General features: G+C 42.8%; 1 protein-coding gene and 1 pseudogene across 6 annotated transcripts; one reads left to right on the forward strand and one right to left on the reverse strand.

Annotated features, from left to right (window-relative positions):
• Positions 1–3,006: 3,006 nt before the first annotated feature.
• LOC148014405 (pfkB-like carbohydrate kinase family protein) lies at positions 3,007–107,890 on the reverse strand. Of its 6 annotated transcripts, XR_015688639.1 has the most exons (13): positions 107,469–107,886; positions 72,006–72,082; positions 58,183–58,292; positions 57,893–58,004; positions 20,413–20,475; positions 20,118–20,308; positions 13,709–13,770; positions 13,533–13,599; positions 13,237–13,317; positions 13,030–13,161; positions 4,537–4,591; positions 3,560–3,700; positions 3,007–3,356 (listed from the first exon to the last, which is right to left on the reverse strand). XR_015688639.1 is itself a non-coding variant. In XM_087666705.1 (12 exons), exons 1-11 carry the CDS (start codon positions 107,734–107,736, stop codon positions 4,567–4,569), a joined length of 1,188 nt encoding a protein of 395 aa, XP_087522831.1. In that variant the 5' UTR covers positions 107,737–107,887; the 3' UTR covers positions 3,009–3,356; positions 4,537–4,566. The 6 variants fall into 6 exon arrangements, 4 of the variants coding, with proteins under 4 accessions (XP_087522831.1, XP_087522830.1, XP_087522829.1 ...); XM_087666705.1 differs by lacking the exon at positions 3,560–3,700 and having other exon boundaries at positions 3,009–3,356; positions 107,469–107,887; XM_087666704.1 differs by lacking the exon at positions 3,007–3,356 and having other exon boundaries at positions 3,388–3,700.
• Positions 45,256–46,212, forward strand: LOC148014406 (uncharacterized; annotated as a pseudogene).
• Positions 107,891–144,179: the final 36,289 nt, after the last annotated feature.

Below are 144,179 nucleotides of genomic sequence, written 5' to 3' on the forward strand. Positions count from 1 at the left end.
TAAATTTTCAAGAGAAAATGGGCTCTCCAGGGTATTCTTCACCTATTAAGAGGTGGTAAAGTCTCCCTTGATGTAGGTCTTTTAAGAATAATTCTATTTTTTTCTCTCTTAAGGGGGTAAAGGAGAGGGGGGGGGGGGGGGGGGGGGGGGGGGGGGGGGGGGGGCGGGGGCGCTGTGGGATGGGGGATTGATTGGGCTCATCGCCTAGCAGTGCTAGATGACATTATCTCTAATGGTCCTCAAAGGTAATGCAAAGATGACAAGCAACAACCATCCTTCTAGACATCATTTATGACACATGGGCAAGCTTTATCCAAGATAAGAGTATTTGTACAATGTTTTCATCCTTTTCAAGGCTACAAAGTGGGCCTAACAAAATGGGTATAGGGTTTCATCCTTCTTCTAGAATTTGAGAAGACCTATGAAGGACTAGATTGGGACTTCTTATTGGGCATTACGAGTTGGCTTGACTTCAATGATAAATCAATACTTTGAACATAAGCCAACAATCAAATGATTATAAGGGAGGAAAGCTAAAGAATTTTTCCTTAAGTAATATGTGAAATAGGATTGCCCCCCTGCTCCCTACCTCTTTCTACTCTTCTCGAAGGCAATGTTCTACTTTCTCTTAGCAAGAGTTAGTGAATTGAGTGGCCTCGAGTTGCCAATGCCAATAGAGTCAGAGCTATTGAATTAAGAGTATAGGTTTGACATAGCTCTTTATTTGGAGGACGAGGAGTTGGTTTGGAGAGAGTAAGGATGGAAATGGAGGTGTTTTACATAACATTAGTTGCAAAATTTCAAGTGGAAAATGTGACTTGCTTTTCTTACAAACTTTGACTCTTGCATTAACTAAGGGCTTCACTTGGGCCTGAAGTGAGTAAGTAGGGATAAATAGTTAGATATCTTGAGTTCTATGCTGGACTTGACATCATAGTAGCATGACCATTTGTACTAGTATTGGACTTCATCTAACAGAAGTTGATCGACTAGAGCACAATTTGATCTTCCTTGTAGGTAGAGTTCTAATAGTCAACTAGGTCCTAGTGATGACAACCTAGTATAGAGCCTCTTGTTGGTACTTCTTGCCAATCATGTCACTTAGTTACATTATTTTGTCCAAAATCTCCTATGGTGTAGTTCAGACAAATCCAATGACTCCCATGCTAAGGTTACGTGGTAGACCATCATTCGACACTGCTTGAGTGATCCTTGGGGACTAATGATCTAAAGATCTAGAATTAGGCCTTACTGAGTGCACTTATCCGATGGCTCAATCATTGGAAGCTTCTCCTTCAATATCATCTCCGGGAATGTGAACTTTACTTGGGAGGAAAGTGGAGACCACCTTTGAGGTCGATCTTTTGCACAGACCAACCTACCCATATCATCATTTCTTCATAGCTTGCTACAAATTTCGCAAAGTTCGTGAAGGTTTTATAGTAGAGGCCCCAAACTTGCCAAGAGGAGGTTGATAAACATCTATACATTTGGAACCCTCCTAGATCACAACAAGTTGTAGCTTGGAGAAGCGCACACATCTCTATTAGGCCACCAACAAGCTAGATCCTTCAAGGTGTAGAATAGATTTCTATTAAGGTGTGGATTTGGAGAAACTTTAACTAGAAGGAAATTGTTGAAGGAGGTAAAAGGCCAAGAGGTGAAAGATTGATGCAATAATTTCCTATGATTTGCTAGCCCTTCCCCATAGAGAACATGTACAACTAGGACATGGATGAGTAGTATAGTTTTCGCTAATGGGCATCCTAGCGTATGTCATATGTAGAGTTAAGAGTTTTTGTAATGAACATCCTCACCATATAGGATGGAGGCTAGTTAGCTCTGAAGAGAGGGTATCAAGATCTTTTCTTTTTGACATCCTTTGCATGAGAATCAAAGTCATAGGTCTCTAAGGGATGTTGTGGTAGTTGAGTCCACACATAACATGGTCAAATATCTAGAACTGGAGACTTTGGATATGTGAGATCATGGCCCTAGATAGGGTGGACTAGGACCCAAGAGAGTGGTGATGGGTTGCCTTGACACTCATTCAGAATCTAGAGAGCTTCATCTACATAGCTTGGATTGCAAGACACATCTTCATGGAAGATAGCAACTAGCCCTATCATGTAGCAATAGACATTAAATAGCACATAACATCATGAATGCTTTGCTTTATTACTTAATGATCGGTTGGCCGAGATGCAACAAGATAGGGTTTGCCAATGTTGCCCATAACGCTTGGAGCCTTTGAAGCACTATTTGTGATCATGTGATGTGATGTAACTAGTGTGAAAAGGTGCCTTCCAACTACTTTGCTAAGTAGAACCTTGCTTGGGGTGTATCACTTAGAGGCCCTTTTGTTGGCGAATCAATCAATCACAAATATCACCTACTGAACAATATAGAGATATAGGATATGATCATCATTGAGGATGGCTCGTGTGATGGTGGGTCTAGAGGCTTTTCCTAGCCATTAAGTACCAGGGTCTACTACATCACAATTAGAGGTATGAGAGACCATTAGGAGCATCACAAGGTGGCACATTTGCAAGGTAGACTACCAATTGTTTTTTGCTAGTCAGAGTCTCTTGATGATGCCACCTTTGAAAGTTGTCATTCATTTTCCACTCCCTCCATAGCTAGTGAAAGGAGCTAACAAAAAGACGCTTGACCCTCATTGAAGGGACCTTCAACATTAATTCCTTCACACTTGGGGTAACCATGGCCTATTCTTATTCCACAAGATGCAAGCCTTGGCGGTGTTATACTCCTCCACGATGGCTTCTTTCTCCCATCCTCCCCAAACTACTTTGAGAGGCATTGTATATTAATTTGATTTTACTAGCTCCACCTAGACTACTGAGCAAATCTACTTTTGCATTTTTCTCCGAGTAATATAATTTGTCACACTTCTTTTCACAAAACAAAGTAGAGACTATGACAACTAAGTACTAGATTGTTGTATATATATCACATCGGCATATAATGCATATAAAGAAAGCATCGTCTCTCTTTAAGATATACAATTAAGTTGTAGCTTCTCATATACAACAACCACTTATCTTGACCCTAAAATCCCTCATGACTATAGATAACTATGACAAGTTGACACTCCCATCTATAAACACTCACCTATTATATTATAAGAACTTAGATCCCATTATGACTTTTCTCTCCCTACCTATGAAGGTCTTGTCATACGACCTCTTGTACACGGTCTTTGTAAAATTCCAATTGTCCATCTCATAAAAGTCCTCATAGTCGGTGGCATGCACTGATGACTAAAATTATTGCAAGGCTTTATTCAATATAGATCTTCGCCCCCTTGAGGGCCCTTGTCGAAGAGAGAGCACCTTCATATGCATACAAATTGGCAAACTTGAGGATCAAAGGATTCCCCATTGTTGAGTTATTATTGCATACTCACCAACCTCACACTAAACTTGATTTATCAATCACTCTTAGATGGGCACAAATACCCTTAGCCATCCTCCATTACACACTACCTCATATCATTCTAATACTTTCACATGAAGTGCACATATCTTCCGCCTACCTATGATGGGATGGGTTTGGCAACCTCCACCAAATGCACACTTCTTTTGCAAGATCTATGGAAATTCAAGCAATGCCGATTTCAACTCTTTAGGAATTGGTAGGAACAATCCCAAGATGCTTAAGGGTATAAACCTGCTTCCTACAAAGTATATCATAAACCTTGAGGGCATACACACTTAACCCAATTGCTACAAAGTATATCATAAACCTTAAGCACATAAACACCAAATCTGCTTGCTACAAAGGATATCAAAACCTTAACTAATTTTTACAATCCGAGTTTTAAACATTTATGGACTCAAGTTGATCATTTTGGATACTTTTTGAATAACCATTCTATCACCCATAAAAGCTAATGAAATGGTTAGAGAAAAGTATCCTTTTATTTCATTACATCCTTATTTTCTATCTTTAGTTAGTTCTACAGAAATGTCCCACATCCACCCATTTTTAAAAGTGGCTTTAATGTTTTGGGGATAGAGACAAAGAGAGATATCTACCCGTTTGACATTGAGGTTAGTGAACTCCAACACTTAAAAGATTGCTTTAAAAGCACCAAAGGGACCGAAATTTGTATTATAGATGTGCTTTATGATGGATTGAAATGTCTACAAGATTTACCTCCCATTTAATCAGTTTCTTGAGTCTTTCCTACTCTGAAACAAATGCAAAGCAATGATTATGGTTGTGTGCATGCAGTCGTGTTTTTGTGGTGGTTTTCTTGGATTTTTGTTGGGGGAGAGAGAGAGAGAGAGAGAGAGAGAGAGAGAGAGAGAGCTCTCCCATAGATTGATAATTTAGGTTATGAATACTCGTACAAACATTAAAGATGCAGTTTCACAGGCAGAAAGATGTATCAGAAAGTAAAATGGATTACAGGCGCTGCGGGGGGGGGGGGGGGCCATGCAAGGCAAGACACTACCTGTACACTCAAAAATAGTTTTTTGAAAATTTACTAGAATTGGCACTGATTACCAGAAGCCTTCAAGGTCTGAGGAAGTTACGTTAAGCAGGGTACAGTTCTTCCATGCTGCAGCAAGAATGACAAAACATCAAGAAAACGCATCTTTCAGTCACACATGAATTATATTGCAATGGTAAGGTAATTAAAAGTTAGTTTGCAAGCTTTATGCATCTTCACATGCAATACTCAAATTTTGAAAATGCATTCACAAGTTGAAATGAATCGGAATCACAAACAATACAAAACACAGTTCCTTAGCTTAGAAATTGGCAAGTGAAAAAGGGCAGTTTACTTGCTGATCTTTTGGCGATCTTAAAAAAGCTTGGCTGTACTTAAAACCAACAGGAATTGACAATTTCAACTTGCAAAGCCATACCTACTTTCAAAGAGCCTCTTAAATGCTGACTCATTTCAAAGCTGCTCAGAGGCTCCAAATTTGATTGTCTTTAATTATCTTTCGGAACTCAAACCTGATTTCTTTTCAGGTGATTTGTCGTTCTTATCTTGAACATAGTAATCAGCAGCATTGCATAAGAGCCCAACTCCAACCACAAAGTTAATTGAGTGATAGCACAGAGGCACAATATATACCGACAAACATAGGCATCGGGTTCCTAACGTCTCATTCAGGACCCACTTGCACTAACTAATACATGATATGAGCATAGTCTTAAAGTGAGTAAATCATATATAGTAATTCTCTTCCACAGGTCTGGGTTGGGGTTTCAGTGGTAACATCAAAAAGTACATGGAAATACAAGCAGGTGAACTAATTTACAGCAAGCACATAAGAGGGGCACTAGCTTGTCACTCAAAATGTGGTCACTTGATGTAGGGATTGATTGACTGGATTGAACAACATCAATGGCAAAGCATCATCATCAGCCAATCTTTGTACAAAAACTAATCTGTTGGCAGGGAGCCGTTGTTTCTAAAGGTAAAATTACCCAGCACTTGGGATATCCCATTGGCATGGATGTGGCTCCTCAGGCCTTGCTTGATTAGATATCCTCTTGAGTTCATGATATGTTTATGCATTGGAAATCTCAGGGCTGGCCTCTTCATGTGCAGCTAAAAGTGGCTTAGATGGAAGACTCTTCAGCACATTTGGCGCACCTGTAACACCATTTTTTATTTGGCCAAGTTGGATCGTGTGGCCATAGAAGCAGGGGTTGGCAATCTCAAGCCCTTCGAACGCCAAAACACCATCCTGAAACAATCAGGTCGTGCAAGACATAGAAGCGAGATGAGGGACATCCCTGTTCATGTTCCCAATAGGGGGACACTGTCCCACCGTTTCGAGGATGGCCTGTGCTGTTTGGGACAACGACTATCACAGGACAACCTAACACTGTCGGACCGCCCTGCCTTTCTCCCTGTTGTTCTTTCTCCCATGTGTCGCCTCTGTGTTCCCTGCTTGAACCTACCTGCTTGTTCCTGGCTTCCAGCTCACAGAAGTCACCTGTTTGGTGGCAGCCTGCCCTCTGCTCCCTGCTTGGTGCCTGTCTTCCATTGCCTTCCTCTACTACCTATAAGCAGCCAGTGTCTCTTTTTCTTCTTCTATTTCTTCTTCCTCCCCTTCGTCCTCCTTCTCTTGCTCTTCTACCTTTTTTCCTATAGCAACCAATTGCTCTGCCTAGCACCTTGCACTCACTTGTGCCTACCCATTTTGCTTGCACCTCTACCTGAAAATGAGCATAACACTCTTGTCTCCACGTGGCTTCTTCATGACCAGCTCGCCATGCCAAAGGGAGAGGTAGACGCTTCGACACATGCTTATGGTGGGATGAGGTAAATGCCGAACGCCCATCATGCAAAGATGAATCAAATGCTTGGTTATGCAAGTTATGTCCTAATCTACGTACAAGCAATGCAAATAAAGTAAGGGCTTATTTATTGCATAAGCAAGACTGGAGGTGCAATTTTGACCCTATGTCATGCCAGAGAAGAGGAGGGAGCTTCTAGAGCATGTGGCTAGTCAAGAGGCTCTATTTGCATCGAGGCTTGCACGAGTGGCGTGAAGCATCATGTGACGGCATAAAATACATCTCCCCTCGCGAGCAAGCTACAATGGCATGGATAGATCTTTTTCTTTTGTCACTCCACCCATTAGCGATGAGTGTGATACCTTTTTTTTCCCAATCTCTCTTTATGTTTGTTGCAACTTGCTCCACAATATGCCTCTCCTTTGTAGTGAAAACCAAAAACTTGAAGATAAGAGGATAATATGCACAATAAAAGATAGAGATAGAGACAATATAGAGAAGGTAGTGAACTGTAGTTGAGCATTTCATTGCTAGTGGTTGTGTATATACAAGGTACATTAAATGAGATAGGTGAGCTTTATCTCTAAATATCTGAGATATTTACAAAGTGGATATCTATGAGATTCTTTTGTCCACATACTGACTTATCCTTATCTTATCCAAACTTTTATCCTTATCCACAACTTTATCTTAACATCCCCCCTCAAAAGGATTCCATAGGTATCTGTAAAGAAAATAAAAGATTACATTGAATTCATCAATTCAATTAGATGTTTTCCCCTCCCGATCAAATCATGCAAAGGATTTACATGGCGATTTTGTGCTTCAAGTAAGGAACTGATTTGCTGAGGAAATCAGCAGCATTATCACATGATGGTACATATTGAAGGATGATATGGGTACTTTCAACTAATTCACGTACAAAATGATATCTCATATCAATATGGCAGAGTTTAATGCTTAATTTTGGTCCTTGAATGACAGAGATTGATGCTTTATTGTCAGTGAATATTGGAATTTGCTAAGGCTGATACCCAAAACTGATGTCTTCCAAGAGTTTCTTCAAATAAATTATTTCCTGGGCGGCCATGCTGCATGCCACATATTCGGCTTCAGTAGTAGAAAGTGCAACGGAGTGTTGCTGTTTGGTACTCCAAGAAATGGGACCTATTGCTAAAGTAATGATAAAACCAGTGAGAGATCTTCGGGTAGCAAGATCACCACCCCGATCTGCATCGGAATAGCCTCGTAAGAGAAAATCATTGTTGTCTTTTATAAAACAAATTCCCACATTGGATGTTGCTTTTAGATATCACAAGACCCGTTTGAGCTGCTTCCAATGTTCATAAGTGGGTTGATCCATGGCCTTGAAAAGAATGTGTCCTGCATAAGATAAATCTAGGCGGGTACAAGTAATTAGATATCGAAGATATCCAAGTGCTTCCATATAAGGAATAGTCTCCATTTCACGAGCTTGGTCAATTGAAAGAGAATCGGATGAGAATGGATTCAATTGGAGATTTTGGACAAATGGAGTGACCATAGGATTACATTTTAGTATGGAATAACGGGAGAGAATAGACATAATGTCGGTATGTTGATGCGTTTTAATGGATGTGAGTGACTGTTCGATTTCAATGCCAAGACAGTAATGCATAGGACCATAGTCTTTTACAGCAAACTGTGAAGATATGATAGATTTGGCTTTGGACATTGCATAAGGAGTATTGGCAAGAATAGGAATGTCATCAACATAGAGACCTAAGATAATGATTGTGTTTCCTTGAAGAAGAGTATAAATGTTGTGATCTATTTCTAGCCGCTGAAAGCCATGGTGTAGTAAGTGAGAATGAATACGAGTATACCATTGCCTTGGTACGTGTTTTAGGCCATAAAGAGCTTTATGCAGTAGGCGTTTACGTGTGTATGAAATATGGGATCAACAAAGTTTAGTGGTTGAGACATAGATTTTTTCTTCAAAGTGACCATGCAAGAAGGTAGTTTTGACATCAATGTGGTGAAGAATTCATTTAAAATGAGCTACCATGGAGAGTAATACCCGTAAAGAGGACAAAGAAAGTACAAGAGAGAATGTACTTCCATAATGGAGGCCTTCAATTTCTTCGAAACCACGAGCCACAAGTCAAGCTTTGTACTTGTCAATGGAGCCATCTGGTTTGAGCTTTTTGTGAAGTACCCATTTGCAGCTTATGGCACATTCTCCAAGAGGAAGGAGTACCAATTTCCAGGTGTTATTGTGAAGTAGAGCTTTGTATTCATCAAGCATTGTAGCTTGCCATTGAGAGGCTTCATTTGAAGTGCTTGAGTAACAGTAGGGCAAATTGGAGCTTCGGGAATAGTGATTGGAGGTGAATCTCGAGCTTGGCCAAGGGCAATGTTGGCTTCAAGATGAAGATCATGTAAGTTTCTAATGCAAGGAGTTGATTGTGATTGTACCTCTTCAGTGTCCGAGTCGGAAGTACTGAATAGAGTAATCGGCATTGATGGAGAAGCTGAAGATGGAGGCCGTAGAGTCGTAACAATGAGAGTCCTAGAAATATTGCTTGATGTTGAAGACATTGTGGCTATGCGAGTAGACCTTCGAGGTTTGTGCTCATTAGTGGATGGAGCTAATTGTGGAGTAGAGGCATGGAGAGGAATCGAGTTTTCGTGATGAAATGAAGCTTGTGGAAGACTGGAAACGTGCTGATTATATAGATTTTCTCTTTCATATTGGGAGCTTTGAAATTGTGGAGATAAGAGAGTATCTGATGGAGTGCTAATTTGTTGATTGCAATTTGTGGCAAGCTGAAATTTTGGATAGGTAGTAGTCGAGCTATGGTGCGCCAATTGCCGCTGATTTGTAGCTATTGACGTCGCCTATACCTGGTTGTCATAGATTGGAGCAGCTGGCGATTTTGGACTGATTGAAGAGTCCATATGCTGTGAGTCGTGGAGCTGCTGTGTGGTGTTTAATGTGCACGTTGCTGCCTGACGGTCAGCGCCGTTTGAAGGGACAGTAGGCATGATTATCGCCGTTTGACGAGCTCAAGTTATAATGGCTTTTGAAGTTTTTAATAATGTTTGATATCCATTAAGGTTTGAGGTTTTTTGAGATGAGGGTTATTCACATGATCTAACGGAGTTTGAACCTCTAAAAGAAGATAAGGATGATAAAGGTGAAGAGTTTGTGTGGCTAGAACTAGGAGAGGATTCTATTGAAGATATGTTGGGCCTTGTATGAGGCATGTCTAATGTCAGAGATTCGTTGATGGGAAAAAGTGTGAGAGATGGACATTGTGTTGTGTTGGATGGAAGAAGATTATCTTCATAAAATATGGCACTTCGGCCATAAATAAAGACTTTGTCAATTGGATCATAGAAAGCTCTATGAAAAAGCCTTAAAATGCATTTTTATGGCTACAATTTGGAAAGCAAAGGCTATCGGTCGTATGATCCACTCACAAGAAAAGTGTTTGTCAATAGAGATGTCATCTTTGCTGAAAATGCAGCCTTTTCACATGACCAATTTGAAATGCCAGCCACTTATGACTCAGGTGATGTTTTCAAAGGCCACTTACCACTTTCTTTGGGGTCCAAGCTTGCTGTAAATTGTTGGACAGACTTTTTAAGCCAAGCTACTTCTGCCCCACATGCTCCCAAACAACGGGTACTTTGATGATATTATGCCTCCAGCAGTGAAACATGCTGTACAGCAAGAAAGGGCCGGTGTAAAAGCAACAAAAAAAGTCTCTAGATGGCTGTTGCAAACTTTCAGGAAAGTAAAATTGATGTTCCCTTACCTCAGCACACTAGAAGGGCTGCTAAACATACAGCACGTCATGCAAGGGGGGCTCGTTTGGTTGATATTATGGAAACAAATGATTCTTGTGATGAACATGTGTTCATGAGCTCATTGTTAGATGATGATGATGAACCTACTTCCTTAGAAGAAGCTTAATAGAATATACATTTGATGAAAGCCATACAAGAAGGGTTGGATTCTATTGTCACCAACAATACTTGCAATCTTGTTGAGTTGCTACCTGGCAAGTACCTACAGGCTTAACAATTTAGATTGACTTGGTGATTCAAACACTAGGCAATCTATAGTGAACATTGTTTCTTTCCGGGCTGATCATGCATTTCATGGCTAGGTAGGAAACAACCTACAGTGGCTACCTCGTCTTGTGAGGCTAAGTATAGGGTAGCCTTCATAGCAATAGTGGAATGTATATGGTTGCCTAGATTGTTGGCCAATCTACAAATTTCATTGGAGTCCTATGGCCATTCTTTCCGACAATGAGAGTGCTATTAAAGTGACACGGAATCCTTTGTTTCATGCCCACATGAAACACGTTGAGGTACATTACCATTATATTATAGAGACAAAGATCAATTTAATCTATGTTTCTACACAAGAAAATGTTGCCAACATTTTCACCAAAGCACTACCACATGAGAAGTTTGAGACTTTTTGAAAGTCCTTGAACTTTCTACCCTTTGGTGATTGATCTTCCTATACTTTCATCACCTTGGCGCTACACGGGGTGTTAGAATTTGCCAATTCTTTGGGCAATGCCCAATGTTTGAGTTATTTAGTTTGCAATGTGAACACAACTAAAATAGTTGTCACTACATTTAGAGTTAGTAGTAGTGTTAGATGACTGCAGTGGAGTTAGGGGTTAGGTCTACCTTAGACCTAAGTTGTACTTTCATTTTATCACTTTTAGTTCAACAAGTACAATCTGTTTTCGGCTCTCACAATATCTACTATTCACTCTCTCATTTCTTTCTCCTCCATAGCTGGTTGTTTTCCAGATAGAGGGCAAAGTTGGTGCAGCAAAAGGCAGAGGAAATGTCGTGTCAAGGGAAACTTCAAGGTGGCAAATGGGTGCAACAGTTCAGCACTGGAGTTCACAAGGATGTTCATTACATTATCCCTACATCAGTGCCAACTCTCCTATAATTCATTGTTACCTCTCTCATCATGCCATGATCAACACTCTCCTTTCATCATCATTATCATCACCATCATCATCATCATTTCTATAGCTGCCACCCTACTGCTCTATCATTCCAGAAGTTGCTATCTTGCTATCCTTTGCCATCCTACAGCCATTACTATCCTTCTTAGTCATAATCAGTCCCTTTTGCAGCTATCACCATACCCAAAAACGTTGTGTTTTCTTGCTGAGAATCACTCGAATGTTGACCAACATGGCATTGAGAAAAGCATCCATGGTCTCTCACTGTTGCCACGCTGCAATCAATGAGGAATTTGCATGAATCTCAATCCCAAACTGACCCAATTTGTCCAATGAGGCCCCAGCCCTAATTGACCAACAATCTTAGAGCTTTGCCCTAACCAATGCACCTTCAATTCACTTTCAAATTGAAGTTATTCAAACTTGTAAACCTACCATCCATAAAACCTAATCTTTGGCATGCAGTTGTCCTAAGATTGGATGCTGAATTTAATGCTTTGAGTGGCTGGAAAATCAGGACTTCTCCTTGCTGCGACAGATCTGCTATGTTTCATTGTTGTCCAGCATCTCCTCGGTCTCAATGTCCCTCTCTGAACTAGCAACTACCATGGTTTGACTCTCCTCCTGCCTATGTATCTGCCTGACATCTGCTGCTCTTCATGCAGCACTGAGCATTGGTGGTGCTCTGCACTCATGATCAGAGATGACACTCTCCCTCAGCCTGCTCCCACAAGAGAGATTGACTGTTGGACAGCTCTCAGCCCCTTCAACATCCGTTCTACTACACCTTGCATACTGGATTTGTTCATTGGCATTCCCTTCAGAATTCTTCATACATTATTTTTCTTCTACATTTGCATTCTTGTCTAGATGATCTATTAGTCGTGTTCATACACTCTCTATGTATCTTCACAGATGAATGAAAAGAGACAAGTGCCCACTGACAGCAAGAAACTACCCTTGGTACTTGTACGCATGAAAATAAGAAAGGGAGATCCTACGGACACTTGTCTAGAAGATGAATCACAACTATCTAGCTATGCTGAAAGGGGAGACCTACCAGCTATTTCTGGGACAGGACAGCAAGAGGGCATGAAGAATATCTCCACAGAGAGAGCCGCCCACCCCAATTAGAGCACGTGAGATGGCATGAATATCCAAGACACATATATGACACACCAAGGCAGCTCCCACCCCTCATCCATCAATAACCCAGCTGGATCAAAGCAACTTTTCAAGTTTATCAATGATATTAGATGCAATTAATAGATTGCATGCTGAGAAGCTCAAGATCATGATGGTTGGTGGGCAAGCATTTTAATCATGCATGGGGTACAATAGCACCAATATTGGTACACATGTTCAAATGAGCCATCTGTGAGGGCTTCGAAGTTAATTGGTGAAGGGACACCATTGTACTGGCTTTCAAAATCCAAAGGCCTACGACATCCAGCAATTACAGGACCACCATGATTGGTCACTACTTGACCAAGCTAGATGGATCCATCTTCAAGGTTGCCCCCTCTTAGAAACACTTTTTGGACTATAGATAGATGAGATTTCCGATTTTACTGGCAGTGTTGGTGGGCCAGGAACACCGCAGCATCTTTCTTTTGAGAAATTCAAAAGAACATGTAATTACACATCTCTTTCTTTCAAGAAATTCAAAGAAATGTCTGCTACGACAAACAGATATAACAGTAGACATGTCTAACTTATGTTTTACGGTAAAAAGGCTAGAATGATCTACCTATTTCCTAGATATTCTATGATATCCGTTGTAACCATGCTTCGCATCTTTTGTCTGAATGCATCTGAAGCAGCCTTTCGTACTATAAGAGAGCCAGCTACTGCTGCAACTAGTGCTGGATTTTTTGAGAGCCTGAAACCAAAGGAGTCGACATTGAATATCCAGCCACCATCAATCAGCATTATCTTGAACTAATGACAAGCATACCTTTCTTCCACAAAGGATTTCACTTCATGACTCCCACTATTTTGAAAGAAATCCTGTGCCCATGCCATGAACACTCCAATACTGAATTCATAAAGTTCATACAAGTTACAGTTCTCCAAAAGGAAAAAGAAGTATAAAAAGGCCCATCAAGTTCCTAGCAAGTGGAATTGATCCACCAAACAATAAGATCAACAAATAGCTTGCATTACAAAGAATAACACTGATCAAGTTCATGAAAAATGGACAGTCATCAACTTTGAGGTTCCTCAGCACCTCAATTAGAGTCACACAAGCACCTTCCAGATAGAACATCTCCTTGACCACCGCATCTACGAGGAGATCCAAAGAAGTCTGATGAACAAACTGGAATAAAATTTTAAAAGCGGTTAGTGCTTGGCGATTAAAAAACCAGCAGAAAACAAGAGATATAGCCTTCAGCCATCCTTATTAAGGAGGTATAACAAAACAAAACCTGAAGCTCCATCACTGATGTTGTCAGTGCTTCCTTTCTGCACAATTGTGACACCTCCCATACTGATACACAAAAAACACATAACTAAGTAACCTCATCCATCATGAAAGTCACACCATAAGTTTCTTAAAACACTGGAACCATCAAGAAAGCACAGACCAAGGTCATCCGCATTGGCAAGAAACATGCAACTATAAAATGTTTCAATATATAGTCCATGTAGTCTAGAGGATAAAAAATCTAGTCAAGCAAACTAGTATGCGTATTCAAACTGCCAAGACAAAAGTCTCCCAAAAGCCAAAATTGCTGTCCAAAGGAGGTGAATGTGAGCCTCCATTTGAGCTTGGCTCAGCATTCAAAGAAATGAAGCATGTCCTCAGTGGCTGATCCATGCACTGCCAATGGATCAGCCAGGAGGTATAAAGAACTCTATAGTTCATAAGAGCATCCTTGAGGGAAAATGCGAGAGAAAGAAAGATAGATAGATATATTAACATCTGCAAAAGGCCAACATCACCTATAGATCTAACCATAAAGTATGATATCTCGTCATAAAGTATGATTAGAGTATGACTAGAAGTGAAAACAAACTATAGAAACCTACAACACATTCAAGATGAGAAGACTAAAGAGTATAAGAATTCCTTAAAAATTCATCCCAAGATCTTCCCGATAGGGTGCTACAACATATGCTCCAACTTAAGGAGGGTGAAGTACCTTGGTGCGTCTCTCCTATGGCAGGCAATAATGGCTCGAATTTATTCATAACGGGGGCAGCACAGTCATCATCCTAAGGGTCCAAGAAGCTTCGCCTTGCATAGGACCATGGATCGCTCCACAGTGACTCCCCTGGAAGATGACATCTTGGATGTGGAGAATCTGCCATCATGGGAGGGGGTGACACTCTAGTGTTGATTGTGGTGAGGAAATCTATGAGCACCCTCTATCTCTATAGGTCTCGAGGTGCTACTCACCCCTCTCTGAGAATGGTTTTTCTATGCCATATGAGCTTGAATAAGAGCAACCCCAAACATCTTCATTCCTCATGTTCTATGACCATAGTTCCCACAAGTTTGGAGATATTTAAATAATATAAATAGATAATGTGTATATGTGCACGCGCACATGCGATGGCGCCCCAAATGTGTGATGGGTCAAGGCTGAAGCTTATCTTTCGAATCAAAAGTTAGTAGTATCAAGGCTTGCTAAAAACAAGCACAAGAAGCAAGCATGCAGCAAATAAAGCAAAGGTGAAAGCAAAACAGCAACCCACATGCATTAATTTTCTGCCCCAAAAACTCAACTGCCCAAAACAAATTTCCAAGAAATAGAAACAATCTGAAATAGCTGCTCCATTTTGCAGCTCCCAAAACACCATTTTTGGAAACAATGTCTATGACCCAACATAATGGTCCAAATCCCTCTTAAAAGAGGCAATTGTATCACCCTTTTATCTCATTATATACAATGCAATGGCATATGTACTACTCCTTTGACTCTAACTCCAACCCCACATAGATGGCAATTGCGATATTCTAGTGCAATACCCTCATATCTCCTAGTCTCAATCCATAGCTGATGTGATGAAGTGTCTCCTATCATCATGACTAATAGTCTCTCCACGGGCTGCCATCAATTATAGAATTGTCTCTCTGCTCCATCCAGTGCTTCAAGTGGCTCTCTTCTCATGTGGTAGAGACTAGGTCCCTATCATCAAGATGTTTTCCCAAGCTCCAAATAAGCATGTGAGTAATTATTAGCTCTTTAGGCAAGCACATATTTAGATTGATTAGAGCTTTTTGTAACTTAGTTTCTCGATTTTGGTTGTTATCAAATTTGGGCAGTAGGGCCAAGGTTTGGGCCCAAGCATTGAAATTTAATATCTTTGGATTAATATATGCTTTTTATGCAAAAACAACAAGGAAAAAGTGGCAATTTGCGATGCAGTCATGGCATGCAAGAGAAGGGTTGTGCCTGTTTTTACAACATCTGGCAGTCTCCTCTCTCTCTCCCCCAAGCATGAATACAAAGACATGCTAGTTTCCCATTTCCTCCAAGCTTGCTGAAAGAAGAACAGCAAAGTTCATCGTTGCAAGGGGTAATGATGAGCAACAGCTGTAGGCTAGGACAGAGTTGACTTATTGTCTAGGGTTGCATACGAGCTTTGTGCAGCCTTCTCTCCTCAAAGAGTGTCAAAGTTGGTGTTAGTAGCAGTTTTGGTCTCTATGCAAGTGCTGATTGAACACATTATGCAAAAATTCAAGCTTTCAAGGAAGATCTTGTCAATTTGAGAGCTTGCTAATCACAATTGTGTTGGGAATAAAGGCTCACTATGTCTTTTATCGTGTTCGGAAGTGCATGCACCCTTACACTTGTACTTTATATATATTATCAAAACCTAAAGTGATACATCTCGTCATTGTACCAAAAACTTTTGAGTGTCATGCTCTCACTCTTTCTACTCTGAACTCTGCACTATGTCTGATCTGCACTTTATCTCAGTCCTTCCACATCTACCATCAAACTGGTATCAAAGCAAGCAAGAGGCAGCTCAGGTGTGCACTTGTCTCAAGACAATCAACATGCATGCGCAAGCTCAGCACGTGCAAGTCACAGTTAGCAGTCGACTGACTAACAGAGGCAGTCAGACCAGCGGGCACGGACTCTACAGGTGACCAAGTGTTGACAAAGCTCGCGACAAAGATGACAGGACATGCAACAGCTGCGATACGTCAATGCTGCCGACAGGAAGGCGGCAGTTGGTGGGCAGATAGGCACAGCGAGCAGGCAGTCAGGCAGACACGACAGTGACGTAGCTGGTCAATGCCATCATGGCACTAAGTCGACAGGCAACCTTTGTCATTTTTTTTAATTTCCTGCAATTTTTACTCTCCCACTACCGGGTGCTCATGTGCACAAGCACAGTGTGCAAGCCCATCTGTGTGCTCTCTGGCTGCCACCTAGCTCAGAGGAGGCTTCTCTTGCTTGCATTAGCCTTTTACAGCTGTCGCCAAATATTCTCTCTCCTCCACAAGTTTGTGTTTGCTGCATATTCTCTCTCCTTTGCTGCTGCCTGCATCAAATCCATCCTCCTAGGCAACGCTTGCTAGTGTTCGATACACGGAGACTGCCTTGCTGCATTTTGGGATCCATTTCAAAGTATGACACACTTTTTAGCTCATAGCTCTACCTTGATCCCAGAGATACGAGAGTTCAAGGTTTGGTATTCACTGCATAGTTTGTTTGCTACATTCAAGGTTCAGTATTCATTGCATAGTGTGTTTGCTACATGAGCATTGCATATTCAGTAGTCATTCACTTCATTATTCATTGTATTCACTATCTCTGACCCTAAATATATATAAGTTTGTACTTTGTCATACGATTGGTTTTGTGTTTTCTATGTTTTAGAGCATTTCTTTATAAATTGGCCATCAAGCATCCCCTAAAATTGACTATGAGTCAATTCCTTGCCAACTGAAATTTTGGCTACTTCTAGAATTGTTTCTTGAGATGAAAAACAAGAAACTCACCTCTAGTTGAACAGAATGGCCAACTTGGTCTACTCTCTATTCTTGATGCACTAGAGCGCTCAAGCACTACTTTATCATCATGCCATTCCATGTGAAGAAAGTTTCACATACCTAGAGGGTAATGTGATCTATGGGCAACAATTTCAGATTCTTTGCTTATTTGGTAACCCTTCCCTTCCTTGGCATTGGAAGATTAACAATCAACCAATCTTAGAGCAAGCATTTGCAAATTATTGGGTATAAAGCTCGCATGTGTGACCAACAAGCTATGGTGCATAGAATTTCATTTAGGGGGTGCGGGGGGACAAAGACAAAGAGAAAACTCTTGCAAGTACACACAAACTAAAAGATGGACTAATAATAATAAGTGAGATGGAAGTACAAGTGATAGGCCTAAATATATGGGCAAAAGTGCGAATCTAACCATTTGACCCTTACTGAACACTCAATGGTGTAAAAGGTATTCACATCTAATCACACACTTTCACACACAATAATGAGTTCAACACAAATGAAATGTATTGTTTCTTTCTCAAGGATCATGTGTGGTTCATAGATAAGGGCATGGATAAGGGCAATTCTTTATGGGTGTCTCTGCAAGAGTAAAGCTTGTGGAAATCTACAATGACTTGGGATGGTTCGATAAAGCCCCTTTTAAATGCGAAGTCTTCATTTGGAGAATGTCGGTACCACTTGCTTTGGCCCTCTCAAGATGCACCATTTCAAATGGTTCCTACTTTTTTTTGCATTACAATTGGGGAGAGCTCTCATCATAGGATTTTGGCTTACTAAATCCCTGAGTGTTGGAAATGCAATCCACACTTGCTAGAGAAAGTTGCAACGACAATGTGCTAAGACTAGGTTTGAAACTAGGCCAAATGGAGAAAAAATTCCATAATTGGATAGACTGGAGGTCATTCATTACCTCAATGTTTTGGAAGCTAGATGGCTAGTCCAACTATGGAAAACTTCTGGTTAAGCACACACTGGCGTAAACAATACACGGATGGGTGACTTTCCGAGAAGGGGAGGTACAAGAGCCCCCACCTAGTTTCTAACTTGGTATCAGAGCTCAGGTTGCTGAGCTTGGGTGGCACTAGGACCTCAACCAAGGTGTGGCTTAAGGAGGGGTGTTGGAAATGCAATCCATACTTCCTAGAGAAAACTACCTCACTATTGGTGCAACGATAATGTATTGAGACTAGGTTTGAATCCTAGGCCAAATGGAGGAAGATTTCCATAATTGGATAGACCGGAGGTCATCCATCCCCTTAAGGTTTTGGGGGCTAGATAGTTAGTCCAATTATGGGAAACTTCATGTTAAGCACACACTCGCATGAACAAAACTAGAATGGGTGACCTCCCGAGAAAGGGAGGTACAAGGGCCCCCACCCAATTTCTAACTCTTGAGAGCATATGGTCTACTCTAGGCATCTAGAGTACTAGGTTTCTGGAAAGCCCAAATTTACAAGATTGATGCAGCCACATGTACTTGTGAATTTCCACTTTCTACATTTTGGGAATGTTAGCATAATTGGAGTATTCGTACTGTTTTCAGTTTTTATTCTCATTGTAGCCTGTGTAGCCATATCAGTCGTTTGCAAGGTCTCCTTCCATGGTAGTTGAGCACCATCAAGTATTCGGGTCTTCTTATCAAGGATGATCTGGCTCCCTGGTGTGCTGTCATTTCTTCAAATCACTTTGTATGACACTTAGTAGTCACGTGATTCTTGTACATTCCTCCATAACTACGTTGCCATAACATAAGGGGAAAAAATGTGAGCACCATACTAGGGAAAGAAGGCAATCACCTTGCAAAAACATAGATTTCGCAGATTGATTAGGGCTCAGATGTGGGCTGCAGATGTGCCAAACAGTAAAAGAACTCGCCAAAATCAGTAGCATGAATTACAATGGGAAAATGCTGCAGGAGAGAGTAGCACCTGGGCAAAAATGCAGCTGCAGCCTGGCACCAAGGTCAGTGACAGCATTGTGGTGAGGCTGGGCGAAAAATGGTAACATGTGAGCGGAAGCAGGAATGTGCAGAGATGATGAAGACACAGAATAATCAGCAAAACCAATAAAAGAGCTAATACAATGTATCCCCCACACATGACACAGTGTGTCTCTGCAGTAAGGGCGTAGGGAGTGAAGAACACTGGAAGTATGGGAAGCAAAATAACTGAGTGGACAGTTGCCCAACTAACAGGCTATCCTAAAACAGATGAACATATCTCACAGACAAAAACTGGTGTGAAAGTCGCCATGACTCAAAGCTATAGTGGATGCACCAAAACATAAGATAAAGACCAAAACCTTAACAAAACTGGACGAAACTAGAACACAATTGGACAAAGTTCATACTGTTCCTACTGACTCGGTATACTGCTCACAAACAGGAGGTGATGATAACCACAAGACTTTTTAAGGCTAATCAGTTTTTTTAATGCAGGTCATCCATCTGAAATTACATTAGCCATATTCTTGTCATAACCTCATACATGACAATTCTAGGCTTCTCTATCAAGTGTTTAGAGTATTGTGCACACTTTTCTAGTTCCCCTATGGAGTTAGATTTGTGCCATAGTGTACCTCCACAGTTAGAAAAGTCTTGCACACTGTAGGTAGTGGTTGATATTTCTTTATTGGTAGAAGTTTCAAACATAGCTCCTCCTACTTGAATCTTATCAGCTGCTAGAATGAGTAGGTTCAAACTTGAGTAGTGTAATAAGGGGGGAAGCCATACTTCCTGATATGTTGTGCAGTGTGTACAAAGTTTTTTATCAAGAAAACAAAGTCTTCATTGTATAGTGTCCTAAAATCAAAAATGGTCAACACAGAAACCTCCAACTGGTAAAATAGTAACACAAACATACTCTCTTGCCAATCTTTGCAACTGTCCAAGACAATCATCATTGCCTACATCTTGCCAGTTGGTAGAACTATTGTCATCTTTCTCCATGATCTTTGCAACCAACCGCTTGTATTCATTTACATTGGGAGTCAAAATTGCCAAAGGGTAGTTGCAAACAAGCTCTGGGTTGTTAGTGATAAGAAACAATCCATCCTGCATTGTAGAATACGTTAGTCCCTTCAAAAAATATGTAGCTCACAATGATATTAGAAGTCCTGCATTTTCAACTTAAGGATAGAACCACCAGTAAAAATTACCCCATCAATGACCAAAGGAATCATCTTTTCCTTGGCCTTAATGATGATTTCTGCAACACAATCCTGTGATAAAAGTGATACATGTTATTAAATTGTGATACAATTATAATTTTTACATCCTTCCCCTCCCTCTCTCCCTCCCTCTCTCTCTCTCTCTCTCTCTCTCTCTCTCTCTCTCTCTCAGTCAGGTCAATTTCAGATTTCTACACACACAAGCAGTTGTCTGAGGTTTCCAGCTCAATTGAGGGGTTCTGCCAAGTTTTCCGCATCTTTTTCTAGCACTTTCTATGCTTAAACCTCCATATACAGCAGCACACATAACCTTCACCACACTATGCCTTACATATGGAACAGCAAACAATAGCAGTTATAATTTTAACACTTTTCTCCTGCCTCTCTACCTCTCTCTCTCAGCCAGGTCATTTTGAGGTTTCTATACACTCAGCAAGTTGTTTGAGATTTTAAGGTAAGCCGCATCTTTGTACAGCACTTTCTATGCTTAGATCTCCACATTCTGCAGCATTATGATCTGCAACACACTATGCCTTGCAATAAGGACCAAGGCCTACGGCAGTAGCATTATATGTGCTGTTGAATGTGAAGATCTAAGGACAGCAGCTTCCAATCTTCAAAACAAATAGCTCAAAATAGGTAAAGACATAACTAATGTTCTCCAACACCTAAAAGGGCCCGTAGTAAAGCATATTCAGCTTTTGATACCATTTCTCTCTATCCTTCATCTTTTTCAGCCTTGCCTTTTTAAAACGCAACAATACATAATCACCCTCTACAAACTACAATGTACATCTATAGCAATCAGCAGCCCTCTTTTGGTTCACTGAAGTGCATACTTTACCTTCTGATAGGCTACTTCCATGTTCTCAACATGACGATCAGCCTCAAAGATCTTATCTTTAGTGTGCAAAATAGGTGACACATTCTTGCCACCTTTCACAACCTCAATGGAGCGTTACTAGTGGAACTATGCCTTGTATGATTATATGCGAACTCAACTAATGGCAAGTACTACTCCCACTGTGCATATAGGTGGCAAAAAGATTGTGGCAACTGATGCATTGTCTTGTAAGCCTCAAATTTTGGCTATCAATATGGTTTCTCACACTAAATTGGATGACATGAAGGATCCGTATGCTGTTGATTCTTATTTTGCTAACGCTTACGACCAGCTATGCGATGGCCAAAAGGCAAGAAGATTATGCTCTTAGAGATGGCTTTTGGATGATGCATGGGTGAATGCATGTCATGAAGCAATTGAGACCTAAGGTGATGATAGAGAGTGCTCCTCATGCAAGGCATAGAGTTATTAATGCTACACTTAAGGTAGTGGAGCACATTTTCCATTGGTCAGCTTTGCGACGCAATGTAGAGCGGTTTGTCCGTACATGGAATGTATGTCAAATGAAACTAGTCTTCCTTCTAGGATAGGGTGGTAATTTCTTGATCAAGCATTTAATTACAACAATCAGCAAATAAATATAAATTAAAATGCATACTCTACCTTCAAAATTCTTAGACAGTGGACACCCTGTTGACCCCAAAACTAGCACCCCTTTCGGTATTTCTTTATCTTCAATTGCTCATGGATTGATTACAAACCAAGATTCCACAATCTCCTTGGCTGACCCAAAAGCCCTTTGTTGTACCAACAATCAACAAACAAATTGGGCAAATTGCCACTTGATTTTCACCTAAGACTTGCTCTAATTGGACGCAAACTAACCAAATGCTTCCCCAAATTTACAATGGATTGATTGGCATCTGAAATCCCTAAAATTTTCACAAATTATAAGTGTTGATATCACTATATGGTGCCTTCTCCTATTGGCACACGTCCCAAGGCGGCTGCTAAAAAGAAATCCTCTGATGTCCACCAAATTTGACTAAGATCTACTCCAAATGGCTGAGATATGCCAAGATCCCCTAAGACTGGGTTGGAATAGGTAAGAGAACGCAAGAGAGAGAAAAAATTGAGAGTTTCCAAGTACCAAAACCCCCTAAATCTGCCTACAACCTGCAGTAAGCAGCTTTAAATATTGCCGCCTTCTTTTTGGAGCCCTCCAATCTACTGTCACCAATAGCTTCTAGTACCTCAATTGCTCTCGTCTGCTGCTCTTGACCTCCTAGCTGCTGTCTATTGCCTCCAATGGCCGAGAACAAGTCTGAAATCTGACTAGCAGCACCATCTCTCTCTCTTTCAAGCTGTAAATTGATCTGAATGGATAAAAATAAGTACAAAAATGTTTTCTCAATTTCATGGGTATTTGTGCCAAGTGGTAGCCTTCTAAACCCATTTTTCAGCATCATCCAACCATTAAATTAATTTTCATAATTAAATAACTTTGAAAATTAATTTAAGCCCTTCTAGCCCTACCCAAAATTGAATGTACCCATCCATAAATAGATTGGCTAGACCACTTGCAACGTAGAGTGGTGCCCAACCTCTGTTGACCCTTAGGCTGGCATTAATTAATTAATTAATGCTAGTCCCTAGTATCACCACTAACACTTAGCGGCCAAACAACTATCCTAGGGTCCAAACTAGCACCAACTCGCCACCAAAGCCCAGCTAGCATAAGTTATCAAAACTTTTATCTTTGACACCCACTGCATCATCAAGTTCCTTGGCTTGTTACCATGAAACAATTGCCATATGCATCACATGTGCTAAAGGACCTTGCATATTTAACTAGTAACTTCATCAAATGTTATCAGCAAGACTAAAGCATCTCAAAATATCACATCCTTGTAACAAATCTCCCTCATGAAATCACTGCAATTGCCCTCGATTGCACTGCATTGCGCCAAGAAAAAGTATACTCTACTAGAATTTCCGTAAGGCCTCACAATCACAACATTGGCGTTGTCTAACCATGCCATATGCCCCAAACTTGCTAAAAATTTCCAACCAGCAAAAGCATAACATAAAACTGAAAAACTATCCAAAATTGTTGCTAGAAACCCATTGGATACATCCATAACTCATGTTTCTCAATTGTTTTGCCTTCAGAACCATAGTAAAGCATATTTTCAGCACAAACCATGGCTGAGATTGTCAATGGCATTTTGCAACATACTATTGTCCATGGAACCAACTGTAAACCATCGAAAATTGAGCATAATTTGATCATAAACTAATCACTTGTTGATCTGAGAACTGATCATAAACTGCTGCAAATGTGACCCTAAACTGGTCGCAAACTGATGGCAAAAACTAATCAGTATTTGATGCAATACTGATTTCAAAAGTGATAATAAACAATTCTCAAACTAATTAAAAACTGAGCTGAAACTTATCAGAATTTTGTCTCAAAACTGAAGTAAATACTCATGCCAAATTGATCATAAACTGATGTAAAGGTATAGTTTTAGTACTCAAGTGAAACTGATACTCATCTGCATATATCTCCAAGTAACTAGTACATTGAGTAGTGACCCCATGGGAGACATACTGTCAGCACAATACCTTGGGTGGATGCTGAATACATCTGAGATCCACTACATACAAGAGCTGTCCAAAACTAGTAGAGTGTAAGTGCTACCTCCGCCTTGAGCATCACGCAATGCTCCAAACTCCTAGTCTGTTGAACCAGCCCAATAAATCTAACTGAAAGGCATCTAGGTAAAGTTGCAACAACTAAGGATGGTCTACCAAGTTATCCTCTTTCATCCATATTGCATCCATTGGTGAATAGTTTTGAAACTTTAACCAATCTCTCCTAGAAACTTTACCCCTAACCTTTCTTTCCTTATGTGCCAAAATCTACTTGGGCAACGAAATCTCATCCAACTCCTCAACCTCAGGCTATTTTTTATATTCTTTGGCACATCACCACAAAAAGACGTCAACAAAATGACATGAAAGGCTATTGTGTATCTACCAATGTGGAGGTAATTTTACCTAATATTCCACATTGTTGATCTCCTCCAACAGTTGGAAGGACCCATAAAATCTCATACTCAACTTTGGATACAATCTCTCTTTTCCTTTCATCTTTTTTAGTCTTGCCTTTCCAAAACGCAGCAATACATAATCATCCTCTCCAAATGCAAATCATGTCTATAGCAATCAGCTGCTCTCTTTTGCTTTTTCTATGACCTCTAAAGACATCTTATCTTGGCATAGGCTACATCCAAGTTTTTCATATAACAATCAACCTCAAAGATTTTATCCTTAGTCTACAACATAGGTGGTACCTTCTTGGCATCCTCAACCACATTAAATGGAGCTTTGCCAGTGGAACCATACACCATGTTGTTGTAAACAAACTCAACCAATGGTAAATACTGCTCCCACTGTGTCTTTTGGTTTGAAGACATAGCATCTCAAAAGACCCAACACTCTAAAATTTGCATCCTCAGACTGACCATCTGTCTACTAATGGAAGAATGATAAGAATTTCAATATGGCTCCCATATCCTCAAACAATCCCTTCCAAAATAAACTGATCATCCGAGAGTCTCGATCACTGATGATTGACTCTTGCATACCATGATACTTAAAATGTGCTACAAAAATAATCGTGCCATATGATTAGCCTTTATTTTCTTCCTCACAAAAATGAAATGGACTTGCTTGCTAAACCTGTAAAAGATATTGTGACTGTGCGGATAGAGGAAGCGTGAAGATTTACAGCAGGAGTTTGCATATGAGTGACAATGATAGAAAGAGAGTACGAACTAATTTAGGTGTACCAACAATGTGTTGGTACACAAAGAATAAAATTTATTTTACTTAGAGCTCGTAAGGTTTTATTCATATGTACAGCATAATAATATACATGTACAATACACGGAAGTGAATAAAGGACCTTTACATCCCAACAACCTTCCACTTAAAGGTCCGTAGTGAACCTTCAACCAACTTCCACTAGTGGTATGCTATGCTCATGCTAAACCTTGCACTTAAAGGTCCGTAGTGAACCTTCAACCAACTCCCACTAGTGGTATGCAATGCTCATGCTGAACCTTGCTTAAACTTTTAGTGAGAACATTTGCAGGATTGTCCTATGTTTTGATCTTGGCCAATGTGATTAGACCATCTTGCAGAATCTGTCCGATAAAGTGATATCGTACATCTATATGCTTTGTGCGTAAATGATACATGGCATTCTTAGCTAGATACACAGCACTCTGGCTATCACATCCAACATTGTAGTACCAATAGACATGCCGAGATTCTTTGCAAGTCTGCTCAACCATATAGCTTCCTTAGAAGCTTCAATCGAGCTGATATGTATTTAGTTTCAGTAGCACTCAGTGCTACGATGTTCTGCAACTTGGAACACCAAGAAACGGCCCCACCAATGACTATAAAGACATACCTGCTAGTGGACCTACGAGTGTCCAAGTCACCTACCATATCGGCATCACAGTAACCTTGCAAACTAACTGCACCCTGCCCATAGCAAATATACTTTCTTTGTATACTCTTTAGGTATCGAAGAATACACTTGATAGCCTCCCAATGTGTTTTGCCAAGATTTGACATAAACCTGCTAACAACTCCCACTGCATGAGCAATGTCTAAACGAATGGCGACCATAGCATACACAACAGAGCCACAAGCTAATGCATAAGGGACTCCCTTCATAGCATTGGCTTCCATGTCATCTTGTGGTTTGTTGGCTTTACTAAGCTTAAGATATGGAGGGAAGGGCACCCCAAGAGACTTAGCTTCAGCCATGTTAAATCTATCCAGTACCTTTTCAATGTACCTCTCTTGAGATAAGAATAGTAATTTCTGTGTTCTATCCCTGTGAATCCTCATACCTAATATATGCTTTGCATTCCCCAAATCTTTCATGGAGAAAGCTGATTTTAGCTAATCTTTGAGAGTATCCAAGCTAGTCTTTCTTTTCCCAGCTAGCAACATATCATCCACATACAAAACAAGTATGATGGGATTGCCATATGTATCCTTTTTCATGTACAAACAATGATCTGCATGGCTGCATGTAAACCCATGAGAGAGCATAAAAGTATCAAACTTTTTGTACCACTCCTCTGGTGCTTGCTTCAGCCCATACAAGCTGTGTTTTAGTTTACACACCAACTGTTCTTTTCCAAGAACTTCGTCCTACTTCATATAGATCTCCTCATCAATGTCACCATACAGAAAAGTTGTTTTCACATCCATTTGGTACAGCTCTAAATCCAATACAGTAGTGAGAGCAAAAAGCACACGTAGAGTGGTCATCTTCACAACAGGTGAGAAGACCTCTTGGAAGTCAATCCCTTCCTTTTGTGCACACCCTTCAGCAACCACTCTTGCCTTATACTTGCGTTTCCCATCAACTGTCTTTACTTTGTAAACCCATTCGTTTGGAAGAGACTTCCTTCCTTTGGATAACGACACAAGATCCCAAGTATCATTAGCATACAGAGATTTAATCTCTTCCTGCATAGCTAGCTCCCACTTGCTGCTGAATTTGCATGACTTGGCTTCTTTATATGTAAGAGGCTCACCCTCATCTGTAAGCATCACATACTACAAAGAGGGGTCATACCTATGTGGCTGCCTTCTTAAGCATGTAGACATGTGTACCCAATGATCTGCATTCTCAAGAATCGGGTCTACATCTAGAGGTATGTTATTTTCAGCATTTATTGGCTGCTGAAAGCCATTTTCAGCATGCTGTTCATGTTGTACAACACCTTCATTTTCATTTCCAGCACCTGCATTTTTCATAATCAGCAAGTCTATCTTGCTGTCCGTGACCTCCTTGTGCTTCTATTTGCTGTCCATCATCATCTGGCTCAAAAATAACTGGCTAATCATCAGTTTCAGTCTGTGGTACAGCATCATGAGGCTCATCATTTGAAGTAATAGGTGGCTGCAAATTCTGAAATTTGACATTTTTCATGTTTTCATCAAAGGCTAAAGTACTTTTCAGCAACTTTGCCTCATTAAACGCAACATTACGGCTGCGAACAATTTTCTTGGACTGTGGTAACCACGCTCTATAGCCAAATTCACCCTCATCACCATAGCCCATGAAAATGCCTTTGGCGGATTTCGGATCAAGTTTACTCCTCAGCTCATCTCTAATATGCACAAAAGCATCACAACCAAATATTCGTAAATGGTCATATGAGGCCGATTTGGCAGACCAAACATCCTCAGGGATACCATTATTTAAGGACCTCTTTGGAGAGCGGTTGCAAATGTGAACCACGGTTTTAAGTCTCTCCCCAAAATTCATGAGGGAGCTTAGCAGTGGACAGCATGCACCACACTCTCTCACATAAAGTCCTATTGTATCTTTCAGCCACACCATTTGAAGAAGGGCTATAAGGAGCTCTAAGCTCCCTCTCTTAAACTCGGTAGATGTGAACTCACCCCCATTATCAATTCTCAAGCATTTCAGTTTTCTACCTGTATAAGTGGTCACAAATGCATGAAAAGTTTTAAAAACAGCAAACGCTTCACTTTTCTTTTTCAACATATAAACCCAAATCTTCCTGGAACAATCATCAATAAAAGAGACAAAATATGCAGCACCACCCAACGATTTTACAGGCATACTACATACATTAGAATGCACTAAGTCCAAGACATTGGACTTACGAGAGACACCAAGGTAAAAGGAATTTTTCAACAGATAAACCCAAATCTTTTTGGAACAATCATCAATAAAAGAGACAAAATATACAGCACCACCCAACGATTTCACACGCATACTACATACATTAGAATGCACTAAGTCCAAGGCATTGGACTTACGAGAGACACCAAGCTATCTCATTATGTGAACTCTATAGCTCTCATCGTGCTCATCATTTCTAGCTATAGAACACCTGAATCTGATATGGTATGCAAAAGTTATGGCCAAAAAATAAAAGAGTTATCAAGCTGCCATAGCTATCCATAACTTCTGAAGCATACTTTGTATCCACTCAAAATTGATAGATTGGCTACTCCTCAACTCAATAAGCACTCAACAAGGCTCAGCTAAGGCCCAAGAAGCTCTGCGACAAGCCAAGAGCAAGTTCGAACAAGCCGGGAGAAGGCATGATTCAATGTATACCTTAGGAGGAAGGAACAATGGCTACCATGAAACCTTGAATTGAAGCTTTGTCCAAGCTAAAGCAAAGGATGAAGAAGTTCCTTGAATGGTTGGCTCTGATACCAGTTAAAGGAAGAAGCCCGAGTGACAGCAAAAGCACCAAAGGTGTAAGCTATGGCAGATGGAACAAGAGAGCAAGAGAGAGAGACTCAAGATGTGGAAACTCCAACAATCACAATGTGTAAGCAGCCTCCCTTATTCTATTAGTCATTATTGAAAGAATAAAGAATGAAGTGATAGTGATGGACACTTGCCACCTGCAATGTATAGATGTGCGGGTATTATCAATGTAGTGAATACACAAGCGGCATAGGCACAAGTATCTTTACCCCCAATATTTCTTCCTCCCACCATTCCTTTTTAGATTTGCCACACTCGTACTATGGCTCGTCCACCAAACAAACCAACCACTAGGTCATCCTCCTGCAGCAAGAATAGTCATACCACCAAAGATTGTCAACACCAACCTTTGCTCCCTATCCCACTAGAGTATGTGTCTTCTCCAAGGCACTACTTGTGCCACCTCACCTTTCTAGGCCATAGAGATCATTTTGCATCGGCTATCATATTTTTATGTTGAAGGCAATAAGATGCATCCAATTACAAGCAATAGGAGGATCTAAGATCTCATCAAGCAATATGATCTCCAAAAAACTCCTGCCCTACCAAGGTTTCCCCACCTATTTTCGGGTGCAATGGCTTTTTCCGGCCACCATTTCTCAATCCCTACTCCACCAAGAGACAATGGTTGTTGGATAGCACCTCGTCAGTCCACTCCTTCAAGAGACAAAGATGGTTGGACTCCTTCCACTCCTTCGGCTCCGCAATCCGCTCCCCTGAGAGACACTGGTTGTTGCCCACCCATGGCTCCCCACGAGCTACCTATTTCCTCACCTCCCTTGACTTGCTCCACGAATACGGCCTCTAATGCAAACATCAAGAAGCTTTTGTGTGATACACCTCCCTCCTCTACTCTAGTTAGAGCAACCACCTTAGGGACCTGCCTAGCCTTCGAGCCCCAAATACCTTCTTTGGCAGCGCCAACAGCATTTCCTTCATAATCAGCCTCCCAGGATGCTGTAATCCATGAGTTTCTTAATTCCCAATCTCATACTGAGAGGGATTCAGAAGGGGTTCATCTTTCTTCTATTTCAGAGGGGGATCCCATTCCTTCTGCTTCAGACAGGGTCCCTACTTAGCCCCGGTTCTTCACACACCTTGTTGTCAACCCTTTACCTTCTTCGAGTGGTTGACATCTCCATGCCATCTCACCCATTGATTCCCCTTCCCATTGACTCCCATTCATACCCAAGATTTATAGGTTCTTCTTAGTTCAAGGTTTTGAATTTTTCAACCATCGTTTGGTGGCTAGACCTTCGTATACCTTCCAACATGGAGTAGCATAACTTGTGGTTCTACAAGTCACCTTACAAGTGGAGTTTTGGGATATCACAGTTAATCTTCTTCTCTCTCTCCCTCCTCTTTTTCGCTCTTTTTTGGGCCTGAGGGGAGGGGGTGTTGAGAAACCAAGTCATTCAATACATTTCTTCTCCTTCATTCCTATTTTGGTTTCCATTTACAGCCCCAAAAAGGCTTTATTCGAATTATAAATTAGTATCCGAGCGCCACTTCAGAGAACCAAGGTGCTACCTAAGAGACTTCACTAGGCACCACTCAACAAAGTTGAGACACCACTAGAAACATTCTGTGCCTATAAAGACGGCATTAACTCCACCCCTTTACATTTCACACTTTCATTCCTTCTAACATTATCACTCTCTTCCATATTCTTCTCTCCTCTCTCCATCCTCTTCACTACCATTCACACCCTACAAGGACGACATTTCAGTTTGTGGCTTTTGCATGCATCTCCACCTGGTGTTTCACAACCTACATCATCTGACATTAGCCCTCCTCACACAGCAACATCAATCATGTTTGCGTTTGCAATAGTTTCGGGCTGTCTACAACATGTTTCACCCTCTTTATCAGCCCTAAATCAAATACCTGCGTTTTTGTGTTTTCTTCGCTTCGAAAGGGTTGTCCAATAGTCGTCTATCTGTAGCCACTTACATGGAAAGATCTTCATCAGATATTCTTATGTTTTCTTCTCCAATTGGCTGCCTAGCAATTGCCTTGACAGCAGCCATCATTTCGAAGAGATTTTAGCATATCCTCTATCTTCCACAGCCCCTCAGGATTGCATTTCACTCCCTCTACAAGCCTTCTGTCAAGACAAGGATCTCACAGTGAACCTTGGGAAAACCAAGATTATGGTGTTTAACACTTCCTGTCAGCAGATTCAGCGATCAATACCCCTCTTCACATATAGAGAGGAGATAGTGGAGGTGGTCCAGAGATATCTCAACTTGGGGATTACATTTTCAAGGTCAACATTCACTATGAGGAGAGCAGCACACAAGAGATTGACACGAGATTATATGGCTCTAGCATCGATGAAGAGCCAATGCACGCACATACCATTTCAGGAGCCTCAAACGAAGCTCTAGCTCTTTGACATTCTAATCACACCAACACTTCTATATGGAACCCCCATATGGGGATCGAGCCTCTACCACATGGGGAGAACCACACAAGATCAGCCACTACCCAAGGGGGACATATGAGGGATGGGAGCATATATATGCAAAGACCCTAGTACTAATGATTTCATGGACAATTCGGAGTAAGCCCGCTGTACCACATGAGATTATCAAAGTAGAGATGGAAACACCACCCATAGTGGGAGAGGCCATCTTCTAGACAGTGACTTTCCTACATAAGCTTTGGACCTTGCCCAAACAGAGATACTCCCTGTGTCGAAGGGGTTTTTGTCGAAAGTTCGTATCCACCGGGGATCAGAGATAGAAAGAAGTAGAGATAGGAGATGGAAGGGAAGAAAAAGAATACACAAGTGGCAAACACAATAATGACAAAGCACAATGAATCAAATCAATATGTATTGACAGAACCTGAAATACTTTGTCTGGCACTACTTAGAAGCACTTTCCAGGCACTCCTGGAGCTCCTTCGTAGACCAAAAACGTGGATTCAAAAAAACAGCTCCTTCTCTGCTGCTCGGAACCCAAATCTGATGACTTCATTGGCTTCGGAAGGGAGGTAAAACCCCAAGACACCTAATCAGGGATCTCCCATATCACTTCTTCTTCTTCTTCCAGTTCAACGTGCAGTTTTTTAGCCTGTCAACAATGATCATGACGCGGGCGATTTCATCAATCTGTTTTTTTGTAAAAAATCTCATAACTGGCTGAAAAAGCAACTTGCTTTTTGCATGCCATCCTAATCTAGAAGCTTTTTTAACTTTTTCGGATTTTTTTATAATAAATAATATAAAAAATATGCTAAAATTATCCAAAAATCTAGTATTTTTGGATAATCCATGCCACTCACACTAGTACTAATGACTCAGATCACATTGACTCTCTTGATCGATAAGAAAGTCAGATGATGATACATTCCATGCCTTTTCACAGTGTCCACATAGCAACACGACATCCACCCGCTCTGAACCTACGCATCCTCCGATATGTGCCAAAATCCTAGTTATCACCGCATTCTGAGTCCTCCTCATCCTCTGCAACAACCATATCCTTTGCTTCTTCATCTTCAATATCTTCCTGGCTAGCCCCTGTATCATGGCCACTATTTTCTTCCAATTCTAGCAACTCATAGGCATTAGATTCCCACCTCTTAAAAATTTGATTCACTTTCCTACTACCGGAAGTTTTATGGCTGTCCCATCCAATTCATTCAATACATAAGTAGCATTATCAAACACTTGTCTTACCACATAGGTTCCAAACTATCTTCTGGAAACTTTACGCATGGCACTATGTTGGTTGTCTAAACTCCTATCATAAACCAATACCCAATCTCCATCTTATATGATTCTTGGTTTCAGTATATGTCTTTTGTCAAACTATTTCTTGTTATGTATCCTTGTTGCCCTTAATTTTGCAACTGCTGCCTCTATGTCTTCTGACTTCCTTTCCAACTGTCTAATGCGTAAGGCCAACAACTCCTCTCGATTCAACTCCTCCTCCCGATTCAACTCCTCCTCCCAAGGTAGCATACTCCATGTGACTGTCATCTCTTCTATTGGCATGATAGGTTTTTGACCTATATCAATTCTGCAAGCATATATCCTATAACAGCACTATGAGTTGTTCTGTCAGCCCACAAGGCATAAGGGAGCAATCGTGGCCACTCTTTTACCTTCTCTCCACATGCTTTTGCCAATGCCTTCATAATAGGTGGACCTCTTTCACTTTTACCATTTCCTTTAGGGTTACAAGCTAAAGTTAAAGCAAGCTTTATCCCCAACATTGCAAAGAAATCATGAGCTTCATCTGCATCCAGCTCACCCCTATTTGCTGTAATTTTTTCCACACAATCATACCAACAAAAGATCTCTTCTAAGAGAAAAGTACACACAGCATTTATTGTCTTAATACGTAGAGCTCTCCCTTCCACTTGATTAGTTAAGTCTTCACGAGCAAGTACAAGATACCTCATTTGCCAAAGACCTGTAGGCATCGTGACTAAATCCACCACCCACTTAAAATGAAGAGACAATGGATACGTGGACTGCAATCCATCCAGATGTCTCACAGATGAATACATTTGACATGTCATACATGTTTCCACAAAGTGAGCAGCATCCTTATACATACCCTGCCACAAATATCTTTCTTTGATCTTTGCAAAAGTACCCCAAATACCTCTATGGCCAGCCCACAAGCTTTCATGAAATTCTTGCATAACATTTACTTGTGAAGCTCTATCACCCAAAACTCGCAATGACATACCCTGTTTCTTTTTAGCATGTTTCCATAAGTATCCATCTTTTAATAAAAACCCTTAGGCTTTCCTCTTGATCTTCTTCAACTCCTCATCTGACCATTCATCTCACTTTGTTAATGTACTAAGGTATTGACCAATTCTCAACCACTCTCTTGCATATTTGTCTTCCAGAAACACTTCTACACAAAATGCAAAACATCTAAAGTGTCTTCTCTTTGTTGTCCAAGCTTTTATTGATGCTATAACAACACCTTACATTGCTAAATTCACTCTTACAACATCATTTTCAGTCGCAAGAAAGTCATCTTCTTCCTCCTCATCCATCATCCCATCTTCATTCTCATAGGGTGCTCGAGATAACATGTCTGCTACTAAGTTATCTTTTCCTGCAATATGCTGAAATTCAAGGTTCAAAGATTTTATGTATGCAATCCACCGGAGCATAGCAATGTCTGGAGTAGCACAACAGTAATCATACCCAATACCGACAAACAATTGGTCTCAATGACTACATGAGCACCCATAAAATACTCCTTATCACATTTAAGGGCTGTCACAATTCCCCATAATTCTCTTTTAACCTGTCGATACCTTCTCTGTCTTTCAGCCAATACTTTAGCACCAAAGCGTATTGCATATCTTTGCCCTTCCTCATCATCTTGCCCAATTGCCCATCCAATCCCAATTGGGCTTGTATCAACAGTAATAATGATAGGCTTTCCATGTGAATAGTCAGCCTTTCTTAATGTAAGAGCTGATTTTAAGAGCTGCTTCAATTTTTTCATTGATTTCTGATGCTTCCTTTCCCACTGAAATCTTTGACATTTCCTCAGAAGCTAATATAGAGCATCGGCAACATGTGGACAGTGAGAAATCCATATCAAATAGAACACACATGCTCCCAAGAATCTACGCACCTCTGATACATTCATGCATACATCTTACATTCTATCAATCCCATCTATTTTTGTTGGTGATGGTCTTCGCCCATAGGACCCACACATATGCCCAGCAATCAAAACCTCTTCAACTCCAAATATAGACTTTTGTCCAAAAAGAGTTAAATGCACCTCTTCTAGACGCGTCAAAATCCTCTCGCAATCCACAATATGGTCTCCAACAACTGTTTGCACCCATGAGCATCCATCTCTTCATTCTTTACATCCATTGCACACCCTTTGATTGAAACATCATCCAAGAAGGGCATTGTCAATTGTGGTATAAAATCCCTGAGCACTCTATGCATAGCATTTGTTATGTGTGCCATTGAGTTTATTGCACCCCGCGGGAGAGTACACATCCGTATTAACCCCAAGGGAGTCTTCATGGTTGCGATATCCTTTCTTTCAATTGCAAGCTGAAGCTTATCATACCCCGAGTAAAGATCACCCAAAGAATAGATCGCTCTGTTTGCAAAAGCCTTTGCAAATTCATCAACCACAAGACCTACACCCACATTTCTTATGGTTACTTTATTGACCAATTGCATGTCTTGAATAAATCTCAAAGTCCCATTCTTTTTGGGCATAGTAAACCAACGATTTGAGTACGGGGCTGAAGAGGGCTCCAAGATCTTTATCTGAATATTTTCATTTAGCAAATCCATTAGCTTCGACAAGTAAGCTTTAGGTCTCAAGTTCCATGGTGCATGTGGCAAAGTAAATATTACCATAGGAGAGATAACATTTGGATCCACACAACCTATTTCACTTGGCTGAAATGCAAATGTCTTTCCATACCTAGCCAACATCTGCATAAAACAATCTCTCTCAGCACGCAAAAGAAACCCTTCTGCACCAACTTTCAATTCCTGTAATGTTTCAGATGTAAACTGATGAACTATATCTTTAGGATCCCGTAAGCTTGACTGCCTTGACAGTTTTTCATACAAACCCTCACTATCTAGTGGAACTGGCAAAGTAATTCGTTTCAACCTTTTGTCAACTATCTTATACTTTGTCTCCATAAGTGCTTCAGCCCATTGTAATCCTTCCTGTTGAGCAAACAAGGCTATAACATCATATATGTCCGAAGAACATACTGACAACACTCTATTTTCAGTCTCATTTTCTGCATGTATAGTTGCTGAAATTTCAACCATAGTGTCATTAATATTCAGCCCATAAAAGATGCCTGAAATGCCATCATTTTCAGCTAACAACCCCAATGCTTTCAGTTCCTTAGTAGCCCGTTTCATAGATATGCGTTCAGCCTTGCACATAGCTTCCATAGGCTTAAACCAACATGAACTGTTTGCTGTAAACTGAGAATAACCAATAGGAAATACATGCTTCATTCCATCAAGAGGCGAGTACATCCTTTGAACAGCACTACTGTAGCCCCGCATTACAACACTGCTTAATGAAAATCCAGGTCTTTGAATTTCCTTGCATTTGGAGGCAAAGGAGACTCTCGAAGTATATCCCGGTTTCTAGGATGATTAACACAAACAGTAAGAACTTGGACTCCTTTCTTCCCATCCTTGCTTCTGACTCTTGCATAAGCAGAACCATCATCAAGCACCTTTGTTTCCATACATACTTTTGTAATATAGGGCTGTCCCAAAATCATTGCATATGAGGAATTATCATGTACAAAGAAGTGTTGCTTTTCTTGTACATCACCAATCATCACTTTCACATTAGGACATGCAGCATAAAGCTCTCGCGAAGAATTATTTGCAGCTCTCATACGCCAACCATGATCAGTATCAACTGGCCATGCACCATTTTCATACAATCCACGCTCAATGACATTTATCTCAGACCCATGGTCAAGTAAAGCAACACAAGGAGTTTCACATTCCCTTATTTTCACTACCGTTTCAGTGGTAGCCCTAGCCCAATGATTTCTTGTGTAATGAGTTCGAGGAATAAATCCTAGAGTCTCTTCTTCATATCATTGCATCTACCTTACTCCACTATGCATATTGCTACAAGACAATGCATTTTCAACCACTTTCTTCTCTTTTCCACATGATATCCACTAATTAGTAGCATCCTGCATAGATAATCCAATACTTACTTCATGCTCATATTCAGCCCGAATACCCAACAAACCAGTTTCCTCTTCAAATTGCAACAATACACTAGTGGTATCACCAAGAAACTTACGCTTTCTCTTAATTATGTCAATGATCTCATCATGAAATTCTCACTTGGCAATGCCAAGCACCTCTCCCAAGGTGAATTCCACCCGACTGTTTAAGATCCGTTCTTCAAGAACCTTCTTAAGATCTGTAGCCGTCTCAATGTCAGATTGCAACTTATATTTTGGCTACTTGCTCTTCTTTTTTCCCTCTTGTTTGCTATCCTGTTTTTGCTCCTCACTAACCTCTTCCATAACATGCTCGAGAGATGGCTGATCTGTAGCTTTAGGCTGATCCACACTTCTTCTTGTTATTCTTTTGGATGCCCCTGCATTATCTTCATCTCTCTTTCGTTTCTCTTCCATAAGTACATCCGTGTTTCGTACCTTTGCTAAATATGCATACACTAAATATGCATCTACCGGTGATTTCCAACCAGTTATGTCACAAATGTTTTACCTTGCATGAGACATTTTACAATCAGTAACCTTTCTCTTTTCAGCTACAAATAAAGCATGTGTCCATATTTCATCCTTTGAACCAACCATCACTTGGCCATACATTTTATCCAACTGTAGACCAAAAGTAGAAGCATGTACCACTGCATAAGCATTTTAGATAGCCAAATCTTCAAACAACTTCTGCATACCTCCCTTTCCAAAATTCAAAGCAAGAGGCAATCCCATTTCTTGTACATGGATCTTACCATCTTTCCAAAAGATGAGTTGTCGTACCCAGACCTCTTGATAGGCAGCACAATCCTTTCTCTCGTGCTGCAAACTGTCACACCACATACATCTTTTTATTGGCTTAGGGGCAATTGCCCGTCCTTTTTCCTCTTGTCCTTTTTCATCCAATTTTGCAACCTTCAATTGAAGATATCCCACATCCCTTTGACCAATTCATCTAAGACATCTTCCCTAACAGAGGGAAGAATAGCAGGTACAACCATAGGGTTACCCACAAAAGTGGGTGGCTTACTGGATACATCAACTATCTTGCCCATAACAGTGGGCAAGCTAGAGACCTACAATCTTTCTCTTTTTCTATGCTTCTTCACAAGTGCAGTAATAACTTCCTTAACATGTCTCCACTCCGTTTTAAGACTTGTCTCTGTAGTCTGATCCTCCAACAAATCATCAAGCTTCTCTTGAAGCTCAAGATCAATATGTATTAACAGAACCTGAAATCCTTTGTCTGGCACTACTCAGAAGCACTCTCCAGGCATTAGATCTCCTAGAGCTCCTTCGTAGACCAAAAACATGGATCAAAAAATAGTTGATTCTTTGCTGCTCGAAACCCAAATCTAATGGCTCCGTTGGCTTCAGAAGGAGGGTAAAACCCCAGCATACTTGCTCAAGGATCTCCCAAATCACTTCTTCTTCTTCTTCCAGTTCAAAGTGTAGTTTTCAACCTATCAACAGCGATCGCAACGTACGCGATTTCATCAATCTGTTTTTTTGTGAAAAATCTCATAACTAGCTGAAAAACCAACTTGCTTTTTGCATACCATCCTAATCTAGAAGCTTTTCTAACTTTTTCGGATTTTTTTATAATAAATAATATTTTAAAAATACAAAAATTGTCCAAAAATCTAGTATTTTTGGATAATCCATGCCATCACACTAGTACTAATGACTCAGATCACATTGACTCTCTTGATCAATAAGAAAGTTGGATGATGATGCATTCCATGCTTTTTCACACTGTGTCCGCATAGCATCACGACACCGGCTCCCACTAGATTTGTCTAGACAGCTAGCATTACAAGGGCATACTGAGTGCTGGTATACTCAGATAGAGGCATGGTTACAGCTACATGAGTTACGCATGAATCACCTCCTACCACTGCAATATAGCTTGGATTGCCCTCACTTGGAGCTTAGCCAAGAGGAGCTGAACCACATCATCAGGATGGACATTTTTTAGCTACACACAACCAAGACATGGGTGACACCTATTGAGAATCTGGAGATGAAGATGGCTTTCTACCGAAAGCATCTTCTACATATATCCCCTGATGGCTTTGTTGTCCACATGAGATACACACACGTCTCATGGTATACAATGCATCATTGGATAGCTCCGTACATCCTCATACCAACTCCAAATTGAGACAAGTAGATACGGCACAGACTCACTTCTCCAAACAGATCGGATTTTCCGACTGTCAATTGGAGCTAGAGACAAAGGAGTACTAATGCAGATGCCCAACAAGCAATGAGATCTAGGGGCGCTTCCATTGCTTGTTCAGAGACGGATTTGGGCCACTATCCAGGGTGATGGATTTCCTAGATTAGAGATGTCTTGAGATCTTCTTACTGGAGCTACACTACCACAAAGAGCACCTCTTATGGACCCAAGAGCAAAGACACGGAACCACACACCAACACACTCATGGAGTTCTACAAAGCATCACTACTCCCTCAAGCACTAAGCCCCCATCAAACTAGTCGATGACCCCACCACAGGAACCATACTAGATACAGCCATAGAGAGATGCAGAGCCCGTGGCCCATGCTCAGCTAGTACACACCCTCATAGGAGACACTATCTACAGATGTAGAGGATACTACACAGCCATCCATGTTGAGATATCGAGCTCCACTCGTGATATGCCAGGGTGACCGTTGTGCATTTATGTCACCGACTTGTCAGTTGCAGATGCGGTTGGTACACCGCTCATGAATAATAGCTAGATGACAGCTATCCTTATCTACTCTAGTTCGTGGCTCAGTTAGTATGCCACCTTAGTTAGTTGAGTTTGGTTTGAGACCCATATATAGGGTTCTTCTATTTCTATGTACTTGAGTTCTTTTGGCTTACACAACTAAGAAGAGGAAAACTGTTTTCAGCCTCCACCTTTGTGTGTATTCCCCCATTATGCAAGCAAAAAAGCTACAAGTAAAACTCCTTCCTTCTCTCCCACAATCTTAACATGGTATCAGAGCCTTGTTCGTGGTAAGGAGCTCAAGAAAGCAAACCAAGTTCGCGGTGTTCTGGTAAGAGAACCAGTGTTGCATTCATTTTTCTGTTTTGGGAGCAAGTCTCTGCAGATAGCACAGCCTGAAACTGCAAGAGTGCATTGTCTCAGATTGAGACGCCCTTCGCAGTGTAGCAAGGGGGCAGTATATGCTACGGGAAAAGGCTTTAGCCCCTGGTTGCTCTATTTTTTTGATTTGAGGCCATTTCGGGGCCTGTTTTGGAGGCGGAAGTTTTCTGCACGCACTCAGGAAAAGGCCCAATTTTATGCTATGCGACCACTGTTCTATAGGTCAGTGAAAAGTTACTGTACAAATTGCATCGTATGCCTGTGCGCAGAGACATTGGGAGTTACAGAATCATCCTTGTTGCCTGTTGATGCAAAATCGTCACTAGGAAGTGACTGTGTGGTCAAATACCACTTTCGTCAGTTTTACAGATTTGTCCTTATGAGGCTGAAGCTATGTTCTTTGCAATGACAGAATTTTTTGCAGTGTTCTGTAATGGCGTCTGATTCTTTTTCACAGATTATCACTGAAAAGCTTGACGAGAACAACTTCCAAGCATGGAAGTTTAGAATGACGAATTTCCTTATGGAAAAAGGATATTGGGAATTCCTTGCAGAAAATAAAGAAAAACCAGTTTTTCCTGATGTTCCCAATCAACAGCAAATGCAAGCATTTAAAGCATGGTATGAGAGAGCCAGGAAAGTTATGTACTGACTGTCTATCAGCATTTCAGACTCTATGATTGTACATATTCAAGATGCAAGTACACCAAAGAAGGCATGGGATACTCTATCAAAAATGTATAGCACAAATACGCAAGCTAAGAAAATGCAGCTCAAGCAAGAGTTGCACAATGTGCAAAGAGAAAGTATGAGCATCAATGACTACCACATGAAGGTGAAGAAGATTGCAGATGCACTTGCTTCCATTGGGTCGCCAGTGGAAGATGATGATTTAGTTTCTGTGACCTTGAATGATCTAGGAAAGGATTATGCACAGTTCCGAACATCCATTTCTGTCTGTGAAAGATTTCCGGATTTTGAGGAGTTGATTGCTCTTCTAATTTCTGAGGAGCGGAGAAATGGTGGTGCATCTTCTTCAGGAGGAACTTCAAAAGAAGTTGTCTTCTACTCAAATGCTGGAAGAGGTAGAGGCAGAGGTAGAGGAGGCCGATCTGGAGGCCATGGTAGAAATCAGAATATGCAACAAACTCAAGAAAACCAGTCCTATGGAGGAGGATGTGGTAACTCTAGAGGCAGGGGGAGCCAAAGAGGTCGTGGTGGATGGCAAAGAGGCCAAAATGCAAACAGCAATGTTGAATGCTACTACTGTGGTAAAATAGGTCATATGGCTAAAGGCTCCTATAAAATGCAGAATGACATCATGAATGGAAAATTGCAACAAGGGAATTATGCATCTTCTAGTAGACAGGGTGATGACAGAAATGAGCATTTATTTATGGTGCAGCACATGACCAATTCTGTGACAAGTGCAGAAGAAAGAAACGATGTGTGGTATGTTGACTCAGGTGCATCAAACCACATGACAGGTCATGCAGAATGGATACAGGATGCAAGGAAAATGGAAAAACCAGGATTTGTGGAGACTAGTGATGATACTGCACATCCTATTGTGCAGATTGGAAAATTTCCTTTGTCTATGCAGGATGGGAAAAAGAAATACCTGTCGGATGTATTTCATGTCCCGAATATCACCAAGAACCTGGTTTCTATTGGTCAAATGGTTGAGCAGGGCTTGCAGGTCAGATTTAATTCTCATGGATGCTTTGTTGAGGATATGAAAAATAAAGGTCGCTTGATAGCAAAAGAAAAGAAAAAGGGCAGAATGTTTACGTTGGAAGCAGACATGCCTGAATTGAGTGCAGCAATGTTTGCACATGGGACCGGTGTAGTTGCAGATATTGATATCTGGCATAAACGCATTGGTCATGTTAATGTACAGCGACTTAAATCAATGCAAGCCCAAAATATTATTGCAGGATTGCCTAAATTCAAGGTTGCAGAAATGCATAAGATATGTGAAGCCTGTCAGTTTGGAAAACAGGCAAGGAAACCATTTCCTAGACATGTTCAAGAGAGTAAAAAGCCATTGGAATTAATCCACTTTAATATGTGGACTACTAAATCTGCATCTCTTAGAGGCTGTCATTATTTTGTCACTTTTATTGATGACTATAGCAGAAAAGTTTGGGTGTATTTTATGAAAAAGAAAAGCGAAGTTTTTGGGCATTTCAAAACTCTTAAAGCTGTGATTGAAAAAAAAACAGGCCTGCAAATAAAATGCCCAAGGTCAGATGGAGGGGGAGAGTACCTCTCAAATGAGTTTGCAAGGTTCCTGCAGGAGCATGGCATAAAGCAGCAATATTCATGCAGTCATACCCCACAACAAAATGAAATTGCAGAAAGGAAAAACAAGCATATTGGAGAGGTATCTCGTGCCATGCTCAACGACAAAGACTTGCCAAATTGTTACTAGGCTGGGGCAGTTGCTACAGCAGTCTACATAATAAACAGGACTCCCACTACAGCAATACATGGCATAACTCCAGAGGAGAGGTATACTGGTAGAAAACCAGATATTTCTCATTTGAAAATTTTTTGTTGCATTGCCTATGTTCATGTGCCAGATGAGTTGAGATCCAAGTTGGATCCAAAAGCTGAGAAGTACATCTTTATTGGTTATTCTCTGCAGCAAAAAGGATATAGATGCTATAACCCTTCTACTCGTAAGTTTACAGTGAGCAGAGATGTTTTTGATGAGATGAGTAGCTGGTATAAACCAGTAAATGTGATTGATAATGTAGATACACAAAATGGTAATGCTACACAGAATTCACAGCAGCAGTCACAAGATATTAGTGGACGTGGAGCGTCCTCTAGTAGTGGTTCACATTCTTCGCTATGGACAGGCAAATTGAGATCAGGAGAATCTTCTCAAATCAATGCAAATAGTGGTATGCAGGTATCACGAAGAATGGTGAATCCAGTGGCTCAGAACAGAGCATTGATGATGAGTTGGGTATTTCTCCTATTGTTACACCTGGAGTAAGAAAGACCAGGGATGTTTTGAGAGCACCTGGAAGTGAACCTACTTTGCGCAGGTCTACCAGAGCTAGGTATCCTGTGGATAGGCTGAAATATGATGGATTTACAGCCATTCACTATGCCTATATGGTCAAAGTGATACAGGAACCAGAACCCACTTCTTTTGAGCAAGCCATGGGAAAAGAAAAATGGGAGAAAGCCATGGATGAAGAAATGGATGCCTTGGAAGCAAATGCTACATGGGAATTGGTACCTTTGCCTAAAGATAAGAATGCAATTTGATTGTAAGTGGGTTTATAAGGTGAAACACAATGCAGATGGTTCTGTGAATAGATACAAGGCAAGATTAGTAGTCAAGGGGTATGCACAAACATATGGCATTGATTATGAAGAAACATTTAGTCCGGTTGCAAGGATGGCAACCGTAAGAGCAGTCATTGCTATGGCTGCATCAAAGGGATGGTCTTTACATCAGATGGATGTAAAGAATGCCTTCTTGCATGGTGATTTGCAAGAAGAGGTCTATATGGAGCAGCCACCAGGTTATGTGCATGCTGTTCATCCTGAGTTTGTTTGCAGGTTGAAGAAAGCCTTGTATGGCTTGAAGCAAGCATTTAAAGCATGGTCTGACAAGATAGGACAGTATCTTGTCACTATTGGCTTTCAAATTTCCAAGGCAGATTTCTCACTTTATGTGAGAAAAACAGAGAAAGGTATTATGCTACTTGTTATTTATGTTGATGATTTGATTATGACAGGTAACAGTGATGAAGATATCCTTCATGTGAAAATGCTATTGAAGCAGAAGTTTGAGATGAAGGATTTGGGAGAGCTGCGTTATTTCTTGGGCATTGAGGTGATTAGATCACCAAGTGGCATATGGCTCTTGCAGAGGCAGTATGGATTAGACATGCTGTCCAAATATGGGATGACAGGCTATAAGCCTATTTCAGTTCCTTTGGAGCAGAATGTGAAGCTGAGAGCAAATGCAAGTGAGCTTCTGGAAGACCCTACTATGTACAGGCGCATAGTAGGAAGTTTGATTTATATGACTATTACCAAGCCAAATTTGAGCTATGCTGTTGGATTGGTAAGTCAGTTGCATGGATACACTGATGCTGATTGGGCTGGTAGTATTTCTAATAGACGATCTACCAGTGGATATGTGTTCTCTTTTGGGAATGCTGCAGTCACTTGGAGCAGCAAGAAACAGCCTACAGTTGCCTTGTCGAGCACAGAGGCTGAGTACAGGGGCGCAACAATGGCTGCATGTGAGGTAGCTTGGTTGCATAAGTTACTTTATGACATGCATCAGTCTACAGATGGGCCAGTTGTCATTTATTGTGACAACATGAGTAGTATACACTTGGTAAATAACCCAATCTATCATGCTAGAACAAAGCACATTGAGGTGCATTATCACTATGTGCGGGAGAGGATTTTACTAGGTCTTATTGATCTAGTTTATGTCAGCACAGAGGATCAGGTAGCTGACATATTTATGAAGGCATTGGGCGCAGAGAAGCTGCGCAAGTTCAGAGACCTGCTTGGTGTGCAAGAATTGGGATTGAGCTCGAGGGGGAGTGTTGAGATATCAAGCTCCACTCGTGATATGCCAGGGTGACCGTTGTGCATTTATGTCACCGACTTGTCAGTTGCAAATGCGGTTGGTACACCGCTCATGAATAATAGCTAGATGACAGCTATCCTTATCTACTCTAGTTCGTGGCTTAGTTAGTATGCCACCTTAGTTAGTTGAGTTTGGTTTGAGACCCATATATAGGGTTCTTCTATTTCTATGTACTTGAGTTCTTTTGGCTTACACAACTAAGAAGAGGAAAACTGTTTTCAACCTCCACCTTTGTGTGTATTCCCCCATTGTGCAAGCAAGAAAGCTACAAGTGAGACTCCTTCCTTCTCTCCCACAATCTTGACAATCCATGGACCCTACCTCGCCACTTCAACTTCTCTATACTAGATAGACCCATGAGAGATATCTTGGGATGAGAATGCCTCCTAAGCAGTTCCACATTGTATCTGGCTTACACATCATTTTGTACTCATAAGCTATGTATTACTTACTATTTGTTTTCCATCTAGTTAGTCATAGCATTAGATGACAGCTATTTTGAAACTTGGATAATGGATCCCCCACACCAATGCCACCTAGGCCAGTTCCTAGTCAAGATTCAGAGGCTCCGCACATCACTACTACATGCTGGTACTGCACAGAGAGGGAGGTGTTGGTCACAGCTCACCGATTTCTTCTAGCCAGTGACCCCACACACAACACCCACACAAAGAGGGGTGACAGTCTAGAGAGCCAAGGAGATCAGCGCAGCACGCCACCCATGGATACAAGGGTATGAGACACAAATGCTATATCAAAGAGAGAGATGAGGGACATCCACTAGCGATATGAGCAACCAATAGATTTGAGGGCCCAATCCAGATATTACCCTCATACTATTTCACATGAGATGTATGGCATCCTCTATCCACCAAACCTGACTAGGTGGAACTGGATATAGGGATATCATTCAACCACACAGCTAGACATGTACTACCTCATCCTCCCGTTGTATCCCTATATGAGCACTATCATGTTTTGTACATCACTTTAGCTTCTTTTCACAGTATATCACCAATGTACATATTTGTCTCATAAGTCAATTTTGGCCTCGGCAAATGTTAATCTCTCTCTCTCTCTACTTTATGGAGTACAGATATGGAGGCCCAGTCTTGACCACTGTAGCAGATCAGGGCGCACTTATGAAGGATGAAAGTCGATGGAGAAACCCCTAGTGTCCATGATATCCAGGATGATCAGATATAAGGCCTCAGTGCCACATGAGATCATCAGAGCCGAGCTAACAGCTACACCGATTGTAGTAGAGGCCCTTACCCGATCGATCACATACATACATAGCCTATGGGACTTACCCAGACGCAGGTATGCACGGTTGGCCCTTGAGTCCTCCAGGCAGCTTGCTAGAGAGGGTGATACTTCATGTTGGTATGCAGAAATGTCGACCTAGTTTGAGCTGCATGGCTTTAGCATGGACAAGTTACCTCCCTTCCAGTACTCCCTTGATGCACCATCTCTTGATCTGAGCAGGTTAGAGATTCGCAAGATCATCAGAATGGATCTTATCCAGTTGGATATCAGGCGGACATGGTTGATGCCAAGGCAGGAGCTAGGGACATAGATGGCTTTCTACCGCGAGCATTTCCTTCATACTACAGATGATGGATTTATCGCTCACCCGAGATACATGGACACCCACCTTTCCCATGGGATCAGATGTACTATTGGCCAATTGCGCACCTCCTCACATCAGCTAGAGATTGAGACTGGCAGATATAGATCCATCCCATCAAAGGAGCGCATATGCCAGATATGCAAATTAGAGCCAGAGACAGAGGAGCATTATATCTACCGTTGCCCAGTGTATTATGAGATCCGTGGTCATTTCCACTGTCTCTTTAGAGACGGATTTGGACCACTATCCAGAATCATGGATTTTACCGATCAGCGATGCCTTGCCCTCTTTCTTCTTGAGATACGACGACTTCGTGATATGCACCTCACGAGTACAACTGCTCCAGGACACCGAGACCCTCCACAGAGGCAACTCACAGACTTTTTTGCAAAGGAGACTTTGAAGACTTCAATACAGTTACAGCCACAGTCCAAACAAGAGCCTCTCTCATCGCCACAGTCCACACATAGACAAGAGTATTGATTGATCGAGCCGTTCACCTAACCGATCCAGACAACCTAGGCCTCAACACAGACACCGACGACACCTTCATAGGCGGATACAGGGGATTATTGCTCGGGCTAGAGCTAGGCCCTCCATACCCACATGAGATTGTACCATTTGAAGCTCATTGTTACTAGATAGAGCTCTATTTTTTACACATAGCCATAGTTAGTTTCCTTTCTTATTTTGCTTTGTGCTACATATTTTGCCCAGACAGTTGTACCATCATACACATGATTGTAACTCATGGTCTCATAGGTCATTTTGGCCTTTTGTAGACGTTAATATATCATTTTATATACACATGATTGTAAAGCATATGCAGCCTTAGATGCATTGGAGAGGCAATGTGCTCACATACAATTTCATGAGCCGCGCACCAAATTGTGGCTTTTTGACGCCCTGGATACACCCAAATTCCTATATGGAGCAGCAATTTGGGGTCCGAGTCTCTTTCACACGAGGAGACAGCCTTTGGGAGACGAGGATGGACCAGAGAAGGAATACTATGACGCGTGGGAGCATATGGAAAGACCAGTGGTCATGATGATCTCACGTATGATACGAGCGAAGAGCTCAACCCCACATGAAATTATCAGAGCTGAGTTGGGAGCATCACCCATGGTGGCTGAGGCCTTGGTCCAGGCAGTGACTTTCATACATAGACTATGGGAGCTCCCTCAAGATAGATACCCACGGCTAGCCCTGGCCTCTTCTAGACGACTAGCAGCACATGGTGGCAGACATTGTTGGTATGCTCAGATGAGTACATGGATGAGTCTACATGGGCTGCAGATTGACAGACTACCCCCCTTTGACTATAGCCTGGATTGCCCTACACTTGACCTAAGCCGATCAGAGCAGACATACCGAAGTTAGATACGGAGAAGACCTGGATCCAACCCCCCTCCCCCCATGGCATGAGGATGGCACACTATCAGACCCACTTCCTTCAGGTATCTGAGGATGGTTTCATCACCCAACCCAATTACATGGACACACAGCTGCCTCATGGACTAAGCACAGTTATTGGTCAAATCCGCACCTCATCCCACCACCTGAGGATTGAGACAGGCAGATGGGAGGATATACAGACAGAGGAACGCATATGCCCACTATGCGACAGAGGAACACTACATCTGCCGATGCACTGTATATTATGATATACGAGGTAGATACCACTGTCTGTTTCGAGAGGGTTTTGGATCCCTGAGACGGATCATGCAGTTTGAGGATCAGAGATGCTTAGGATTCTTCCTCTTGGAGCTCCAAAGGCGCAGAGCAACAATTCTATGGCGTAGGAGGCCCCCACAGCTCGCCGAGCAGTCACTGACTTTTTCACTAATACACGACAGAGTATGGCAGATACCACTACTACTGCCACACAGCCTACAGGAGTACATCATAATTGAACCTCATCTTCTATAGGTGTCCCTTTGGATAGAGCAGTGACACTTAGCCAGTCTAGGCGCCCACGTCCACCCAGACCAAGGCCTAGACATCCACACCACAAACAAATTAAAGCCATCATTGAGCGCCACAGGAGACAGATGCCGAGACACCTCAGCCATGCAGAGATACACCTCCTTAGAGGACAAACATATCATTGATGGAGAGTTTTCCTTTTTCTACTTTCACTTTTAGATCATTGACATGTTTCCCTTTTATAGGACACTATTTCATTTTTTCAGTCTTATAGACATGTTTTTCATCTTTTCTCATTCCAGATGAGAAACCCACCATCATTGTATGTATTGCTTTGGTCTCATAGCCCACATTGGCCTTTTAGAGACGTTAATATACTTTCTCTCTCTCTCTTTTTTTTTCGTAAAAGGTAATTGTATTAATTACGAAAAAAATACAAGATACATGATGACACAAAGCCATCATGTGAAGAGGTTTTCTCTTTCTCTCTCTCTCTCTTTTTTCTGATTACAAGATACACGAGGGCCCTAGGCCAACGTGTGGGGAAGCCCCGTAGTAATGCACTGAAAAAGTTACACCAATCATGGCAACGACCCAGAGGCAATTGCCATATGCCACGGATGCAAATCCTCTCGAGGGAGCAAGTCGGAGTGTCGGATGATATCTAGCTGCCAATGCAAGAGCCCTTTAAGCCTGGCAATATGTCGGGGTACATTAGAGGCCGAATCAAAGAGAAAAGCATTGCGCGTGGTCCAAATGTGCCAGCATCCCCAATATCTGAAAAAGTGAAATAAGATCTTCTCATGCAACTGTAGCGGTGCGGAATACTTCGGGCGCACAAAAACCCAGTCGAAAGGAGTTAGCGAGGATCCCACCACCGCGCGCCAAATGTGCGACAAGAGTGACCAGATATTCTTGGCGAGCGGGCAAGAGAGAAAACGATGTCGGGCCGATTCCGCCGGTGTGGTACAGAAGAAACAATTGCCATTCGAGATGCGACGCTTGGCAAGGGCCGAGGCCAGAGGAAGACCACCAATCATTACCCGCCAAAGAAAAACCTTGCATTTGAAAGGTGTCTTATTTAGCCAGCCCTCCATCAGCGTTTTGTGCCACCATGACAGCGATTTCCGCAGTCCCCAAACAGTGTTAGCTTTCTCTCCCAACCATTGGTAATCTTGAACAAGAAGATGATACACCTGATTAGTAGAGGCCTTTTCCAGACTCAGGCGGCCTGCAAGGTCCCAGTCCTGCCAAGGGCGATCCACAGTCAAGGCAGGAAAGGGTTGCCGACCCTGAAGCTTCGACGAAAGCTGCTCCCACAAATCACGGTATCCACGCGAGATCTTAAAGAGTCGCCGAGCAGTCCGAAATGATACGAGGACATTGCGAGTGGCAAGGGTAGCATCCGCAACCGACGTCACACCTAAACGGGCCATGCGATTAAATCTTGGTCTGAGTTGATGTTTATCTTCCCATGAAAGGAGTCTCGATACTGCCAACAATTCCAGCTGAAAGGAGTTAGTCTGCAAGCGGTCCCCAACTGGGTGCCAACGGGCCTTTTGGAGCACCACTTTCCAAGAGCCGAGCAAGTGCAGTAACAAAGAGGAAGAGGGACTAGAAACACGAGAGTCAGCATTAAGGACATGCCACCAGGAGGCCCGAAGCCGTGTGTTGCCATGGCGGAGCCCGCTGTCCTCAAGAAAATAACGGGCTATGATGGTCCAAGGGTGATGATCCACACACATGGCACGAAAAAGGGACCAACGGAGAGCTAACATATGAGTGTGTGCATCCAAAATCGCTCCGCCACCCATGCGCTTAGGGATACATGCGTGCGACCATGAAATCCAGGAAATGCCGGCCTGCAGTGAATCCTTCTTCCATAGCATGAAACGGATGGGATGAGTGAGGGCCTTCAAAGTAGTAGGAGTCCATGGCAACAAAGGCAGGAAATACATTAGCATTGGAAGCATGATTGTCTGGGCCACTTTGAGGCGGACATGGAATGGCCACGCTTGCGACTTCCAATACATAAACTTCGCCGCCAATTTTTGTGAAATCCACTCCAGCAGGGCTTTTGGCCGTACATCCACCCCCAATGGGTATCCAAGATGCCTGACAATGGAGCCACGGGAAACCACCTGGCCTTGCCAGCCTAAGGACTGCAAATCAGGCTCCGTACAACTGAGAATGGCTGACTTAAGGGCATTGATGCGAAGCCCAGAGGCCTGACCAAAGAGTGTCTAAACATCTAATGCCCTTCGAATGTTGTCCCTGTCCGCCTACAAAATCATAAAGGTGTCATCAGCCAAAGATTGGCTAATGAAGTGCTGACCCAACGGAAGAGACAGCCTGGCCAGCTGGGCAGAGGCTGCCATGGAGGATAACATTGAAAGGACCGGGTGAGTCGCCAGGGCAAAGAAGAGAGGGCTCAAAGGACAACCCTGTCTAACCGAGCATGCAAGGACAAATGGCTCTGTAACTCCACCATTAAGCATAACTCTGGAGGAAGCCTCAGCACTAATGGTGTAGATCAATCGGGACATTCGGGTACCAAAGCCCATAGCCGACATGAGGTCTGCAATGAAAGACCAGTCCACATAATCAAACGCCTTTTCCAAGTCCAATTGGATCAATACCACTTCCTGACCGGAGTGCCGCGCATAGTCAATAGCCATTTGCACATTTAAGATATTATGCAGAATGTTGCGGCCCTTAATGAAACCATATTGGAGAGGATGCACAATAGCTGGAAGGTGCTTGTGGAGCCGATTCGCCAGCACTTTGGAGTAGATTTTATACATGGAGCCCATCAAAGAGATTGGTCGCCAGTGTTGCAACTTTGACGGCGAAGGGACCTTTGGAATTAGTTTGATAAGGCCTTCTTTCCATGAGGAGGGCATGACCCCCGTTTCCCACACCTGCTGAAACATGGCCACCAATGGCTTCACCAACTGCGTGGCCGAGGTCTGAAAGAATTCATTAGTGAGACCATCCCAGCCAGGGCTTTTATCATTCGGCAGGTGCAACAAAACGTCCATAACCTCTTCCTCGCAAATATCCGTCTCCAAAGCGGCTTGCATATCAACTGGAACCTGCTGGCGGACCAGATGATAGAAGACCGCACGGGCATGCGTAACTTGACTAGAAGGCGAGGAAGAGGAACCAAGAAGTTCCATAAAATAGTTTCTGCACATAGTGACAATGGTCTGCGGATCCATGACCATGCGACCTTCCGAATCCTGGAGTCTGGTCATATTTTCGCGGGCCGGAGACGCATGCAAGGCGCGAAAGAACTTATGAGACTGGCAGGCGCTATCTTGCATTGTGTCCATCAAGTTGTGCAGCTTGTCCTGTTGATAAGATTTCAACTGAAACACTTGAATAAGATGGGCCAACCGCCTCTCCAGAGACAGCAGAAAATCATCATCAGGGGAATCCAGGAGCAAGGAACGGACCAAAGCCAGTAAGTCTTCTGCTGCATGTCGACGTCGGCGGCAAAGCGAGGCATGATGGATCCCATACTGGCGAGCAACCCGCTGCACATTAGAGAGCAGCCGTGCAAATGAAGGCCAGCCCTCAGAGGCGAAGTCCAATAAGAACCGCTCAATCAGCTGCTGCATATAGCCCTGGAAAATTGAATGCTTCAAATAAGAGGAGTTGAAACGTAAAGGGAGCCTATCCAGGAATTGCACAAAAGGTGCAATAGAGTGTGCCCGCATCTCAAGCTGAAGGGGGAAATGGTCCGACAACGCATATTGCCGCAAGACCTTCATTTCCAGCATGTCGGGAAGAAAGTCATCGCCCTGCATGATATACATTCTGTCCAGCCGCGACCAGGTAGTTGCATATTGTGCGGAATGAAAAGTAAATCCTGAAAAAGAAGGGTGAAGCCACGACCAAAGATCTTGCTTGAGCACGTTCAAAGCAAAAGAACTCCACACCCGGCTTTCCGGCGTATCGATTACCGAATGCCCTGAAGTGGACTGAGAAGAGTCAACACACATATTGAAATCTCCCATCAAGAATCCCCTTCGGCCGAGTGACATGGAGCCCTGCAAAGTGGACCAAAGATCCCGTCGGGATGCGGGATCATTCGGAGCATAGAGGCCCAACAGCCATAAAATCTCTCCTTCAAATAAGACTTCGATCACCAGAAAGCGGCCCTGCACATCATTTTTAACAAGGACAGGCTAATATTTCTCATGGACAATCATCAGCACGCCCGAATAGTGCATAGCATGGGTCCCTGCATAAAACAGGCGGAATCCATGACAATCCATCACTTTTCCTGCTTCACCGTGACTTTTGTGCTCAACTGCACACAATACATCCCACTAGTTCTCGTGCAAGACCGTCCACATGGCATGTTGCTTATGGCAAGAGAAAATGCCTCGCACATTCCACGTGGCTATCTTCATGTATCCTCAAAGAAGGAAGTCAGGAACGAGGCACCTGCTGCCTCGATTTCACCTTTTCCGCGAGAGCATCCAGGACACCCTCATCCAGAAAATCAGCCAATACTGCAAAAGAATTCTGGCGACCCGCTTTGGAGGTAGAAGGGCAATCCACTGCCTTGGGAGAGGGGCGGGGATAACGCCGATCCCAGGGTGTAATAACATTTCCTTTGGCATCGAACGCCAGCTTGGCAGGTGGGCCTCTGGGGCCGTCGGTATAGGCTCTCCTTGGAGACTGATTGCGGGGGCCCGACGGGGCCCTAGGACGCGCAGCCTGCTGTGAAGTGGCCATTTCTTTCCGGCGCGTATACGTGCGCACGGAATCCTAGGAAGCGGGAGGGCCAGGATCCGCCAGGCCTGCATCCAACTTTTTACCTTTTTGAGGGCGTGCCTCAATCCAGTCAGTGCGACGGGAATCTGCACTTAGGACCTGTTGTTTGCCTTTATCCATGACATGAGGAGACTGAAGGGCTTCCTGGGGCGTGGCATCAAGCACCATGTCGTCCTTGGGCAGCACAACCTGGGCATCATCCGAAGACGATTGCTTTTCAGGGCATTCGGCCATGAAATGCCCCAATTTACCACATGAAAAGCAGTGGCCCGCAAAGTTGCCCCATTTTAAGCGAAAATACAAAGGATGCATGCCCGAACAATTGAGGCGAAGCCACACGGGCCTTTTCCTGGCCGTGTCCCATAGCATGCATAAACGATTGCGGTTCATCGCCCTGAGGTTTGGGGGAACCAGCACTGTTCCCACAACTGCCATCGCATCCTTCAACATGGGCCAATAGACCGCCGAACAGTTTTCCACCTCTACCCACACCGGGCATTCGCGTTGAAGCAGACACTGGAAGTCGGCCATGGGGCGCCATGGCACAACATGAACCAAGCGACGATCAAAGAATAGCGGCAACTTGGACAGGAGCTCAGCGCGATGCGTTTCTGATTTCACCAGGACCTCATAAAACCCGCGAGGTCCAAGGAAGATCTCCTCAACAGACTCCCCTTGCAATAGATGGTGCAGCCACTGGCGAATATGCGAAAGCACTGGGATCCTGCCAGTGAAGAAAAGTATAACTGCACGGTCATAGAACACCGAGAAGGATCGCAAGACTGATTTGGGGTCCACCGTGGCTTCCAGCACATCATCCGTTCCCGCAACAGAAAAAGATTCGGTATTATGCTGGACATAATCGCCAAGCAGAGTATTGGCAAAGTCCAGCAAATGCTCCCAGTCGATTTCCTGCGAATCCACCGGATCAGAGGCCACTTGCGCATAGGAGCGTTCCGGAGGACTCATTGGCTCATTAGGCGTAGGCTTGGAGCGTTTGCCGGCAGGCAGCTGTTCAGAACTCGGCAGCAACTCCTCCGTGCATGGCACCATATCTTCCGGCTCCTCTGCATCGGAATCAGGGCCAAGGGCTGCCACCGTCCGGTCAAGAAAATCCAAATCCAGGCCAGCCATACTGCTGTCTTCACACAGAGGACGAGCTCTCTCTCTCTCTCCCTCTCTCTCGTTGTCTCTCTCTCTCTCACTCGCTGTGCAGGTCCCGCAGACCTGCAAAATCAGTGCACCACCCGGCTGCAGCAACAGGACTGCAACGAAGAACAGGACAGACACGCGCAGATGAACCGGGGCGCCGTGTAACGGGTCAAACACAGGAGGCTTAAACGGGGCTGCGTCCGCCCTGCACGCTGTCGCAGAGCAGTCAACCACAGGCGGCGCACTCTGCACAGGTCAGACGTCGACGGGGCAGGCGCCAAGGGGTCAGGCACAGGGCAGGCGTCGATGGTGCAGAGTTGAAGGGCACTGCAGGTACAGGCGACGGGCAGCGTTTAACCAGCAGGGCAGACGTCAGACGTCGACGAAGGCGGGCACACAAAGGCGCAGCAGACGTCCGGCGAGCAGTCGTGAGGCGTGGATGAAGGCGGGCGCAGGTCCAGACGACGGGCAGAGACTGACAGGCGCAGGTACCGATGGGCGGGCGTACCTGCAACAGGCGTAGCAACGGCAGGAACAGGCGGGCGCAGCAGCGGCAGGTACCGACAGGCGCAGCAGCGGCAGGCACGGACAGGTTCAGCGGCTGCGCAGAGACCACGATCTGGTCGCTAGGTCACGGGGGTTGAAGACCCGCCATCGCTGCTCGTCGCCTCCTTCTCTCTCTCTCTCTCTCTCTCTCTCTCATCATGGAACTTCACCTCCATAGCCTACTAGCCACACACAAGCTCCATATCTAACAATGATATTGGAGCTCGAAGATACCTACGGTCACTACTATCCCAATGTTGGCCTTGTAGCTCTACCATGTTCGTGCTATTATTGGTGAAAGAAGATAAACAAGAAGCTAAAGAAGAAGCTGAAGAGGAAGGAGACCACTCATCTATTTCTACATAAAGTGTGGCTTATTAGACTAACCTATCGCCACTTGTTTGTCGTTGGACTAAATGCCACGACAATTGCCTCTTGTGCCTGTGATCTGCATCGTCATGTTTGGAAGAAGCAACCACGTCAATCGGCACCTTCAAACTTATTTGATCCATGTGTACCTATCATAGAACTACGGCGGCTAGAGTCCGTCATACCTATCGCAAGTGTGTCACCGCATCAAACATCGACTCCCTTGCTACCAAATAAGGTTTTAACTAAAACCTTAATTCATTAAAGGCTTAAATTTTATTCAAGGGGTTGTTCACATGAAATTGAAAATGTTAGTTTTTAAGTCAAAAATTCGCAATTTTGCTCAATAAAATTTGGGGCTTTTTGCACCAACCACCTACTACTACTTCTAACAAGGCCCTTAATGTATCTATTCAATCACCCTAATGAGTCACCTACTACTTCTCACAAGGCCCTTAATGTATCTATTCAATCATTGTCTCTTGGCAATGATGAACCCTATCAATATGCATTTTGAATTTGATCATAAATGAATAAATAAATAATGTGTTTTAGAATTAGACATTGACCATGCCAATGCATGTGTTAAGACCTTTCCAAAAACATCCATTTATTGTATACTACTCTGCCCCGATTTTTATCCAAAAAGATTTGTACTTTCTTTTTATAATTCTATTAGGAGTTCTATTTCAAGGGGATTTGCAATCACTTTACATATGATCTTTGAGTTTGATCACGAAAGCCATACCCATGTTTTTTATCATTGGTCATGTGCCTAGTGCCTCTAAGCTAGGTTGACTTTTGATCATTGGCTTTTAATCAGCCTCTCAGCCATGCACACGCACCTTTGAACCATGCCTTACATTGGGTCCTAAGCTTCTCAATAGATCATATCATCCTCACGTTGCACCTCTCTCACCTATATATCTCCTTTTTCAAAATCATTGTGCGGGACTGGACATTGCCTCTTTGAGGTAAGACCCTCCCATTTTCATTTCTTTGTGTGTTTCGTGTCATGGGTTCTGCCACCCATGACCGGAAGGGCGGTTTGTTAGTATTATACATGCTCCCATGTGTGAACACACCTTAGATGTGTAAGTGTGTATGTGTGTGTGTGTCAAAGGTGTGAACACCTTTTACACCTCCCTACATTAAATAAGGGTCAAAGGTTTAAGGGAAACCATTATGTAGGCCCTAACAATTGTACTTTCATCAACATCTATCGCACCAATCTATTTAGCTTGTTGTGTATTTGCAAGAGCTCTCTCTCTTTTTTTTTCGTGAAGATAATTGAATTAAGTAGTAAATATTTACATGAGACCATCAGGTCAACATTCTCTCTGTATCTCTTACATTCTATTACATCAGACCATCAGGTCAGCATACTCAGTCTCTCTTGCACTGTCTCTGTAGAATTGGAGTAGAGCGAACAATCGCCAACCAGGGAGCAGCAATATCCGGAAGGACCAGGTCAGCTGACATCATAGAAGTGATTTGCCATGACACCAATCCACACACACAGGCCACGTGCCCATGGATGCCCGAAGAGCTCTCTTTTTTTTTTCGTAAAAGGCCAAAGAGCTCTCTCTCTTTTTTTTTCTCTCGTAAAAGGTAATTGTATTAATTACGAAAAAAATACAAGATTACTTGATTACAAGATACATGACGACAATCTAAGCCATCATGTGAAGAGGTTCTAAGTACTACAAGTTACAAGGTCATGGCAAAGACGCGGAGGAAATTGCCATATGCCAGGGACGTAAGTCCTCTCTAGAAAGCAAATCAGAGTGCTGGAGAAGATCTAACTGCCAATACAAGAGGCCCTTAAGCCTCGCAATATGCCGCTGAACATTATAGGCGGAGTCAAAAAGAAAAGCATTCCGAATGGTCCAGTTATGCCAACAGCCCCAATATCGAAGAAAGTGATACATGAGCTTCATATGTGGCTGTGCCGGAGTGGGGTATTTGGGCTGCCCAAAAACCCAATCAAAGGGGCGCAGGGTGAAACCCACCACCCCTTGCCAAACAGCCGACAAAAACAACCAGACTTTCTTAGCGATGGGGCAAGAAATAAATCGGTGGCGGGCGGATTCCACAGTAGTGGTGCAAAAGAAACAGTTGCCATTGGAGATTCGTCGCTTGGAAAGAGCTGAAGCAAGCGGAAGACCACCAATCATCACTCTCCAAAGAAAGACTTTATATTTGAAGGGTGTCTTGTTCAACCAGCCCTCCATCACAGTTGCCCTCCACCATGACCTGGATTTACACAATCCCCATAAAGCATTCGCTTTAGTAACTAGCCATTGAAGAGCTCTCTCTCTCTCTCTCTCTCTCTCTCTCTCTCATCATGGAGCTTCACCCTCCATAGCCTGCTAGCCACACACGAGCTCCATACCTAACAATACTGTCCCACCACACTATTTAGGCATGGTATCAGAGCATACCTACTATTTTGACAGACTACAATTGGGACAATTTTGTTGTACGAAAGTCTGTTGTTGGAGAGAGCAATAGTTGCCAAATTCAAAGACAAAAACTACTTCAATAAGGGAATGCATTAATGATTCAAACACAAAGAAGGAACTAGTTTGCTGCTGTAAATTAGGGTATGCAAGATCATTCAACTGGTATACTAGTTTGTGACTGCCAGAAGATAGAATTTGAGCCAATGGTCATCAGCAAATACTAACCCAAAACCATGTCCAGCTGAGCACCAAGATTTTTTTCTTCAGCAAATTGAAGAAACACCACAAGGGGCACCATGGTTTGGGGTCATTAAGTGTTGTTTCTTCGGTGCAAGACTTTAGCTCTTGTTGTGAGTTGAGTGTCTGCTGAATTTAACATACTGCATTTTTGTTTGCACATTAACACCTTTGCAGAGTTCCAATTTCACCATTCCATTGACAAGACATCACCATCTTCTTTAAACAGGTGAGCCAGTGGTTGTCTCCGCTACAAGAATAAGTTGTTGCAATTCAATTCTATGTAAAAAAAGTTGAAAGAACATGATTAATGAAGTAGTAAGGTCATGTATGTGAAAAGATGATCTGATCATTTGGTGCATTTTACATCTGTGTACCCTTTCCGCTTGATGGTGTACAACAGACAGCATATGCCCAAAAAGAGAACATTTATTAGAGACTTCTCTTGAATCACCTATAGTATAGTTGTTTGTAAACTCAATACAAAGGAAATGCATAATTTCACATTCTAACTCACAGAACATAACCACACCGATTGAGCAAGTTTGCATAATTTGACATTCCAACACATCAAACATACCCACAACAATTGAGCATATAAAGTGCATTAGTTGTACCTATTCCACCATAAGAGCTAAGCCAGTCATATTCGCATCAGAACAATAATTAGTGCTTACCAACAGAAATGCATCTCTGCCAAGTCCAGGTCCGATAATCAAGCAATCGAACCGACTCAGCCATTTGCTTATCTCAGTTAAAACCTGATCAAAGACTGCTCTTTTGTCCCCCCTGCAATGCACACACATTTACAATCACTTTAACTAGAATCAAGCAACTGAAGACTATTAAGTTACATTCCATATTTGACGAAAAAACACAATAGCACAGATGCTTCATTACAAAAGAGCCCTTTCTAACCAAAGAAAGTGCAATAGCAACATGAAGTAAAGAGGGAAAGAGGAAAAACCTCAAATTGTAGGATTCCTCAAGGATGGGATGTACAATTAATTCAGGACTGTAGCTCTTGATAACTGTTGCTGCACCATCCGTACAAAAAACATGGGAGAGATCTGCACCCTGACAAACAAATAGCCATGCATGTTAATCTCCCTTAACAGGTTTCCATAAAATGCATAGCCTGAAATCAAAAAAGGTACACCATACTCTTTCTGAAGACAGACTCTGTCAAAGAGAGTCCTGCATACAGTTCCAATCTCCTATATGTACTTTTCTGACTTATGGCCCAATCATAGGAAAATTTATCCGAAATATGCTTGAACATAAAAGATTCTTTGATGCCTACACGCATCCTCCCAATAAATGCATCATCCACAGTCCACAAACATTGTCCCTTTGCCTTAAGGCTTAGAGACTATGAATAGAACCTGCTCTGTTGGGGTATATATGCTCTACTCCTTTCTGCTCCATGTTGGCTTATGTGACTCAACATTGAATGGCATCCAATTAAGGATCAAGGCAACAGTATTGACGCGGCCTCATTAGAGCAGAGTTTGTAGCACCTCCTATGATAACGGAGGCCCTTTTTCAACCATCATCTTTATACACAGAGTTCCAGGTATGCATCAAGACAATTTGTCTAAAAGAGCTTTCAAGGTTTCCACACCGCTATCACAAACAGGACACGAGAGCTCATGGTATGCAGGAGTAGAGCAGTGGCTCATGTGATATGGGATCCCCACAGACCACCTCCCTCCCTTCCAGTATGATTATGACTCCCCCTCCTCATACCTCTCTCGCACTAAGAGGAATCTGGTCATGTGACAAGATCTCTAGCTGCTGCAAATACACCAAACATGGATCTCACCTTGGTAGCCCCTCCTAAAACATCCACCTAGGACCCAACCTGAACACCAGATGCGACACAAGCTATATCCATAAACATAAAAGGAACAGATATCAAACTCACCACCCAGTCATAGAGCCAAATAAGCTCACCCCCAAGCCTAGGAGTTAGAAACAAACTGGGTCACAACCACGTCCCAAGAGCTAGCGTCCCATACCACCAGCCCACATTGTCCTAGTGTATGGACGCATCGGCCTACAGGCCAAGGGTCCAATAGTGGTGATCACATAATGATGTGATCAATAGGTCCTAGAATATTATAAATAAGACTCGGCTGCCCTAACCTTGAAGTGCCCTTAGTGCATTCGTACTAAGTATGCCATGCTCCAATACCAAACACATCACTAGAAAACCTTGTCTCTACGATGTACATTGTCACTATAAGCTCAATGTCAATGGAGTTACATCCGCAATATCCTCAAGAACAAAGAGGGGAAAACAACTCTTTACTAAACCGACACAAGCAACTTCCAGCTCCAGCCGATTTTTCTACTTAACCAAATACTCGTGATAAACAGTCTGACAAGATCGTTTAGTCCTAGGGTAAGAGAATGGATACAGTACCAACAAAAATCGGTGTATGTGCTTTCTAAATTCTCCACTGTTTTTCATGATTCATGGTTCATTTGATTCGTTGCAAGGCTATAAGAAAAAGAAATTGCACTTTGCATCTAAATCATCACAAACCCAAGCTTCAATTGATGTTGCGTTATGGTTTTTCAAAAGTGTAAAATGAGACACAAATGGGCAAAGGTTTGAAAACAATGAAGAGCTACTAGAGTGGCAACGTCTACATGAGATAGATGTGCGACACATTAGTCCTATTGGCCAATTCACCACGTAAAACTTGTTGTTTTACACCGCTAAATGATATTTTATTAGTCTTGCAACATGACCCAAAAATGTCACTCTTCTACGGATTGCCATTTTATTGGCCCCCTTACCCAATGATCAAGGATTGATTTAGGTTCAACTGGAACATAACCAGCAACATCCTCAAGCCACAATACTTCCTCGATTGGAACTATCAATTCACCTTGCTTGTCATGGATGCCAAGAAACCTAGTAGCTTCTAGAAACTTCTAGAAGATTCCAAAAAGTTCTAGAAGATTCTTTTGGAATTTCTAGAACAATGTCTACACCAGCACTTGCATTGGTGCTTGCATCACCATCACTTATGTCATCACCTATGTCAACAATGCTTTATGTTATCAATGATGTCATCATCTAAAAGCTTCCTTGATCTCCTCGACTCAATTGTACCATCACACAAAGAATTGTAACTCATGGTTGCATGGGTCATTTTGGCCTTTTGCAAACTTTAACATATCATTTAAGTTCTCCCAATACCCCCTCTCCCTCTCCCTCTCTCACTTTCATCCACACTCCCTCTCCCTCTCCCTCTCCCTTTCCCAAACCCCTCTTCCTCTCCCTCTCCTCCTTTCTCCTCCCCTTCATCTATCTCAAACCTTTACCTCCATCGCTTTCTCCCTCTCTTTCTCTTGCCCTTCTACCTCTTACAAGTTACTGCTATCTACATTTTATGTTCCGATTCCTTATCTTTACCTAACACACTCTTACACTTCATACCATGATGCCTCTATCTCTTCATGAAGCTTTTGGTTTGTAAAATACAAATCTTGAGAAGGCCACGTACAAATCAAATTGCTACCAATGGACTCGAAAGTTTCGTGGAAAACCATGACTATAACAAGTAGTGTGACAAGGCTACTCGTTCACTTGACAAAGGTGGGTAGACAATCTGGCCCATGTCCCCAAATCCCTCGAGCCCTAGCCAATGAGATCGTGACGTACTCTTCACTCTCCAATCAAAGCAGCAATGTCTCATCAAGCATGGCAAAGGCTCAAGAGGAGCTTGTCACCCCAACATACACGTAGATGCTTGTAAATCTCCTAGTGCATCCACCTCAACAGCCTCGAGCACTATCACCACCATTGAAAGAAAAAGCCTAAGAGGCAAATTTCTCTACAATAGGCTATGGGGGATATTTCCCATTCTTTTTCTTTCCTTAAGACAACCAAAGGAATGTGGAGATAGAGATTGTGTGCACTATCATTGAGTGCAATCTCCAATTTCATTTCTTCAAGTGGATTAATGGAGGAAGATCATCCAAGCCATTGCCATGCTTGGTCCATGTAAGCATCGGTACGGGGTCACCTACAATGCAATGACATGCATACCAAAAAGTTTGATGAGGAGAGGGAGAGAATCAACATGTCACTCAATCCCATACACCAAATGGGTAAAGTTTGGATTGTCTATAATTTCCAATGGATAGAGCAACAAGAAGAAATGAAGCATCATCAACATTTTTGTTTCTTCTCCTCTCTGCACATTTTTCTTGTGGGCCATAGATACAACAAACACATACAACAAGCAATTATCAAGATTAGTCTTAAATTTTCAAATTTATCTTTAAGTTCATTTCACATTTCACCTTTTATAATACTTATCATTCTTCTAACTCTTCTAAGTCTTGCATCCTCATTCATGATTCAAATTACCTCAATGTCTCTTCTAGATTCTACTTCAATCATAACTCTCTACCTCTTCTACTTCATCTACCTCACCTTCCTCCTCTTCTACTTGTGCATATAGGTTGGTGTTGCCAACGTGGTGCAAGTACTCACGAACAATGCCTATCGTTGTCAAAGGATGGTACACTTGCGAGAAGTCGAATTCCCATCCATTGTGTAGACCATGTGCCTCCCATTGCATCAGATTTCTCAAAGAAGATATTGGAACGCCAGACTAGGTCAAGAAGATTGTTGTGGATGCTTGCCTTATTATGAATGGCATCACAAAGAAGATGAAAGTACTATCACCTTCCGTGCCTACAATGATGTAGAGTTAACGAAGCCCTCCAAAACCCCTTTTGCTAGCACATGGTTGCTTCTTGAGTAACTATATGACATGCAAAACAAAATTCAACAAGCCATGGTCTTGAAGTTCAAAAAATGGATGGAGGAGTCACTCTCAAGTGTGGAAGAGGAAACAACCATTCAAAAGCTTTGTTTGAGAGTGTCGCTTTGAAACAACATGTAGGCCTTAGTTATAGCAATCACCCTCTTGTATAGGATATTGCACATTTTGAAGGTTTCAATTCTAAAGGCCAAATCTAATGTTTTTTTTAGTGTGGTGTTGATATTTTGGATGCCACACCAAGGCATGATGACATCATCTATTTCATGAAAAAAATATAAAAGTGGAAGAAGATCCATCCATGGGCTTGCTGCTCTCTTACATCTTGCAAGCAAAAAACCATTTCTTTTCATGAATCAAGAGCTAGCATTAGATGAGAACCGGCATAGTATAATCTTGCAAGGACTCATTAATTATAGTGACTAAAGAAAACTGCCTTTCCTAACATTCTGTTGTACAAAAGAATTCATTTTTGCCAAACCTTAAGTTAGTAATCAAATGTGCAAGGTTGTTTAACACATGTGATACACATGGTAGTTATTTCATAGTAACAAGCCAAAGACCCCAAGGATGCAGTGGGTGCCAAAGGCAAAAGTTGCAATAAGTTATGCCTAACAAGTACTAAGTGGTACCCTGTGTTGGATTTTGGCCTAGACCAATTTATTGGCTATTAGTGTGAGTGGTGACATTAGAGACTACGCATTAATTAATTAATTAATGCCAGTCTAACAGCTAATAATTGCTTAAGGATACTTGGAAAATAAGTCGGGCTAGTCAATTTAATGATTAATTAGTGAAATTAATTTTTTGGAGCACTAGAATAATTATTAAAATAATTTAATAAGCTGTATAATATTGAAAAATGGGATTAAAAGGCTGCCACTTGGCAAAACTTGTCTATACAAGTGGAAAAAACGTTTCTAAGGGCTGGTGGAAGTCTATTCCAGCCATTGTGAGAGAAAAGAAGGCTATTAGAGAGCAAGGTAAGGCTCTTGATGTGATTTGCAGCCATCAAAGATCAGTCCTACAGCATCTGACAACAGTTTGGAGCTCTCCGAAAGCAGGTGACAACAGCCCAAGATCCTGTTGGTGCAAATGACAACATAAGGAGGAGGCAGTGGTATTTCTGACAATCCTAAGCTGTAGATGACAGCTTCCATGGTTGTTTAAGCAAGGAAGCAGTAACTTTTTAGTGTTTCTCGTGATGAAACTCTAAAATTTCTCTCTAAAGTAAAGCATTCTCTCTCATCCCGTAGCCATCTCTCAAGTTACCTCAACATTTTCCAATAGTTTGAACCATTAGAGAAAGAGATTTCAATCAATCTCTACTGTAAACCCTAATTTACAATAGAATTTGGGATTTTGTCAATTGCCTTGGAATGCATGCTAAAAATTAAGGGCCTAAGACTTGAATTCCAACAGCTAAAATTGAGGAATTTCAAGGAGATTCTAGAGGCCAACCAACCAATATCAGATCTAGGGCTGAATTTTTCTTTCAAGAAGCAAGGTAAAGACCAATCCCCAAGCAAACCAAGAGGCAAATTGGTTTGGAGGCTTGTCAATCAGTTTTGACAGCAAGAGAGACTTGGATGAGCAGAGGACATCAGAGGATCTCAGTTGTGCTCCTCCTATTTGCAATATGAGATAAAGAAATACCGCAAGGGGTGCCAATTTTAGGGCCAACAAGGTGTCCAATGTTCAAGATTAAAGTGGTAAAGTGTGCATTTTCAATTTATGTGAATTTTGTGCTTGCTGTAATTAGTCCTTAATCAGGTTATTTAAGGTAGGCTAGTTTCAGTAGCTAAGCACATGGCAATTAGAGCGACTAATTTACAATCGCTCTAACTTACATATGCTATGTATCATGCATGAGCTGCCTATGTACAAATAGGTAAGTTAGTAAGTTTCAACATTTTCAGCTCATTGAATATTACAAATAATAAGTAAGATTCGCATCTTGATGTGCAAATTCTTGTAATTTTGCTCCAATTAGGTAAATATTGATGAGCTAAAATTGACTATGGAAACTCTAAAGAGTATCAACAAAGAGCGCAACGAAGAGCAAGAGACCATCTTCAAGGACCTCTATATAGAGTTGGAAGAGATCGACTACCAAGTCTCATATACCCACAAGGGCCACTGAGTCATTGCTCGAGTTGCAAGCACCAGTATCACTAGTGTACCAGCCATCAAGACGTGTGGTGAGGCTCTAAGAGCTACTCTATTGCAGCAATAATAATTCTAAAGGATACTCCAATTAGGGAACCCGAGTATTCAGATGACGGAAATGTCATCAGTGATAGTGACTTTGGTGAGCCGTTTGACTCTTCTAGTGAGGGCGGCTACCTCAACATTGAAACGTCTAAGTGATAGTCTGGGGAGCTGGTGAATAAGAGTAGACCAAGGCACCTGTCTAGCATTACGGCGAACCACCGTAACCCAGGAATTATCCTAAGGAGACAAGTTTTGACCCACCGAAGGCGATGCATGCTGAATACCAGCTTGAGAAGCAACCTTCTTTTCATCTACTTGTCCCTGTTGGACAAACTGCTCAGGAACAGCTTCAGGCTGTTGAACCATCTGTTGGGTAGATGGTCATGCATATCTAAATCACGATCCATAGACGACTGCATTATCTCCTAGCTTTTGCCACATTTTGAAATGAAATGTCCCAATTGTCCACACCTGAAATAGTGTCTAGCAAATGTGTCCCATTTCAGCTCATAAACCAAAGTTTGCTATCCGAGAACCTCAAAATAAACTTTGGTCGCGGGCGAGGTTTCCCAATATCTCAAAGCATACATGCCCTATTCCTATTAAAGGAAGCCAACCGAGGCTCCACCAACACCTCGCCCAGAGATCTCAAAACTCTGGGGAGCGGAAGAGATCCTCAAAAAAACCCCTCGGGCCATCATAAATCTCTTCCACAAGGGAAACCTGTCCTTGCCGTAAAGCATCATCCTGACACATCTCCACATTGGAAGGCATGGATAGCAACCATACACGAATTCTAGTGATCAATGGGGTTCTTCCCATAAAGTAAAAGATGGCTGCCCTCTCATGGAAGGCAGCAATCTGCTATAGAACCAGATCAATACCCATAACAGCAACCACATGTTCCCCTTGTGGTAAAGAACTCGCTTTACCCTCATTAGCTTGAGCATATTCCAACATCACATGATTGGCAGAGGCCAGCATAAACTAAAAAACTCATTAGTTTGAGAACACAAAGCATGAACATTTTGCTGAGGCAAATTCAGGGCACACAAGTTCGGTTCTTCGACCGACATCTTGCGACATTTACCCATCTCGTCTCCTTCCATTAACTGCCCAGAATCTTTAGTTGGCGAATCGCCATCTGATTCTGCCAAGTCTTTATCATCCCCATTTCCAATATGCTGGTCTAGAAAGGCCATATCAATACCATTAGATTCCTGCAAATTCACCATTTCGCAGGTTTATGCTAGTTACACAAATTATTCCAACTCTAGCTATCTGTCACAGAACAAAACTGAATCTGTCTCCTTCTATAGACCATTGTACCTCAGTACCTCAGGACCACAACACCAATCTATACTCTGCTGTTCAGTTTAAACAGACCTTTTACAATCTCAAACACTCACAGTCTGTCTTACCTGAGATTAGAGCAGGTCTTCACACCTTGTTGTCAGACGCTAAGTAGGACGCCTCAGGTATGTCAGATTAGGGCAATGAGGATTGATAGTGGTACTGGGACAGAGCACGTGTGCTGGGCAGAAGGCAGACTTAGCTCGAGCAGGCGGAAGACAGGCATTTAGGTGTTAGGGGCAGGAGACGAAGTGACTGGATAAGCAGGACGAAACGAGACCCCGCTGTGGTCAGAGCAAGGGGAACAAGCAGTGCGCGGAGCACAACCGAAACTCTCTCTCTCGAGCGTCAGGAGAAGCACGTCCGCAGGCAGGTAGGCACATCCGCAGGTCCTCTCTCTCTCTCTCGAGCAGACGCGATCCCCACAGGGCTACACTCTCGATCTTCACAGGACAGGCCTTCAGGAGCTCCTTCACATCGTAGGCGACGTGGACCATCTCTCTCTCTCTCTCTCTCTCTCTCTCTCTCTCTCTCTCTCTCTCTCTCTCTCTCTCTCTCTCTCTCTCTCTCTCTCTCTCTCTCTCTCTCTCTCTCTCTCGCCCCGTCATCACCCGTCTCCCCGCCGTCCCGAGTCCCGCCCTTGTCCGAAGTTCCACCCTCGTCCGAGTTCCCCACACAATCTCGTCCAAGTTCCCCCCACATTCGGACGCATCGCCGTCATCGCCCGTCTCTCCCCGCCGTCCGTCCCTCGTCTGAGTCATGCCCTCGTCCGAGTTCCGCCCTCGTCTGAGTTCCCCCCACAATCTCGTCCGAGTTCCCCCCACATTCGGACGTCTCTCATCCGAGTTCCCCCCACAATCGGACGCCCCCCCCCCCCCCTCCTCCCCACGTCACAATCGGACACCCCCCTCTCCACGTGACCACCCTCCCCGTCCATACCGTCCAAGCCGCCGGACCATGCACGTCAGCCCGCCCCTACCATCGCCCTCCCTGCTCTTCCGACAAGAGCAGTCGCCATCTCTCCTCTCTTCGTAGCAGCCGCCCCCTTCCCCCCCGCCCTGCTACAGGCCTCCCTCGCGCCCCGGACTCGGCACCCATATCACACCACCCGAATTTTCAGCCACCTCCCACCACCGCCCATCACGCATCCGCCACCACAATGAGGCCAGATGCACACATCCCCTGAGCAAGCCCAGGAACCGTGAGGAAGGGATGGGCTCGAGCAAGACATCCCCGTCACCAGGCAACTGCACAAGAGGGGAGAAAAATGAGAAATACTCAGCGATTTGGAGCAGCATTGACAAGGTGACAAACTACCACACAAGGAAAGGCATGGAGGCCCTCCGAGATGTATGCAAGGCGCATGACCAAGACATCAGCAACATCAAGGAAATCATGGCAGCAATGTGCGCAGAAACTGCACACCAAATCAAGGAGGAAATAAGCACGAAAGTGCAAGACTGGAAGAACGAAATCTACGCCGAGATCGCATCACACTTCACCTCTTGGAAGGTGGACATTGAAACATCCCTCCAGGAGAGAAACAGGGTGATCGAAGAACTGAGGCACGAGCTCGATGAATATAGAAACCAGTTGGATCTACTCAAGAAGGAGGAAGGAGAAATCACCGAAACAATGGCCACCAAGGTACAAACCGAGATCAACGAGCTGAAGACATAAGTAACAAAGGAGCTCAACACATGGGCGAATATAGTGAAACAAGCACAAGCCGAAGTGGCCGAGAACTCCAAATGGATTGAGGTAGCCAAGAAGTCACCAACAAAGAAGGAGGAGTTTGTGAATGCAGCACTGGAGGAGGAGAAAAAGAGAAAGCTTAGAGCGCTCCACATCCCGGTAGTCGGATGGAAGGAAGGGGATAGCCCCCTGGCAGACGTCAAACAGATATGTGAAAAGCTTGGAGTAGCGGACCCTCAAATAGTGGAGAACGCATGGCACGTAGGGAAGGACCTCACCAAGGGAAGGCCTCTTATCCTCAAATTTGCCAACCTAGAATCCAGACGAGCCTTCCTCTCCAAAAGGACAGCTCTAAAAGGGGAAAAAGTCTACCTGGAGGATGACCTCACACCCGCACAGGTGGCACACCGTAAAGAATGCATGCCACACATCCTAGAGGCTTGCAAAGCGGGGAAATGGGCAGTATACAGAGATGGTCGCGTCATCATCACAGATAAATGCCAATGACGGGGCGCGGCCTATGAGACCCACCTGAGGTTTGCAGTGTGGAACTGCAACGGAGCTATGAAAACAGATGCAAGATTATTCCAGGAGACCTTCACCGGCAAGGACATCGTCCTCTACACAGAAACCCACCAAAGCCCAGGCACCTACTTACCAGAAGTGAGGGGATATAGATGGGAGACGGCATGCCGCCCTAGAGCCCTGCAGGTTATGTCAAATTGCAGGTAGGCATATGCAACCTCACTATACCAAGTACCCAAGCAGCCCCAGGTACCCCAGCCCCCAGGGAGCAGACCCAGATCATCCACATTCTTCAGCACGAGGCGGGTTCGGGACGCCATTGATAGACTCCAAAATGGCCGTGCCCAAGACCACGAAGGCTTGGTAGCAGAGCATTTGATCCATGCCAGAGACATATTGGCACCTCTCCTAGCACACATGTTCAACAGAGCCCTATGCGAAGGCTTCCCTGCCAGCTGGTCAGGCAACACCATAATACCTATCCTGAAGACTGGAGACCCCATGGTTCCCACAAACTACCGAATAGTCATGGTTGGCCATGTACTAGCCAAGCTCTATGGATCCATACTGGACCACGAGCTGAGCAAGTGGGCAGAGCAACACCAACATCAGGTGGCAGGACAAGCAAGATTTAGGAGGGGTTTCTGCACCCTTGACCATATCCTCACACTGAGAGCCATCATAGAGGAGGGCAGAGCACACGGAAGACGGGTGTAATGCTGCTTCGTGGACTTCCGCAAGGCCTTTGACACAGTCCCACGAGCAAGGCTCACACAGAGACTACAGGAACTGGAGGTCCCAACCGAAATGCGATGGGGAATAGTGGCACTATACGAATCAGTAACGGGCCGAGTCCGGGCACCAGAAGGGCTGTCAAAGGAGATAACCAGCACCATCGGAGTCAAGCAGGGATGCCCATTCTCACCCACCCTATTTGGCCTCTACATTGATGAGATCTCAGAGTACATAGATAGATTGGGCGAGGAGGGATCGAGCCTGGGAGGGACAGTGATACCCATCTTACTATATGCGGACGACATAGTCCTCATCTCCAGCACACCTGAAGGGCTACAGCGCCAATTGGACACACTACAGACCTTCTGCCAAGACAAAGACCTAACTGTGAACCTGGGGAAAACCAAGATCATGGTGTTCAACACATCAACCCAATGGCTCCGACGGTCGGTACCCCCCTTCACATACGGCGGAGAGACCGTGGACGTGGTCCAAAGATACGTCTATGTGGGAACTACATTCTCTGGACCGAGATTTACCCTAAGAAAAGCAGCAGAAGATAGACTAATCCGAGGCTATGCAGCCCTCGGGTCAATGGAGAACCAATGTGCCCGCATACAGTTCCAGGAACCCCGGACAAAGCTCTGGCTTTTTGACACCTTGGTCACATCAGCCCTCCTATACGGGGCTCCCATATGGGGATCCAGTCTCTACCACATGCGGAGGGCCCCACAGGACCAGCCCCCACTGCCTAAGGAGGAGGCCACCTATGAGGGATAGGAGCAGATGGAGAGACCCTTAATACTTATGATCTCACGGATGATCCGAAGCAAGCCCTCCATACCACACAAGATCATCCGCGCAGAGCTGGGGGCACCACCCCTCGTGGCTGAGGCCCTCTTCCAGACCGTGACCTTCTTGCACCGAATATGGGACCTGCCCCAGCACCGGTACCCCAGACTCGCCCTGGAGTCATCCAAACAACTAGCAACACAAGGGGACACTGAGTGCTGGTATGCCCGAACAGAGACTTGGCTACAGCTGCATGGCCTGCACATGGACCACCTCCCCCCACTACAATACAGCCTAGACTGCCCACACCTGGAGCTCAGCCAAGAGGAGGTGAATCGCATCATCAGAATGGATATCATCCAGACAGACACAGCCAGGACATGGGTGACCCCCACGTCGGAACTAGGAACCAAGAAGGCTTTCTACCGAGAGCACTTCCTACACATCTCCCCAGATGGCTTCATCACCCGCCCAAGCTACATGGACACACACCTGTCTCACGGGATCAGAAGTGCCATTGGACAGATCCACACGTCCTCACACCAACTACGGGTTGAAACGAGCAGATACGGGGCCAACCCCCTCCCCCCAAAAGACCGAATCTGTCAGCTCTGCCATCTCGAGCCAAAGACAGAGGAACACTATATCTGTAGATGCCCAGTGCTCTACGAAATCCGAGGACGCTTCCACTACCTATTCAGCAAAGGATTCGGACCACTCTCCAAGGTGATGGAATTCAAAGACCAAAGATGCCTGGGGCTCTTTCTACTGGAAATAAGACGCCACAGAGACCACCTCCTACGAACCACGGAGCAAAGACAAGGAGCCACCAACCAACGCACACTCAACGAATTCTACCAAATACCAGCTACCCTCCCCACCACCGAGTCCCCCACTAGCCCCACCGTCCCCCCGACCCCGGGGGACCACCTTAGAAATAGCCACAACGAGAGGCAAAGCCCGGCGCCCACGCCCCACCGGCCCCCGTCCCCGCAGAAGACACATGTCGAAGATACAAGGGATACTACGCCGCCATCGGAGGGCCCTGCCCCGCCGCTTTAGTCTCTCCATGTTAGACCGACCCATGCGGGACATCCTAGGATGAATACTCTAGGAGCAGTTCCACACCGCAATGGGAGTACCTCTAGACTGTATCCAGTCTAGATATCATTTTGTACCCACTCAATTTAGTTCAACATAGCATAAACGTTAGCTTCACTGGGACTTTTGAAATCTCCCAAACATTTTGTATGCAACGTTTTGGTCTCGTAGGCCAACTTGGCCTGTTGTAGACGTTAATATAACTTTCTTTCTTCTCTCTCTCTCTCTCTCTCTCTCTCTCTCTCTCTCTCTCTCTCTCTCTCTCTCTCTCTCTCTCTCTCTCTCTCTCTCTCTCTCTCTCTCTCTCTCTCTCTCTCTCTCTCTCTCTCTCTCTCTCTCTCTCTCTCTCTCTCTCTCTCAGGCAGAGCTCACCGCCCACACCTGGCAAGCCCACACTCCCACAGGAGACACCACCTGCAAATACAGCGGATACTACAACGCCACCGAGGAACCATACCCCGCCGCTTCAGCCTCTCCATGCTAGACAGGCCCATGCAGGACATCTTAAGATGACCCGCTCCATGAACAGTTCCACACTACACTTGAAGCGCATCTAGATTGTATCGAGTCTGTATACCATTTTGTACCTACTCACCTAGTTCACCATAACACCAAATAGTAGCTTTACTGGGACTTGGAAAACTTTCTAGACATTTTGTATGTAACCTTTTGGTCTCATAGGCCAACTTGGCCTTTTTTAGACGTTAATATAACTCTCTCTCTCTCTCTCTCTCTCTCTCTCTCTCTCTCTCTCTCCGTGCCAATTGAAGTATCATTAGTGAATTTGATGCATTTCAGCAGTAAATTTGCAAGTACAGCTATGAATTTCTGTAGAAATTAGGGTTTTTGAGTTATCTCAAGAAGCGTGCCTTCAAAACTTAGCATGCAAAAAAACTTAATTGTCCCAACTTTATGTGTCCAAAGAGAATCAAGTTAAAAATTCATGTCCCCATGATACACACACACACATTGCACGAAGGTAACTTTTTGCTAAAAGCATTAAGCACTCTAAGCTCTGTATTCAGCTTCTCTATACAAGCAAGAAGTTTGGCAACAAGAAAGAGTGTTCTTCAGCATCTGCCCACACTCCTGACCATTTATTCTTTGTCATTTCCACTTAGATCCAACAGAGTTGCTTGCTTAGTTTCATCTATGCTGCCCCAAAAAAAAAAAAGATTCACTTCAGCGACTAACTGTCCTAAGCAGCTAACATTGCAACAAGGCACTATATGGTCTCTTGCCATGACAAAATGGCACACATGTGGTCCGAACTGAAGCAAATAAAAAAACAGACATAACATACAGCTATGCCTTGCTCATGACTGAAATTAATGCATTGTACTTTAATGATTCTTGTTGGTAATTCCAACTTTGGAAAGTGCCCTCAAGGTTTGATTGTTCCACTTGTATGAAGCTCAATAAAAGTAGATCCTTGGATGAATCTGATTGCCTTAAATTTTGATATATAACTCTTACTGATCGAACACTTGCTAAAACAATTGCAAAATAGAATTGCATGAGTTTGTAATGCAATACACGTTGAAATGATTGGAGTTTCAAGTCACACCACTTTCAATGCAGATATGGCAGCAAAGTAAGGTGCTCCAGTATACTCTCGGCATCCGCCAACCACTGCAACTTTGCCTGTCCCACACCACCATTGCAAACAGATTTTACAACCATGTCGAATACAACACTAGCAGATAATGTGGCATTCTAACTTCACGAATGATATGTTGTCCACTAGGTGAATGAGTAATAGACAAGCAGTTAATAGTTTGCCCCTATCTAGAACACCTACTCAATATCACACAATTATTGATTTGTACTATCCGAAACACCAACTCAAAATACACAATTAATCCTTTGTCCCTATCTCAAGCACCTACAAAAACACATTCACAGTAAAATAAGTGTACTACAAAGAACATGCAAAATGAGTATGACAAAAAGGATTGCCCTAGAAGCACAATCAAATTAACATCAACCCAATACAATGCCCTTAGAAGTACTATTAAGCTATGGTCAACTCTACAAAGTGGGAATGTGATTCAACATGGGATGCACAGCAAATATTTGATATCGTTAATCTTACTTAATCAATGCATACACAATTGACAAGAAAAGGTTTGGAGAATAGAAACATAGAAAGCACAGCCCCACAACAAAGATACCATTTAAATCTCTAAACGGCAACTATCTATCAAAATTTAACGAGACAAGTGAATCTTGTCTCACCAACTCAACTCTATACAATAGGAATGTAACTTACTAGGGGTTGCATGACCGGTATTTTACATAATCAATCACGTGCAAAATTGAAAGAAAAACGTCTAGATAATGAAAAAAGCACAACAATAAGGTGGGAACAGCCCAATGCCTCACAATGTGAAAAGCGCGGATCTAGAGCATGGCAAGAGCTATGGATGATGGAAGATGAAGACAAGACTCATATTGACATAGACAACAAGAGACCAACGTTACACAAGTGAATAAGGTTCCAAGATGGAAGCTTGGACTCATAAAGACAATCTTGTGTAATGGACTGACACTGACAAGACACTAAGTGAAAGTACAAAGCATCATGATATTGTACTCATTCCATGTACAAGTGATAGTCAAGTACAATGCTTTATAGAAGTTGGGTTGTTCCACTCTCCTCACTGTGCATATGGGATTCGGGGCATCTCTTCCTAGAGCATACATCATTTGTCTATTTCTCAACACCCCCCTCAAATGATGAGTCCCTACACTCGCTGGCTTTTGCCCCTCTACATAGTGACATGGCCCGAGAGACTAACTCAAAGGCAGCCTAGTCAAGTTAAAGCTTGAAACTTTACATCTTTGGCAAGGGTTTTTTACAAAGAAAATCCACTAAGGGAAAATTTTATGAAAGATACAATGAAAATTCTTTAGAACAATCTGTCAAAGTTGTTGGTGGTAGTGGAAGCATCTTCTTCTTCTTCTTCATTCATAAATTAGTTCTAGTGGTAATCGTTCTGCATCTGCTCTGCTCTTTTCTTGTGGAAACATTCACTGGCTATATGGCCAGTCTTACCACAATAATGATATATCATCCGATTTTTGTTGTCAGTGTTGAATCCTCGACCTCTTTCTTTGGAGGTATCATTGCCTGGGGACTAAATGATGATGTGCTACATCATATCTCTCGCATTAGAGATGCTAGAATTGCTTGGGAGGAACTTGACAGGATGTTTGGTACCCAAGCAAAGAATTCAAAGGTAAAATTACTCGTATAGTTTTATAAGCACGATATAAAAGACAATGCTTTTATGACCATATACATTAACAAGTCCAAGAGCCTAAAAACCCAGCTTGCAACTCTTAAGAAGAATATTGATGAAGATGAAGCAATAACCGTATTGCTTGCAAGTGTAAATAAGAATCCATATAAGAATCTTGCATCCACCCTAAGTAATGTTTCAAGTCTCTCACTTAAAGATATTGAGCACTCTCTTCTTGATGAAGAGGAAAAAGAGAAGAACAAGAATGCAAAAGATGGTATCCCATCATCTAGGGAAAAACTCTTATACAACAAAAGAGCTACTGGACCCTAGTGCCTTGTTATTCATCTTCTTCCATTCTTTGGTTTTTGGTGGAGCTACTCCAAGGATCCCACTTTCTAAATCTTATTTCCCGTCATCTGCATCACCTTCATCATTTTCAAAGAGATCCCAGAGGTCTTTCCTCATGAGGTGGTACATGGTCTTTTCTTTCTAGGCATAGAAGCCTTCTCTATTGAACTTTGCTATTTGTTTGAGCTCTACCATTTTTTATCAATAGCCAATCAGCAATGAGTTGATCTTTGTATGTGTCAAAAGACACAACCAATGGCAGTGTAGTATCAAAAGATACTAGTTTGAAATCTGATGTTTATTGCTTGAGTTTGACTTGATGATCTTCAAAAAATCTTCACAACTTCCCCTCCTTGCTGATTTTATGGTTAAATGTTTGCTTGAAACTGAGCATAGAGTGGCAAAAACTCCAGTAGGTGAAACTAAAGTGTTTTATGAGCTTGAAGAAGCTTGGCTATGGCTGCCCTTTAGGGTTTCATGACAGGGCCCTGATTTTTCACTCATTGCAGCTCACAGATGTAGCCATTTTGAAAACCCTCTGAGTGGGAGAGAGTTTAGGTGTAGAGCTTCCAAAGCCCTATGGTCTCGACGGGAATTGCACTACGTGGAGAGAGACTCGACTGTACAAACAAAACCAGGCACAGATCAGGCAACGTCTTCAAATTCCCACAATGCTAAGCAGCTAGGAGGCCAATGTCCCACTATAATGTGCCAACCAGAAGCGCTTGGTGTTCAAGAATGTTTTCCCAGAAGAGACCTTAGAGAGATATGGCCTCTATGTGGAGATACAACTCCAAGTCAAGTAGGTGTTGCTGTCCATAGACACAGTTATAGCAGCAACTCTGAAAAGAGGCAATGTTGAAGCTATAGTTGCCCAATGTCAGTGATTGAGGTGCAAGGAAGCAGCTCTGGAAGCAAAGAAAAACTTCTCCAGAAGAAAGTTCAGAGAAATTTGGCCTATGGAGAGAGATATGAAAGCTTCAAGTTGACAAGGTGCTGCTGACTATGGCTGCCATGGAAGCTTCATTGAATGTAGAGATGCAAATGAAGTGCAAATGGAATCCAGCACTCAAACTGAGCTAAGAAGAGAGAGAGAGGAGCTAAGCCATGCCCGACTCAGCTCTAATATCGTGTGAAAAGCGTAGATCTAGAGCATGGCAAGAGCTATGGAGGATGGAAGATGAAGACAAGACTCATGTTGACATAGGCAACGAGAGACCAACTGTTACACAAGTGAATAAGGTTCCAAGATGGAAGCTTGGACTCATAAAGACAATCTTGTGTAATGGACTGACACTGACAAGACACTAAGTGAAAGTACAAACCATCATGATATTGTATTCATTCCATGTAAAAGTGATAGTCAAATACAATGCTTTATAGAAGTTGGGTCGTTCCACTCTCCTCACGATGCATATGGGATTCAGGACATCTCTTCCTGGAGCATACATCATTTGTCTATTTCTCAAGACACAAGAGAAAGACCCCTCACATCTCTCAATTAAGATGTTAAGCACTTGTCTACCAAAAGAGAATCTTGTTTGAACATTCGAAGACATGACTCCAATAAACGGTTGATGTCACAACCAATGGTGCACCCAACTCCCTGTGCTCTCACTCCAACACAAAAGCAGCCAAATAGGAGAGGAGGGCTAGCATCTGGGCAAGGGTTGTTGAGCTAAAATATGCATTACTTGCTAATTAGCCTCTTAAATAGCCCCAAAACACACTAAAAATGCTCTTTTAGAGTAAAACCCTAAAACGGGGAGCGGTGGAAACCCTAAAATGGGGAGCGGTTCGAGAGAGTTTAGTGGAAACCCTAATTTTTGGGGTGCCCTTCCACATCTATAAATAGACAGGCTACCCCCATTCAACCATCATCCTTGTTTTGCAAGTTACACCAGCCCACACACCCTCTGCTGCTGTTGGCACCCAGTTTCCAGCCTGCAGCCCGCCTCCATCTGCTGTCCAGCCATCATCGACTACAACCACATTGTCTTCAGTCTGTCCATTGCTTTAGGCGACAACTCTCAGCTGCTGGCGACTGCTCCAGGCTGTCCTAGACTATCCCAGACTGCTGTTCAGCCTGCTGTCCATCATCTCCAAGGTCAGCCAGCTTGTGTTTTCAGCATTGCAGACCCTGACACTCTCAGACATTGTTTCAGCCTGTTGTTTATCCTTGTTTTGCAAGTTACACCAGCCCACACACCCTCTGCTGCTGTTGGCGCCCAGTTTCCAACCTGCAGCCCACCTCCATCTACTGTCCAGGCATCATCGACTGCAGCCACATTATCTTCAGCATGTCCATTGCTGTAGGCGACAGCTCTCAGCTGCTGGCAACTGCTCCATACTATCCCAGACTGCTGTTCAGCCTGCTGTCCATCATCTCTAGGGTCAGCCAGCCTGTGTTTTCAGCATTGCAGACCCTAACACTCTCAGACACTGTTTCAGCCTGCTGTTTACAGCAGACTGTGCACAGTTTCCAGCCTCCGATCGGTGGTAAACTGCTACGTTTACCAGTTTCCAGCCTCCAAACTGCTGCGTTTTGGCAACCAACCTACTGCCATTCACTGTTCAACACTCCTACACTCCGACTGGTGTGCTCTTGTAAAGAGTATCTTGCGGATATTGTGGAGAGCTAGTCTTTCTGCGAGGCACACAATACGACTCATAACTGAATCACAATGTCCCAGACACCTTCTTCTCCAGTTCCTATGATGTCTTATCAGGCTTCTCTATCATTGGAGCCCCTGAGACAGCATTATGGACTCGATGAGGAGGACGATACTCCACCTTCACCAGATTTCACTAACATGACAAAGGAGGACTTTGAGGAGTACTATCGCAACAAGTACGGTGATGTTTATACCCCTCCTACCAGTTTTGCTACCACATCCGAAACGGTTGGTGAGACTGGCCAACTCTCCAATCATGGAGGACATACGGCATTCGGAACGTTTCGCAATCCATCTTTATCATCTTAGCCAGTTCCAATGTCAGGTTTGTACAATTCTTTTGTATTGCATGAATCAAAACTCTCCCATGTTTCTTCTTTTGAGATACAGGATCCGGATGGCTTTGCGTATGTGAACTTCAATAGAGGGGGCTCACGAAGCAGATGAAATTCAGGTACATCTAAAGCTTCTGTTTCATTTGAGCATATCACACACACTTCTCACTTCCCTCCCATCCACCCTCTTCTATATCACACCTCTCATCATCTTTCCAAAACCTTGGATTACACTCCACATCTGCATCACACACCCTAGGGGTTGGATCTTCCATCTCCACTCCTAGCACATTTTCCTTCTCCACCCCATTCTCTACCTCTTTGCACCATGGTACTTCGTTAGGGGGAATGCCACCCTTTAACACAATGTCTCTCACTTTTCAGCACATGAGCACACCCATAACTCCTGGGACGACTGTGATGGGCATCCCCCTCACTATCCCCAGCTTCACATCTCCCATGACCACTCATATGCAGGGGCTTCCATCCTCAACTTATGGTGCGTCTTCACACTCTCCTTGGGTTACACCTACGCACGAATTCCCATCTTCTGCTCACTGTGTTCCCGTCCCACTCCTTGGGTTCCTCATGTGGCTACCATGCCCATGCCTAGTCAACCCATCCCTACCTATGGATCCACCTTGCACACTACACGCATGCCTGGTGGGCACTCTGGGGCCCATTCCCAAGTGTACTCCACTCCCCCATCCTACCCACACTACACTTTTTCACACCATCCATCTCCGAGCACTACCACTCCTGTTGCAACGGCCAAGAATGCCTTCATGGATAGGACATGTTTAAACGCATCAAATTTCACCACTTGGATCTAATTTCATGCAACAAGTGCTTGAGTCTCGGGGTCTTTGGGACCTCGTCATTGGTCTAGAGCCTATGCCGGACCCTCGACTAGCTCACCTTGATTACATTTGTCAATGGAGAGCCCGCAATGCCATAGCCAATGTCGAGCTGATGCAGGGATTGTTGCTTCCTGAGTTTCACTCTCAATTGCAGCACTTCCCGCTCGCGTTAGAGAGTTGGAGTCACCTTCTCAACCACTATGCGGCTCATGATCGTACTCAGCGCATCAATCTCAACTTTGAGCTTCAAGAGTTCTCTATTAAGGAAGGGGATGATCCGAAAGTCAAGCTGGCTGAATATAGGCGGTTACTTGCCGAGTTTGCCACTATTGGCTCTCCAAAGTCAAATGACAATGAGGTTACATTCTTCTTGAATAAGTTTGCCCGACAAGTACTTCAATTTCATTCAACACATCATCTCCCAACCTAGATGGCTAACCTTCTACCAGTTTGAGTGCCAGTTCTTGCGTTACACGAGGTTGTATAATCAAGTCCACAAAAAATTCTCATCACAGCCTTATTCAGAGCAGAGGGGGTTGGTTGCCTTTTCTTCGGGAGGAACAACCACTAGTGGCAAGAACTCAATAGATGCGAAGGCAAGCCAATTAAAGGGTGACTCCTCTTCCTCAAATGGAACCAAAAAATCTAGACCTATCTGGCAGCAACTCCCTAAGAAAAACCGGTTTTGCACACATTGCCAGAGAGCAAGCCATGTGGACGAGGAGTGTCGCTCCAAGGCCCAAGGTCTTCCACCTAAAAAGCCTCAGCAGACCGTTGCGACTGCACAATCCAGCGGGGCTACGCCCTCCGCTCCTGCTTCATCTGCTCCTTCAGCACCCATTGTTGCTGTTAGACATGTGGCTCAAATACAGCCTCAGCGGCCCATCTCTTTCACTACCCCTATGGGATTGACTGATTGGTTTGCAAGTTCCGATCCCGTTGCACTTCATGCATCTATCTCACCTTTCTCCCCACCTCGTCAAGTGTTCCCTTGGCAAATCCCTGCTACTGGACATACGCGATAGTTGCCACCTTCTTAGACTAGCATGTCTCTAGGTCCTTTCGGATACCCTAGGTCAGTCTAGCATTCATTTTTCGCACTCTTAGAGTCGGGTCCATAGGATTCATTGTCCTTAGCTTTTCCATTCTTTTGACTTCCGCTACATTTACTCACACATACACATTCATTGCATTTATTTTGAGTTAGATTTCCTTTCTGTTATGTTTTGCTTTGGAGCATCTCACCACTAACCTCTATGTTTGGAGATTCTCATCTCTTTTGCAGGGTTTTGTCTTTCAGTGTAGGGCTAACTTGCAGATTCCTTTGGTCCTACCTGGGCTAGAGACATGGGAATGTGCACCATTCCTTTCATGGTTTCCTCATCCTAGGAGTGCTTGCTCTTCTTCCAGCATGGCGGTTTTCCCTCCCGAGGCGGATCGTGCAGCATCTCTCTCGATGCTATCATGGCGGTGACTTCTACCTTGCTCTTCTAGCGGGGTGCTTCATCCACTTCATCTTCTTTCATTCCTTATGGTTCTTGGCACCATATAAAGATCGACATCAGGCTACTATTCCTTCTTCGACATCTACATCCAGGTTGAGAGGAGGTTCCTACCCTTCTTGGTATTCTACAAGCTTCAGCACTTTGTCTTCGACATCGGCTTCTTCTCCTTGTTGTACCTTACCCTTTGCATTGCATGCTTACATCATCCTTGTACTAGGACGCTTGGGCAAGTGAACAATTTTCCCACGAGGAACACTATCCAAGTGACACCTGCTGCATGAGCATTCTTCAGCATGTAGCATACTTTGCATCTCATTGTGCAGAGCACCACTTGCGCGGATCCTAAGCTATTTTCACTGGTGGCTGTTGTTACCACACCACCATTCTTCTTCATCACATGGATACCTCATCACCTATTTTTCCTCGTCATCGACACCTTGAGTGGATGGGTTAGCTTTTACTGTTTTGTGATGTGTTGGATGTACCCTCCCTACCCCCGTCTTCTAGGTCACTTTTCCTCAATCGGCCGCATCCCATCAAATTTACTTCACTTATTCAAAAAAAAAAAAATCAAAATCAAAAATCCATGTAGTTCCATCCGCCTTTGTAGGCCATGGAACCTTGAAACCAACCTTCCTTCTTGGAATGGGTGGTGATAACCTGATTTAAGAGTTAATTACAGCAATAAATAAATGCACATAAAATGAAATACATACTTTACCATAACATTCTTGGACAGTAGACACCCTGTTGGCCCCAAAATTGGCGCCCCTTGCGGTATTTCTTTAGCTTTCATTCAATTGGAAGGAGTACAACTTGAGATTCTTCAATCTCCTCCTGCTAACCAATTGCTCTTGCTGTCATAAATGACCAGCAAGCCTTTTGGGTCATTTGCCCCTTGATTCACCCAGGACTTCTTCTCCAATTTGACCCTTGGCTGGCCAAATGCTGCCCCAAATCAATTCGGGATGTGCTGGTTCCTAAAATCCCTTGATAATCTTCAATTATCAACTGCTGATTTCAGTCCCTTGAGCCTTCAATGTTTGGCACGGATCCCAAGGTGGCTGCTAAACCCTAATTTCTGCTGTAAATTAGGGTTTACTGCAGAAATTACAAATCAGCCCACCAAAAATTGCTGAGATCTCCTCCGAATGGCTAAGAATTGCTGAGAATGGCTGGGCATAGGCTGAAGGAGATGAGAGAATGCTGTAGAGAGAGAAAATTCTGACATTTGTCACGAAGAACTGATGAAAATCAGCTGCTGCCCTGCTGTACCAGCCCCAAACGGATGCACCAACAACAATAGGAGCATCAGAGACTGTAATCTTCAAGAGAAAGTGCATCAACAGCAATTGCCAACTTCCCAAGGTCAAGAATATGCAATCTCCATCACCAAAATGGCAACCACAGTCCAAAACCTCTTCCCAACAGCTCCAAAATGAAAAAAACGAGATTTCCCTCTCCCTTCAGCCCTATTTAACCTTTCCCCCACTTGCATGGGAAAGTTTTGCCAAGTGGCAGCTTTCTTAATCCATTTTCAGCAATTTTCAGTCATTTAATTCAGCCCTTGATCCATACCCAGAAAATTGGCCTTGCATCCAAAAATTAATTGGCTCGGCCATTTGCAACCCAAAGTGGTCCCATGCATTAATTGACCCTTGGACAAGCATTAATCCATTAATCAATGCCTAGTTCCTAGTGTCACCACTGACACTTAATGGCCAATTAATGGTCCTAAGGGCAAACTGACACCAAAATTCACCTAGAATCTAACAAGTGTAACTTGTTACAACTTTTACCTTTGACACCCATCTTTTTCACAAGGTCCTTGGGCCTTCAACCGTGAAAAAATAGCTTGCACCTCACATATGCAACACGTGCATCTTTTAATTGCATATTTGATTAATCCTTTAATCAAATGTCAATTAAACATAAGCAAAGCATCAAATTTTCACGTCCTCGTGATAGTAGGCCATTGGGCAACCGACGTGTGCCCTTTGTCCGATCTCTGGGGTGACTACTTGGATTCCCTTGGTAAGATAACCATCCCTTGGTAAGATAACCATCGCCTCTATAGTCTTGGTAGGCCATTGGGCAGCCGACGTGCACCTTTGTTTAGTGCCTTGGCTGCTTTGGGGTGGGATGCCTTGGGGTACATAAACATCACAATGGCTAGCCTAATCTTTCAGCTTAGTTTTAGGCCTGAGAGGGGGTGTTGAGCTAAAATATGCATTGCTTGCTGATTGGCCTCCTAAACAATCCCAAAACACACTAAAAATGCTCTTTTAGGGTAAAACCCTAAAACGGGAAGCGGTTCAAGAGAGTACAGTGGAAACCCTAAAACAGGGAGCAGTTCGAGAGAGTTTAGTGGAAACCCTAATTTTTGGGGTGCCCTTCCATATCTATAAATAGACACACTGCCCCCATTCAGCCATAATCCTTGTTTGCAGGTTACACCAGCCCACACACCCTATGCTGCTGTTGGCGCCCAGTTTCCAGCTTGCAGCCCGCCTCCATCTGCTATCCAGCCATCATCGACTGCAGCCACATTATCTTCAGCCTATCCATTGCTGTAGGCGACAGCTCTCAGCTGCTGGCAACTACTCCAGACTATCCTAGACTGCTATTCAACCTGCTGTCCATCATCTCCACAGTCAGCCAGCCTGCATTTTCAGCATTGCAGGCCCTAACACTCTCAAACACTGTTTCAGCCTACTATTTACAGCAGACTATGCACAGTTTCCAGCCTCCGATCGGTGGAACACTGCTACGTTTACCAATTTCCAGCCTCCAAACTGCTGCATTTTGGTGACCAGCCTGCTGCCATTCACTCTTCAGCACTCCTACACTCCGACTGGTGGTCACAAACTTGGGATCCGTCTTCAGTGGACGTCACACTCCAACATTGCTCTACCCTTGAGCACATTGTACACTCTTACATTCATTTACAACATTCATTCACTTCAAAGTTGTGTTCTCTCTCTCCCTTCTTCTGTTTGTGTTTTGAGTTTTGAGTTTTGCGTTTAGGGTTTAAGTTTTGCCCTCTGTGTCTGTGTCTGTCTCTTTGTATTTCTGTCCTGGTCGTACACTCTGTGTGTCCTCAATGCAAACCCTAGCAGTTTTCTTCACAAGGGTAAGCAAGAGAAGGATGCACCAACAAAAGAAAGTAGCAAGGATCCACAAGCACAAGTGATGTGAGGAGAGATGCCCTTTGATAGGAAAGCTCAAGAATCATGGGAGCCATCTTGGCCACCCCAAGACCAACATCAACAAAGTCTAGGCGCATTAAAGTCAGCTTCAACTACTATTGCCCCCACACCAGCAAAACATAACACCCTCTAGATGGAACATTGCATGTACATGGTAAAGCATCTCAAGGCATGTCACTATGGATACTCGAGATTGGGCATTTTTACGTCCATGAATAGGACTTTGAGAGTAAGAGAGTTATATGCACATATCAATGGGAAATGACTTTACCTTTTTCTTTTATTTTCTACCTAGAATATTTATTCATGTTTAATTAGTAAAGAACGCCCAATTATCATACTCACAAGTGACCCAGAACCGAATGGGGACGAAGGACATGGGATGCACAGGAATTGTTGTTATATGTGACTATATAATCACATGGAATGCAATATGGGATTGAACAAAGCTACCAACCCCACAATCCTCAAGTCCAAAAATGACCTTCACTTGTGACTATAACAATTGTCCTAATAAATGAAACCATGTTTGGGTTGTAGAACCTCTTTCAACTTTAATGAAAGACTCATAGCTCAAGCCATAAAGTTTTCATTTGATCCAAGATCTGAGAGAGGGTGCTAGCAGCCAAGTTTGTCATGCATTGTCACCTCCGTCTTATGAGCCTCAGTATGAGTCAAACAAGGACATCAATGATTAGGAGCTCTAACATTCAATTTGTCATGTGTTTTAACGAAGGAGGCAGCTCTATTTAGAGCATGCATTTCTTTTTCAATTGGTTTGGGTGTGTTCACACTCACTGGTTAGTTTCCAACTCTCAGTGCATTTCTTTTCCAGCGGTTTTTTATTGTGTTCACACCACATAGGATGAGGTGACCAGCATTTGTGATGTTGACAACATTTTTTCCATTATTTTATTGTAGTCGGCCAGCTTTTTATTGTTGGCTACTTTTACCCTTTTTGCCTATTTATAGCAAACCTCCCTCAGTTGACCAATTACTTGCTAAGTTCTCCATCACATGGGCTCCTAAGTCCTCTAACAACCAAGTTACATTGTTCCTAAACAAGCTCCCAAATAAAATTTTCACTTTGTTCAACAAGTGATTTCACAACCCACCATGCCCATGTTCTATGAATTTGAGTGTCAGTGATTGCATTATACTCAAGGATTTGGCCAACTCCATAGTACGATCACTCACTCTTTAGAGTGAGCTCTTGTTACCACTTCTCAAAGGGAGCACCAAGGGAAAGGCAAGAAACAAATTGAAAACCAAAATCAAACTCAAAACCAAAACCAATCAAGTGAATCACAAGGGAATACCTAGTCTATTTTCAATCCCGGATAGCAAAACATACCAAAGAAAAACTAGTATGATCAACACCATCAAAAGGTTGGTCATTTTGATGACGAGTGTTGATCAAAGGCACGAGGCACACAATCAAAACCCCAAGAATTGAACCCCAACCCCTCAATCAAATAACCATAGGGGAGGTGGAGTGGTGGCAACCAAAATTAGGGGTAGTGGAGGACTTGGACCAACACTACCACTCGTCAGCCATCATAGCCAATTTCATTCTCAACTCCAAAGGGCATGTCTAACTAATCTGCTAGACCATAGGCCTACCTCATCCCTATAAAAACATCAAAGGATGCAAGCTTAGTCCATATTTGTGAGCTACCTCCTAACAAGGCAACTGCAAAGGCCCACTCTACTTGATTGAGCGCATCTCCTCACCTGTTTCGATTGTGGATACTAGAGCCATCCATCACATGACCCCTATTCATGATATTTTCCTCTCCTAAGCCTTTCTAGCCAAGAATATCCGATGTGGGAATAATTTCTCAATCAAGATCCATAATCTAGGTCACATCAAGTTTGATAATGAAGGGTCGTGATCCTGCTTCGCTAGACAATGTTTACTATGTCCCCAAGCTTGGGGTAAATCTCTTATCCATTCAGCAACTTTGCAAATTGGGACGAGCAATCTTCTTCATAGCATCCACAATCGAGGTCATAAACTCTCAAACAGTTTAGTGGCTAGGCACAACTTAGTGGCCTCTATAAGATAACTCCTTTCTTATCCCAACCAACTCTCTGTTAGCAAGGTATTTGTCAGCTCATGTGTGAGTCTGAGCTTGATCTGGGCTGGGCATTTTTATTAGGTATTTTAGGTTTTTTCTGGTGTGGCATTTTATGCCAGTGGAGCATTTTTATGCACCAGTCGGCCAGCATTAATGCTGTCCGACCAGCATTATTGCTCCCCACTTTTTCAGCCTATTTATACTTAGTGGCTCCTCCTCACTCAGTCACTTCACTTCACCATCTGCAGACTCTGTGGAGAAAGAAGCCAGTGCCAGTGCCAGTGTCCATGCAGCCAGTGACTCACTGTTGTATGCGACTGTCTCGTGTTCAGATATATGGATTCCATTTCCCGTGCATACATCTAAGTTCTCATCTGTATCATGTTTTTTTCTTTTTTTTTGTCTCGTGTTTCAGCAGTTTATTTCAGCACATGTTTATGCTTCCACCGCTGCTCCACTTCTGACATGGTATCAGATTTCAGGATCTGTGTTCCTGATGTGTTTTCTTGCTGATTTCAGGACTGTTTTGTACCCCTGCTGCTCAGGCGACTGCTGTCGCAGCCAGGTGACCTGTTTTGGGGCTGTTTTCAGCCTGCGTTTTTTGCAGTTTTGCCATCGCCTACTGCCTACGCACCCTCTACTGCCTGCGTTTTTCATCTGCAGCTACTGGCGACAGTTTTCTACCTGTTTTTCTCCAGTTTACAGCCTGCGTTTTGCTGATTCAGCATCTCTCGTGGCTGGGTGACTATTAATTTAGGCCGTTTTTGCTGTTTTTGGCAGTTTCTGACTGATTTTTTGACTTTCTGCAGCAGATTTTGTCTTCTATTGATCAAATTTTGGGTTATATTGCATGTGAACTCTCAACCAGAGAGGGACGCCCCTGACGCATCGACTTCAGTCTGGCGGAATCAAATCCTGGAGCTGGGATTGACATCCAGGTTCATGATGGGCTGGTTATCTAACAGAGAGCGGGAGGCTTTCGTCTGGAGCTCACATGAGGGGACACTTTGGCAGACTGGCCAAAGGCGGGGAATCCATAGTCACCTATGTTCAGGGGCATTTTTGACAGGATAGTCTTGTATGCTACTGCGAGACATTGGTAACGGACACAGAGACATGCTATGATCTTCTCTATTTTCAGGTGTTTGGTACGATCGACATCAACATCGGGTTCTCTCCGAGGCACCTTGGTGGTGGCTTGATCACCCATTGCTTGGGTATCCATGGTTCTACTTGGTGGTTCTATGTTGTATAGTTTCTGATCCCTTTTCATTGTACTATTGTATTGTATCAGATCACTCATGATTTGAGAGAGGGTGTTAGCAGGGTATTTGTCAGCTCATGTGTGAGTCTGAGCTTGATCTGGGCTGGGCATTTTTATTAGGTATTTTAGGGTTTTTCTGGTGTGGCATTTTATGCCAGTGGAGCATTTTTATGCACCAATCGGCCAGCATTAATGCTGTCCGACCAGCATTATTGCTCCCCACTTTTTCAGCCTATTTATACTCAGTGGCTCCTCCTCAGTCAGTCACTTCACTTCACCATCTGCAGACTCTATGGAGAGAGGAGCCAATGCCAGTGCCAGTGCCCACGCAGCCAGTGACTCACTGTTGTATGCGACTGTCTCGTGTTCAGATATATGGATTCCATTTCCCGTGCATACATATGAGTTCTCATCTGTATCGTGTTCTTTTCTTTTCTTTTTGTCTCGTGTTTCAGCAGTTTATTTCAGCACATGTTTATGCTTCCACCGCTGCTCCACTTCTGACACTGTCGAGGGCTCAAAGTTCTATCGCTTCTAAGCTTTAGCCACCCACAGGAACCTACAAATGATGAGCATCTTTGGCATTTCCACTTCAAATATCTAGGGTATAACTCTCTTTGTGAGTTGTCACACCGTCTGATGGTTGAAGGCCTTTCCTACCTAAAACTATCCAAGTACGTCTCTCAAGCCTACATGACACCAATCTTCCCTCTCAAATAAGGTAGTAAATAACCTGATCAAGTACTAATTACAGCACAAATAAATTTAACATAAACTAAAAATACATATTTACCACTTAACCTTGGCCACTATACAACCTCTTGGCCCCACAAATGGCACCCATGGTGATATTTATTTATCTTGTATTGCAATATGGATGAAATACGCTGAGATTCCTTGAATTTTCTTCACTCCCCAATTGCCTCTTGCTATTGCAAATGACCGAAAAGCCTTCAAACAAGTTTGCCCCTTGGTTTGCTCTAGGAATTCTCCTTTGTCGTGCTCATTGGGTGATAAATTCGGCCCCAAATAACTATTGGCTGGCTGGCTTCTTGAATTTCCTAAAATTTTTCCATCTCAATTGCTGAAATACCTAGACTACAAGTCTGAGCAAACTTTCCAAGGTGGCTGTCAAACCTTAATTTTTGCTATAAATTAGGGTTTACAGCAAAGATTCTTCAAAATCTCCAACTCCAATGGCTAGAACTACTGAGATTTGCTAAGGGGAGATGAGAAATGAGTGGAGGATGAGAGAATGCTGAATAGAGAGAACATTCAGAGTTTTGTCACCAAAACAAGCTGTAATCTGCCGCCACCCTGCTGTGTGTGGCTGATTCAGTGCCACCCAAGCCGTTCAGGGACTCAAAATACTATTGCCTGCCCCAAGGAGTGCCAAAACTGCTGGTGTCTAATCCCCAATGATGTCATCACCTAAGCAGTTGCCACCAGCAACAAATGCCCCTTCCAATGGCTGCAGCAGCTTTCACAGCAAGCACCTACAACTGGATAGTTGTCACAGGGATGTGAAATTGGATTCTTTGCTAATGCGTGGGGATGTGAAATTTGAATGCTATGCTTAGCATTTGATTAATTTAATAATCAAATGTGAAATGTGAGATGCATACATGATGTGCAAGAAAGTTATACAGGCCAAGGACCCGAAAATATAAGCTAGTACCAAAGACAAAAATTGTAACAAGTTATCTTTGTTAGGTTCTAGGTGGTTTCTAGCGTCACATATTGGCCTAGAACACTTTAATTAGCCATAAGTGTCTATGATGACACTAGAGACTTGGCATCAATAAACTAATCAATGCCTCTCTAAGGTTAATAAGTACTCCAAGACACTTGAGGGGCAAAACTAGCCTAGCCAATTTAACTATTGGCTGGTTAGATTACTTTTTAAGGCACAAAGATAATTATTAGATTGATTTTCAGAATGTATATTCTGAAAACTAATTTAATGGACTGGATAATGCTGGAAATTCAGTTTAAAAGTCATCCCCTTGGCAAAACTTGCCCATGCAAGTTTGGCAAAGCTAAATTGAACTGAAGGGAGAAGAAAATCTTGTTTTTGCATTTTGGAGCTATTGGAAAGAGGTGTTGGACTACTACAGCCTGCTTTTGGGGCCATTTCCTAGCCATTGGAGACCATTTTTGTGAAGATGACTCCATATTCTTGAGCAGGGGAAGCTGGTGATTGCAGGTGATGCACTTTCTCTTGAAGATTACAACTTCCGACGCTCCCTTGCCGTTGGTAAATGCATTTGGGGCTGAAAAACCGAGTCAGCAGCTCAATTTCACCAACTTCTTGCTAGAATCTCTAAATTTTCTCTCTCTACAGCATCATCTCCCCTTCTCCAGCCATTTTCTAGCTTTGCTCCAAGTTTTACAGCAATCCAACCATTTCGGTGAAGCTCTACTCTAAACCCTAATTTACAACTAAAATTAGAGTTTCACAACCACCTCTGGAAGCATGCCCAAATTTGAAGGCTTCGAACTTGAATTTTCAAAGCTAAATCAATGTATTTCAGAAGGATTCAAGAGGCCACACAGCCAACATTGAATTTGGGGAAAACTTATTTTCCAAGGAGCACAGGCGTGAAGGCCAATCCCCTAGCAAATTAAGGGGCAATTTGATTTGAAGGCTTCCTGGTTATTTATGACAACAAGAACCAAGTGGATTAATGGAGGAGGTTGAAGAATCTTAGTTGTACTCCATCCATTACCAATACAAGTTAAAGAAATACCGCACGGGGCACCAAGTTTTTGTTAGAGATTAGTCATCCTTTGGACTAACATTCTCTGGATACAATTGGTCCAGTCAATTCTTTCATTGGGACTTGCACATTTTCTGTCAATTATTTAAGCATTTTCAATAGTTGTAGAAGCTTCCACATTCCCTGCACTCTGACATGGTATCAAAGCAGTGTAGAAGGGATGATTGATCGTGAGCAAACCTGATCAAGAGGATTCTTCGCGACAAAGTTTATGTTTTCAGCCTTTGGAAGCTAAGGTGAATAGGTACAACGCAAAGGAGGAGTGAAGTTACTATTTTTACAAGTCCTTGCTATTGGTGAAGGAGGAAAGGCTGCGTTTTCAGCCTTTTAAAACAGATTTTGAGTTTTCATCATCGCCAGCACGTGAAACTCTTTGAGAACAAGCAAAGGAAGCCCTAGCAAGCACCAGCACTGTACATGGAGTCAAAGGGGACTGGCCTTGTTTTTGTGCAGGTCACTCCATTTACAATGTCAACCGAAATTGATGCAGAGTTTCAAGCTATTATGGATAGCAAGGTCCCTATGTTGCCAGCTCTTCCTTCAAATCGAAAGCTTGATGGCGAGAATGAACACATTTGGCACGTAATGATGCTTGCAATACTAGAGTCTTATGATTTGGCAAAGCTCATGACCCAAGCTATAGACCATCCTATAGCCCATGATACCTCCAAGCTTTTTGTGGATGAGAAAGCCAAGTTGATGGACGTAAATGCACATTGGGACAAATTGAATGCTTGCATTCATTCTTTCCACTTTCTCTCTTGCACTCCAACCATCATTGCTCATATCAAGCACTTGATCGTGACTCAGAAGATATGGTTGGAACTTGATCAAATGTAAAATCGGATGATCTTGATGAAGCAGGTGTCATTGGAGGTTCAAATGAGGACTTTGAGTCCTAACAAATCTTCTTCTATGTGGAAGCATGTCAATAAGCTTCAGCAATTGCAGATACAGCTCCAAAACACAAGGAAGGCAATTACCACGAAGGACATAGCAATAACACTTCTTTCTCAGTTACTGCCCCAATTCAGTGCATTCTACTCCACCTTGATTGCTTCAAGGCAGACAAAGACCCTTAAGTCGAAGGAGTTGGTATTAGTCTGCCCTATTTAGTCATGCCAATCTATCATCTCTTGGTTGTGAACTCCTGTCAGAGTTTGATGGACACATTGGAGCTCTGACAGTTTAGTGTGCATTTCTACGCATTTCCTCCATTTTAGGCACATTTCTTGTGCATTTCCTTTGTCTATCAATTGGATTCCACCCCTTGACAATGCCTACCTGCTCTATGACTGCCTGGGATATTTTGTCATTATTTATCCATTTTTTCTATGTAATCAAACTACATTTATTGCAATCGTACCACCATCTGGAGCATGTTGGCCACATTTGGAGACCCTAACAATAGTCGGCCAGTTTTGGAGGAGTTTGGCTAATGCCTAGGATATTTTGTCCTTATTTTCCCATTTTTTCTATGCAGTCGGGACTGCAGTTATCGTATCTGTATCACCGCCTAGAGCAAGTCGGCCAGATTTAGAGGCCCTAACAGCAATCGGCCAGTTTTGGAGGAGTTTGGCTATTTATAGCCACAACCTACACTTGGCTGATCCCTCTTTTCTTTTGTAGATTCAGCACACTTCGTGTCTCAAACACTCTCCGACATTGGTGCTACCATCATCTCAGCCTGATTTGGTGCCCTCACTGACGCCTTGGGCTGCGTGTAGGGACTGATCAATCCTCATCATTGTATTCGACATTCATCTTAAGTCAGTGCAATATTTCTTCCTTCATTTTCTACTCTCTCTCTCTCTCTCTCTCTCTCTCTCTCTCTCTCTGTGCGTTCGTGTTCCTTCTTCCGTTGCACACTCTCACAGTTGGTTCCTATGGTCTTGGACCAAGAGGAACAACTCAAAGGTCAAAACACTCCCAAATCGAAGGCTTTGACTAGTCAATCTTCCCTACAGAAGGAAAAGAACAATAACAACAACAACAGGCACCAGAAGTCCAAACATGACAAAGCCAAAAAGTCTACTTGTTACATATATGGCAAGACAAGTCGTTGAAAAAAAGATTGCCCCAATAAGGACAAAAAGGATTCCATGGTGGTTTGTGGAAATTGAAAAAGGGTTCCATGCTGATTGCAAAAGGAACCAAGAAGGGCACTTTGTATTGTTTGCACTGTAAAGTTTTGAATGGTAAGTTCCTTGCAGTTGCTGAAATTGGTTGTCATTTGGAGTTGTGGAATAAGAGATTAGGCCATATGAGCCAAAAATGACTTGATGTCCTTACCTCTTTGAAGAGGGTTCATGAAAAAGGCTCTAAACTTGATTTTTGTAATGACCGTCAGTTTGGAAAGCAAATGAAAAATTCATTTTGCTCTAGTGCCTCTCATAAGTCCAATGTCTTGGACTTAATGCATTCTAATGTATGTAGTATGCCTGTGAAATCGTTGAGTGGTGCTGCATATTTTATTTCTTTTATTGATGATTGTTCCAAGAAGATTTGGGTTTATCTGTTGAAAAAGAAAAGTGAAATATTTGCTGTTTTTAAAACTTTTCATGCATTTGTGACCACTCAGACACGTAGAAAGCTGAAATGCTTGAGAACTAATAATGGGGGTGAGTTCACATCTACTGAATTCAAGTCTTTTTGTGACTTGCATGGAATTAAGAGGGAGCTTACAGCTCCTTACACCCCTTCTTCAAATGGGGTGGCTGAAAGATATAATAGGACTTTATGTGAAAGGGTGCGGTGCATGCTGTCCACTGCTAATCTCCCTCATGAATTTTGGAGACAAGCACTTAAAACCGTGGTTCACATTTACAACTACTCTCCAAACAGGTCCTTAAATAATGGCATCCCTGAGGAGGTTTGGTCTGGCAAATCGGCCTCATATGACTATTTACGCATATTTGGCTGTGATGCTTTTGTGCATGTTAGAGATGAGCTGAGGAACAAACTTGACCCAAAATCCACCAAATGCATCTTCATGGACTACGGTGATGAGGGTGAATTTGGCTACAAAGTGTGGTTACCTCAGTCCAAGAAAATTATTTGCAGCCGTAATGGTGTTTAATGAGGCAAAATTGCTGAAAGGTACTTTAGCCTCTAATGAAGATATGAAAAAGGTGAAATTTCAAAATTTGCAGCCACCTATTACTTCAGATAATGAGCCTCATGGTGCTGCACCACAGGCTGAAACTGATGATCAGCCGGTTATTTTTTAGCCAAATGATGAGGGACAACAAATAGGAGCACAAGGAGGTCATGGACAGCAAGATAGACTTGCTAATTATGAAAATGCAGGTGCTAGTAATGAACATGAAGGTGTTGTACAGCATGCTGAAAATGGCTTACAGAAGCCAATAAATGATGAAAATAACATACCTCCAAATGTAGACCCAATTCCTGAAAATGTAGATCATTGGGTACACAAGTCTACACGCGTAAGAAGGCAACCACATAGGTATGACCCCTCCTTGCATTATGTGATGCTTACACATGAGAATGAACCTCTTACATATAAAGAGGTCAAGTCATACAAATTCAGTAGTAAGTGGGAGCTAGCTATGCAGGAAGAGATTAAATCTCTGTATGCTAATGATACTTGGAATCTTGTGTCATTGCCCAAAGGAAGAAAGCCTCTTCCAAATAAATGGGTTTACAAAGTAAAGACAGTTGATGGGAAACCCAAGTAAAAGGCAAGACTGGTTGCCAAAGGATATGCACAGAAGGAAGGAATTGACTTCCAAGAGGTCTTCTCATCTATTGTGAAGATGACCACTCTATGTGTGCTTTTTGCTCTCACTGCTGTATTGGACTTAGAGCTGTACCAAATGGATGTAAAAATAGCTTTTCTGCATGGTGTCATTGATGAGGAAATCTACATGAAACCGCCAGAGGGTTTTGTAGTTCCTGGAAAAGAGCAATTGGTGTGTAAACTAAAATGCAGCTTGTATGGGCTGAACCAAGCACCACGGCAGTGGTACAAAAAGTTTTACACTTTTATGCTCTCTCATGGATTTACACACAGCCATGTAGATCATTGTTTGTACATGAAAAAGGATACAGATGGCAGCCCCATCATACTTGTTTTGTATGTAGATGATATGTTCCTAGCTAGGAAAAGAGAGACTAGCTTGGATGCTCTCAAAGATCAGCTGAAATCAGATTTCTCCATAAAAGATTTGGGGAATGCATAGCATATTTTGGGCATGAGGATTCGCAGGGATAGAATGCAAAAATTGTTGTTTTTATCTAAAGAAAAGTACATTGAAAATGTACTGAAATTGCCCATGAGGATTCGCAAGGATAGAATGCAGAAATTGATGTTTTTATCTAAAGAAAAGTACATTGAAAAGGTATTGGACAGATTTAACATGGCTGAAGCTAAGCCTTTTGGGGTGCCCTTACCTCCATACCTTAAGCTTAGTAAAGCCAACAGCCCAAAAGATGACGTGGAAGCAAATGCTATGAAGGGAGTCCTTTATGCATCAGCTTGTGGCTCCCTTATGTATGCTATGATTGCTACTCATCCAAACATTGCTCATGCAGTGGGAGTTGTTAGCAGGTTTATGTCAAATCCTGGCAAAACACATTGGGAGACTGTCAAGTGTATTCTTCGATACCTAAAGGGTACACAAAGAAAGTATATTTGCTATGGGCAGGGTACACTTACTTTGCAGGGTTATTGTGATGCCGATATGGCAGGTGACTTGGACACTCCTAGGTCCACTAGCGGGTATGTATTTACAATCCGCTCATGGGGCCATTTCTTGGTGTTCCAAATTGCAGAACATCATAGCATTGAGTACTACTAAACTTGAATACATATCAGCTACTGAAGCTTCTAAGGAAGCTATATGGTTGAGCAGACTTGCAGACAATCTCGGCATGTCTATTGGTACTGCAATGTTGGGATGTGATAGCCAAAGTGTCGTGTATCTAGCTATGCAATGTATCATTCACGCACAAACATATAGATGTGCGATATCACTTATCCGACAGATTTTGGAAGATGGTCTAATCACATTGACCAAGATCAAAACACAGGACAGCCTTGCATATGTTCTCACTAAAAGTTTCAGCAAAGCTCAGCATGAGCATTGCATACAACTAGTGGGAGTTAATTAAAGGTTCATTTTGGACCTTTAAGTGGGAGGTTGTTGGGATAAAGGCCCTTTTTCACCTCCGTGTATAGTACACGTACATTATTTAGTTGTACATGTGAATGCACCCTTATGTGCCCTAAGTATAAATACATTTTATTCTTTATGTACCAATACATTGTTGGTATACCCAAGTCGAATCGTACTTTCACTCTCTCTATCTCTGTCACTCTCACTACTCGAACTGCTGCTCACTCTGCAGTTGAGCTCCAACAGCGGATAGCATCCGCCAAAGAAGAATCTAAGTGTGAAGTGGCGTTCTAGTTCGAATCCATAGGAGTAGAAATGGACCTGCAATCCTCTATCTCAAAAGTCACCAAGAGCTCCTGTACCTATCTCTAATGAGAGATCAAAATCCCTCTTTGAGTCTGATAAATCTCGTGGCCCAAAAAGAAATGAAGGCCTAAATCCGTCATCTCAAACTTTTGATGTAAGGCTGCCTTCATCTCTTTGACCTTCTGTGCATGGTCAGCTGTAACAATCATGTCATCAACATACAAAACAAACAACACACGAACACCCTCTGAAGTGTACACATAAAGCTGCAGATCGGCCATAGAGCGCCAATATCCCAACTTCTCCTGGAGGAAGAAGTCAATCTTCTCGTTCCAAGCACGCGAAGCTTGCTTCAGAGGCCATACAAGGCCTTCTCCAACCTATAAGCCTTTCCATCTGAAGATGCAAAGCCAAGAGGCTGCTCTACATAGATCTCCTCCTTCAAGTTGCTATTCAAGAAGGCGGACTTCACATCTAATTGAAAGACAGGCATCTCTTATGGCGAGCTAAGGCAATAACAGCACGGATTGTCACCATACGAGCAGTGAGGGCAAAAGTATCATGGAAATCAATGCCTAGGCGTTGAGCAAAACCTTTAGCAACAAGACAGGCCTTGTGCTTGTCCAAATAGCCATCACTATGGTACTTGGTCTTGAAGACCCATTTGACACCAATCACCTTCTTATGAGAGGGACAAGGCACAAGGTACGAAGTGCCATTCCTCTCAATAGCCTCCAACTCGACTTTCATCGCTTTCCACCAATGATCAGACTATAAAGCCTCCTTCACAGAGGTAGGCTCTTTGTCCTGCATAACACGGAACATCAAACAGTACTTAGAGCAAACAAACTCCGTAGAATGTACCTGGTGTCTCTGTGACGTCCACAGTCCATCCTGCGGTAGCCACTTCTCAGGGACAACCTCGATCCCTGAATCTTGGGAGCGTATCACAGGCCCAACAAGGAGGAGACTGGATCTTGCCTTGTCGCTCCCCATCTGTTGGAGTTTCTAGATGATCCACCGACAATGAAGGAGCAATCGGTGAATCCGATTGCTGGAAACTAAGCTCCTCATCCGAAGAAGAGTCCTCAAGAGACAAGCTCCAGACGAACAATCGGGGCCCAACTATCACCGGGATCTCCAAGAACAGGGTGGTCCTCACCCCCCTCTAGGGTTGGAACCTTCACAAACCGAACGTCACAACTCATGTAGACATCCCGCTTAACATGATCATACAATCGGTAGCCTTAAGACTACGAACTATAGCCCACAAGCATCTATCTTTTGGAAGCCACTTCAAATTTGTCACGTTGTGTCTTCGGGATGTGAGCATAGGCAACACACTCAAAAGCCCTAAAATAAGAAATATCTGGCTTGGACCCAAAGTACGCCTCATATGGAGCCATACCAACAACAGCGGAAGAAGGAGAACGATTCACGAGGTAAACTGCAGTAGCCACAGCCTCAGCCCATAGACACTGAGGTGTCTGACGATGCTCCAACATGGTACGAGCTGTTGTCAAATACATCAAGTGGTACTTCACATGTATGTGCTTCATCTTTGCATGAAAGATGGGATTCCATGCTAGAATCATAGCACTCTGACTATCACAATGGAGAACAGGTAACTCAGTAATGCCAAGCTCTCCCACCAGACGTGAAAGCCATAAAGCCTCCTTACATGCCTCAGTGGCAACCACATACTCTGCCTCTGTAGTAGACAATGCAACACACTTTTGTAGCCTAGAGATCCAAGAGACTACTCCTCCTGTGAAGGTAAACACATACCCCGAAGTGGACTTTCTGCAATCCGCATGACCACCATAGTCTGCATCCGTAAAGCCAACGACAGATGCCTTCTGCTTTCCAAAGCAAATGCACAACTCCTTTGTGCCTTTGAGATATCTCATAATACCTTTTATTGCTTTCCAATGCTTTTTACCAGGGTTTGCCATGTATCTGCTAACCACTCCCACTGCAAAAGCAATGTCAGGACGTGTAGCAACCATAGCATACATCAAACTGTCAACAGCTGAACATATGGTATCTTGGCCATTTCAGCCTTCTCATCATCAAATGTAGGGTTGTCCTCTACACTGAGTTTCACATATGGAGACAATGGAATTCCAATTGCTTTCCCCCCCGCCATATTAAAACGCTACAAAACCTTGGAGATATACTCCTGCTAAGATAGATAGAGTAATCCTTTTGACCTATCTCTGAGTATTCGCATATCCAAGAATGTGATTTGCATCACCAATATCCTTTATGTCAAAGCTGCCATGAAGACCTTGCTTTAGTGTGTCCAAGGCATGAGTATCCCTGCCAGCAATCAACATGTCATCAACATACAGAACCAAGATAATCAAGCTACCTTCTGTTGCCTTCTTGGTGTACAAGCACTGAGCCACTTGAATTCTATGGAAACCTTGAGACTGCATAAATGTATCAAACTTATGATACCATTCTCTTGGTGCTTGTTTCAGCCCATACAAACTCCTTTTGAGTTTACATACCATCTTCTCTTTCCCTTTTTCTACAAACCCTTTAGGCTGCTACATATATATATCTTCATGCAGATCACCATGTAAGAATGCAATCTTTACATCCATCTGTATGATCTCCATATCTTCAGCTGCAACCAAGCCCAAAATGGTTCTCAATGTAGTCATCTTGACTAGAAGAGAGAAGATCTCATCAAAGTCAACCCACCTCTCCTTTCTGGGCCACAGAGATCATTTTACATCGGCTATCAGAGTACTATGCTCAAGGCACTAAGACGCATCTAATGCGCACTAAGTTTTTTCGAGCACATGGAGGATCGATTGGCGCTACGACCTCTTGGAGATTGTCACAATGTTAGCGGCAGCCTTCTCCCACTTATTTTCATGTACAGTGGCTTCCACGACCTAACGGATCTGCAATCCGCTCCATCAAGAGACAGTAATTGTTTGATACCGTCTCCTCATCAGTCTTCTCCTTTGAGAGACAATGGCTACTCGACTCCTTCCTTTTCTTTGGCTACCCAGTCCGCTCCACTGAGAGATAGCGACTATTGCCCACCTCTTGCTCATTCTGAGCCCCACCCTTCCCCACCCTCGACTACTTAGGTTCGAGAGGCTACCTCTGGGAGCTCTTCGGCACCCCAGAAACCTTCTTCAACACGACCGGCGGCACTTCCTTCGTCATCAGACATTTCGAAGTCCATGATCCATGAGTTTTTGGATTCCCTATCTACTTCAGAGGGGGATTCAGAGGGGGATGTTTTTTGTTTGCCCTTAGAGGGGGTATCTACTTCTTTGACTTCAACAGGGGCCCCTCCACCTTCCACCTCAAAGGGGGATCCTACTCCACATGAAGTTATTCACCCATCCTCTGCTTTCTTGGGGTGGTTGTCTTCGACCAGTCATCTCTTCTACTGATACCCAGGATCTTCAAGTACCACCTAGATCGGGACCTCGGAGATTCAGCCGAGGTCGTGATGCTATGCGGACACAGTGTGAAAAAGCATGGAATGCATCATTATCCGACTTTCTTATTAATCAAGAGAGTCAATGTAATCTGAGTCATTAGTACTAGTGAGAGTTGCATGGATTATCCAAAAATACTAGATTTTTTGATAATTTTAGCTTATTTTTTATATTATTTATTGTAAAAATCCGAAAAAGTTAGAAAAGCTTCTAGATTAGAATGGCATGCAAAAAGCTAGTTGCTTTTTCAGCCGTTATGAGATTTTTCATAAAAAAGACAAATTGACGAAATCGTGCAGGTTGCGATCGCTGTAAACGGGCTGAAAGCTGCACTTTGAATTAAAAGGAGTGATCTGGGAGATCCGTTACTAGGCATTCTGAAGTTTTACCCCCTTTCGAAGCCAACGAAGCCATCAGATTTGGGTTCCGAGCAGCAGAGAAGGAGCTATAATTTTGATGCACGTTTTGTTCTACGAAGAAGCTCCAGGAGATCTATGTCAGAGTGCAGCGGTGCGGAAGCGTAGGACTGAGAGAGAGAGAACGCAGAGAGAGGAGAGAGAAAGAGACAGTGGACAATGAAGATCTGCTGTATAAAGAATGCTGAATACAAAGATATGCAGATATATACATGGGCGCAGTGCGCTGGACTGCGTGTCTCCACCTCGACGATGCAACCTGCTATCCACCTCAAAGTCCGCTGCAGTCTGCACTGTCTACTGTCTGAAATCTGCGAACAGAGACGGAATCTGCGCGTGTCACCGGTCTGTAATCTGCGAGCAGAGAAGTGTACCAGACTGCTGAAAGTGCCAGGTATAAATAGCCGAAAAACCGGGGGAAATAGGGCGCCAGAAATGGCCAAGCGGCTGCATTAAATGCAGCCGACTGGCTGCTGCAGGTCGGACTGCCACGTGGCAGTCCGACTGTGCAGTCCGACTGCACCAGCCTGCTGCCCCTGATCAGGCTATGACCTGATCTCTAACACCCCCTCTCAGAGCCTGGGCAGGGCAGAAGCCTGAGGGATCTGGAATGTCTCCGAAGGAGAGCCTGAGGAAGCGCCTTCGTAAACAAATCCGCAAGATTGTCCTCCGTCTTGCAGTACTCCACAGTGATGGTCTCATCCAGAAGCTTTTCTCGGAGGAAGTGGTACTGGATCTCTATGTGCTTCGTCCGAGCATGAAAAACAGGGTTCCTTGCCAAGGCAATGCAACTCTCATTGTCACATCGCAGCAATGTAAGACGAGTCTGGGGGCACCCAAGCTCCTCCAATAATCGCCGAAGCCACACAACCTCGCATGTGGGGGAAGACGCGGCCCGATACTCCGCCTCAGTAGACGAAAGGGCTACCGTGGGCTGCTTCTTGCTACTCCATGAAATAACACCTGCACCCAAAGTAAAACAGTAACCTGTAGTAGACTATGGTCCACATCACTGGCCCAATCCGAGTCGCTCCAACCTGCAAGTACAAGATCTGACCCATCTGTCCCTGCGGGGTAATGAATCCCTAAATCAAACGTCCCCCTCAAATACCGAAGTATCCTCTGAGCAGCTTGCCAATGCACAGTCTTAGGTTCACTCATGAACCCTGCCAAGAGCCCAACAGCAAAACATAGATCAACCCTCGTGTTGAGAAGCCAAATCAAGGACCCAATCAACTGTCGATAGCGGGACGCATCCGCCAAAGGAGAAGCTAAATGGGAAGTGGCCTTCCAGTTCGGATCCATAGGAGTAGATAGGGCCCGACAATCCTCCATCTCAAAAGACACCAAGAGCTCCTGTACATATCTCTGTTGAGAGATAAAGATCCCCCTCTGAGACTGATAAATCTCATGGCCCAAAAAGAAATGGAGTAGATCCAAGTCCGTCATCTCGAACGTCCGATGTAAAGCTGACTTCGTCTCTTGGACCTGCTGTGCATCATCACCTGTGACAATCAAATCATCAACATATAAGACAAACAACACACAACCATCCTCGGAAGTGTGAACATACAGCTGCGGATCGGCCTTGGACCACCGATATTCCAACTGAGATTGGAGGAACGAATCAATCTTCTCGTTCCATGCACGCGGAGCCTGCTTGAGGCCATACAAGGCCTTCTTCAACCTGTAAACTTTCCCATCTGAAGATCCAAAGCCAGGAGGCTGCTCAACATAGATCTCCTCCTTCAAATCACCATTAAGGAAGGCGGACTTCACATCCGACTGATAAACAGGCCATCTCCTATGGCCAGCCAAAGCAAAAACAGCTCTAATGGTCGCCATACGAGCTGTGGGGGCAAAAGTGTCATGACAATCAATCCCTGGGCGCTGTGCAAAACCTTTAGCAACAAGGCGAGCCTTGTGCTTATCCAAAGTACCATCGCTTAGGTATTTGGTCTTAAAGACCCACTTGACTCCAATCACCTTCTTCGTCGGGGGGCGAGGCACGAGTGACCAAGTGCCATTCCTCTCAATAGCCTCCAACTCGGCTTCCATAGCTTTCTTCCATGGTGCGGACTGTAAAGCCTCCTTCACGGAGGTGGGCTCTCGATCCTGCATAACACGGGCCATCAAACAATAGTTGGAGCAAACAAGCTCCGTAGAATGTGCCTGGTGCCGCCGTGACCGCCGCAGACCATCCTGCGGTCCCCACTCCTCAGGAACCTCCTCGATCCCTGAATCACGGAGTGTGTCACGGGCCCAGCGAGAAGGAGGCCGAACCTCCCCTCGTCTTTCTCCATCAACAGAAGACTCTGGAATATCCACCGGCGGTAACTCCTCAAAGGTGTCCGGTGGAACAGTAGACTCTGTGTCAGAAACAGAATCATAATCAAAAGGCACGGGCTCCAATGGAACTGTCAAAGGAGCCCAACTCTCCCCTAGATCTCCAAGAACGGGATGCTCCTCACCCGTTGAAGTAGCCGGAACCTCCACAAACCGCACATCACGGCTAGTGTACACATCCCGCTTGACGGGATCATACAATCAGTAGCCTTGGGACTGGGAGCTGTAGCCAACAAATACCTGTTTGCGGGAAGCTGCTTCAAATTTATCACGGTGAGCCTTGGGAATGTGAACATAGGCATCACACCCAAAGACCCGAAAGTAAGAAACATCTGGCTTCGTCCCAAAATAAGCCTCAAATGGGGTCATCCCTTCCACGGCCGAAGTAGGGGATCGATTAAGGATGTGAACTGCAGTAGCCACAGCCTCGGCCCACAGAACCTGAGGGGTCTGTCGGTGCTCCATCATGGTGCGCGCCATCTCGATCACAGTGCGGTTCTTCCGTTCAAGAATACCATTTTCTTAAGGAGTGTTGGTATTGGCAAACTCCTGGTGAATCCCTCTATCTACACAAAACCGAGCAAACTCATTAGAAACAAATTCACCTCCCTTGTCGGATCGCAAGGTCTTCAGCTTCCGGCCCGATCGGTTCTCCTCAAAGAGAAGCCAATCCTTGAAGTGCGAGAAAGCTTCTGACTTTAGTGCCAAAAAATAGGCCCATGTCATCCTGCTGTAGTCATCCACGATCAGCATGAAGTAGGAGCTCCCACGCAGGGACTCATTCCTCATAGGGCCACATAGATCCGTAGATACTAGCTCCATCGGTGAAGTAGACCGCCGCAAAGCGGTGTGGGAAATGGCATCCCTATGTTGTTTCCCCCGTATGTAGGAGACACATGGCTGCTTGCTCACCACTATATCCGGCAACCCTCGAACAAGCTGTCCACGTGACGCCCTCCGAACATAGTCATAGTTCAGGTGACCAAACCGAGCATGCCATAACTCTGACTGTGACTGAGAGGTAAGAAGAAGAGTAGAGAGGGCGGTGGAAGACTTCAGTTTGTAAATGCCGTTCTCCTCATATCCGGATGAGAGAACCTTCCTCGATCCACGATCAAGAACTCGCACTGTAGTACTGTCAAACTCCACCAAAAGGCCAAGGGAGCAAATCTTATGAACTGAAAGGAGATGGTACCCTAAGCCTGGTACATGCAAAACCTCTAAGGTATGGGTACCACCTCGTCCATCCGGAATAAGCTGCATCTTACCCTGACCTGCAACAGAAACTGAAGAGCTGTCTCCAATGAGAATCTGCCCACGCGAGGGTCGCAGCTGTGCAACACCATCGGATGAAGGAGTCATGTGCCGTGAGGCACCACTATCAACAATCCACTCTCGAGCCTGGGGAGCCGTCATCGCAGCATCAGAAGCATTCAGTGAAGCGTCCTCAATGACAGCTAGATGAAGAAATGCAGCTGATGAGGATGCAGCCACCGCTCCAGAATCCTTGGTGTCCTTCTTCTTGGTGTCCTTCGTATCTTTGTCAGGGCAATCCTTCTTCCAATGGCCAGTCTTTCTACAAATATGGCATGTGGAGTCTTTGTCCTTGTCCTTCTTGGACTTGTTATCCCCCTTCTTCTTCTTTTGGTCCTTCCCCTTCTTCTGAGAGGCTAACCTGTCAGCGCCTCCGACTTGGAAGCATTTTGTCCCTTTAACTGTTCCTCTTGGTCCAAGACCATAGGAACCAACTCTTCCCACCGAAGAGTAGACTCTCGCCCCGAAGCAATAAGGGCAGAGTAAAATGTACCGAATCGTGGCGGCAATTGGGACAATAGTATGATCGCCATGTCTTTGGAGGAAATCGGCTTCCCCGCATTCTGAACCTGCATCTATAGCTGCCTTAGCTTGTTAATGTGCTCCCGTAGCGAAGAAGACTTATTTACGGACAAGGTCCGCATTTGTACCTCCAAAGAAACCTGCTTCATTAGGGTCAGCCGATTGTACATCTGATCAAGCTCCAGCCATATCTCCCGAGCCACCGTCAAGTGCTCGATGTGAGCGATCACGGCTGTAGTGCATGATAGAAAGAGAAAGGATCGAATCCTGGCATTCAGTTTGTCCCAATGAGACTGGGCCTTGGCCAACTCCGCACGAGCATCGGAAGAGAGTTTGGACTTATCTCTTACCGAGGGCCGGTCAATCTCCTCCTGTACCAACTCCGCCAAATCATAGGACTCAAGAATGGCCAACATCATGACGCGCCAAATGCGGTAGTTGTCGCTGTCGAGCTTCTCATCTGTAAGAAGAGCCGGTAAGACAGGCACCTTCTGGTCCATAATCGCCTGGAACTCCAAGTCAATCTCTGTAGACATCTTCACCTGCAATGCCTTCACAAATGCAAAAGCAGCCCCCTCTGGCTAGGAAAACTCAGCCTGCTAAGGCTCTTCCGCGTCCTGAACCTTCTTCACCCGCCGGAGGCGATGAAAAAGCAAAACCTGCACTTGTAGGCTGAAAACTCAAACTTCCTCCGCATCAAACAGCAGCAAATCCACCACCTGTACTCCTTTCCTGTGCGCCCACACTCGTTTCAGCCTTGTTCCAAGGCGCAGCCCTCCTGTCTGCCCTTAAACGCAAAAAATGCAAATTTGTGTCGCGATGGAAACTCCTCTTCAAGTTGCTTCTGCGCTCAGTCAGCCCTCAAGCACTGCTCTGATACCATGTTAGAGTGCAGTGGTGCGGAAGCGTAAGACTGAGAGAGAGAGAACGCAAAGAGAAAAGAGAGAGAAAGAGACAGTGGACAATGAAGATCTGTTGTATAAAGAATGCTGAATACAAAGATATGCAGATATATACACGGGCGCAGTGCGCTGGACTGCGTGTCTCCACCTCGATGATGCAACCTGCTGTCCACCTCGAAGTCCGCTGCAGTCTGAACTGTCTACTGTCTGAAATCTGCGAACAGAGACGGAATCTGCGCGTGTCACCGGTCTGTAATCTACGAGCAGAGAAGTGTACCAGACTGCTGAAAGTGCCAGGTATAAATAGCCGAAAAACCAGGGGAAATAGGGAGCCAGAAATGGCCAGGCGGCTGCATTAAATGCAGCCGACTCGCTGCTGCAGGTCGGACTGCCACGTGGCAGTCCGACTGTGCAGTCCGACTGCACCAGCCTGCTGCCCCTAATCAGGCTATGACCTGATCTCTAACAATCTAATGCCTAGAGATTGCTTCTGAGTAGTGCAAGGATTCCAGGTTCTTTCAATACATATTGATTCAATTCGTTGTGCTTTGTCTTTGTCGTGTTTACCTCTTGTCTATTATCTTTTTCCTCTTCCATCTCCTATCTCTACTTCCTTCTACCTCTGATCCCCAATGGATTCGACCTTTCGACAAAAACCAATTGCTAGCACCTATTTTTGTTACCCACACCCCATTCATAGAGAATATCTAAATTTGAGCTACTATCCATTGATGTTCATTGCTTAGCACTTGTTGTCTAGCCTTCTCCATTAGCTAGCGACTAGTTTCAGTCTGCATTTACTACCAAATCAGCTGTTGTTCACTCCAGTTGGACTTGATCTGCTGCCACCAGTCTTTAGGATCGGTTAGAGTACATCACACTCTCCAACTCATACTCTTTGCCCCGGTCCTAGAGACAAAGGAGTGAGGATAAATATTCACTATGCGTAGTGTGTTTGCTGCATTAAACATCGTATATGTTCATTACTTCATCATTCATTATTCTTCTTCAGTGTTCATTGTCTCTGAGTTACCCTAATGCTAACTATGTTCTTTATCAATCTTTGCTTTGTCGTACGATAGAGTTTACATCTTCAAACCGAAATCCAGATCAACCACACATAGCTTCTTCATAAGAGTGGAGAAATCTATAACACCACTAAAGTAACCGCCATCACTGCATGCGGTTGCTTGTCTCAATGTATCCATTACTCCATTCTTCTTCCTAGGTACATAATCTCAAAACTGAATTCAAACAAAAAATGCCATCAATGCTTTCAAGGAGTCGTATCTTGCTATGATTAAGTGAGAAGATAGTGTAAAGCTTGCTGATCAAACTTGATAAAAAAATCCTGCCTAGTTGAATGGTTCCTCTTCTTCCAAGCCTACATAATGCCAACAATTCTTTATCATAGGTGGAAACATGTAACTCAATTGCCTTGAATTTCTGATTTTCATAGGCCATTGGATGGCCACACTGCTGTAACACTCCTCTTGCACCACATCCATTAGCATCACATATCACCACAAAAGGTTCATTGAGATCTAACAATATCAACACATGATCTAAAGAGCAGATAGCCTTCAACTCCTTCTCCCACATCCAAGTCTACTAGAACTCCTATCTGATGGCATCTATAAGAGGCAATGTTACCTGTGCAAAGTGCTTCACAAATCTACAATAGAACACTATCAATCTCGAACGTGCACATCTTTGTTTTACGACAAGGCCACTCCTTGTTTTGACTTTTCCAAGATCCATAGAAATCCCGCACGTAGAAAGAATGTGCCCCAAATAAGAGACCAACATCATGTAGAATTCACACTTCCTCCAATTCAAGAAAACTTTATTTTCCTTCAACAACTACAGTACCCTCTGCAAGTGATCATAATGCTCCTCTTGAGACTAATTGTAGACCAAGATATCATCAACAATAACACACGTCCCATGAGGACACTGCAATACTCAAGGCATTAGCCTAGAAAAGTAAGTAGGTGCATTGCGCAGCCCAAAAGGAAGCACCACCAAACTCGAACAATCCAAATGGAGTCTTAAATGTCCTTGCTACAACTCGAAAAAGGCTTTACCAATGCCCATGTAACTTGAACCTCCAAGAATAGATATGCATTGAACACCCCAAATTCACACGCAAGGTACTAACAAGACTCTGCAAACCATCAAGTCTATCCCAATGCCTTCGTCCAACTGCCCATGCAAACCCAATAATCCAAAGTCCAAGAGGCGTCACATATACTATCTCATCATCAATGAAAGCAAGCATATATAGGCAATGAGCTTAAGATCCCACCGAACCATCTCAACCATAAGCAACCATAAGGACCAAGGAATCACCATATACAAATGTTCTTAACCATAAAGACACAAAATAAAGCAATAACTCATGAACCCTTCAGCATGCTCCATCTTCCTCATAAGCATCAAGGGAAACCAAAAAGAACCTCTTAGATCATCATGATTCACAACAATCAATTTACATATGGACAAGAGCTCTAAGATCCCATCAATAGGGCACATCATTCCCCATAATCATCAACATCATAACCCTTTTTTTTTTGCAATTCAACAACAAACATAGTATCTATTCATTAAAAGCTTAGTATCTTTATTCATTCCTTAGCATACATCAACTCTAGGACAATCATAGATAAGCCCAAAAATCAGCCCCTACTAAGCGCATTATAATCACCAACTTTCATATGTTATGGGGTGAACATGTGAACTCATTGAAGGTATTGCTCTAAGCATCACAAAATAACTTGTATTCAAGAAGGGGCAATCTTACAAGGAGATATGTCTCTAACAAGGAAAAGTAAGCATGGCCAACTACTTGTACTAACTTGGGGTCTGCCATCTTCAATTTTGATGATCAAGCTACAATGCATCTACTCCAAATGAAGTAAGTGTCACCGATCTCCCCTTCCATGTGATCTTCTTTTAGTTTCTAATGTTATTTTAAAACAAGCCAAAACTACTAGCTCCAATGCCACAATTGACAATGCTACACTGCTAATGCTTCAAAGATAACGCGATAGTGTATCTAATTTTGCAAAAAAATCATTTGATCTCCACACTCACAATTATGATCTTCCTCCTCAAGGCTCAATGCTTCCAACTCACCAAAAGCCTCCAATTGTTACCTTTATGCAAGTGGTCATGTGCAACTCACTCCCTATTGAATAACTTCTCCCCATGTTGCATTTGGGTAACCCCCTTTTCACCCCTTAGTAACTCTCAATCCACTTGTAAAGGATCCCCTTCTCCCCCCTTTCGAACAACCAACAACAAGCTTATGAAACTGCCCTTTGAGAACCGCCTCTTGCCAAAACTCCTCCTACCTACCAAATTCTTTTCCACCTCATTTACTACTATTCCTTTTTTTCACCATCCTTTCAACCTTAGTCTTCATTTGCTCTCTCTTATGGTAGCTACTCATTTAAGCCCCTCACATTAATCAAAATCCACTCATCCCATCCATTGTATGGGTAGATATATATGGCATCATTCCATATCACCTTATGGTACATTACATTTGCCAATAACTACCAATTAGATCATGATGGCATTTGAAATTCCAAACTCACCAAGGATCAAAGTCCTCAAAGTCAAGAAGAGAAATATGCTACCTAACTTTCTCCTCCAACCTAGACTACACCACCGGATGATTTCTAGGCATGTGGAGGTATTACCATAGATGACGAAAAGATCCTAACACCTAATCATGCCATTCTATTCAGCTAGTTTTTGAATAATGATTTATCTGGCCAAAGCAACAATCTAGAAATAGCCAGTACCTTGGCTTGTAAGCAATTGGCATTTTGTTTGAACGTGCCATTCTATTCAGATTATTTTTGAACAGTGATTTATATGGCCAATGCAGCAATCTAGAAATAGTCAATACCTTGGCTTATAAGTACTAAGGAATTGGCATTTTGTTTGACTTTGATGGGCACCAACGAGTAAAAGACAATAGGTCTTGCCAAGAAGAGATCATATGTGATAACAAAACTGACTTAGGCATTTATGAGTAGAACAAAACATGTCACCAAGTGGCTTGAAATACTTGTACTACCATGAGAAATCCCCATCTCCTCTATAAAAGCTTTGGCAATTTCCACCCATGGGTGCTCCTCCAAACAATCCAAATGATTTCCTTGCTCTCTCTCTCTCTCTCTCTCTCTCTCTCTCTCTCTCTCTCTCTCTCTCTCTCTCTCTCTCTCTCTCTCTCTCTGCATGTTTAGCGCTTTCCACTAAAAGAGACTATATGAATGCAGAAAAACTAGATAGTACCTGCTTGACCCTTGTGGCGTGATAGTGAAAGAGCGGGAACGACGGCACGCAGAGCTGGCAGAATTTGCTCCAGTTTAGCGTTTCCCATGGCTTCTTTGATGGTGTGTTCTGCTTCGGTTTGGTGCCCGGAAGATCGAATCGACGATCGAAAGCCAGCTGCCGATCCGAGGCGTATCGGTTGCACGGACGCACGATTCCTTTGCGATCCCTTCACAATGCATAGTGTGTTTGCAAGGCGCGCAGCAGCTTTGTTCACACTGGCTTGCATTTTGTGAAAACCATTGATTGACTGGTTCACATCAATAATAGCACAGGTGGCTTAACCATAACTGCCTTACTTAAGAAACACCTTGTGTGCACAAGCGGTTTGAGCATTTGGGCAAGTTCTCTAGGTATAGGTATGGGTTACACCTCGATTGGTCCTTGGGAGGCACAGTCAATTACTGGGTGAAGAAATACATTTGTATGGGCCAATTAAGCAATCCCCCCTTGTGAAGGCAAATCACATCCCGTAGGGTTTCAATTTCCCATATTGTCTGAGCAATGATCAACACTATTTTGTAATTGGTCTATTGAGTCTCCTTAACTTGGACTTCCATTCATGCAAAAACTTTGGCTTGTTATAAGGTGTTGCCTCACGAGGTTACATCTTATCACATGTGAAGAACCATTGCTTTTAGCACTTACACTTACAAATTGTCACAACAATTTTCTAATGTCTGTAAAAAAAAATTCATTCTCCTTTCATTGGAACTAGTAGTTGTGATGAATATGTATAGGCTCCCTAATGGCAACATTCAACAATGTTTGCGAAGCCTTGGTTTATTGCTACATGCGTAAAATAACAACAAACTATTCATCTTCGAGACTTCAACAAAGACATCTTAAACAAGGCTTTATTGTATCCATGTTCTCACAAAAAATACAACTAGAGGCATCACAAGAAACCTGAACGAACCCACTAATAGAAGAAGACCCTCAAATTGCAAACGCATAGCCAAGGATATGGGGTATCGAAAGCAAGCCTTTTGGAGAGTGAGAAGATTGGTGCAATTAGGGACTCAACCTTACCTAACTTGATCAATTTGATTGATAATCTAGCAGACCAAGAGGCTGGCAAGATATCAAGACAAGCTCCAACCATGAAAATGTCCAGCTCGACTTGGGAGAGTTTCTAGTCAATATCCAACAAATGATCAATCAATATGATTTACAAACCAAGATGGAGCATCATGGTAGGCCGGCTGAGGATATTAGAGCTGACCTTGAGGAAGAGCATCATGGTAGGCCAGCTAAGGATATCAGAGCTGAGCTTGAGCATCATGGTAGGCCGATTGAGGATATCAGAGCTGACCTTGAGGAAGAGCAGAGATTGGCCAAGAAGGCATTGCAGGTCATAGTAGCTACTTCACTAAGCGACTCATAGACAACACGACCGCAAAGCAGAGTGAAGCGGCCCTAGCAACTTCATTGTTGTGACGGGACTAGGAATCACGCCAAACTCGAGGAGGCAATCGAAGATACCCGTAGTTTCCAAGCAACTTGACAAGTACTAGCTCGACAATGACTCGTATAACTTCATAGAGCAGCTCAAGCAGGTGTGTGAGGCAAATAGCCTAACAAACCTTACTCGACATGCGCAAGCCTTCGGTCTTTGTCTCGGAGATAAAGTACAGACCTAGTACATTAGTGAAGATGATATCAAACACAACACTTTCAATACTCTCAAAGCCTTTTCATCAAGAGGTTCTCAGAGGTGGGGTACTCGGATAACCTCATGGTTTGAGTGATGAACATCAGTCACACAGAAGGACAAGGAGGACATTAAAGATTACATCACCCATGTGTGGAGTCTCTTTAAGAGAAACCCAACAGTAGAGCAACCTAGTGAGTGAGCGGTTTCCACCGTATTCATAAGCGGAATTAGGAGTGAAGAGCTCTACAAAGCCTTAGTAGGCAACTCTCAAACCTGGCAAAGGGACGTGCTAGCTAGGATCTTTGAGAAAGTCATACATGTAGACGACTTGCTTAAGGAGAGGAGCTTGAGAGCCACAAGCCGAGATAGTGCAACCTCTAGAGCCTCAGAGAGAGTTGCCACTGCTAGCGAGAGATCTACTCAGAGTAATCAAGAGAAAGGGAAGAGCATTGATCCTAGCCAAGAATTGGTAGACGTAAAGCTAGAGCTGGCCAAGCTCCAGGAAATAATTAGAAAACCTGCGCAACCTCACATGCAACAATGTGTCCATTGTGGAGGAAACCACCTCTCAACTCAGTGCATAGACCCTAGATCCAAACCTTGTGTCAAACTGTGGTAGGTTTTCAATCATGATGCTATGCATGCCCAACTGCCGAGGTGATTACCATATCCGCAGCTTTACAACCAACCATACTACTTGGGCAATAGACCGCCACAATTTGGAAGGGGAGCCCTACTAGCTCTTTCAACACCCAATGATGCTAAGCTAGCTATCCCTAGAATGGACATCAATCCTACTGGCATATCTAGACCACTTGGACCCTTCATGACCCATCCACTGAGTGATGCTCCAATACACTATATGTAGAGGAGCTGAATGAGGATGAGGCATACATAAACCCTTATGTCTCATACAATAATGAGGGAAATCCCATTTTAATGGACTTCAGACCAATACAGTAGTGATGGCATCAGGACGACAGGGAAGGGGTAGAGGCCTATGAGGGCAAAGCCAAGAACCAATCTCATGCTAGACTTGTGGCCACCTAGGGCATAAAACTAGCTAACTGAGAAAAGGTTGATTTGAGATTCCTTGAGTGTGGAATCACTCACTTGTACACCAAATGTCCCAGGGAAAACCATCTACTAGCTTAGCCATCATACGTTATGTACCTTTGGGGATGTTTAGAGTCCAAACGTTGGATGGTGAGGCCACTCCCATCTCATTGAACGTCATAACTAGGGCACAAATGAGGTAGGCTAGTATTTTATTGCCAGGACCTAGTAGCCTAGATGCAGCCTCGATAGGGAAGAAGACTCATTGAAGGAGGAAGAAGAGGGTGGATGGAAAAGTAACATAAAAAACAGATAGTGCTACCACAGTAACGAGAGGAAAGCAAGTGGTAGATGCAGAGGCCGAGACTTCAGTACCTAGAATCATGGAGAAGGGGAGTGCCAAGGTTGGGGACTATCCTAATCCAAAGCACCAATTGAAAATAGTTGGCGAGGTTGAGTGAGTGAGAGAAGCCCAAGAGCATCTAAAGGATGTTGAGCCCATCCTAGAAGACGAGATCAACGAGTTCTCCAGTGTAAGCATGCCGGTCTCACCAAGATGCATAAACTCAAAAAATGCATATGCACCTCATGCAGAACCACAAAGACAAGGCCTAGATGCCACCGATGGTGGGCAAGATGCCCAAGACCAGTGGCAAAAGAGTGAAGGGCAAGATGAAAGGCAAGTAGCTAATGACCTACTTATGACGTTGCTAGCAACTCTTGTAACATTGTCGATGGGGGATTTGCTTAGGCAAAGCCATTCATTATGGCGAGAATTGAAGCAATGGGTAGAGAGATCTAATGAGCTAGGAGTAGCCAACTTGCATGACCATGATGCAACTACACAGATGCCTAGCCTCACATTGAACTCAGTGTCTAAGTCTTTGCATATGAATACTTTTTGGGAGGGCACGAAGATGCATGTGGTCCTACCAGTGGTAGCATTAAAAGATGTCATGAGAAAGGGGATCATAGACATAGGAGCACGAGTCATTGTACTTAGCCATGCAGTTCTGAAGGTTTTGGTAACCCACTAGTGGAAACCACAAGGTTTAATGTCATGAAAGTTAAGCCATTTGGAGTGTTGAAGGACTCGCCCTTGAAGATAACAGGTGTCCAGTTCTCGGTGAACTTCATTATTATGAAGGGAGTAGACTACGGCATCTTGCTAGGCCACTGACCATGGATAAAGGAACGCGTGAGTAATCGAAGACAAAGGTAATGGCCGGGATTTATAGAAAAGGACAAGGAACACCTAGTATACAAGTTGAGAAAGAGCCTTTATGGCCTTAACTAGGCACATAGAGAATGGTACCCCAAGTTTGATACTTTCATGAATTCACAGGGATATACTCACAGTGATATGGATTTGTGTTATACAAAAGAAGGCCTTTGATGGTAGCCTTATTATCTTGGTATTTTATGTCAATGATCTATTGATTGTTGGGAGAACTCATGAATAGTTGGATGCTTTGAAGACTCAACTCAATAAGAGCTTTGATATTCCTAGGCAACAGATCGAAGGCAATGAGAGTTGAGATGGACACTTGGATGACCATGCTGGTCGACTTAGATGCCATCTCCTCTATCTTGAAAGGAGACACCCAAACCAGGAATTTGTGTGGACCATTAACCAAGTACATTCCCTGCCCCGAAGATGAGTGGGATTGGATGCACATACTAGCCACCATTGACCTGTTATTTTTGGATGAGGAAGAAGATTATAAGTAGAGTGCAAGGATAGCTAGTGAGCCCCACAAAGCCATACATCGTAGTTTCCAAGGGGCAAGACCCTACCATCAATGCCACTCTGTATGATGGCCAAAAATCCTAGCAGACAAAAAATGCCCAATCCTTTCCATATTCTGTTTAGCAAGCTTGAGCTCTAGGGGATTCTTAAGTATCTAACAAGGGAGCTAGTTGGCCACCCAGCTGCTAATTTCAAGCTGCTCCAAGATCCCATGGATGAACCAAAATAGCAATGGTGTTAGGGGTAAAGGCACCTCTGCCTAGTTGCCTGTGTATTACTACACTGACAGTACCTGCCACTACACACTACAAATGGCGAGCGCCCATCACCATCACTTTATTCTTTATTCTTTTATGACGGTTAGAATAAAGAAAGGCCCGGTCACACATTATGACCGTTGGAGTTCCCACCTTGTGAGTCTCTCTCTTTCTTGCTCTTACTCTCCCGCCATAGCTCTTCCAAGAAAGCTTAGATCGGAGGTGCCTTTATTCCCAAAAACCTCCCACTTAAAGGTGAATATGCCCTAGTGAGGAGTGAAAAGAAAAAAGAATAAGATAGTATAATGTACACATGTACAACATGATGAGGAAAAATGTCATCTCATCCAACACCCATCAATCTCTTGAGGAAGGCAAAGCACTCAGTAATGAGGCTTTTCGTGAGCAGATTTGCAGGATTTTTGTCAGTGGAGATCTTGACAAGGTCAATAGACTTGTCCTCCACGACTCCACGTATGAAATGATACCTTACCTCAATGTGTTTTATCTTTGCATGGAAGACCGGATTCTTTGCTAGTTGAATAGCACTCATAGAGTTTGAAAGCTGTGTAGATATAGCATCAATCCCAAGGTCATGAACTAAATGACCTAACCATATGGCCTCCTTGCAGGCCTTAGCGGCTACAACATACTCGGCCTCAATGGTAGATAGAGTCGTATACTTCTGAACCCTGGACATCCAAGAGACAGCACTTCCAGTATAGGTGAATACATGGACTTCCTACTATCTGCATGTCCTGCATAATCGGAGTCTGTTTACTCCACAACTCCTGTATCTTGGTTGCCATAGCAAATACACATATTTGTTGTGCCCTTCAGGTATCTCATGATATCCTTCATGGTATCCCAATGCTTCTTGCTAGGTGTAGCCATATAGCATGCCATAACACCAACTGCAAAGGCAATATCTAGACGAGTGGCTATCATAGCATACATCAAAGTACCCACGACTGATGCATAAGGGATCTTGGCCATCTCGGCCCTCTGCTCATCTATTTGTGGACAAGCGGTAATGGACAGTCAATAGGCTTCTTGTCCTGCATGCGGAAATGCTCAAGGACTTTATGAATGTACTCCCTCCATGAGAGGTAGAGTAGTCCTTGATACTTATCGCACTTAATGTGCATACCAAGAATGTGAGAGGCCTGTCCCAAATCCTTCATCTCAAAGCTCTTCTTTAGTTGAGATTTAAGAGCATCCAACTCATCATGAGCTTTCCCTGCTATCAACATATTATCCACATAAAGTACCAAAAAAAGTAATGAGCCATCACGGGCTTTCTTCGTGTAAAGACACAGCTTATGATATGAAAACTTTTCTTCAACTTGCATTGCCAATTTCTACAAAGCCCTCAGGCTGCTCCTTGTAAATCCCCATGCAAGAATGTAGTCTTGACATCCATTAGATACATGTCCAAGTCAAGCTGCACGACTAAGGCAAAAACCAAGCATAGGGTGGTCATCTTAATCACAGGAGAAAAGACTTCATCAAAGTCAACTCCATGCTCCTGTTAAAAACCCTTAGCAACAAGTCTTGCCTTATAAGCCAGATTGGGGTTTTCAGGGGTACTTTTCAGCTTGTACATCCATTTGCATGGCAAAGCCTTCTTGCCCTTAGGCAATGCAACCAAATCCAAAGTTATATTCTTATACAGGGAGTCCAACTTAGACTGCATAGCCCTCTCCCAGGAGTGATTGTCACCCTTGTGCATAGCCTCATCATAGGTGAGAGGCTCTCCTACATTTGTAACCAAGACATAATGCATTGAGGGCTCAAATCTCTCAGGCAAATGTCTATCTCTAGTAGACCATCTCAGGGTAGGCTCCGTTGTATGTCAAACATACTATCCAACACCCTGGCCATGTGTACTAGTTGTTGCTACTGCAGGTTGTCCAACTGGCTGTGCAGGAACATGTGGCTTCTATTGGAATATAACCCTATGTATCTCAACCACCTTCTCAGGCTGGCAATGTATCTTGTCTTCATGGAAGACTACATTATGGCTGCAGATGACTTTTCACGCCTATGGATCCCAGAGGCGGTAACCCATCTCGCTTGCATCTCCATAGCCAAGGAAAATGCATTTGACACTCTTAGGATCCAGCTTACTACACTTGTCCTTGGGTACATGGTAGAATGCCTCACATGGAAGGTGATCTATTTATGATATGCACAGTTGTACTAACTGCCTCAGCCCAAAATCTTGGTGATAGGCCTACATGGTTAAACATACTATGTACACACTCCTGGATGGTTCTATTCATCCGCATAGCCAAACCATTCTGGGGTGGGGTATAAGGGGCGGTCGACTGACACTTAATACCCCTCTCCTCACATAGCTACTCAAAGGAATGTGCTACATATTCTCCCCCATTGTCAGTCCTAAGGCATTTTAGCCTATGCCCAGTCTAGTTCTCAACCAATGCAAGCCATCTTTGAAACACATCAAGACATCACATTTAAGCTTAATGGGATAAGCCCAAACTTTACACTAAAAATCATTAATGAATGTCACAAAATACTTTGCACCAGCCCACAGATTAATATGGCATGGGTCCAGAGAGATTCGAATGTATCAATGCCAAGGGCTCACTCATGTGTGTCCTACCAGACTTCTTATGTGTTCTCCTAGTCTGTTTGCCATAAAGACAATGCTCACATGAATCAAAACATACATAGTCATGCAAACTAGAAAGCATTTACTTTTCCTTCAAGGACATATGGCCCAAACGGGCATGCCAAAGAGATACATGTGGGATGGAACCCATTGACAAAACATGGTCAATAGAGGACCCATCAACTACAAGAGGATAGAGGCTACCAGCCTTGCACCTCTAGCGAGGACAAGTCTACCACGCGTTGTCGTCATGTGGGGGTCGAAGGTCTACCATCGGGGTTTAGAGCAGAAGAGGAGTGAGGGATTCAAGGTTAGGAGAGAGAGAAAAGAATGGGGTTTGATAAGTCTTGGGTTTTAGAGATGATTCATTTGGAGAAGAAGACCTCAAGCTTTTTCATATACTTAGCATACATGAATGGTATCAAAGACTTTGACTCGATTACATCAAATGCGTATGAGGTTAATAGACCAATACATGTAGAGATTTTATCTCAGTTTAATCCAAATACATATTTCAAATGCAAGCCCAAACAGTTTCAATTTCATGAATGCCAATGAACATCAACTCCAAGATACAAGTATTTGAGTGGTGAACTCCACTACTTCCAAGACATAAACCAAAAACTCGTGAAATGTACTGACAAAGCTTTTAATTCACTTCAGCCCTGTTTTATAATAGTAATTTCCAGCCCATAAACATGCTCCAAAAATGCACATAAACTCAAGAATAAGCCTCTCTAATCACTCTCAAATGAAGCCCTGATGTTTAGAGGTCAATACCATCACTTGCAACCACATAGATCACTTGATTTCCCTTCAAGAAGACAAGAACAGTGGGCTACCCTGTTTATGACAGGTTTTAGCAGTCCAAAACAGCCCCATACACCTCCAAGTCACTCAAGTACTTGGGCACAAGAGGGGCTTCAATGGTCCATGAATACAGTAAGAGAATGGAAGAAGACGTACATAAGAGTAGGCTGAATACTTTATCTCTATTTTTCCCTTTTATGGACTGTCATACCACTCATTTTCGTGATACCAAATGGATGGGCAAAAAAGACTCTCACCTTTTTTGTTTGTATCTCCTCTCTATCTTCAGTTTGCTTTGAGTTTGCATGCTTTGGAGCATGCACCATAGCCTTCAGCTCTCCCTCCATCTGCCACAGGTGTGCAGGCCCAAAAATTGCACTGAAAAATGCGGGCTACACTTCTCTTCTGCTTCCACACAAAAGTGGACCATATAGGTCACTTACAAGTCACACAAGTCCATTACTTTAGGTCCCATACAAACCAAGTGGACTTTTGGGCACTCTTCTTGATTTCCAAGCAAATACACCTCATAAACCAACGTGACATAACCTGTGAAGTGTCAATTACCTCCTGTTGATCAAGGTCCCCATAGACTTAATTTTTGTCAATTTACATGATACAAACTAAAAATTGCATGTCAAGTTGCAAAGGAACTTATGAGATTAAATGGTATCTAGATCAAATGTTGGGAAATAATGACTAAATTATGTATGAAAGTTCCTCATGTGAATCCTAATGGGCTATTCTATGAGAAGATAAGGAGTATAGTTGAATGGTCTATATTGTATTGGCAATTAGACACTCCCTAAGCTTCTTAGTTGAAACCAACACCTTGACCTTACGATTCTTAGAACACTTGGATTCCCTTCTTGTGAAGACCATGAAATACAACTCACACATTCAATGTTGTGAAGGAGCGAAAAGGAAATTCAGAGTTGTATATGCATGTACTTTTCCCTTGGAGTAAGTGCCTAGTGCTACTTGGGTAGGATTTTGGATCCAATTAGAGTGAAGCCCACATCCATTTCAAGGAAAACTCAAAGTGAGTGACACACAACTATATATTCCACAAGTGGAAAGAACTTATAGGTTGGCCTACTTACCTTTGACCTTGTTGAATCACTCATCAAAAGGATATGAAACACAACCATTGAATCATGGATATCAAAATCTAAAAGAAGCTGAAGATATTGGCAAGGTAACCACCTCAAACCAATGCACGATCAATGAATTGGAGGTCACAGAATTGGCCCATTGGTGCAAAGCATTTAGAGTAACTTGTTGGAAATTGCACATATAATCATCACAAACCAGAGAGTGGAAGCTAGAATAAGAATCATCAAGTTGCAAACCTCTTAGTATGGGACCAAGGGTAATGGGTTCCATCAACAATTGTCTCATTGTGAAGCTTAAAGAAAGAGAATCCCCTCTCAACCTTGGGTATAATCATGAATTGCAACTCAACCAAAGGGAAATGCAACACTCTGTCTCAATATGGCTCAAGAGCTTATAGTTGGAATGACACCAAGTGTTCATGACTCAGTTGAGAGTTAGGAATGGAAGCCCTAGTGTTCCAAAGTTTTGCAACTCAAGGTGGTTTAGGCATGTAACAAGAAAATCCCACTGTTAAGATAATTTGCACATATGCCAAGAAGATACTGAGTCTCTAACTGTGGGAGTGAATAAGAGTAGTAATGGACAAATAGATGTATATGATGATAGAGAGATTCTTAAGTGAGGATTAATGGTAGTAAGATATTAGGCATATTCTTGTATGAGAGCACAAATGATGATAGAGATTACATAGAGTAGAGACCAATGAGAGATGAAACAACATTATACATGCAAGAGATTAGAGGCTCAAAGTATCCCAAAACCAATCCTTGATTAAGAAAACTTATTTTACAATGAGTCTCCCCTTCACTAGTCATGTTTTACTTTATTATACACAAAAACTCACACCAAATACTAGCTTCTACTTTGCTACTCAAACAGAAAATCTGATGGTTCCGTTGGCTCTAAAAGGGGGATAAAACCCTAGGAAGCTTGGTTAGAACTCTCCCTAATCACTCCTTCGGCCTTTGTCTCATTGTCATGAGTGCTGTTTGTTGCCTTCAATCTACGATCACATGCGACATGAATTTAGAGCCCTTTTTTGCACGAGATCTCCAAAACTGGCTAAAAAGCAACTTATTTTATGCATGGCATCCTATTCTAGAAGTTTACTCCACCTTTTGAGAATATTTACAAGAAGTAATATAAAAAATATCAAAAATAGGCTAAAATGGTTCAAAAGCCTTAATTTCAAACCATCCATACTATGGATAGTAACACTAATGACTAATATAACATTGACTCTCTAGATTAATAAGAAAATTAGATGATGATGCACTTGAGGGCTTTTCATATTGTGTCTGCGTAGCGGCACGACATCTACCCCCTCTAAATTGCACATCCTTTGGTATGTATCACCGATGCATCCACCCACGTCAAACACCCAAACAATAAGTGCTTCTTTGATCATGTATATTAGCAAGCATCCACTTGGATCATAGATGAAAATACTCAGCATTTGTACAACTCTTGAACCACACCTAGCATCCCCTCTAGGGTCATAAGGCCTTGGGTGTGCGTCATACACTAGAGGTTGTGGAACCTCCATATACATGCTCGAAATGCACCCATCAATAAATACATAGCAACATGCCTACTCTTTCAAAATCCAGCACATGGAAAGCTGCTTATAATGACAATTGTGTACCACATGAAACATAAATTGAGCCTCACTTGTTGCATCCAACACATGCTGACCATTAGTGAAAATAGTTAAGCAGTCCATAGAAGCATCTTTGAATTGCCTATCAAGGCCTCTAAAAAAGCATCCGAAACATTCTCCAAATGTGGAGCATCATACATAGGATCCTCTATCTACATAGCCTCTAGCTCATGAATTGTCTCAAAGATAGTAATTATGTCCTACAAATCATGTACATCCAACAAGTCACCAATCTCCCTTTGAGTCCTTGCATCAAGTAGAACATGAGCTTCGTACATCTCTTCATACACATTAAGAAAATCTCATATGCAATCACTGACTCTTCCACTATACAAGCTCTTCCAAGGCATCCATGGTATGGCTAGTCAATGCATTGCTAGTCTCTACAAGCGCTTTTTGATTTTGTGCATCCAATAGTACATGAGACTCATACGCTTCCTCATAAGCACTCTACATATGTATTATCCTTGTCATCCACTTTAGGCTCATTCAAGACATCATTTGCATAGGTACTCACAACATCAAAATAAGCTACATAAACATCTGTGTGGTGACTCAAAGCATCCATAATAACTATAGAGACCTCATCGGTATGGCAGCTCACAGCACCACTAGTCATTGCATAAGCATCGTCTATGGTATAAGTGCTCCAATCCTCAATAAGCTCATTGAAAACATACATAACAATTCATCTCTTAGCCTTGGCAGCAAGGAGTGAATGTTGCCCCTCTTGAATCCTTTGTTCTTCCTCTTCCTGTTTCACTCTTTCTTGATAAATCACCCATTGTTGATAATTATATGCCACAACAAGCCTCATACCCGATCCCTAAATCTCTTCCAAAATTCATAAGTGACATAAATTACATATCCAAGCTCAATCATCTGTACATTGGAATCCACCACTTGTTGTATCTTTTGCGAACAAAGCATCTTTTTATCCCTAGAACCATTTTGCATCACCAAGGACTTAAAAGATTCACTGAGACATTATACATATAACCAAAAGTTACGTCCCATCTGCATCATCTATGTATGTAAGTTCAAGCAACTTTTGAAGATACTCCATAACCTGCTCTATATCTTGTCCCAAAGGTATTAGTGCTTCTACATCCATACCTGCATCCATACTTGACTCTTCACCCTGGCCTTCACATTGAGTTTACCAAAAAGATATCAAGATAATCTATGCATATGTCGGGAAGACACTGTGACTCTTGCTGTGGGTGTGAATAAGAGTAGTAATGGACAGATAGATGTATACAATGATAGAGAGATTCATAAGTGAGGATTAATGGTAGTTATAGATTAGGTAGATTCTTGTATGAGAGTATAGATGATGATAAAGATTACATAGAGTAGAGACCAATGAGAGATGAAACAACATACATGTAAGAGATCAGAGGCTCAAAGTATCCCAAAACCAATCCTTGATTAAGAAAACCTGTTCATAATGAGTCTCCCCTTCACCTGTCCTATTTCACCTTGTTATACCCAAAAACTCGCACCAAACACTACTTCTACTATGCTACTTAGATGGCAAATATGATGGTTCTGTTGGCTCTAAAAGAGGGTAAAATCCTAGAGCATTTGGTTAGAACTCTCACGAATCACTCCTTCTCCCTTCCTCTCATAGTCCTAAGTGTTGTTTAGTGCCTTCAAACTGCGATTGCATGCAATATGAATTTAGGAGCCCTTCTTTTTGCATGAGATCCCCAAAACTGGCTAAAAAGTAACTTTATGTGCATGTCACCCTATTCTAGAATTTTACTCCACCTTTTGAGGATATCTATAAGTAATAATGTCCAAAACATCAAAAATAGGCTAAAATGGTCCAAAAGGCTTGTAATTTTGAACCATCTATACTATGAACACTAACACTAATGACTAGTATGACACTAACTCTCTAGATTAATAAGAAATCTGGATGATGATGCACTCAAGGGTTTTTCACATCATGTTCACGTAGTGGCACGACACCGCCCTCTTGAATTGTGGATCATAAGAAAAAACTCTTAGAAGCTTGATGCTCGTTGTAGGATGAAAATTGTGTAGGCACTCACGATGAGTAAAAGAGTGTCCACCAATTTACAAATCTAACTACATAGATCCAAGATGTAGTGAAAATAATAAACCATGAAAACTATTGCAAGTGCTTGAGTTGTTGAAAAGAATGTTAACTAATTGTGAAATGCATTGTATTCTTTGCAGTTAATGCTTATTTCTGCATTACACTTAAATTGCAAGTTTAGAAAATCTACCTAGACATCATTGTCACAATAGTCATTACATAGCATTCAATCACATTGCTTGTGGAAAATTGAAAGCCTATTTGTGTACCATGCCTTGCCTTTTGCACAAAATGTAAAAAAGATTTTTTGTTGCTAAAAAAGAATACAAAACACATATCAAACTAATTTGGAAAGATGCCATAAAGAGAATTTGGACCACCCAGGATAGGCCAAGAAAGAAAAAGAGAAACCCTACAACTAAGAAATTAAACCAATAAATACCACGTAGTGTGAAAAGAAAAACATTACTGAAAGACAAAGCCAATAATCAAAACTATCCTAGAGATACATGTGACAAAGACCTAGTTGTTAATGAGCCTTACCACAGTTGATGAAGGCTAGTTAGACAACTACCTTTTGAGCACCAAATGTGCAATGCAATGACCAACTGCTAACCACCAAAGTGAGAAGTGCTTTCCTTGAAAGATATTGTCTACCTACTTGACTTGATTAGCCTCATTGAGACCCTAATCCATTGAGAAGAGTTAGGAACCATGTCTACTTCGAGCTCAAACATAGATGACCTGGGGTTTGACCCCAATGAATTTCCAATGGAAATCTAGTGGCTATTAGTGAATACAATTAGAAGATGAGGATAATGCATGTGGAGAGATTAACACATGAGATAATACTAGATCCAAAAGAGGAAGGAGACTAGAAAATATCTATTGCAACAAGGCTCTAGGTTCATGTAGTCATAGAGGATTGATGGGAAAAGGAGGGAGGTTGAACTGAACCAAGTTTAATCCATCTTAACATTCCCAGGAAGAAGTAGACTAGGCCCACAAATGGCAATAGGGAAATAAATCTTTAAGTAGACCTCACACTAGCTGAACTCTTGACCAAGATGCAATCAATCACTGGATAATTTGGCCAATGAGCAAAGTAGTATGGCATTAGCAACCTCAATCCTAGTCGGGTTAGAAAATAAGGACAAGAAGAAGAAGAATGAGGATCTTGTTAGGAAAGAAAGCAAAGGTAAAGATTGAGAAAATAAATGCAATGACTACACATAATGATCATGGTGAAGTGATTTTTACTTCTATTCTTCCTACACATATGCTAGTTGTAACAAATCAATATAGTTGTTGCAAGATTAGATAATTGATTATGTTGCACCCTTTCATATGACGTTTGATAAGTAGTGCTATTTATATAATAGCAATAGGCATGGATTAGTCCATCTTGGTAATGACTATGTACGTGATATAGGTGATGTGCAATTTACTTTTCAGAATAAAACTATCTTTATGCTTCACAATGTATTCCATGTTTTCAAGCTTACTAAGAGCTTGATATCTACTAGTTAGCTCCATGACTTGGGATACCGTACTACTTTTGGGAGTAATCATTTATTGTTGCCAAAGGAGCCAAAATGTGGCACTTTGTATCCCCTTCATGTATATTCTCTCAAAAATAATTTAATTGTAGTTATTGAGTAGCCAAATGTACCCTTGTTATATCACTGATCGGGACATATGTCTAGAAAAGGAATGGAAATGCTACCTCATTTAGGTGACTCGTGTTCTCTTAATTTTTATGATCTTTTTATATGTGAACATTGTACACATGGAAAGCATGCACATTAACCCATTAAAAATTTTAAAGGAGAAAAAGGAGTGAGTTGCTTGACTTAGTGCACAACAATATGTGTAGGCCTATGCCTACAAAGTCTATAGGGGGCATCATATTTTATAACAATCATTGATGATAAAACTAGGAAAGTGTGGGCTTTCAATATGGATAGGAAAGATAAGACTTTCTCTTGTTTTCAAAAATTTCTAGTGCTTAGAAAAAATCAATCTAGCAAGAGATTTGTCTCAGAATTGATAATGGTGGAGAACATGTCTCTTGTGAGTTCATAAACTTTTGAGAAGCATGTGGGATAAAAAGAAAAATCATTGCACTTGGTAATTGTACTCAAAATGGTATTACAAAGCATATGAATAGGGCGATAATGAAATGTTGCTAATTATAATATCTAATGTAGGTCTTACTCAAGGATTTTGAGCTGAGACTATGACTGATTTACATTTGATAAACAAGTCACCTAATATTACTTTGGATGGTGGCATTCTTGAAGATATACCATTGCGCAAGAAGCCCTCTTATTATGATTCAAGAGTATTTTGCTATAAATCTTATGTGTATTTATCAAAGGAAAGGCACAATAAGTTAGATCCAAAATCCATTAAATGCATTTTTTTGGATTATGGAAAAAGTGGTAAGATGGGTTATCACCTTTGGGATCCAGAAGGTAGAAAGATTATCCCTAGTATTGACATGATTTTCAATGAGGATAAAATGCATAACCTCTTGAGGAAATGGAAATAATAAAGGTTATTGTCTAGGATACAATGCCACCTATTATTTTTCCACATAGAGTAAGTGCTAGTGTACCGAATGTGCAAAAAGGGGGCACAACTGATGCTTCTATTGGTGAGCAAGAAGTAGGGAGATCTATTGAGAAAGAAGTTGAGAGACCTATGGTGCATCATGAAAAAAGAGTGGAGGCTGAAATTTCCACTCTACGTTAGTAGCCCATTAGGGAGATCAACTTGTATCTCTTGTCCCTCCCTAAGAGATTTTTGACTATGTGATTTTGGTAGAGTGTGGGGAGATATTTTGTCATAAAGAGGCTACTATTCATGATGATACACTTAAGCGAAAGTTAGCTATGCAATCTAAAATGGATTCCATTACGATGAATTAGACTTAGGGGTTGGTTCCTTTGCCAAATAGCAAAAATGCTTTGCCATGCAAGTGGATATATAAGTTGGAAGGTTACAATTAATGCTACACCAAAAGAGAAGGCAAGGTTGGTAGTAGCCGAAAAAGATATGATGAGATGAGACCTTTTCACCTATAGTGAAATTGACTACTCTTCACACTATACTCCCCTTAGTAGCTAAAAATGACATGGATCTTGCACAATTGGATATCGAGATATTATTTCTACATAGTGACCTTCATGATGAGATCTACATGTAATAGCTAGAGGGTTTTGTGAAATATGGCAAAGAAAAGCTTGTTTGCAAGCTAAAAAATATTCTTGATGGATTAAAAGTAGATCCCATGGGAATGTACAAGAAGTTTGATATCTTTTTGCCATCTCATGGCTATGAGAGAAGTGAGACAGATAATTGCTTATATACTAGAAAGGCTCAGATGGTACCTTGATAGTGTTGATCCTTTATGTGGATGATATGTTGATTTATGAGATTGATGGCCTAAAGAAAAGATTAACATAAAACTTTAAAATAAAGAATTTGAAACGTACAAATCACATTCTTGATATGTGCATAATTGGGGATAGAATAAAGAGATTGCTCTATCTATCCCAAAAGAATTATGTTAACAAAGTGTTGTAGCATTTCAATATGGAAGGGAGAAAGGCAATTATATTCAATTTCCTCCATATGTAAAATTTAATTTTGATTATTGTCCCAAATATAATGAGGAGAGAACCGAAATGGCCAAGGTTCCATATTCATCATGTGTATGCAGCCTCATGTATATTGTGATTGCGAACATTGCTTTTGTAGTGGGAGTAGTGAGCAAGTACATATCAAATCCCAGCAAGAAGAATTGGCAAGTAGTAAGAGGCTTCTTGAGGTACTTGAGTGGTACAAGAGATATGTGTCTATGCTTTGGGAGGAGATGGAGTGGTATAGTTGGGAACACAATTACAAACTATCCAATGAATTTTGACGATAGAAAGTCAACCACATGATATGTCTTTACCTTGATGCAATCTCATGGATGCCTCATTTGCAAAAATGTGTGGCACTATCTAGCAGTGAAGTTGAGTATGTTGTAACCATAGAGACTGTGGGAGCTTTCACTCAACCACCAAGACCCACGGACCGCTTATTGATTCAAGCGTTCCAAGCCGAGCACTAATGGCTGCCTCTCACATAGCCGATGCGCCATCCATATCTACGGGTGTAGTGAGCTTACCTTGATGCCGTTCGAGTTACCTCCTCTCCCGCACACTCCGGTAGCTCCACGATCCAAGTGCAAGCTTCAAGCAAGCTCCATCCTCAAGCTCCACGCTCCAAGCTCCATTGCCGCGAGCAAGAGAAGAGAAGAGAAGAAGAGAGGAGACAATGGAGAGCTTCTCCTCCTCGGTCCCTCACCCTCACACACTCACTCCCTCACACTCTCACACTCCCTCTCTCAAGCACAAGCTCAAGCAAGCAAGAACAAGAAGAAGAAGAAGAAGAGGAGAGCTACTTTTGGCTACACACAAGAATGAGCTTCTCATTCACTTTTCAACTTTTTATACAAAACCCTAAATCCCTTTTGGGCAGTCATCCCCTTTTTCCCTTTTTACATGGCCGGCCATAGCCTAGGCCCTTTTTCCCATTGTCTCTCTATCTTCCTAGCTTCCTTTCCACCGCCCGTCTACATTTACAAATTGCACGGGTGAGATCCCAGCGCTCTTTTACAAGATTTCAGGGTGCGCCTTTCCCCTTTTGCCTTTGCCTTGGACTTTTAAGGTTGCCCTTGCGCTTTTGGCCTTTTCTCCTTTTCTTTCTTCAGTCGGGCTACCTTTTTTCCGCCTTTGCCCTGCGTCTTTTCCACTTCTTTTTGCTTTCTTCGTGTTGGGGTTAACATTACCCCCCTCCTAGACGAGTGCCAGTCCCATGGCACTCACCGTTGTAGGTAGCAGGCTGTAGCATGCACCGAAGACGTGGGTGACAAGGACGCCTGTGGTTTCCATGGAGGAGTGTTGGTGGTGGTGTGGTAGAAGGTCCTGGGGGCCTGTTGGTGGCCAAGGTGGCTGGTGGAAGGTTGTTGGAGTTGGTGGTAGGGCTATGCTGTGTTGGGGATTCTACACATGACGATTCTTTGCGGGCTTGTTGGATGGTAAGGGACAAGTATCAAAGTTGAGCGTTGATGAAGAGCAAACAACACCTTATACCTGCAATTGGAAAACCTCACCTGTGATCTCTCCTTAAGGGGTAGTGCTAGGCTTCTCATCGTGCACAAGACATATTTTGATTAGTTTGGGAGACAGGTCGAACGCTAAGCAAGCCTAGAGTATTGTCCTGCACTTGAGGACCCAAACTGTGGATATACTTCGGTGCAAATATTATGTGAGTGCTCGTGCATACTTAGATATTACATAGTTAGAAGACCGTGGGCTAGTTTCTCATAACAATTCGTGGATGAAGCAAAGTTGTCCATGTGGAGAAGGAGTACGCGTGAAGGCAGATGAGACATCCTTTTCATTCGATTCTGGGACTCGGACGGCCTGGTCCGATTGTGAGTGGTCCGAGTATGGACTCATCCGAGTGTCCGAGTCGGACGGATTGGTCCGAGCGTCCGATTCTCAAAATCGGACGGGTTGGTCCGAGTGGTCCGAGTGTCCGAGTCGAACGGGTTGGTCCGAATCAGAGTGGTCCGAGTGCTATGTGGCACGTCTGATCGAGCTAGTCCGATTCTGGGAATTGGACCAAACTGGTTCGACTCACTCTCAGTTGGACGGTCCGACTCCAGAACTCGAGTGGTCCGATTCTGGGAATCGGACCACTGCGAGTTGGTCCGAGTGCGTCGGCGGCGGGCGCGATTCCCGCACGTTTGACCCCTCCTCACTGTCTGGTGCACACAATCACCACAGACTTTCTAGATCTGATCAGGGCACTTGTTGGAAAACACCAGACTCACCTGGAGCAGCATGAATCACCGATGCCTAGGAATCGGGGTAGCGCTTCCTCGTCCTGTGAACCAGAAGTTCTCTCTCTCTCTCTCTCTCTCTCTCTCTCTCTCTCTGTCGGCAAACCAAGGAAATGAGGTCTGTCATGGCCTCCCAGGCCTCTTAAGGTCCTTTCCCAACACTGCAGAACCTCACAGCTAGTTCCCTGTCCTTATCTTCCCAGAAACTTGAATCTGGTCCCCTGTTTCCCTGTTTTAGCCTATTATACAGCAACAGAAAACCCTACTGTTTGCTTGTTTTTTCTTCTTTTTCTTTGTTTTTTCCTATGCTAAATGCATCCAAATCACAAAATAAATACCTATACTACTCCATTCCACAACATAAATCTCAGAAAGCAAAAAACCTACTTGCCAAGGAGATCGAATACCCTCTTCAACCCTCTCGCTTCCTACCTATCTACCTCAAGCACCGGTTCGGGGAAAACCCTACTCCAATGCTCGATTCGAAGCGCGCCAGCGGCTCGAGGCTTGAATCCGTAGGTCCCGGGAATGGAACCAAAATGTGGGAGCTTTCACTCAACCGCCAAGACCCACGGACCGCTTATTGATTCAAGCGTTCCAAGCTGAGCACTAATGGCTACCTCTCACATAGCCGACGCGCCATCCATATCTACGGGTGTAGTGAGCTTACCTTGATGCCGTTCGAGTTACCTCCTCTCCCGCACACTCTGGTAGCTCCATGATCCAAGTGCAAGCTTCAAGCAAGCTCCATCCTCAAGCTCCACGCTCCAAGCTCCATTGCCGCGAGCAAGTCAAGACAAGAGAAGAGAAGAGAAGAAGAGAGGAGACAATGGAGAGCTTCTCCTCCTCGGTCCCTCACCCTCACACACTCACTCCCTCACACTCTCACACTCCCTCTCTCAAGCACAAGCTCAAGCAAGCAAGAACAAGAAGAAGAAGAAGAAGAGGAGAGCTACTTTTGGCCACACACAAGAATGAGCTTCTCATTCACTTTTCAACTTTATATACAAAACCCTAAATCCCTTTTGGGCAGTCATCCCCTTTTTCCCTTTTTACATGGCCGGCCATAGCCTAGGCCCTTTTTCCCATTGTCCCTCTATCTTCCTAGCTTCCTTTCCACCGCTCGTCTACATTTACAAATTGCACGGGCGAGAGCCCGGCGCTCTTTTACAAGATTTCAGGGTGCGCCTTTTTATTTTAAAATGTGCCTTTCCCATTTTGCCTTTGCCTTGGACTTTTAAGGTTGCCCTTGTGCTTTTCGCCTTTTCTCCTTTTCTTTCTTCAGTCGGGCTACCTTTTTTCTGCCTTTGCCCTGCGTCTTTTCCACTTCTTTTTGCTTTCTTTGTGTTGGGGTTAACAGAGACATACAAAGAAGCCATACTGCTTACTTGTCTAATGGGAGACTTGCATAGTGATAGTTAGAGTGCCATCATGTTGGCAAAGATTCCTATGTTTCATGTGAAAATTAAGCACATAGAAATGAGGTATTGCTTCATTAATCAAGTACTTGAGAACAAGAGAGTTAGACTTATCAAAGTTTATATTTATGATAATACACATAGACTTTCTCACCAAGAGTTTGCACATTATAGGGAGTTGATGGGCATTGGGTGAGGATACCTTACATATATCAACCTCACATATTCTTATATCCATTTGTCTTCCTTGAAGGCACATTGGCTCTTAAGTGGGAGTTATTGGGGTAAAGATGGGGTAAAATCCAATGTAGTTAATTGCCCACCTTAATCACTAATCGTAACAATATATTTACATAGTCATTACTTATTCTTGAAGTGAAAATACAATAAGGTAGTGTTCATAATAGATCTATTAGAGGCACCACAAACTTAGAATCTTCTCTCTCTCTCTCTCTCTCTCTCTCTCTCTCTCTCCATTGATCTACAATCTCCATTTTCCTTTTAGCTCCATCACCCTAGGTAAGGTCCACATACATGCTAAACCACCTACGATCAAGCCATTACAATAGGGAATGAAACATCTACAATGGAGAAGAAACAATTGTTCAAGGACATACTAAAGGATATAAGCACAATATTTGGTAGCTTCTAAGCCATGGCAGAAAAGGATATTAGTAAGATATTAGATGTAGAAAAGCAATAGCAAACTCTAGTAAGACAAATCAAGATGATAGTAGAAAAGCATGGACCTTACCAATGTAACCCAATGAGAGAAAGAAAGCATACAAAAGGAGCTGAGTTATATCAAAATATTATTGCTCAACACAAGGTAGGCTGGGTAGTTAAGAGACTTAGTCATGTTGACCCACCGCAAAGAGAGCTGCTTGATAGCATTGATACCATCTAGGTTGGGACATATGCTACTAATATGCTACTCTTAGGACTAGGTACCGTGATTTGATCCAAAGGAACAAGGTAAATTCATTTGAATCACAAAGAAAATAGAGAAATGTAGTATAGTGGATGACATCTACAACTTTCTAGAGCAATTTGAGCAAGTTTCTATGAGGCCAACAAGCTCACCTTAAACACTAAGAAGGTCTAGACCTTTAGATTATGCCTAGGTGATAAGGGAAGAATGTGGTTCACAAGGTTGAATGTGATTAAGAAGTCCCACTTCTCTATCCTCAAGGACATGTTTGATTCTGCATTTTGCCAAAGTCTGAGTATAGGAATGACCTCATAGTATAACTCATTAGCTTGGAGCAACATGACAAAGAGAGCATGAGAGACCATGTCTCTAAGATTTGTAACTTGTACAAATGAGCCCCTACCATATTGAGAGACCAAATGCAAAAGCTATAGTTGAGGCCTTCATGAAATGCATTTGCAAGCATGAAGCCGCTTACTGCAAAGTCCCTAGGTGCTTACCCTTTCCAAAATAGTATGCCATAAATACATACCAACATGCGAATGGGATATGGTACTACCCCAGATCCCCATAGTTGGCCCTGTTAGCCCCCTCTAAGAAAAAGCTTATTGCATAAAGGTTAGAAATCAATCCTCTATGCATTTCATGATCACTCTTCTCATATCATTACTCATCCTCCAAGTGATACCTAGTCAACTATGTGGAAGAGCTAGTGGAATAGGAGCATACAAGTCCTTATGTCGCATTTGCCAAGGAAGGTAATGTGGTCTTTATAGACTACATACCCATTCTTGTCATGATGCTAGGGCAAGGAAGAGAAATGCCTCCAAGTCAATCCAAGGACCCTATCAAATGTTGGAAGTACAAGCAACCATGACATGTGCACTCTAGGTGTCCTAAGAAGTTGGTCAGTAGCATATTGCAATAAGACTAAAGGAATGCCATGAACTGGTTCTATGGCTACTCTAAAGACTTGGGATGGGCACAAATTAAGTCTTTACACTTAGATCTATGCAAGAACAATAAGCTTATGAAGAGCAGTGATGCTCTTTTTGATAGGTTGACTGGTCCTACTAGACTGGACAATCCCAATGTATGGACTATATGATAATGAAGATTTGGGTATTCAGCAAGTAATACTAAAATTGATATATACTTGTACAAATTTGTGGCAAAGGTAGTATGGACAAATATTGCAGCATATACATTGCTGTGTAAACATACATTGTGAGGATGCCTATGATCTTGAGTTTTATGTATTCTTGCTACTTGGCATAGTAAATAAACTATACTAGGTCAATGGTCTACCCTTAATTCCTCTTCCTTCTAGTGCAATAGAGAGTAAAGATATTCCCTTGATTGATCCAAACCTTTTAGACATGAAAGAAGAAAAAAATATTTCATCTCTCATTGATAAAATGATAAAGAAACAAAAAAATGGTCAAATAGGATTATATCCCCTGATTTTATTGGAGTGGTCCCACTTCTTCCTCCCATACAGCTTGAACTAGATTCAATTGGGCTTGAACATGAGTTGTGGGATTTTGAGGTAATGAACCAATGTAGCCCTTTTTCTATTCAATCCTTTGGCACTTATTTGTAGTCTTTCCCAAGAAGCAGTCGAGCAATGCAAATCCTTTGCTATACAATCTCGACAACTTTTGTCAGTCAACTTTCCATTTGATCTTCATCTTATCAAATTATCTAAACTTGACCACACAAAGTTTTCAAGCTAGCATCTCATTGCATAGAACAAAGGTGCATTGAATGCAGATAAAACAACTAAACTCAAAAATTCCTTAAAAATGATGCTAATATAAGGCATAAGAAAGACAACACAAACTTAGAAGTTTATAGACAACCAATTGAACTTCTTTCATACAAAGCTTGAATTCTTGTATTGCTCATGCAAATTGGAATACCTTTCGAAAATTTATCAAATGCTAGTGTGGTGCTTCTAATAAACCTTCTTGTTCTACTTCTATAATTCGGGTTGACCACTTACTTTGGTTTGTATTTCAAAATCTTTCTAAAAATTTCCCTTTCTCATCTAGGCTCACACAAGTGTTTGCCTTTATCTGTTGGGTCTCCACTATCCCAGTTGAGATTAGGTCTACTCTCATAATCTATTTCTATTGCCATTCTTACATGCTTGAGGCTATAAAAAATCTCTTATATTATTCTTCTAGTATAGCCCTCTTGCCTAAATTAGCCAATACACCCATAGCAAACACCATTGAGCTTATATTACAACCAGAAAGGAAGAACTCAACAATAAGAAGATATTGCCTTTAGCTTATTCTAGTTAAGGATCTTCAACTTCCAAGAAACCTAGACAATAAAGAGGTACTATGGACAAGTAGGAGATTACCAAGACTCTCAAATTTTTAGATAATCATGAATCAATAAGATCATTCATTTCAAAAAGTAATAAGCTTTTCAAAATTTGTAAGAAAAAAAGAAATAGACAAAGGTTTATTCATGTTATGTTTATTAACAAAGGATTTGATTTTATTAAACCTAGAGAAGTGTTTCTTGAAGTAGATGAAAACTTTCATATTAAACAGAAGTTACTTAGAAGTCATATAGCTTTCGCTTGGAAATTTACTAGATGTATTGGTAACTTTGCATATAAACCTAATGAGGTCTTTGAAGAACCTTTTGATATAAATGATAATTGTAAGTGTACTGCATCTAAAAGGTTCAAACCATTTTGTAGAAACATGGATGAGTATGTTATACATGTTATTATTAATAATATACACATTTTTCATCATCCTTTCCTTATTGAAATTTTTGGCAAAGTCCTTAATCATATTCCACTTATGCCTCTTAATCCATTCAACTTGGTTGATGAATTATGAAAAGGATGGCAAGCTCTTTGCCATAGCCTTAAGATCCACTTATGCCAAGAACATAGAAATTGTCTTAAAAGTATTATAATGGAAAATATTCATAGAAAATTTCCATGGAATAATAAAAATCAAGAACATTGGTGTCTTGATAAAAGACTTCTAGACAAATTGAATTACATAACAAAACATCTTTTTATACCTAGACTAGATAAGGCCACACAAACTCCCATATTCATGTGTAAAAAGTTGATTAGACTTGTAGCATTAAAAAGAATTGAAGGACTTGAGTTTGTTAATACTAATCTTAAGAAAATAAACATTTTTACATGTTGTCTCCCTCTCCTAAAGGAACTTAATTTGGCCACCCCACAAAGTATCTCTATTCCCATCATTATGGCTACATACAAAATTCATAAAAAATCATTTAGATGGATTACTAGTGCCCATGATTGTTTGTTCTCATTAGTTAGATCTCAACTAGCAAATTTGCTCAAGGCTTTGGATATTGTTATGCAATTTACTAAAGGACTACATGGGGATTGCATAAAGAGATAGCTACATTGTCAAAAATCCAAACTAATGCCTATTGGATATCCAAAATCAATATGATTTAATCAATTTACCAAATGAAATTTACTCCATACATATGCTTGACATTACTTCTTCTTGCTATGAAGCTATCCCACACCATGGCTCTAATAGTTTGATGGCTATTATTGGCCTAACTAAATTTTCCAACAAGCTGGGATATGCTGGATTTAGAAAGTATAGAAACTTAGTCAGAATGACCAAGAAAGTAAAACAAGTATTATTGTTCCTTGAGAAATTCATTGAAGTGAATCAAGACGCCCTAGAAAACTGCTTTGTTCATGTTGGGCATACCATTAAACAACAAGTAAAAGGCATCCCTACGGGATATGCTTGTTCCTTGTTATGGTGTAACTCATATCTCTGCTTCTTTGAAATTGAGTTTCTTAAAAAACTTTCCAAGTATAAGAAGATTGACATGCTCTCAGCCTTCAAATTATCATTTCGATTTATGGATGACCTATGCTTTATAAATAACCAGCTCATTGTTATCTTAGGATCACTATATGAGCATATACCCACTACACATCTGTAACGTGTCCACTTGTATCTTCAGGACACGTCTTAACAGTCCATCAGAAAGGATGTCTAGAAAGCTCTCCCCGGCACTCCCATGGAATGTTACGGGGTTTGCGGTCTAGGGCTTTCCATGTCTGCCACGTAGTAGAAGTATTCTGGCCGTTCCCACATAGGATCGACCTGAATTAGGGTTTTCCTTATTGGTCATTTCCTAACGGCAACTAGCATCGGACCCAAGCGAACTACTTTACGCAGAAACGCCAGGTTCGAAGCGGATTCTCATGCTGCACTTGGTTCAGGGAGAATGGAAAACGAGAGGGATGCAAAGCTCAACCTCTCTACCATAAGGCATAGTCCCATTCTGTTCCCCTAAAACAGTGTAAATCGGGATTAATCATAACTCCAGGGTAACGCTTTTGTTATTCACGTTCTTTGATGATCTTCCTGCTGTCCATCGTGATTTGAGAAAAGTTCCCGACCAACCAGGACCACCCATTTGTAGAATGGACCTATGGCCCATCCTCCGCACTTTCCTCAGGTTGTTTTAGTTATTTAATTACCTAACACATTAGTTGGACATGCATCAATCAACTTCTTTAATTAGCCCGTTAGGCACTGGTTCTTTTACATAATCATATCACTTGACATAGGAAAACAATGTCAAACAAGTTCCTTATTAACAGGTTATCATATTTATCTTTGAAATACAAAAAGTCTAGCGCGTAGGCTTATCCACAATCCGCCCGAAGGCTATCCAACAATCCATAGGGATTACCAATGTAAGTTTCCGCCCGTAGACTAGTATGCAGGCCTCGAGATCCAATCCCGAGTCATGTTAGCCTCTTGTGCTGGGTCCGGAAGGCGAGGGATTTACGGCCAGAGCCCCCCTGGCACCCAAGTGTCCTCCTGCTCCAAGTAGCACTCAACGGAGAGACCTCTCGCGGCGGGTTCGGTCCACTTTCTCGGCGCGGTTAACAACCCCCTTGGCTAGGGTTAGGTAGGCAATCGGGGGTAACTGAAGCTGCCTCTCCCTTCATGCCTTCAACCTGAAGTATTAGATATCCATTTATCTTTTAGTTCATTGATCAGACAAAGCCAAACAGTGCTCTAAAATCTGTAGCAAGCACAAACATTTTCATTGGTTGTTTTTCTTGGCGAACTGCTAAGGAATAAATCCTTCCTTTTGAATGCGTCCAGGACTCGATCTCGAATGACTTGCGACTTGGCAAGATTCCTATATTCTGGGTTAGGGCGTATCCTACTAACCCGACTTGGTCAATACCTTAAGTTCATATGTTATACCAATTTATTGGTTTGTCCTTTGCTCCAAGCAATTATCTTTACTCAAGAAAGATACTAAATTAGGATGATTATTCATCCTCTTGCAAGATAACTTGCGTAAGGACATGCCAACCTCATTGCGAGAATTTGGCCATTCCCTTGTGATCCAATCACAAGATCATATGACTCCGCACTTGCTGCGCAAGTGTCACATCGAAGTATGAGACTTATTCTACTCATTGAACGGAGTCATGAAACAATCTGTTCCTGATTATGTTAGGCTGACATCATCATTCCTAGAGTTCCAAGTTCCATCTCATAAGATTCTTAGGGATAAACCCTAGTTCACTTTCCAATTACATTTCACTGTCCCTACATTTCATTGAAAGTGGACAAGTATTTTGTGTATAGGAGTTTCAATTTTAGCAATACGTAACGATTAGGTTACGTATTAATTCCTAGTGAATTTCATGGAATTTAACTCATTCTAAACGAGTACTCCGGGGTTTAGGTGTTTAGGTTTGTGCCAATTTGTTTATCTCTTGGAGATAGTTACGTTAATATTTCGTTATCACATGACTCGTTGTCTACGCATAAATTGATTTTTCAACCTTAACTTATCGATTAAGGTCAGGCATAGGTTAGGTTAATTCCAACTAATCTTCCTATAACTTTGCGAACAAAATTCATGCTAAACAAGCAACATTTTTCTTGATAATTTATGCAGTTGACAAACGTTAATTTCCTAGAGTTATGCATCGTAAGAATCATTTCATGCCTTGCACTTTCCATGATGATTCCTTGAGAAGAGGATATGGGTCAATAGTGCGATATGCACTTTATACTTCCAGGATTTAAACGAAGTATACTATTTTACTGGACATTAATCTAATTTTTAATTCATTTCAATGCATAAAGCTATTTGCTAGAAGTGCATTCATGCTTCCTTTATTTTGCTTGTTTTGTTGAAAGTATTAATGACTAACTTTCTCCGTCGTGAGCATTTAGGACAAAATTATATCCTATTTCCAACAATTAACCTTGCATGATTGAATTACAACAATACCAAATAAAAATTAGGAAGGAAAACCTGGGCTTGGGGTGAGATGTCCACGTGGATGCTAGGAGATGACCCTTCCGTGGCTGTGCCTTGGACTTTCTTAGGAGGCATCGCAATTGTAGTCTTTCCGTCATGGAATCAACTTTACAATTCCTTTTCGAAATTCCACTATGGCTCTCTTTTTCAATAACTTGCACCATCCGTCGAAAGCAGTTTTAGAAGGCTTCCTCCTTGAAGTAGGGATTTTGAAGGGGGTGTTTCAAAATCTTTCACGAATAAGACCCATTAAAGCCATGGGAAAGGCTTAATGGCCTTGTAAAGACTTGCACGAATGGGGAATAAAAGGTGTGGAACCCCTTACGAGGGCTTTTGAGTGGGAAAGGAAGGTGTCGAAAAGTCCCTCAACACTCTCTTTTCTTTTACGTGTGGGGAAAAAAACAAGGTATGGGAGAGCTCCAAGGGGTATTTTTGCATGGAGAAAGAAAAGGGCTAAGGGGGCCCTTAAGGGGATTTGAGGGGGAAAAAATAAGGCCCTTTAAGGGAGAACTTACGAAAAAAAAACTATAAGATAAAAGCTTTTGAGGGGGTGGGTAAAGGGCCTAAGGGGGTTTAAAACATGAGGGAAAAAAGTAGCCTTAAAGGCTATAGGTAAGGGGCCTAAGGACCCTTAGGGGACAATTTGGAGGGAGGGGGTTTCAAGAGGCCACAGGAAGGGGCCCTAAGGAGGGTTTTAAGACATGAGGGGGAGGGAGAATAAGACCTTTATGGTCAGATTTCTTTTGGGGGGAAAGGGGGCTTATAGAGCCCCCTCCCTTAGAAGCTTTAGAAGCTTCTGAAGACACGTGGGGCAGGGGGGCCTTAGCTAAGAAATGGGGCAGTGATGTGACGATGGCAGGCTGAACAGCGCTGGGTGGCGGCAGACGGCGACTGATTGTGGCGGCGTCTCCTCCTCCAGCAGCTCCGCGGTAGTCCTCCCCTCTCTCAAGGCCTTCTCTCTCTCACTCACAGCCTCAGAACGGTGTCATGGCGGCCATCTCTCCCTTGTCTTCTCCTAGGCGGTAGCAGCCCCCATGGTCTAAATAGGGGAGGGGAGGGGGATCCTCCCTCCCTTCCGTGTCGTCGCGCATGGCTAGGAGACTAGGCAAGCTCCAGCAAGGAGCTTGCCTCTCTTGCTATTCCCTCTTCCTCCAGCTCGACAGCCGGCTGGAGGAGAGGGGAAATTTTTTTAACCTTTATTTAATAAAAAATTTTATCCCTATGCCCCATTTGAAGTAGTTCACGTGTGAAAGGAGGAAAATAAAATTAGAACGTTACATTCTCTCCCCCTTAGAGGAATCGAGATGTCCTAATCTTGAGATAAACTGGGGATATTGATGGTTGAGAGTGCCTTTATCTATCCAAGTGGCATCCTCTTCAGGATAATCTTTCCACTGGATGAGGCATTCTCTCAAGGTTCTGGATCTTAATTGTCTCTCCCTAACATCTAAGATCTTGTTAGGCCTTAGTTCAAGGACTCCTTGACTAGACACTACAATTTGTTGGTCATTAAGTATATGGTTAGGATTAGGTACATACTTCTTCAATAGGTTGATATGGAATACATTATGAACCTTTAGGTTCTCAAGGAGTTGCAGTTTATAAGCATTAGGTCCTAGGCACTTGAGGATCTCGTACGGTCCACAATACCTTGGACTTAGCTTTTTGCAATCTCCTAAGGATAGGGAACGCGTATGCGAATGAAGACCATGTCTCATTCTTCAAAGATTCTATCTTGACGCTTCAAATCCGCGTATGCCTTCTGTCTATCCTTAGTAGCTTGGATATCCTGTCTTATTGACTTTATTTGGTCATCCATCTCTTCCAAGATCTACCTTGAAGCTTCAACCCTTAAGGTTGGATTTGAGAAGTTTAGGGGACTTCGACAATCATGACCATACAATGCTTGGAAAGGGGTCATCTGAATGCTTTGTTGGTAAGAAGCATTGTAGGCAAATTCGATCAAAGGCAAGTATTGAATCCACCTCTTCGGCTCCCGACAGTAGTATGCCCTAAGCATATCCTCGATAACTTGATTTACTCGCTCTGTTTGGCCATCCGTTTGGGGATGGTAAGTGGTGCTAAAGCAGAGTTGAGTCCCAATGGCTTCAAAGATAGCTCTCCAGAAGTGTGACGTGAAGAGAGAATCACGATCACTTAATGATTCTTCTGGGTAACCCATGTAGCTTGAATATCTCCTTGATAAACAATCTTGCAATATCTGAGGCTTTGTAGTTCGTTTTTACTGGAATAAGGTGTGCAACCTTAGTAAGCATGTCAACCACAACCATGACGGAGTTGTATCCTCCCTAGACTTGGGGTAGGCCTACAACAAAATCCATACTGATGAATTCCCATTTCATTTGGGGAATGTCAAGCGGTTGCAGCTTCCCTGGAATCTTGACATGTTCGGCTTTGATACGTTGACAAGACAAACACTCAGTGACATATTTGAGAATGTCGCCTTTGAGCCTCTCCCAATGGTAGCTCTTCCTAACTGCATTGAGAGTCTTGGCATAGCCAAGATGTCTTGCGAAAGGGGAATCATGAGCTTTCCACAATATCTTCTGTTTAAGTGACTGACTTGCTGGTACACACAGCCTTGTTCTATAGTAGACAAGTCCACTATTAATAGAGAATTCATGATACTTAGCTTGCAGCTTTTGGTTCTGATCTTTGATAGAGATCTCCCTTAGCATTGTTTGGTAGGCTGGATCATGGCATGCATCCTCTCTAGCTAACTCAAGTATAGGGTTGTTTGGCATAGATACTTTTGTAGCTAGAGATCTGGCTGTTGATGGATTCTGCAAGATTAGGGAATTAAGGAATACCTTGCAACTAAGTGTATCGGCAACTATATTCTCTTTTCCTGGTCGGTACTTGATTTCAAAGTCATACTCCTCCAGCACTTCAATCCATCGACGTTGCCTCATGTTGAGCTCGTTCTGGGTAAAGATCCATTTGAGACTCTTATGGTCAGATACTAGAGTAAACTTGTTACCCAACAGGTAGTGTCTCCAAAGCTTTAGAGCATGGATGATAGCTAGTAATTCCAGATCATGCGTAGCATAATTCTTCTTATGACTCTTCAATTTCCTTAAAGAGTATGCTACAGGATGACCTTCCTGCATGAGCACATATTCCAAGGCAAGTGTGCTAGCATCAGTTACTACCTCGAACTCCTTATTGAGGTCCAGAAGTTTTAGGATAGGTGCTGATACCAAACTTTGCTTTAATCTGTCGAAGCTATTTTGTTCGGGAGTTGACCATGCAATGGAAATTTGCTTCTTCAGTAAGTCCATCAAAGGTACTGCAATCAAAGCATAGTTTTTGATGAAGACCCTATACCATCTTGTCAATCCAAGAAAGCTACGTATCTCTTTGACAGATGTTGGTATTGGCCATTCTAGCACATCTTTGACCTTGGCTGGGTCCACTGAGATTCCTTTTGCTGATACTATGAATCCTAGATATTCAATTTGGCGTTTGAAGAATGCACACTTCTTTATCTTAGCATACAGCTTATGCGCCCTCATTGTCTCAAGGACAATCCGAAGTTGGGGTTCATGATCTTCTTCATGTTTAGAATAGACTAAAGTGTCATCAAAGAAGATGAGCACGAAGTCATCAAGATATGGCCTAAAGATATCATGCATTAACCTGTTGAAAGTGGCAGGTGCATTTGTAAGCCCGAATGACATAACTAGGAACTCAAAGTGCCCGTATCTTGTATTGAAGGCCATCTTGGGGATATCTTCTTCCTTGATCCTTATCTGATAGTAACCCGACCTGAGGTCAATCTTGGAGAAGATCTTTGCACCCTGAAGGCGATCAAGAAGCTCATCTATTCTAGGAATAGGGTACTTGTTCTTGACCGTTGATTGATTCAATCCTCGGTAATCAATACATAGTCGAAGTGTTCCATCTTTCTTTTTCTGCAACAGTACTAGGGCTCCCCACGGTGAATTGCTAGGATGGATGTAGCCCTGTTCTAGCAATTGCTCTAGTTGTTCCTTCAGCTCAATTGCTTCCGGTATAGACATTCTATAAGGTCTTTTTGCAATTGGTGCAGCTCATGGTACTAGCTTAATCTCATGATCCACTTCTCTTTGAGGCGGGAGTTCTGTCAACTCTTCAAGGAATACGTCTGCGTATTCCTTTAGCCAAGAAGGTCCTTCACTAGACTCTTGCTTCTGATCTTACTTATTGAGTTTGATCAAGTAGACGGGTAATCCTTTTCTGACTCCTTTTATGATCTGAGATACTTTGGCCAATTGGATTCTTGGCACTCTAGCCTCACCTTGAGTTGTGACTAATTCCCTTTTAGAGTTTCGAAAGGAAACTTGACCCTTTCTACAGTGAATGTGGGTGTCCTTAGGCTTAAGCCAATCCATTCCGAGTAGACACTCATGGATACCTAAATTCATGACTCTAAATTTGACTAAAGTTGTTTTTCCTCCCAGAAAGAATTCCACCTTAGCAGTTTTCCTGGTACAAGTAACCTCACGACCATTTGCCAATTCGACAAGCAAGGTAGGTGCTTCTACTGTGGCTATTCCTAATCTTTTTTCACAAACTGGTGAGATAAAGGAATGTGTACTGCCACAATAAATCAAGGTCCTGAAACTTTTACCTTGATAGTTTGATGGTGTCTGAATCACCGAGAACTGGCAATTTGAGCCTTTCTTGTGTAGAGTAGCATGGACTGTCGCCCTTTCGAACTCTACTTCCATGGTCAGATCTTCTTCTTCTTCTTCTTCTTCTTCTTCTTCTCACAATTGCCTATTGGCAACGCAGGCGGTTCTTCCTCTGCCTCGAGTAGCGGCTCCTTGACCACAGCCCGTTCCTTGGAAAGGTGCTTGGCGATGTCCTCCACCAAGCTTGGGACATTGCCTCTTGAAATGATTGGGCTTGTTGCAGTGGAAACAATGGAGGTTTCGGCCATTACTTTGAGTAGGAACAAAGTTGTTGATGTTATTAGTCCTTGCTTTCTTTCTTTGTCCCTGATTATAACCTTAGACTGCACCTCCAAAATTATAGGCGCCGCTCAAATTAGTGCGTCCTGAAGATCTGATGGACGCATAGATTCGAGATGGGTATTTACTGGTGGATTTAAACTCGCACAAAATTTGGACACCTGCTGTGTCATGTCTATTTGTGGTGCATACTTAAGAAGTGAGACAAATTTAGAATAGTATGCGTCAAGAGTGAGTCCCAGTTGTTTTAGCGCGTAGAACTCATTCATTTTCTGCGTGCGATATGCAGGTGGTAAGTATCTTCCATGCACGGCTTTCTTCAGCTTCTCCCAGGTAACGGATCCCTCCGCGATCCCTTGATCCCTGCACCGTTGCTTCCACCAAAGCCTGGCTTCACCGGTGAGCTTTAGCTTGGCGAGCATAGCCTGATTGGCGGGTGCAGTACCGGCTGCTTCGAAGTAATCCTCCATGGATTCAATACAAATTTCAGCATCAGCTTGGACGGACCTACCTCTCCCGTCAAACTCGGGTGGCTTAATCTGCTTGAGAAGAAACTTTTTCTCCTAGATTACAGTAGTACTTGATGTACGAGGCAAACTAGGAACCTATACCTGGGGTTGTGCCTGGATAAAGGTTTCTTAATGTTCTTATACGATAATCGTTATTGATTTATATTACATCTTCAATTCTGCTATTACGCAAGCAATCTAACCACTTAACTTTTTATCAATTCTAATGCACAATCAAACATTGATAAAAAGAAGTCTTATTTGTATTTATATGGGCATAGCCCTTTCGAAATACAACATTTATTGCGATGATAAGCCAACTGTTACATTTAGTTTGGGGAGAACAACGTTGTATTACATTTATCTACATGAATTGTATAATAGTATGGTTTCGGGTCATGGATCTTCAGGAATCGGTAAGTCATTGGAAGTTCAGGGTATCCTTTTCTTTGGAACCCATTCTTCTCATGGCGCCCCAACACTTTAATCCTGTCGGCGGGGATCACACGGATTACTTCCTCATATACATATGAGTTCATCTCAACCCTCCGACCTCGAATATGTAAAGTTGAGTTTACGTGAGCTTCCACAAAAATGAATAGCTTCACGACTTTCAAGTCTTCCGACCACTTGATCCTTTTTAGGTTGGTTTGTAGGTCAGCAAACCGGTGGGCGGCTATATAGTAGATTCCTGAGGCACCTGTCCATCTTTATTCCATGTACAAAGGTGATGGATTATAGATTTTCTCCAGGATGTTCATCATCTCGACCCTTTGTCGCATTGCCGTCATAAACATGACTCGAAATACTAAGAACTTGTTCCATGCTTCCTAATTCTGCAAGACAGCATTGAAAGTAAGAAAATGTTTGGACAACAACATTTGCTTTACTTCATCTTATTAATATTTCATAAAAACAATTCCATTGTTGGTCTGCTCTGATACCAATTGTAACGTGTCCACTTGTATCTTCAAGACACGTCTTAGCAGTCCATCGGAAAGGATGTCTAGAAAGCTCTGCACGGCACTCCCATGGAATGTTACGGGGTTTGCGCTCTAGGGCTTTCTGCATCTGCCACATAGCGGAAGTATTCCGGCCGTTCCCACTTAGGATTGACCTGAATTAGGGTTTTCCTTATTGGTCGTTTCCTAACGGCAACTAGCGTCGGACCCAAGCGAACTACTTTACGCAAAAATGCCAGGTCCGAAGCAGATTCACCCTGCACTTGGTTCAAGGAGAATGGGAAACGAGAGGGATGCAAAGCTCAACCTCTCTGCCATAAGCCATAGTCCCATTCCGTTCCCCTAAAACAGCGTAAATCGGGATCAATCATAACTCTATGTCAACGCTTTTTTTGTTCGTGTTCTTTGACGATCTTCCTGTTATCCATCGTGATTTGAGAAAAGTTCCCAGCCAACCGGGACCACCCATCTGTAGGACGGACCTATGGCCCATCCTCCACACTTTTCTCAAGTTGTTTTAGTTATTTAATTACCTAACACATCAGTTGGACATGTATCAATCAGCTTCTTTAATTAGCCCGTTAGGCACTGGTTCTTTCACGTGATCATATCACTTGATATAGGAAAACAATGTCAAACAAGTTCCTTATCAACAGGTTATCATATTTATCTTTGAAATACAAAAAGTCCAGCCCGTAGGCTTAACCACAATCCGCCCGAAGGCTATCCAGCAATCCATAGGGATTATCAATGCAAGTTTCCGTCCATAGACTATTATGCGGGCCTCGAGATCCAATCCCGAGTTAGGTTAGCCTCTTGTGTAGGGCCCGGAAGGCGAGGGTTTTATGGCTAGAGCCCCCCTGGCACCCAAACGTCCTCCTGCTCCAAGTAATGCTTGCTCAACGGAGAGACCTCTTGCGGTGGGTTCGGTTCACTTTCTCGGCATGGTTAACAACCCCCTTGGCTAGGGTTAGGTAGGCAATCGGGGGTAACTGAAGCTGCCTCTCCCTTCATGCCTTCAACCTGAAGTATTAGATATCCATTTATCTTTTAGTTCATTGATCAGACAAAGCCAAACAGTGCTCTAAAATCTGTAGCAATCACAAAAACATTTTCATTGGTTGTTTTTATTGGCAAACTGCTAAGGAATAAATCCTTCCTTTTGAATGCGTCCAGCACTCGATCTCGAATGACTTGCGACTTGCCAAGATTCCTATATCCTGGGTTAGGGCATACCCTACTAACCCGACTTGGTCAATACCTTAAGTTCATATGTTATACCAATTTATTGGTTTGTCCTTTGCTCCAAGCAATTATCTTTACTCAAGAAAGATACTAAATTAGGATGATTATTCATCCTCTTGCAAGATAACTTGCGTAAGGACCTGCTAACCTCATTGCGAGAATTTGGCCATTCCCTTGTGATCCAATCACAAGATCATATGACTCCGCACTTGTTGCTACGCAAGTGTTGCATCGAACTATAAGACTTATTCTACTCATTGAACGGAGTCACGAAACAATATGTTCCTGATTATGTTAGGCTGACGTCATCAGTCCTAGAGTTCCAAGTTCCATCTCATAAGATTCTTTGGGACAAACCCTAGTTCACTTTCCAATTACATTTCACTGTCCCTACATTTCGGTGAAAGTGGGCAAATATTTAGGGTGTAGGAGTTTTAGTTTTAGCAATACGTAACGATTAGGTTACGTATTAATTCCTAGTGAATTTCATGGAATTTAATTCATTCTAAACGAGTACTCCGGGGTTTAGGTGTTTAGGTTTGTGCCAATTTGTTTATCTCTTGGAGATAGTTACACTAATATTTCGTTATCACATGACTCGTTGTCTACGCGTAAATTGATTTTTCAACCTTAACTTATCGATTAAGGTCAGGCATAGGTTAGGTTAATTCCAACTAATCTTCCTATAACTTTGCGAACAAAATTCATGCTAAACAAGCAACCTTTTTCTTGATAATTTATGCAGTTGACAAACGTTAATTTCCTAGAGTTATGCATCGTAAGAATCATTTCATGCCTTGCACTTTCAATGATGATTCCTTGCGAAGAGGATATGGGTCAATAGTGCGATATGCAGTTTATACTTCTAGTCTTTAAAAGAAGTATACTATTTTAATGGACATTAATCTAATTTTTAATTCATTTCAATGCATAAAGCTATTTGCTAGAAGTGCATTTATGCTTCCTTTATTTTGCTTGTTTTATTGAAAGTATTAATGACTAAGTTTCTCCGTCGTGAGCATTTAGGACAAAAATATATCCTATTTCCAACAATTAACCTTGCATGATTGAATTACAACAATACCAAATAAAAATTAGGAAGGAAAACCTGGGCTTGGGGTGAGATGTCCACGTGGATGCCGGGAGATGACCCTTCTGCGGGGTTGCGCCTTGGACTTTCTTAGGAGGCATTGCAATTGTAGTCTTTCCGTCGTGGAATCAGCTTTACAATTCCTTTTCGAAATTCCACTGTGGCTTCCTTTTTCAATAACTTGCACTGTCCGTCGAAAGCAGTTTTAGAAGGCTTCCTCCTTGAAATAGGGATTTCGAAGGGGGTGTTTCAAAATCTTTCATGAATAAGACCCATTAAAGCCATGGG

Source organism: Lygodium microphyllum, chromosome 25 (assembly GCF_053477565.2).
Source record: "Lygodium microphyllum isolate KBCC chromosome 25, Lygodium_microphyllum_v1.1.10, whole genome shotgun sequence".
In the NCBI taxonomy this organism is placed as follows: Eukaryota; Viridiplantae; Streptophyta; class Polypodiopsida; order Schizaeales; family Lygodiaceae; genus Lygodium; species Lygodium microphyllum.

Coding starts and splice junctions, on each gene's coding strand:
- LOC148014405 (XM_087666705.1), bottom strand. CDS start 107,736: ATGCAAGCCAGTGTGAACAAAGCTGCTGCGCGCCTTGCAAACACACTA. Junction 72,083..107,468: donor ACGCCACAAGGGTCAAGCAG/GTACTATCTAGT, acceptor GGTGTGGGACAG/GCAAAGTTGCAGTGGTTGGC. Junction 13,771..20,117: donor TTGCAAAGATTGGCAAGAGA/GTATGTTTGTGT, acceptor TTTGTGTATCAG/TATGGGAGGTGTCACAATTG.